Source organism: Agelaius phoeniceus, chromosome 2 (assembly GCF_051311805.1).
Source record: "Agelaius phoeniceus isolate bAgePho1 chromosome 2, bAgePho1.hap1, whole genome shotgun sequence".
NCBI classification, from domain to species: Eukaryota; Metazoa; Chordata; class Aves; order Passeriformes; family Icteridae; genus Agelaius; species Agelaius phoeniceus.
This window is the reverse complement of record NC_135266.1, coordinates 94,638,538-94,749,419: the sequence shown is the minus strand read 5'-3', so window position 1 is coordinate 94,749,419 and position 110,882 is coordinate 94,638,538. Positions and strand designations below refer to the sequence as shown.

Sequence of the window (110,882 nt, the reverse complement as noted above, 5' to 3'; positions counted from 1 at the left end):
CTGGGCTCTCCTGCAAGCTGAGGCAGAGGAAATTGTGTTTGCAGACTCAGCAGTATTAGGTAGCACACAGCAGCATCAGAGAGCCACACAGGAGATGTTGTTATTTTCATACCACTCCTCTTGGGCTTACAAGAACCCAAAGACTCCTGGTCTTCTGGTCCACCTCACTGATTGGATCTGGCTTTCTAGGTTTTGTGGATGGATATACATGATGGCAAGCCTTCCTGGCAAAATGAATGGTCTGGCTATCCAAAAGGAATTTGAAGAGTCTGTTAGGATTTTCTTCCTTCCTCTGATTCTCAGCCATGTTTCATTTCACCAGTAAAAAGCCCTGATGTGACACAGGAGGTTATTCAAGGCCATCCCATGGCAGTGCAGCTGAGTAAAAAGTATGGTTTACAACCCCACTAGCAGCTGAGCATGCTAAATACACAACACTCTTGCCAGCATGAAGAAAGCATGTGGCTCCAACAGCTATTTCACTGTAACGATGGAATAGATTTTCCAAGCTGTGCACAAAACTGTGCAGTACAACCTCCTTCCTCCCTCTGAATTGCTCTTCAATGGGTAAAGTAACACAAGCACATTTAGAGCCATGTTAAAGCCCTTCTGATTTTATGATAAAGGCTGTTGGTATAAAACCCCATTACATGTTTTTTCAGACACAAGTACTGCTTATTGCACAAGGGCCAATGCAAGCTTAGGTCTGCCAACACTGTGCCAGTCTTAAGAAGATGAGAGTCTTGGGTTGTGCCCTCCCATGTCCTCTCATGCTCCTTGCCCCACTACAGGCAGTTCCCTGCAGGGACAAAACATCAGGCAACGGAAATACCAGCAAAGACTGTGCACCCATCTAGCATTACACTTTTATTGGGCTTTGTTTTCTCTCCTAAAATGATCTCTGTTCCTCTCTGAGAGAAATGAGACCACTTCCCTTCTTCCTCCTGAACATCACAAAAAGGTGGAAAGCCTGCATGGTAGTAAAAAAGTTTTGTTAAAGCACACTAGAGGTTCTAGCTGTTCTGGAATATCTGGGAAAATGTGTGAATATAGAACCAAAAATGACATTCTACAGGTTTCAAATATCACACAGAATTGATGCACAGAGAGTGAATGAAAGAGGGTTGTGTATTTGATGGCTGAAATACTGCCAGTCTCTCCCCTGGTACGAAACATGTTCATGAGCTAGACATAAAGTTCAGTGTTTCATTCCATCTCAATAGGGTTTTATGACTAAAGTGTTGAGGATAAGAAAAGACCAATTTGTAGTTTTATTGATCAGGCTAAAGGTCAGGGGCAGACGTGTAGGTCATGGTGCTTCCTCTGAGCAGACACAGGACCAAGCGCCTCCCTTCTGAAAGCTTAAGAATGAGGCGGGGAGGGGGAATTTACACTGATGAAACATCTCAGCTGAGATGTCAATCATGACCAAATTGGACAGGCACAGAGATGGGAGCCTCACAACAACCACAGCTTTGCCCCCATGCCTGCATGCTCTGGCAGAGGGGCCTGTATATGTGTTTGCTGAGCTGCGATGTGGTATATGGGCAAACGCCAAGATGCCATTTAATATAATAAAGACATAATTCATGCTGACAAAGTTTATGAGATCAGGTTTCTCAGTCCTAGCTGAACCACATAAAGCATATACTGTCACTACAGGCATTTTGGCTGAAACAGTAGGGGCTTCTGCTTCATGGAGATAGCCTGGAATGTATTTGTCACCATGGCCCACTCTGGGCTGGCTGCAATAGTAGAATAACACAAAACTGCATTGATTCATTGTTGGGAATTTAGTTTAGACTTAAAATGCCATGAAATGAAATGGTTTCCACAGCAATGTCAGTTTTTCTCCCCTACTTACATTAATTTTGTCCTCATCTGCCCCTGTGAATCACTACTGAAAGTGAGACTTGGTCTCTGTAGTGTGTGCTGTTTCTGATCTCTCTGTGTTATGATTGCAGTGTAAAGCTGCTTATGGCTGAGACTGTGCTTGCTGTGCACAGCTTTTATTAAAGATGGTTTAAGCTGACTTTTGTTCCAGATGCTTCTGAACCATGCCAAGAAGTTATCTTCATGCCACTGGAAGGTCCCACGCCTGTCCTCCCTGCTTACCCCACCAAGAGTAGCAATAGAAGGAGGCTTTCATACTTTCCTACCATTTAGGATAGATATATGCAGGCAAACATTATTGTAAGTGGCTTCATTTTGGTGTTGCTTTTCCTGACCTTATTTCTTCACCTGTAGTCTGTACAAAGAAAAAAATAGGTTTTGTTTTTTGGCAAATCCAATCTTAACATAAAAAGAAGAAAGATTTCTAAGTAACAAGTGACAGGCTAATGCAGCTAAACTCTTTGAAGAGGAAACAGAGAGCTAAAACCTTCCCTTTTGCTTCTCTTCCCCACATTATGCTGAAGGTAAACTAAGACTGAAAATAGGCAATGCTACAAGTCCCTGAAGATGGTTTATCATTGCATGTTCAAAACATCTCTTAGGTGTTGGTCCCCTCATCCAGACTGTAGGATGGCTTGATTAGTATCTCACTACTTCACTAAATTTGCAATGAAGGAAATAATAGTGGTAATTTCTTGGTATCTGATCCAGTCTTGTGGCAGGGAAGGTAGATGACAGCTGTGTTTATGAACTACTATCCATTTGAGCCCTGTTTTCCCTGAATTTGGAATTAACAGAGCCAGATAAAGGCCCTGAGAAGTACAAACGTAGGAATTTAGGTGTGTCAGGAACTAAGATGGTCTAGCATACACACCTGCACATGCTGAATTGGAGAAAAGACCTATTTTCATTCACATTTTTTTAATTCCAGATCTCAAATTGTCTGATTTTTTCTCTGCCAGTATCATCTTCATCCTGTTGGGTTTTGTACTTCTGACAGAATCTGGCTTTATCATACATATAACTTTTAGAAATCCAATTCCTCACCCTTCTTTTCATGCTATTTTTCTCTCTTCTCCCTGTTGATCAGCTGAGTAATGAAGTTCCATCATGGGTTCTGGTGATTTTGAGACCTGAGTTCTCATGTCTTGAGGCAGACATTGGCATAGCTAGTTTGATACCTCCCTGCTACACAGCTTGGTGGCTTCTTGGTGCCTACTGCACTATTAGTCAGCTGGAGCTTCTTCTGGCCACAGTGATTTCATGACTATGGTTGACTGCAAGAGTCATAAAAGCATGGATGTCTTGTCTAAGAGCTCATTCTAAAGGAAAAGTTGCAGTCATGTGATAACACAGAACCAAATAATAGCTACCTATACCTCAGTTGCAATCTTTATGCTTTAAACCTTAGCACTCATCTCCCCCTGATCCATACCTTTTCTCTGGACTGTGGAGCTGGAGAACTCACCTACACTTCCATAACAAGGATTGAACAGCCTAGGCTCTGTGTGTACTCAAATTATAGCCTCAGTTCTCCATTAGTGTGCATTTCTATCACCTTCACTACTTACATATTGAATGTCTGCTAAATAGGTTGTTCTAGGAAAGAAGAAGAAAGGGTCATATTTACTTAGTGTAATAAGAAAATAGAAGAGGAGCAGAAAATTGAGAGCTGCCAGAAAATCTACCCAGCATTTTGCAGCTGAGGGGGTTTGCATTTAAGAGCCAAGCTATTAGACCACATCAGATCTTCTAATTAGCCAACATCAGTCAGGGAGAGACATTTCTTGGGTGAAGCCAAACAGCAGCTACAGTGTCTGTGCTGTTTCATATCAGTGAGTAACCCATCAGTGTGAGGGTCTGGGAGGACAGTTTCAAAGAAGGAGATCCTACACCGCAAGCTGTGCAGACTATGGAGGAGATGGGGTAAGAGACAGAGATCATTAGAGGAAAAACATGACGAAGGAAAGCTGGGGGGCAATGGGAATCAGTTTGATTTAGAAGTGCAGAGACAATAAAGTAGCCAGGCAAAATTTTAGTCTCAGAAGCATCTTATTGGTATGGAGAAAGGCTCCTTTTGATCTCTGATGTATAATTGCTGGTTAAGGACACACTGAACTATTACAGAGAAATTGGGCAGAAAGATTTCAGCAGCCATATAATGAGGAACATGAGATCAGGATGAGATTTGGGAAAGTTGAAGATGAAGGCAGAAGATAGTTTTGGAGCTAGAAGAAAAGAGCATTAGAAAAGAGAGTCAAATTTGAAATTGGGACCCTACTTTGATCTTATAGGCAGAATAGGTGTAATCTCTCAGAGCTGAAACTGGAGATAATGTTCTGCTTGTCAGGACAGTGCATTTGAGATAAGGTGAAAAAAAGAACAGGTTTCACTATGGACAGTTAGTGAACACAGATGAATTTCCTGTTTTCAACCTACTTTTAGGACATCCTTTGGCATATGTTTCCAGCACAAGGCCAACTCTCCAGGCTGGCACACATATGAAAGCAAAGCCTGACCTGTTCCCACAGGATCTGCTGTCACCTGTGCATTTTACGAGGGCTTCTGGAGCCTTTCCCTACTCATGCTGCACAGTGAAACTCTTTGCCAGGGAGCTGTGAACAAATTTGCCTGTGTGGGCACACACAGGAACACTGCAAAAGTATCTTCAGTGCAAAGAGGCTTGGGTAGGCTAGTGACAACTTTTGCCACAGAGAGGATGTGTTACAACCTCAAGTGAAAGCAACTTCCATATTTAGGTCTGGATCTCAGGGTAGGTAAATGTCACCTCATATAAAATAAAAGAAAACCCAAACAACAATATGTGTAAGACAGTTTCCTTTTTTTCAGTGAGCAGTGAATGAAGGACAATTTTGTCACCTGAGGACAAGCCTCGTTCATCTCTCCAGAGAAGGGAAGCCCTCACCAGAACATAAACCTCAGTAGGGGAGCCAGGGAGCCATAAGGGTTGGCAATTATTGCCAAGTGTTTGTTGCAGAGGCTATGGTAGCAATGTGTAACATTCCTGGGAAGATTTTAATCTGAAAATCTTCTTGGAGGCAAACAGAAAGAAGAACAAAGCCCTGAGGTCAGCTCCATATCCCACTTCAGGGCCAGCAGACGTCTCTACTACACCTCTATTTTAAAATCATAGAATTCTTGGTGTTTGAGAAGGCCTTCATGATCATGAAGTTTAACCATTAACCCAGCATCACCGTATTCCACACTAAACCATGTTCCCAAACATCCAAACATTTTTTGAACACTTCCAGGAGTGGTTGCTCAACCACTTCCCTCAGCAGTTCCACTGTTCACAGTTCACTCTTCCAATGTTTGTCCATACTTTCAAATTTTTTCTTATATCCAATCTATGCCTCCTCTAGTGTGACTTGAGGCCATTTCCTCTTCTATCACTGGTTGCCTGGGAGAACAGGCCAACCCCCACCTGGCTACAGCCTTCTTTCAGGGAGTTGTGGGGTGTGATGAGGTCACCCCTGAGCCTCCTTTTCTCCAGGCTAAACAACCCCATCCCCCTCAGCCATTCCTCACAGGACTTGAGGGTCAAGGAGCTCCTTCACAGCTCTGTTGCACTTCTCTGGACAGGCCCCAGCCCCTCACTGTCCTTCCTGTGGTGAGAGGCCCAAAAGTTGACACAGGACTCGAGGTGCGGCATCACCAGTATGGAGGGACAGCCACTGCCCCGATCCCGCTGGCAGCCGCGCTATTGCTGATCCAGGCTAGGATGCCGCGGCCTTCGTGGCCACCGGGGCATTTTCAGGTCATGTCCCAGCCACCGCTCCCTCCTGAAGCGGCGGGACCGAGGAAGTGAAAGGGCTCCCGGGGCCGGGCCGCGGCTGCCTCTGCCTTCGCCTTCCCCGGCGAGGCCGCGGCGGCCGGGGCGCAGCCGGCAGCTGCTCGGGGCCGGTTTCCATGGAGACGGCGGGGGAGCCCTGGCGGAGGGGACATGGCTGCGGGGACCTGCGGGGGAAGCCCTGGCGGAGGGACAATGGCTGCGGGGACGTGCGGGGGGAGCCCTGGCAGAGGGGATATGGCGGCGGGGACGTGCGGGAGGAGCCCTGGCGGAGGGGACATGGCTGCGGGGACGTGCGGGAGGAGCCCTGGCGGAGGGGACATGGCTGCGGGGACCTGCGGGGGGAGCCCTGGCGGCAAGGGGCTGCAGCCTTAACCCTTCGCCAGAGGCTTCCCCGCGGGCCCCGAGGGCGGTGCAGGGAGCCCGGGGCGCTGGGGCGGCTCCGGCTCTGGCTGGCCCAGCTCGGCGGACGCAGCCCGTAATGCAGGGCAGTGACAGGATGGGAGGAAGGGGAGGATGAAGAGCGAATGGGGGGTCTGCTGTGCCGGGCTGTCCCTTCCGTGGACGCCTGGCCAAGCGACTGCTCAACACAGCCATCCTCCGCGGAGATGCCCCGCAGCAGGCTTAGGGAAGGCACCAGCCATTCTCCCCGTTAAATATTTAGCAGTTTAACCCAGCCGCATCCTCTGGTCGGGGCGCCAATGGTGCCCGTGGTCACGCTCCAGTGTTGGAATAGAGGGTGCGGGAAGGTGGTGGCGGAGCTTGGAGTGGCGCGCAAAGCCCCAGCAGGGCTGCTCAGGCCAAGTGCCTGTGTGTGAGTACACGGGCCTGGGCTGCACACGGGAGAGAGTTGTGTAGTGCAGGGTGGTGGTTACCTACTGAAAAGTGCTTGTCACCATGGTGACCAAGCAATGCCGCATCTTCCTGGGAGTGGAAAGGAACAGTCCCAGAGCTTTGCTGTGTGAGACCAGTGGGTTCAATGCAGCTGGCTTCACCTTTTGAAGCCAGGTATCATAATCTGTGTTCAATCTGTATATATGCCTATGATGCAAATTGGTTGGAATCAGCCTGATGCCAGCCCAGTGACTATATGTATACAAGAAGGACACCAGAAATGTGTGCTCGTGTCCACTGCAGGCTGTGTCTTCCTAAAAGAACTGTACAAAAGTGTTCACAGCAGCCCAGAGTGCACCAGGGCACGAGGGTAGAGGTCGCAAAGGTATTTTCTGTCTGGTACATTGAATAGTAAACTCAGTTTTATCTGAAGATTAAGATGTGTTGGTGTCATTGGGACTGGGACTCACCAAGTTTTAACTAAGGGCCTTCAGGACCACAAAATATTGAAATTTATGTTTTAGGTAGTTATAAATGCATCCAGTGTGTATTTTCATATCAGTTCAACATAAATATGTTGAATTTTAAGCCAAAAGTATCTGATGGAACTTTATTGGTTGGAGGTTAGTGGTTTTTTCATTTGTTTGTGAGGCATTCAAATAGCACTTCTAGATGTCCATCTTCAGATGTACCAAGAGCTTTCCTGGTCTGGATTCATCCTTATCGGAGTGTCCTTAGGATCATGGAGAATGAAGTTTGGCTGATGGTAGGGGCCGATTCCTGAAGCATTCGGGGAGAATTTTTTTGCAGATGAGAGTGACTTTTGAGTCTGCAACTGCTTGCACTTCAGAAGAAAATGCCCATTAGGAGGTGAAAAACACCACTCATGTCTGAGCTCCTCACAGTGTGTCCAGCTGGGTAAGGCAGTGCTGTGCCATGGGCACTTGAGCATGCCCCAAATGAGCTGGGGGGTGTGTGTGTATCCAGGCAGAGGCATGATCCTCAGAAGAAAATTGGCCATATTAGCATAGGGTGACATTGAGGTTAATCTCCTCCATTTCTGAGCAGAATTTGCTGGGTCTCCAAGCATGTGTGGTTATATTGTTTCCAGCTCTGTAGTTATTTGGGACACTACTGCCCATGACCAGCTCCAGGAAAAGTAGAGCTGGTCCAGGAAAAGTAGCTGCATGAGGTGCTGAAGCACCACCAACCCTGCTGTTGGCTCTGCCAAAGGTGTCTTGGCAACACCCCTTATAAAAGGGCTGCGTTGGTTACAACAACATTTATGGCTGAGGCTAATGGTCTCTCAGAAACATCCTTTTTGCTTTTATTTCCTTACTTCTAGGGTCTTGAGAGATACAATTCCAGTTCCTTTCTGCCTTCTTTCCCAATCCCTTTTCTTTCTTTTTCCTCATCCATCACAGGAATAGTGCAGTGGAAATCTCCACATCAAAACTGAAGTTTGCCTTCACTCCTCAGAATCCACCAGCCACCTCTGACACTGCCTTGGGGGATCTCTGCTTGGTGTAACCACATCTTTTGAGATCACTCAGCTCAGGTATGTTTGCTGTAGCTAAACCTGGCAGAAAGCCCTGTTCCCTGTCACCCTTCCTCCCTTCCCCTACCCCTTCCCAGGACACTGAGGGAAAGGCAGCCACAGCAAAATTACCTGGCTGCTTTTCAGAGGAATGTATCCCATAGCAGTGAGGCAGTGGCCTCAACCACTCAGTATAATTAAACTCAAGCATCATTTTTGTGTAGCCTGTGCCGTGGCAACCGCAGCAGTTATTCCCATTCAGCTGGAAGGTTTAGAAGGCAGAGCCGTGGTATTTCACAAAACATCTTCCTTGCAGGCAGGGCCTTAAATCATTTCATTGAATGAAATATGCTTAAGAAGTGAAGAGTACCAGAAGGGGGAAAAAATGCACAGGGTAGGACCACACTATTTCTGGCTGTAGTTCCATAACAGTTCTTGAGGCAGCACCTGATATACTGTTAGGGTGGAAAAGGTTTTTTATACCTAATTCTCTGGCACCCTGATAGCATCTCTGTTTTTTTCTCTCATTCTCTCTTGGGTTCCCTGGAGAGGCAATATATTGTCTTCTCTCTAGTTAAAGAGAGTGGGGGCTAATTGCATAGACAGGTCACTCTGTTTCTGCTGAAGGTGAAAAGCAAAGGGCTTGCTAATTCATGCACACAGACAGAAGCATATAGCAGTGTACTGTCAGCCATTCCAGGGACCATCAGTAAGGCAGGGTGAAGCAGCTTGGCACAGTGCACACAGTACTTGCCAGAGCAAACCTCTGGGGCAGGGTAGCAGAAAGAGAAATGCTGATAAAGAAAAGCCAGTCAGAAGAGAAGGGCAAAGCATAATAAAAGACAGGGGATCAGATTGCTTGGTTGTGATACATGAACCTAAATTCTTTTAGCATGGGGAAGGAAATTGTGTGGCCACAGTACTTTTGCATCCTAGCTATTCTGGACTCAACACACTCAATATACAAGCCAGCTAGTGGAATTGCCAAGGATAGAACAGCAAGAACAACCTGGGTTGTGCCAAAGGGACTGTGAGATCCCTTGCTGCTCAGAATGGGCTCTATGTATTTTATGCTGGAGGTCCTGAGACAGACAGCCAGAACCTAGGTCATGATTTGCTGAAAGAAGCAGCAGAACTGGAGAGACTAGAGTTGGAGCTCCTGCAGTGCAGGCTTGGACTTCTTCAGGGCTTATGGTTTGAGTACTGCTGTCAATGAATGCAAAGGAAATTTGGCAATCATCTTCAGCTAGTGCAGGAGAATAATGTCACGTGAGTCTTACATGTTGCTTTCCAACAAGAGATCTCATATCTGTATCACTAATGATAGTTTTTTGTCTTAGGAAACAGATACCTGGAGAAGGCAAGTGAAGTTGTCCAAAATTGCCTGGTAAACTGGTAGTAAAACAAATAGGAAACCTGCTGCTTCACACTGCCAAACTGAGTTCACTTGTCACACACAGGGGAATGAAACATAAGGCTGCTGTCTTCCTCTCAGTCCTTCTGAGCTAAAGGAGAAAGCTCTCTCTGAGGCTGTGGATACTGAGGTGTCCTATGCCAGGATGGCAGATGCCTGCGCTGTGTGGGTCCCATGCCCTGTGAGGATCATTGTCCAGACAACATGTCTCACTTTGCAACTGGTCTGAAGTATTCCTTCCTCACATGGAATGGCAAATGGTGGGGAGGTAACTAGATTGATCTCCCTTGTAGGCCTTTTCTTGGGACGTGGTACACAGGTTCCAGATGGTACAAAGCCCCTGCTGGTTGGATCTGCACAAAAACCTGTGTCTTCTTCAACCTATTTCACAACAGATTTGGCTCGCTCTTGGTTGGTTGCTATTTGTACAAATTAAGCTGAGCTGCCAGGAACGTTTGCAAACAGTGAAAAGCAAAGTGGGATGTATAAAGCAAGTCAAAATAGGTCTCAAATCTGGCAAAATGCCTGCAGGTGCTTATAACATTTGACTTACTCTAGCCCATGTATTACCCACCCACACAGTCATTCATCCAGCTTTTTCCTGCCCTCACACCCACACACACTCACCCATCGCAAATTCATTCACCTTCTCTTCTCCCTCCCCATTTTCTCTTCCAAACACAGTCATTCCCACACACAAATATACCCTAGACACACTCTTTGTTCCCCACATACAAGCACACACACATTTTTGAGTGCTGAGTGCAGTGACTGTAGGTGGTGTGTAGCAGACGATGCTGTAATCTTATACCTATGCTGTGAAGAAGCCTTTGGGATTAGCGAGCTGAGAGCTCTGATTGTTCTCACTTTCACGTAAAATACCACTAATCCAGTTTATGGGGCTGACTGTTTCCATCCTTTCCTGAACTGTGCCATTGTTTTCCAGGGGATCTCTCTTTCTGCTCATCTTCCTCTTGCTCCACTTTGCCTCTTTCTCCCTATGCTTTTCCTTTTCCACGTTGCTGCCCTAGACCACAGTGTTTCAGAGACCTTGCCCATCCCCGTATCTCTCCATGACCTAACACTGGCCCTGATTACCTCACTGAGAGGATGAGCAGGGATGAGCAATGAGCCTGCCATGCAGCGTGGGGCACAGGGCAAGAAATCCTGCAAGGTATGGTGAGGTCAGAGGCAGAGACGGTAAGTGGTGGGGTGGATCTTGCTGCCATCCGAGCAGCGCTGAGTACGCCTGGCATTGAGCCTGCCTCTAATGGAATGTGACCCACCGCTGGGAATGAGCTCATCTGTAATCCACTTAATTGAGTTTTATGAGCAGGATTCTCACACTGGGGAGCCAGCCTGCCTTCTTCCTAGCACTCACCCTTCTTTGCTTGCTGCCTGGGGAGGAGAAGGGGAGTGGGGGGTGTGTCCACTACTCCACTGAGCTCGTGATAGTCTGGCTTCTGATTTTCTGCCTGCCCTGGAGAATGTGCAGGGAGCTGGACAGGCATGCTGTTCAAGACACCCACTGCCTCATGGTGTAATGTTTGCTTCTGCTGTAGGATGCTCAAATGTCCATGTGACTATTGGTAATGCTGTCAGGACTGCAGAGCCTTAAGTTTTCCCAGCATTTTTGGTTTCTGTGCAAGCGCTGGGTACTCAGAGGAGATGCATGAACCACCTTAACTGTGAGTCCAAGTGTGATGGGACAGAGTCACTCTGATCTCACTCCTCCTTTCAGTGTGCAGTAATCTAAGTAGTGGAACTGTCAGGATTCTGTAAGAGCCTTTGTTTACGCTGTAATGTCTTGCCATCTTTAGCATTTGCATCATCATTTGTTTGCACTATGTGAATTGGTCACATAAGAATCAGCTAACAGAAATTTGTCTGCTGTCTGCCAAGGGATTTGCAGGCTTGAGTCTGTCTGGTGAAAGATGCAGACTTTTCTCTTGGTAAAGCAGAACAAAGGGAGAAAGAAAAAGTAAGGGAGGGAGGCTTCTCCCCCAGGAGTGTTCCTTTCCTTGGAAAAGCCTAGTAGAGATCCTCTGGCATACAAAATTTGGGATATATTCCCTTCAGTGCTGGCATAAATGTCTGTATTTGAAATACATACTGTCTGTCACTTCTGGTCTACTTTGTAGAAGAAAACTTTTCATGGTTTCACATCAAGTGTTGCATACACATTGCAAAGCAGTAGCTCAGCAGCTCCACAAATCCGTAACTATAAAGAAAGGTCATGGCATATGGAAAGGGAAGTGTACTGTCATGTTAACACAAAGCTTGTAACAGACCTGTGCTGGGAACAGCAGGGTCACCTCTCTATATTCAGGTGTTTTTTAAAATCCCCAGACAGTGGATTCATGTAAATACATGATAATAAAAGATCTTATTTTTGTAAATGTGTGCTTTTCGTCTTCACAGTTGCAGACAATACTGAAGAATTGGACCAGAAGAAATCTGAGGATTCAAAATGCAAGGAGAAAATAAAAAGAATCTATACGGATTCTTCCATATGTGGGGTTTTTTGGTTGGTTGGTTTTATTAGGATTTTCTTTGTTTGTTTTTTGTTTATTTGTTTGTTTGTTTTGAATGTGCTTTAAACCAATCTGACATGACTTTCTATTGATATCCCGATGCTGAGCTGCTATAATGACTGTTCAGGATGGTTCATTGTAACTGTATTGCAGATGAAGTGCCTGTTTTCTTCCCTTCTGCTTTCTGAATTCAGGATTCCCTCATTTATAAAACCATAGAATTATAGAATAGTTTATGTTGGAAGAGACCTTTAAAGGTCATCTTGTGCAATGAGTAGGGACATCTTCAACTAGACCAGTCTATTCAGAACCCAGTTCACTCTGAACTTGGATATGAGTTCACCTTGAACTCACCCTGAACCTTGGATATTTCCAGGGATAAGGTATCTACCACCTTTCTGGGCAACCTGTTCCACTATTTCACCACCCTCACAGTTAAAAATTTCTTCCTTGTATCTAGTCTACCATCATGTATTTTAAACCCACTACCCCTTGTCCTGTCACAACAAGCCCTGCTTAAAATTCTGTCCCCATTTTCTTCTAAGTCCTCTTCTGGTATTGAGACACCTCATTAAGGTCCTCCTTCAGCCATCTCTTCTCTAGACTGAGTAGCCCCAACTCTCTCAGTCTTTCCTCATAGGAGAAGCGTTTCAGTCCGTGGATTGTTTTTGTTACCATCCTCTAGATCTGCTCCATCAGGTCCATTTTTTTCCTACGCTGTGGACCCCATAGCTGGATACAGTGCTTCAGGTGGGATGTCATGAGAGCAGACCAGGGGAGTAGAATACCCTCCCTTGATTTGCTGGTCATGCTGCTTTTGAAGCAGCCCAGGATGTTCTTGGCTCTCTGGGCTGAAAGCACACCGTGTTGGCTCAGGTCCAGCCTCTGATTCACCGGTACCTCCTTCTCGGCAGAGATGCTCTCAATCCCTTCATTCCCTAATCTGTATTGATAATGGGTTGCCCTGACCCAGGTGCTGGATGATGTATGTGCCTTTGTTGAACCTCATGAGGTTCAAATGGGCCTACTTCTCAAGCTAGTCCAGGTCCTCTGGATGGCATCTCATCTTTCAGGCATGTCAACCACACCACTGAGCTTGCTGTCATCTGCCAACTTGCCTAGGGTGTTCTTGATCCCCTGATTGTATTGATGAAGAGATTATACAGTACTGGTCCCAGTACAGACCCCTGAGAGACACCACTTGTCACTGGTCTCCATCTGGGCATTGTGCTTTTGTTAGTAGTTGACTACTTCCTTCTGGATGGGATTATCCAACCAGTTCCTCATCAGCTGTTGTTTTTCAAAGAAAGTGTTTTTGTATCACAGTCACCTACAATGCAAATCCAGCTGGGTCAGCAATTCTAGTGTCTTTCTTCTTTTTTTTAGACTTTTGCAAAATAAGCACTGCAGGAACGAAACATTTTTCCAGTACCCAGCATCTCACTCACACATTTCCCCTCTGTCCCAGCTCCATGTACACATATGTGTGAGGAAGGGCTTTACTCACACACAAGGACTCTACTACTCTACTGCTACCAACGCAACCGATAAATTTGTTGCAAATCTCTGAAAGACTGGTATTCGGTTGGACAAACTTAGACAGAGACTGCCCTGGAGTCAACAAAGATACATTTTTTTTTCTTTCATACTGTTTACTTTAAAATCTTCAAACAGTCATCCCAGAATTACGTGAAGTCCCCAAATGGCCATGCAATCTGGATAGAGGTAACATTGTTCCGATGAATCCAATGCTAGAAATATATTGTCCCACTTAAATATATTCTTCTGCCATGTCTTTTCCCTGTGAAACTCTTGACATGATGTTCAATGCTATTTTATCCCTTGAGTAATACTTAGCTTTAAAAATGGCAGGAGACCCTTGGTATTGCCTCCGACTCTCTCTGTTTGTAGGATCTGCACAAAACATATGGTACATGGAGAAAGGAAGAGCTGTTAAAAGGATGAAAGCTGTTCCAGTAAATGTGGTTGTTAGGAGCCAGTGCAATATCTGTCATCGATGAAAGCAAAATATTTTTGGGTATTTGTACTTTATGGCACAAATATTTTTTAGAGAATTTTGGTAAAAATAATTTTTTCAGAAGTACACTGTCCAGGAAATTTCTGCTGTCATGTCTTGTAGCACTAGAAATGTCAAAGTTTCTTCAAAGATCTGCACAGTGTTTCACTCCACTGTCATGTCAATCCCAAAGACATACTTGTGTATCATTTCCTACCTGTCCATAATAGCTGGCCTAAGAAAACATCCTCTCCACAGCATTTGCCTCATGTTTAGATGTTCATTCAATAGCAGGAGATATCTTGTTTATCTAGGACAGAGGCAATCTTGAAGTAGCTGAGACTGAAATAATAATAATGCTGCTCTTTCCTCTTTCTTCCCCCACTAAATATCTCCCTTCTAGGCTGTTTTCCAGATTTGCTGGTGTGTCTGAGCTCAAAGGAGGAGACAGAGTGCTGACAGGGGCTGTGCTGCGGTGGTCCATAACACATCAGCTGTGGAAGGTCGTGCATCTCGCCACTCTCAGTAATAAATACACAGCTTGGCTCTTCAGCCTCGCCCTCCCCCAGTGAGCTCTGCACGTACATCTGCAAAACACCCACTTGCATGCATGCCTATAAACAAGCAAACAAATCATGCCACCTAAAAAATGAATTGAACAATTCCTCCTACAGCCTGGGAAGGAAAAGAAGAAAAGACTATGCTGTTGTTTTTCTATTTCTGAAATATTGAAGAGCTAGTTAGCTACTATTGTGACAGAAAGGTAGATAACTAGGTTGATTACACAGTAAGAAAGAAAGAAAGAGGAAACTGTGGAAGACAGAGATAGAGAGAAGGAAGTTTTGTGTTGTGTTTCAGTCAGCTTGATTAGTGGCTTTCTCCTGAATCCTCAATGAAGCAGCCTCCATGGGTCAATCTCATTAGAGGTTGAAATGGAAGAGCTGCAGGAGTCCACACTGAGCTTTACCTAGAAAGTTTGACAGCAGGGCCACTGCTCAGGCTTGGAGGGACAGCAGCAAGGTGTGGAGGTGACTGAGGTGGAGATGCCTTGTGACAGAGCAACCACCACTGTCCAAGTGACCTGTGGAAACCTATTTGTTCAGGAAGGCACCAAAACTCAGGTCTGTTTCTAACAACAAGTCACAAATCAATGGCAAGACACCATGACAAGTAGATGCTGAGCAGACAGTTTTCCAAATGAGCTGACTAACCTACAGGTGACATTTTCCTACAGGTTCTCAAAGAGTGCATCAAAGGTGATTCTAAGAAGTGAATCTGTTTCACAACCAGCAAGTAATATTTTAAGGTCAGCAGCCCTCATGAGGTAGTGTGAGGCCTACAAAATTTTCTCAAGGTTAGACATCTAAACAGCATTCAAAATCATCAGGATCCTTAATGTCACAGTATTTGATATCAAAAAGAAATTTTCAGGAAGGAGGAAAAAGTCTGGAGTTCCTGAGGGCAGCTGAACTAGTAACCCAATCTGTTTTCCAGGGAATATTTTCCATGCAGAAGATTGCCAGGTGACTATCACAGATATCATGAAAGGAGTCAGGAAACTCATGAGCTATATGCAGTCTGCAGTTGCTACATGCAGCTGCCCTGGGTTTCTTGCTGTAGAAAGGGGCTGAGTGATGCTGTTCTTCCTCAGGGGTAGAGTGACATTGGGTCCTGCTTGTGAAATCCTCTTCCATCCTCTAGTGCAACACAGCATGCCAGTGCTGTGAATGGGGTTACAGATGGAGTTGTGGACATTTGGCATCTGTTCCAGGGGCAAGAGGGGAAAAGGCACATGGGGGTATGTGGTGTGTGGGAGAAGTTTGTAGTGGACCTGATCCTCCTCTATTAATTCTGTGGAGAGAAAGAATGGGACATTGACTCTCACTGCATGGATTTTGCAAGGTCTGTGGTGATATGAGCTTCCTACAGTAGATTAGGGTCAATTTCTGTATTGTCGGAAGTGGTCATGTGCTTTGGTTTAGGTATTTTTGTGGTAGCTGAAGGCTGTTTGGCAGAAAACCACTGCTTCACACTTCCAATGGGATTATAACTTAAAAAAGGGACAAAACACATGCAGGGCATGGGAGTTTCCCATGACTTCTTCAGTGCTGCTTAAAATACACCTGTTCTATCTATCGTTGTCATAGCCAGGGGTACCACACTTCCATCCTCAAACCCTCTGAGACACTCCTAAAATGGGATCCTGTCTCTATCCTGTTCTTTGCCTACATCCCTCCACTCCAGTTGCCTGTGACCCCAGTTGGTCTTGGCTCAGCAGTCTTTTTGTTTGGAGCTTTGTGACCTTGTGCTGACAGAGTCAGTCAGACAACGTTCTCAAACCAACGTATGGTTAATCAAACCAGTATTGTAGGCCATTAAAGGAAAACATTTCTTTTAGTTTCCTCTGGTAGTAGGACAGCTGCTTTTGCTTTTCCAGTCCTTCAGTGGATCAGGTTCTTTTGTGAGTTTGGGCTCCACAAAAGTATTTCCTTCCTTCTGTCTCTCAGGAAATTTTCTTAAAGCCATATTGATGTTCTGGTCCAAATTCTTAGGCAAAATTCCCTTCATGATGAAGGAATAACATTTTTCCAGGAATTGTAACAAGTTACTCTCTGTTAGGGACTCTAGTTGTGTTTAGTTAAGGTGCCTATTTAGAGCTAAGACAATACTCTGAGGCTGGTTTTCTGGTATTCTTTTTAATAACCCTTTCCTCTGCAGTTTTTCTTTAAAGCCTCCTCAATGGAGGTAATGAAAACCCTTTCAGTCCAACTAGATCCTGTGAAAAAATTCCTGTTTACCTGCTCTATAATATCACTGATCAACCCCAGATCCTTAATTTCATTTTCATTTTAATATTTCAATCTGTTATGAGGTAATCTGGAGAAATCAAATGAGGGTATGAAATTTCATTTTGCAGAGGTCCCCCCAAAATTGTCAGCCAGTTACTCTGGGTCTGAATCAATGGCATGCAAGAGAAGTGCTCTGTGTTACATCCTCTAATTGTCACTGTTGGCAATCTCCATTGTGTAGAGAAGCTCACAGAGGCAGACATTCATTTTAATATTCCCATTAGAACAATCCTGCTAATACAAGTGATTTAAGAACAGACTTTTGTTGTAGAAATAATAGCTTAAGTGGAGGTGGAACCTCCTCTATACAGCTTTCTTTTGAAATCTCAGGGCCTACAGCATATTATATGTCACAGGAAATATAGGTGTAACTGCATATTGTAATTTGCTTGCAGCACGTTTTGTGGAACGTATCAATGAAGTGTTTGACAATGATAGCAATACAGGAAAAATCTTTTTTGTGATCTAGCAGATTTTTTTATCAAGCTGTTTAAGTCTCTTACTATTTGTTGGTGGTGTAATATAACAAGAAGCACTGTGTAACTAATGCTGCATCCAAACTGAAAACATTGCTTATAATGTCTCCTGGCTTGTAAAATAAAATCTTGCCAGAAAAGGCCTCTTTACCTAAGAGACAGGCATTTGCGTGATCAAGGACTTCCTTCCACATCCTCCCATCTCTGCAATCAATTTTGTAGTTGTGAATGATGGAGTCTACAAATGGAAATGTCAGGCAGAAAGTGTTTATGCAATTTTGAAAATAGTGTAGATACTGTAGTTGAATCTCAGAGAGATAAGATTACACTGTATGTGTCTGTTCTTGTGTCTATGTGTATGAAAGAAAGAGCAAGAGGGAGATTACATTGTGTTAGAAAAAAGGAATGACAGTGTGTATAAGAGAGAGATAAAATTGTGTTTCAGGGCCTCTGTGTCAGAAAGATTTCACTGTGCAGGTGTGTGTGTGTAGCTGTCCTTATACTAAAGAGAAGGTCTCTGTGTGTTTAGAGGGAGAGATGATGCTGTATTTGCATTGCAGGCATGCAGTGTGTTAGAGAATGTATGTATGTGTATGTATGCATGCGAGTAAGAGAGCCTGTACTGTGCATTAAACATTTAGGAAAGTCATACCGCGTAACTCTGTTGTAATTGTGTTTACAAAGGAAACCGCTGTCAGAGTTTTAGAAACATTTTTCTGAAATTCTGAATTTCCTAGGGCATCTTTTTCACTCAAAGCAAATTTAGTAGTTCCTATTAAAATATTTGTTGAAGAGGCAAAACTGTATCTAGGGAAATATGAATTATAAAATTATGCCTGAAAAAAAGTCACTTGGAATAAATGTTCATTTCATTGATGAACAGCACTTGGAGTAAACAGAAAAAGCCAAAATTATCAGAACTTGCATTTTGCCCAAAGCAAATTTTAATGTCACTTCAAAACAGTAAGTTATCAAAAAAAAAAATCTTTCCTTCCACGAAACATGAACATGTAGTGGTGATTCAGAAGCTGGGAGTTGTGATATATACCTGCATTTTTAAACAGAATGCATTATATCCTTTTTCACAAGTAATTTGTGATTCTAAACTCCCTGATAAAAGCATTCTTTCTTTTTTTTTTCTTTTTTTTTTAATACAAAAAATAGCCATGTGAATTATGTATTTATCTTAGTTGAGAAGATGTAGCATTTTGGATATGCTAAAAAAAAAGTATGGCTGAGACATATGATGGAGAAATCAAGATGTGCTGAAAAGAGGAAATGGGCTTCTACTATCTTCTCCTTCACTTGGACTTACCCTGCATCTTGACAGCAATGCCTCTGGTTCCCTACATCTGAGTTATGGCAAGCTCTCAGCACCAGACACCCTCTGTCTGTACAGCTCTGCTGGGGGCATATGGCCCCTTTGGATATGGCCACACTGTGTTCTGCTTCCATGGGCTGAGTCTGTGAGGCACTGTGGCATTGGAATACACAAAGCTGAGCCCACTTTCTGTGTCCTGCAGTTTAGGCACTTTAGCTATTTTCATCTTACTCAAGAATAAAGTGCAAGTGGACCACTGATAAATGCTTAAAATGTTTTAATTGTTTGAATCTGACCTTGGTTTCATCATTTAGGTGATTCAGGCTCTTGTGTTGCTGTGGTTTTATACTGAGTGCATACATGTAAGAGGAGGTCTCCGCGTCCTCTCCTGCTTACAATCCCCCAGGGGACTGGATACTCCAAAGTACCTCACACAGTAAGTAGGGGAGAGCTGAGTGGTCAGGACTTGCTTCTGCTAATCTGAATGCAGCATCTGCATGTAGGCTGGTGTTCTCCACAGTTGTGATTCATGTGCCCATCACTTCCATGTCATGGCAACCTTAGAGAAAGCTGTTGGACTGCCAGGACTGTCACCACACAGGTTTTTAGAGAAGCACTTGGTATCCTCTGCATCTTCTTCTAACAAGGGGAAGAAAATCTGCCTTGAAGTGTGTAGAGACTTTTCAGTCCAGAAAAGACCTGTACAAGAGGCAGGAAGAAGGTGGAAGGGGGCACAAAGGGATATTTGTGTTCAGTTAGCAATGGTTCTGGTCTCCCTGGGATAGAGTCCAAACCTTACTGCTAGCAGCCTTTTACTATCAACAGCCATAAATCCATCAACTCCTTGTTATTAAATGAGATCCCTCCGTATCATTCTGTTGGAATTCAGCAATGGTTAACTTCTGTCTACAAGTTTTCCTTCTTGGTCTATAGCAATCTTACTTCTGGCTGCAAGTTTGATGACAAGCTCAAGGAATGAAGAAGGGTGCGACTGAATATTGAAGAGAAGTACGTGAAGACAGAGCTCTTTCATCTGTTTCAGCACTAACCCAAATTGAAGCCTTCCTGCAGCCATGCAGGGTAGCCATTAAACATCTGCACCACTTTGTGCTATCCCATGATGAAACTTTCCCTATCTCTCATGCTCAAGTAAGATAATATGCAGATGACATCTACTCAGTTAACCCTCTCTGTGCTCATTCCCTAAGAGAACTAGGCTGTCTGAGTCAAGACTGTGCAGGTTTCAGTGGTCAAGGAGGGTGGCTCTGCTATGCTTAGACAACACCTGCACGTCTTGTCTTGGTGGCTGTGTGTCTCTGCTCAGTAACACCCAACACATCCTCCCCTTCATACTGTCATACAGTTTGCTGGTTCTCTTGTGTGCTCTTGTGTTTATGTGCCCTGCCAGGTTTGCCACCTGTCAGCACCTTCTTGCAATTTTTCTTACATTTTCTCCTTTCTTGCAAAGCCACAGCTCCTAGAGTCAGGTGGTTGCAAAAGTTCTGGCTGTCATTTAAAAAGAGGTGGAGATTTGTAGCTTTTTGGTTGTGGAAAAAGCTTGAAAATATAGTGCTACAATGGATTAAAAGAAACAAAATGAAAAGATACACTCTTTCTTGTTTAGTTGGTTGATTTCTATGTCAGCTTGATTTTTGGGGGGTGCACAGCTCAAGTTTTTATTTATGCAATGTAGATTTTGGTACACCTTTGTATGCACATGTACCTTCTCAGCTGTATGTATAAAAATACACATGCATTTGGTGTAGATATACATGTGTACACCCACACCTGCCAACTGCACATATTCCCTTCTCACAGAAACCTTCTTTCCTATTCTGCCTTCCTTCCACACATTTCCCTTTCTGCATCTTCTCTCCACCACCTTCCTCTGAGTTACGGAATCTCCACTATTGCTTGTACTGAGTAACCTTCTCCCCTGCTCTCCCTCTCTCCTCTCCTTCACTCCAGGAAAGCTCTTTCTGATTCTCTTTTCAATGGTGTCTGGCATTCATACCTCTGTAGACAGAGAATGGCAAGAAGACAGTGACGTGAGCAGACAGAATAACCAGGGAATAAAAAGGAATTGGTTGAGAATCTGTAATTAGAAGCCCAATTTCCATTTCCTTCTCAGGCACTTTAGAGTCCCTTTCAGGGGTTTCTTGACTGTCTCAAAATTGAATGTCATTGAGATTTTTTTTTCTTCTTTTTTTTTTATTTTTTTATTTTGCATCTTCTTGTTTCCTTGGCAACAAGTTGGTGATGCAGGAGCTAGAAATGTGCTATGTCTCCGTGGAGATGTTGGCGTGGGTGTGCCATGGTGACATCCACGATGGACGCACAGCTCTGCCAATCCTACCCCACCCCTTGTAATAAGCACCATGGGCCCAGCCTCAGAGGTGACGCTTTTATTTTTAGCTTCATAGGTGTTAATCTGCTCTCTTTTCATGACGATGGGTCCAGACGTCTCATTAGTTACATCAGCACAAGTTGACTGACTTGAAAAGGGCTGTTAGGGCCAAGCCTTTAGGTTTCTATTCAGGAACTTAACTCAGAAGAAATTACACTCCTGTCATGGGTTGTACCCATTGCAATGATTTGAATCCTTCTCATTCTCTTGGGGAAGAAAGTTACCAGTCATTAATGAATAGGACTGTGAATCAGAGCTCCCACATTTTATTTGATTCTAAATGATGTTGTTTCACTCTTTCATACCTCAAGAGCTGCTCATTTGGAATGTAAGAAAACTGCTGTCACTCTTGGCCTGGGACACAGAAGATTAAATTTCACTGAGATACTTAGTAGGAAGGTTCCAAGGTAACTTGTATACTTCCATAAGACAAATTTCTCATCCAAAGAGTCTGTTGTTCAGATGGCTTAGCCCTCATCTGGGTCTGCCCAAATGGCTCACTATAATGTTCTTTCCCCCTCTGGTCCAGCACACTCAACACCTTTACAAATGTTTTTTACTGTGCTTATAGCCTGTTACTGTGCTTATATACCTTCTTATACTGCGTTTTGTCTTCATCAATGTTCTGGCTGAAAGCCAAGACCCAAACTCTCCTTTGACATAACTCTTGATAGGTACAATAGTGGAGTAAGGGCTGGCCTCAATCTCATCAAATATCCAGAGGTCCTACTTCTTTTTTCGTGTTTCATTTTCTAGGAGAAAATGACATCATACAGAGACTGTGATGTCAACAAGGAACCCTCTGGGTAGGCTTTTGAGAGGTTGCTATGGATCTTCTTACTGCCAAATGACTGTAACTTTATCCCGATGGGATTTGCAATAGGGCTCATCCATGCAGCAATAAAGCCAAGTATCGAATTCTTCTTGCCAGAAAGACCAATTAAAGGATTAAGTGTGAAAAGCTAAAACCCATAACAACCATAGTGACAGGGTTTTCTTTTCCTTTTTAGACTGTAATCATCTTTGCAGCACATTGTTCTGGGGTCAGCATCCTCAGGGATACATTGGTGCAGCAAATGATGGAAAGAAGCTGGAGAGGAAAACCAAAGTGAATCCAGCCAAGGCAAGATAAGCTTCTCTTCCAGCCATGCTGGCAGATTTCCTTGCCTTCTTTCCTACAATTGTTAAATGTTTCGAGCACAGACTTAGTTTATTCAGCTTCCAAGACATGTTCTTGTTCAAAAGGTGTTTTATTGTGTAGAGCCAGAGGAAACATGAGGAACAACCAGGCACCAACAGCACATTAAGAAGATGTGTCATTGACACAGCATGTCAATGAGAAGCGAATCCAGATTCTGTTTTTAAGGATGTTATGTTCCAAGAGAGGTACATAAATCTGACTGAAATACCTCGCTCATTGGATCTGAATCTAGCATTTAGTCCTGACTGCCACTGAAATCCAGGTCAGATTTGTCTTTTTATTGCAGTTGTGTTAACAGATGAGAGGAGCTGACACATCTGTCTCACACCAGCATTGTATCTAGTGTTGTGTAAAGGAGGTCTCCTGCCTCAAGGAACTAGCAGCCCTTAGGTGTGATCTGATAAGATGCAGAACACCGTAATAGAGACATTTCTACTAAGTTTGGTGGGGAAAAAGGCTGCATGTTTGGCTGTATGTTTGCTAGGAATGGAAATGATACAGCAGTCCCCACAGCCTAAAACCTATTATGTGATGAATTACCTGGAATAAACAGTAAAGGTAGTGGAAGCTGTTGTTGGAATACTCAGTAGAGGGACTGTGTCTAAATCATGTGACTCAAACTGAATAGAGAGAAAAATGACCTCAAAAACCTCAACAGAACTGTCCTATGGGGCTTTCTTTTTTATTTAGTCTCTTTTTTTCCTAAATGCACTAGCAGAAAATGTCTGCAGAAAAATGTAAATAAAACACTACAGTGTTTATGTTTCCAGCCCAATAACTGTTACTGATTTTGCAGAAAGAATCAGGTATTTCACCAAAGTAAAAACCCTGTTCTTCCTCCCCATCTCCCCTCTCTGGATCTGTGGAAATGAACTCTACACTTACCAGGAACACTGCAAGGAAGATCCTGCCAGCTCAGATTCTTCTCCATTTTGAGTAGTTACAGGGAAATCTCAGAGCAGTTTTACCCATACCAAACAGCAAGAGATTCCCCATGTCCTTTGAAAAAAGGGTATAACATGAAATAAAGTACAGTCCAGATTCTTCTATCACCTTTTTCTGCTGTGTTCTTCTTGCACTTGTTACCACCCCTTAGTGCTAGAGTCTGTGTGCATAGAATACATGAGAGACCTCATCCTGTCTCTTGTCCCCCAGAGATTAAACAAGTATGCACCAAGTAGGAGATTGCTTTTGATTTCTCTTCTCTTCCCCTTCTTCCCCTGACTTTAGATTCAGCAGCTTCTGCAATGTGACAAGTTCCTGTCAGCTGTCAGGGCACTAAAATAAAGCTTTATCTTGTCTCCACAGCCCTGAATGACAGGGCTGGCAATAGGTGCACTTCAGCCAGGCAGCCACTCCTGCCATATGCTCTTCTAACCTCACTGCATGCTCACACAGCAATCTGTAGCCTGGCAGATCTGCTGTTTTTCCTTGCAAGACCTACAAAAGGAAGCAACCCTGGTTCCTATCTCTTTCTATTGCAGTATCTTATGTTGGATTGCAATCCTATTTTTTCACCTTCTTCCTCCAGCATTGAGTGAGAGTCAGACTACCAGTCTAATGCTGGAGAATAAAAATCCTGCTAATTCTTTTAAACTAGAATTGACTGAAAAAATGGCCTTGGGGCACTCATCATAAATTGAGTTGAAGCCAAGCACCATGAAGTTGGAGGGCAAAAATACCCACAACCTATCTTTCTTTAGGGAGAGAGGACATTAGGTATTCACACTTCAAGCATGCCAGCTAATCCCCCTTATTGCACAAGGCTAATTTCAAAATAACATTTATATGGTGTGGTTTGCTGCTGGAGAGGGCACTGATGAATCAGTTAGCTGCCCTTTATAATAAGCACAACTGCTTCCCAGACTGCTCTTTTCTACTGCCTTGTCTGCCAGTCATCTCTGTGCCACATGCTCCTTATTCAAAGGGCACCTGTTGAATAACCATGAAGCAAAGTGACAGAGCAGGGGCAATAAAAAAGGTGAAGCACAAATGCACAGTGCAGTTGTAACCACTATATTTCTATGGTCTTGCTGTAGGGACATAGGGATTCTGCTGAGTGACTGTGCTGATGCTTGAATGAGGAATGATAAGCCTATAATTTACTTGCATGACTGTGTGACTGCTTCCTGCTGAGTAGGAAAGCCTAGATGGGTGTTTTGAGCCCTAACAGTGCTGCAGCTCAGAGCAGTTCTTTGCTACCACGGGCATCACACACATCCTTGTCTGAATGAGCCCTGCACCACAGGTTTGAGTTAAATATTGCTGCCCAGTAACAGCTGGGAAGTCCAGAAATTGCAGAAGGAATAAGTTTGCAGACAGCTGCCGTGGGAGTAGCTTCCGGTGGGTCTGAAATGCTATTCATTGATCTGGAAACCCATCCATGGAGTAACTTATATTAAAAGTGAACTACATTAGCAAAGAAACCGACCAACATACTGGTGATTCTGCTGATTCAGAATGTCAGTCTGTCCCTGTCATGAGGAAACTTCAACTCACTATCTCATCCCACCCATGTCTGACAACAAGACAGCAGTCACAAAGATAGCTCACCCTCCAAGAGTTTCATAAATATCATCTCTGGGTAGATGGCAGAGAAAGATTCAAATGAGTGAAGGAGAGGCAGGGAAAATCAAGTATTACTCACTCTCTTTAGCAGCTTGAGAATGACCATCTTTGAGTAGACCAAAGGTCTGTCTAGTTCACTTTATTCAGGAGCCAAAGTAGGGACTGAGAAAAGCAATAAAAGAAACAGCAAATATGCTTCTCCCAGACACTCTTCCAGCCTGTAAGAGTTTTCAGCTCTGATACTTTCTGAGGTAGAGAAAGTCTGAAAGAGCCATAGCAAGTTCTGTTTCTTCCCTTATGGATAGGCCAAAAGAAGTTATTCAGGGTCATAGGAGTCAAATGAGGAAACTATAGAGGTGATGGCTGTGTGAGGGAGAGTTTATGAAAAGTACAGTAGAGGGGAAATATTAAGAACATGGGGTAGAATTGGGGATACTGTGTACCATGGGGGTCACAGAATAAGAGTTTTTCCACATATGACTTCAAAAGAATCAGATTTCAGTTATTTCAAAAAATGTCTTCATCACATGCAGTAATGTTAATTACCTTAACCGTGGATATGTTTGGCAGACTAATAACAAAGATGAACTATGATGTATTTCAAAGGAACCTAAAGATCAGTGAGGATTTTGTTTCTTCCTTTAGGAATGTGGTAATTGAGTAACTGAAGTAAATTTATCAAGGTCCAAAGCATGTTAGGAGCAGTAAATACATTGCTGCTGTGAAAAACAGATATGGAACGATTTGAAATTGTAAAAGATAGGAGTGAGTGCTTTGTAAACACTGCAGTGAAAGTATATAGCTTTTAAATAATATGAACTCAGGGCTAAGCCTTAGAAAAATAGATAATGCTGTTGACAGGGCATAAATGTGCATACATTGAGAAAAATATGTTGTTCCTCAGCTTTATGCATGTTCCTGTTAAAGAATTCTTTCCTGAAGTCTATGAAAATATCTATTTGTTTCAGGAGATAATGTTGATTTACTTTAAGCTTTACTTAAGAGCAATTGAACACCAGGACCAGGGGAAAGCAGCAGAGTCTATTAGGTCCTTGACTGGGGTGACTGAGGAGAGAACAAAGTGTGACTGAAGACAGTGATAGTGTAACTGAGTTGGGTTCATTCAGATGTTGCAAAGAAATTTGAAAAGCTGAAAGCAAGTGGTTCTGCATCCAAATTTTAAATCCACTTATAAACTAATATTTATCAAGGCATATTTTGGACAGTCGGAGGACTTCTAACTTTGATACTTCTGTGGATTTACCTCCTAGGAAGAAGGATCTTAGAACGACAGAATTCACAGCAGATCCAAAAATTTCCAATAAATCAAAACAAACAAACAAAAGACCCAAACCAAAGCAAGCAAAAAAACCTACAATAAAACAAAGCAAACAAAACCCCCATGGGTTTATGATTGGGATGCTTGGATAGATTTTACAGAAGTGCATGATTGCATTGGATATAATAAAGAATTTTAAATCTTCAGTATCATTAATGAATTTTGCTTTTGAGGGTTGAAAAGCAGAGTGTGACTACCAAGTAGAATTTCTGTCCACTTAATAGCATTTCAAGAGAGGGTAAACAGATTTATTTTCTCTTATGCCTTTTAATAATGTCTTTGTAGAAATTGCAGTGAAATTCTCAGTATTAGGTGAAATTACATGTCCAGCAGAAACAACTTTGATATGTAGATTATCTCACTGCTACAAGAAAGACAGAAAGTATTGTACAATAGAATGTTGGAGGAAGTGACAGTAAAATAGGATTTAAGATCAGTTTTAAATCAATGAAGATAAAACAAATGCTTCCTAAATTTGTTGTGTGTAGAGGAATAGGGCTTTAATGCTGAGCATGACATAATTTTTTGAAGTACAAAATCATCCTTTAGTTTTCCTGCGGTATGACACCTGTGTACTTACACAGACAGGATCTGTTGATGTCCTGGGAAGTAACGAGACAAATTTTGGGCCAGTGAGGTTGTACTTTGTGTGAAGAAGATCTAATAAGAGCCTGCAGGAGTTTGACAAAATGATAAAAAGGGAGATCCAGCAAAGTCCCATTTTCAGTGGGCACAGTATGATCAGAATTAAGTCAGACAGAGTAGCTCAGCATCCTTTGGGAGGCCATTTTGACTTCTTGGATGACTAAACATACAAAGGAGGCAGGTTTTGCCAAAGATCTAAAAATTAATAACCTTCACTGGCTTTCAAGCAACAATACTAAATGAGCTCTGTGTTTCAGCAGTTTTCCTCTCCCTGTTGGCTGTTTTAGCCTATTAGTTCCCAAGGGTTACAGGAAATGCTGGAAGACCTTGAGGGCATCACCATGCCTCAAGACATGGCTTGGTAACTACTGAGCTTAATGCAAAAATGAATTGGCCGTGCTGCCATTTTAACATTCCTTGTTAGTGGCTGACGGCTAAGCAGGGAGCTGGCCTGTGTCATATGCAACATGGAGATTATCTGACACTGTCAGGTTGTTACATTTTTGTGTTTCATGTTGCCTGAGGACTGAGTGTTTTGTTTTCTCTGATTTATTTTGCTTTTAAGCTTTTAGCCTTAAGAAGGAAATTAATGACATATAAAGTTTTAGGCAGAACTCAGTGCTGTTCTTGAAAAGAATCATAGAATGGTTTTGATTGGAAGGGATCTTAAAGGTCATCTAGTTCCAAATCCCTGACATGGGCAGAGACACCTTCTACTACACCAGGTTGCTCCAAGCCCCATCCAACCTGGCGCTTCCAGGGATGGGGCATCCACCAGTTCTTTGGCCAATGTCTTCCAGTGCCTCATCACCCACACAATAAAGAATTTCTTCCTAGTAATACTCTCAGTAGTACTCTCAGTTTGAAGCCATTCCCACTTGTCCTGTCATTACATGCCCTTGTTAAAAGTCCCTCTCCATCTTTTTTGCAGGCTCCCTTCTGTTACTGGAAGGCCACAATTATGTCACCACGAAACCTTCTCTTCTCCTGGCTGAACAATCCCAATTCTCTCAGCCTGCCTTTTAGGAGAAGTGTTTCATCCCTCCAGCCATCTTGGTGACCCTCTCTGGGCTCATTCCAACAGGTCAATGTCCATCCTCTGCTGAGGACCTCAGAGCTGGGTGCAGTACTGCAGGCAGGATCTTACAGTAGAGAGAGTAGAGAGGCAGAATTCCCTTCCTTGCCCTCCTGGCCATGCTGCTTTTGATGTAGCCCAGGCAATCGTGGTGTTATTTTTGAACTGTGACTAATTTTAAGAAAGTTGGACATATATTATTTGCTTTTCTAACTTTATAAAGACCTAACACAGATCCCTGACTTGAAAAGAACTCTAAAATGAGAAAGCTCAGAATTACACTTCCCGAAGCAGATAAAACTGTATTCTCTTGTAGGTATTCTTAACAATAGAACCTTTCAATATATGATGATATGATACAGATAAGATTGTCAAACTCTCCATCATTTACTATGGAACATTGTTCATATTTGAGCTTAGCTTTCATAACAAACAGAGAATGAACTTCTTTTTCCTCCTCTCTAGCTGAATAAATTAGGGCAACACGGAAGTATTACCCTTCAAATTTTATAGCATATGTTATTAAAATAAGTTTAAACTTGACCCCACTGAGATGAACACACACGAGAAGACCATCTAGGTCAGTATGCTTGTCCTCTCTGATGTAGGTGGTAAACTAATGCCTTTTTCCTCCTTTCTCCCTCGAGCCGAAGCAGACCTTTCCCCCTCCACTGAGCCCTGCATCTGCTGTGTCATTACCAGAGCAGGCATAAAGGTCTCTCTGTGCTTGACTGTGGGTCCTCATCACCTCCCTTGCTGCTTCCTGCTGCCTTCTGCAGGCTCAGAAACCCTCTCTGGCCTCTACTTGTGTCACGCTGTGCCTCAGCTACTAGACAGAGGGGACGGACAGCTCTGGGTGGCAACTACAACAGAGACAACCTGAGTGAATTGTGCATGCAGGTTGTAGGGCAAAGAAAGAGGTGCAGCAGGTGGGAACCAAGGCTGGCAGCATGTCACAGTGCCAGGCATGCAGGGGATATGGCACTTTGTTGTATAGAATAGTTATGTCAGGTAGTGAGTAGGACTGCTTTGAGAAATTAGGCCCCTCTCCAGAAAGTTTAGTTTTCTCCTTGCCACCAGAATTGCTTGGGGAGGGATCTAATCCCTCAGACTTACACACAAAATTCACCACTGTGCTTGGAGCAACTCCTAAACCTCCAGAAAATCCCAGTCCAGAAACATAGCTTGGTATCCTGTAGAGCTGAGCTAAAATAGGGCCCTTTGCTGTAATGCAGTTTCCATGCACAGGGCAGCAGATTTGGATTCCCGCCTGCACAGACCTGGACTTAATAAAATTCCATCTGTGTTTCCTGTCCTCTGGGGTGAATTCCTTTGGCTAACAGTGAGGTCTTGGAAAAGAAATAATAATTGCTGTACCAGGGCACTCTTAAGAAGGTTGGGTATGGTGTGGATCTGATCATGTAGAACTCTTTTAATTGTAACAAAATTTTAGCTGTGGTGAGACTGAACTATGACCCATTCTCTGTCCAAGCTCTGTGTTTTGGACTGGGGAGCTCTTCCACTTCAATCAGATGCAGTGAGTTTTGTGCTGAAGATCCTACTGCAAGGGAACAATCCTCTGCATATACCATGTCTGCCTGGCAGACTGAGGGATCTGGACTTTCCTCTTCCCTCTCAGCAGCTATCTTGTGGCTAAATTAAATTAAGTCAAGGCGAGTCAGCCTTTTTAGGTCCTTAAAAGCAAGTGGATGTTTACAGTTTTCCCACTCTTTTAATTCTTGGTAGATCTTTGCTGTTCTAACTCCCCCATGTACAGCTGTGGGTAAGTGAAAGGGTCCTGTCAGCTCACTTCATTACTTCTCCAATACAAATACTTCCTACATCCATTAACAGTCTGTGTTTTGGGGTTTGCTGCTATCTTCTATCATTGATCCAAATCAATGCGTGGCCTGGTCACCATGTGCCTGTGCATGAAGCATGACCATGGTTAGAATTTTTTAATCTCTTGCCTGAAAGGCAGATTTGGCCTTTTGGGTGTCCTTCATCTCTGGAAACTTCACTCCACAACTGACACTGAAGTGCCAGTTAAGGCCATAGGGAGGTCTTCAGTTGTTTTCCCTCTCATTCATTTCCTGTCTTTGTCCGGGGTACCCCATGTACCTCCTCTCATGCAGGCTGCTTCAGCTCAAGTCAGCTCTTAGTCTAGGGAGAAGAAGGAGTCTGGTCAGCTGAGGGGACAGCACAGAAGGAGGATGAACCTGTCTCTGCTCATTCTTCCTCCCAGTGCAGAAGCATCCAGGTCATCATCCTCACCCTGGCATCAATGAGGGGCATTGTGAGCACGAGCAGAGCAGGACCAGGTGGTGCAAAGCAGGCTCAGGAAATTGTTCCTCACACCACAATACTGTCATGTCATCATACTGGTATCACTGGGCAGCTCCCGTATTCAGCACTGCAGTGCCAGGGGAATGGCACTAGAGGAAGAGGAGGAAGAGGAAGCCAGGAGAGGAGTAAAACAGACCTGAGGGTGGACTTTCCTTCTCCAGTCATGTGTGCAGTCAGTGTGTGGGTCTCACACCTCAGCCCCACTACTCCCCGCAGCACAGAACAGCACAGCCATCCCCACTGGCCCTGTGAGGTGTGAGCCTGGATACTGACAGCCACTCGTCATGGCACTGCAGGACAGAGTGAAGGGTGGGGCCAGCCTGAGAAGCAGGGGAAATTGGCCTATGCTGAGCTCCTGGTTGACACTGATTCTCGTTCAAAGCTTGCTTTTTCTGAGCCTGTGCTACAGCAGGAGGGACTGTGTACCACAGCACATATTGAAGGGTCCCAGGAGAATAAGAAAGGGACTTCCTGGGTCATCCTGTCTCACATTTGGTTTGGCTTGTAAAGTATCACATTCTCCCATGGCAAACTACAACTACACTGAGAATAATAGCTGATAGGTTGACTGCTTTCTGTGATGACATTTTTCTTTTTGACAGACAAGCAGATTAGACTTCATTTTATTGAAGAGTTACAGTTTCAGCACTAAGCTCTGCTGGGATTTAACTGTTATGTTTGAATTTTTGATGATTCTGAAGCTCAATAATAATTAACATTGATCCAGGAGTTGTTCAGATCATTCTTTGTGCATGTTAAAATTATTCTCCCCTTGGTTTTACCCAGGTATTTGAGTATGTATATACCACACAATTTATAGAAAACAGTTTTTTTTCTAAAATGCTGAAAACAGGGAAATTATTGAGCCCATTTCTTATTATGTGGGATATTGTAAAGTCAGGTGTCTTCAGTGCTGTGAGCCCAGCTGTGCAGCATGGGAAGAAAAATGGAAATCACAGGGAACAAAGGCAGAGCACCTGTGTACATCCCTGTGACTAGCTTGATGGCAACAGGTGCTAATGTCACGTGAGCTCAGTATCGTCCAGGATAAGTAACCCAGCAGTCATTAAAGACAGTGGATGAATTAGAGCATTCCTGGCATTTTCTGAAGCCTGCTCTGCAAGAGTAAGTGGCATTGTGGCTTTGAAAATCATGGCTTTAAAACCTCTTATTTCGGTCTTAGGTCAAAATAAACTAGGCTCTCCTTTTCTAATATTAATAATTCAGGATTAAGTGAAATCTAAGGTAAATTGACATAAGTGATCCTTATACTGAAAAATGGGTACTCCTCCGAGAAGATTCATGACTATGTCTAAATCGTTTAGAAAAGGAGTTTGGTTGTAGTGTTGCACTGCATTGGTTTTTGTCACTAAGACATAGATGACTGATAAGTGAGGACAAATGAGACCAGACCTGCAAAGCTACTGAGGAGACTGAAATTACAAGTGGTCCCACAGTGGGATTTTCAGGAATGCCTATTCAAATGAGGATACCAAAAAATCTTTATGAAATTGGCTTTTTTCCCACCAGCATGAAAGTTGGCTAACAAAAGGCAAGGCTACCACTATATGTGGAAGATATGAATAGAGAGAAAACCCAGTCTATCTCCCAATGAAAGCAAGTCACTCACTTCAGAGCTGTTTTTACTGAAGCTTTAAATATCCCTAGTAACGGGACTTTCACAGTACTTCCCTCAAAGAGACGCCTCTTCAGTTTAGTATGGTTACCACTGGGACAGCTCTTATATGCAAACTGTTTTCTTCTTGGTTTCATCTAGTTTTGTTTGGCTGGGGAATTAACCTGATTACAGTCCCAGGAGCAGGTTGGAACTATGCGCTTCTTCAAAATGAAACTGAATCTGATGTCTTGCTATTGAACCAAAATTAGCAGCTGGACTGAAGATAATTTTTCTTTCAATCTATATGGACCTCAAGCTACTGGGGTAACCTTGCAGCAGAACTGAACAGGCTTTAAAAGCACAGTTTTGTGTCTCTTACTCCACCCACCTTATTTTGTAATAACCACTAATATGTCTTGTTACTTTGAAAAGATCTTTACCCTTTTAAATTAAAGATATTACTTTGAATTAAAGGAGTCACCATAATAATTACTTTATATGAACCACATGGCCCTTCATGGTGAAGCAACACGCAGCATACACCAAACAGTGGACTATATATCACTCCAGATGATTCCCTTCTAGAGGTGTGTAGCTTTTGAAAATATCACACTTCTCCACCTCCTTAGCTGTCATTCAGTGAAGTCTCACAGATGAAGCTTTTAAAATCTACAGTGGTTGTTCACCCCCTTCTTCTAGCTGACTTACCTGGTCCCCCATTCATGTTATTCTTTGGAACTGCTCTTCCTTTTATTTGTGTAGATTCAAATGCCAAGGTCAAAGGGGCCTTTCAGGGCACATCCACACTGCGTGATGCAGTGTTATCCTGCGACTCCGAAGGAGTACTGAATGAGCCAGAGCTGGCAGTGCCCTGAAGAGACAAAGGTGTCATTTGGATGAAAGCATCCCATCTTCAATTGGGCACTTAAAGAGATAGAGATTTGCCTGTTCTTCTTCCCTTAATTTTTGCTTCTGATTTTCATTAACTCCCTGGGTGAAGTTTGTGCCTTTATTTCCCTCTCATTCTCTTTGGCTTTTTCATTGCTGTGGACTTGTCCTCTCTTCCTGCTGTGTTATGAGATAATTTACTTTACAGTTTGAAGTGAAAACAGCCAAAATGGCAGGGCAATGTATATCCATGGCTGGGATATGATTGTCAGAACTATATGATTTGCTGAAGAATTTCAGGTGCAACTTTTAAATCTACTTAAAGGGTCCTGATTTGAAAGACAGTGGTGTTAGGAACTTACATGCCCTGAAAATTTGGGTTTCAATGTATGGCTCTTCTCTGTAATGAGATTAATTCAGAGGAAACATGGATGTGAGCCCACAGAAGACCAGCTACTCACCACTAAGTCTGTAGGTTTCGGCAACACATTGAAGAGGTTTTGTCTTTTTGCCAAAAGTTACTTGTGATAAACTGGAGCATACAGTGCTTGTGGGGCTGGGCATGAAGAGAGCTGGCTCTGCCTTTGGCTGTGACTGATGGGGGTGAGCACAGGAAAACAGCCTGACCCTCCCTGACTGCACCAGCACAGTTCTGCTGCCAGCCTGCTCCCCCTCGAGGTGGGTGTCTGAGAAAGTTGGGGGCTGGGAAGGCTTTCCTCGTCAGGGCTTCCTAGCACAGGGAGGTTCCCTAAAAAGGCCTTGTCAGTGGGAAGAAAATGAAGCTTCTATAACACTTCTGAAGCGTGATTTGTCTGACCTAGTTTAGGCTCCTGCTTTAGGATGGTCTGAGTCACACCCTCAAAGTTCCCGTTTCTCTTCATTGTCACCAAAAGGAGACCCGGCTGAAGCTCTCAGACACGTTTGACCAGGGGATTCCCATCTCCCAGTGGCATGGGGAACAGCTATGTGGGTTGGCAAGTGCCTACAAGCTCATTACACCTTCTCTTTGTCATGGAGATGAGCCCCCAGCAACTCCAGGGGCCAAGGCAAAGGTTCCTAAGTCCCCCAGGTGTAATTCAAAATGCCATTGCACTGCTCCTCAGTGCCTTGGCATGGTGTCGTCAGCAGCGATGTACGTCACAGAGATCTCTTCCTCAAATGTGATGTCCACTGCTTTCTACTACTCCACTTCTTACCTCTCTTCTTTTATGATTGCACAGTTTGCCTTCTTTTTCTCTGCATGCATTTTCTGAAGCTGAATCTGATTTTCGTTACTTAATCCTTTGGTCTACTTCTGTGTCAGCTGGTACTTGCAACTCTTCCCAGTATAGTATCTTCTGTGAATGTCATTACCATATCATTATTTTCTTTTTCTAGTCTGTAACCCAGGACTAATGCTGATACCTTCTTGACCCCAAAATACACTTTCTTAAATTGCATACAGATGTAGATAGCTAGCTAGATTTTTTTTTTAAATGCTGTTTGCTTTTCTTAAAATAAATGGTGTACTGAGAACTGCAATGATATCATAGCAACAGGATATGATTATGTAGGAGTCTGTACTGAGGGGTATTCCAGAAACTGTATCTATATACGTATGCATTTATTTGTATAAGTGTGCACACATGCATGAATATTTGTGTTAATAATGTATTTAGATGTAATTAAAGAGCAAAGACCTTAGTAATAACCTAAGACAATTTTCTTCTCTTTTGCAGGCAGTTTTATATTAAAAATAAATTAGAAGTAACTCCATGCTGTGTGTGGCAGAGGAGCTGATGTAGTGACATTAGTACTAAATAGAGAACAGCATCTGACTGTGCCTCCCAGACTAAGTAAGTGAAATAAGCAAAATTTGAATTTTGGTCGATGAAATCCTAAAAATTCAGCAATTAAAAAAAATATTATTTGACATGCCCAACATTGTCAGACTTTGGTTTAACTGTCGTGTGGGATATTTTTTCCCAATAACAGATACAGCTATCCAGCTCATGTATATTCTGAGAAAACATGGTGCTATAACTTTCCAGACGTGCTTGGGAGCGAGTGCATGTGCACATTAATGTTTGCCGGGGCTCCTGCATCGCCATGATCTCCTGTGCATGCAGACCCATGCACTCCTGCTGCCACACGACGTGCATAGGGGCTGCCTCCATGTGTGAACACGCACAGCTGCCTTGCAATAGTTCACAGCAATTTTCAGGCAGAGATCAATAGGTGTAGAAATTACTTTGGCATGGAAATTAATTGAGATCTATATGGAAGGAAAAGGGATGATTTCTGTGGGTTTGGAAGCTATTCTGTTTGGGGGAAAAAAAATGTATTGTAGGAGTATCGCTTTCTGTGCCTGTGGAAGGTCTGTGGGATAGAGTGAGGGAACAAGGGAGCAAGTTGTCCCGTTTAGTGGTGCAGGACATCACTATTCAGGGTTTATGCCTGCACATAGGGAGAAGGCAGCACGTGCATATATGTTTGTGAGTGTGCTGGGGAGAGGGATTTTTAACAGCCATTTTAACATATTTACCAGCTCCCGTTTAGCTCGCAGCTCCCACCTACGGTACGGTACATCACCTGTGCACGGCATATACTGCCTGCTGTGGCAGTACCTCCATTCCCTCTTCTCCCCTCCGTGCCCATCCCACGCCACCCCACCCAAGCAAAGATTTATGCTTTCTTCACTCATAAATCCCCCTCCTGGCAGTGGCCAGGGGGCTTTGGCTGCTGCGGTGGGAGTAGGGCTGGGGGCTCCCCAGCCGCCCGGTGCCCTGCTCGCCCGGTGCCTCCCAGACACACCCCAGCCCACCCCACCCCTGCGCAGCCCGCAGTGTCCCCTCTCCCTTGTCGCCTCTGTACAGTGGGAAAGTCGTTGGGTAATTGGGTCCAGATTGAAGATTTTAATTATTCATGAGGCTGGCGAGGGACTTGGGGGGGTGGGGGTGGCTGCCGGGGTGGGGGTGGGGTGGGGAGGTGACGAGTCAGGGAGAGCTGGCGAACAATTCTGGGAAGGGTAGGGAGGGAGGCAGGGAGAGGCAGCGTGTGCATGTGTGATGAGCAGTAGCTGTGGACCTTCCAGTTGCTGCTAACTGCCCTGGTGTGCGTGTGCGCGCGTGTGCTCGTGTGTGTATGTGTGTGTGAGCGAGAGAGAGAGGGAGAGAGAGAGGGAGGGAGGGAGGGAGGGAGTGGAGAGGGTGGGGGGGAGAGATAAGAGAGAGAAGAGGAAAAGGAGAGAGGAGAAGGAAGGAAGAAGAAGGAAGGAAGGGGACAATACGATCATGCTGTGCTGTATGAGAAGAACAAAACAGGTAGAGCTTAAGATTTTTATATTTCTTTCTGTTAAGAAGCCTCCCAGGCTGCTGGATGTCCGTATGTCCGTGGGGTGCGTGTCTGCCTGAGTGTGTGAGGGGCTGGGGTAGAGGTTGGGGTAAGGGGGGAGGAAATTTCAGCTGCTTTCAGCAGACGTCTATTTTGCAATTCTTTAGCATCTTGCGACTGAAGGTTCTTTTCACACCCTGCAACGTGACTGTTTTGCCTTTCCGGGGCTGGTGATGTGGGGAAGGGGGGTGGCCTACATCCACATTTGGGGGAGCTACTAGAATCCCCCCTCTATTCTTTTTTTTTTTTTTCTTTAATAGGGGCAGTTATATTGCCTAGGGTTTTCTGTCTGTGGTTCTGAGGGTGTGGATGGGGCGGGGGGGGGGGGAAGTGGAGGGGAGTGTTGCGGCTGGCAGGAAACGTGATGAGCTCTGGCTCTACCTTAGAGATAAAGGAAGCAATTCTTCATCTTATGCCAAAAAGGAACGGATGCCCAGTGAGCCTTGATCCCTGGTCAGAATGCTCTCAATTGCTCCTGTTTCTGATGAATGGGAGATGCTTTATGTGCCCATGCTGTGAGGTGGCGCGGAGGACAGGTGTATTCATTTTTTTTGTGTTGCAACAATCTGAGCAAGAATTAACCTGAAGGAATTTTTTTAACCTACGCTACAGTGAAAAATCCAATTAAATAATAACAAAAGCATTAGCCTTAGGATAGGGAGAGTCACCCTCTTTGCAATACCCTTCATAGTACAACCAGTTAGACAACTGTGCACCAGCTGGGAAAGACACAGAGGACCACGCCTCTGTTAGCTCCGAACTGGGGTGGGATAAGAGAAGCTCACGGTGTGAACCTGTTGGAAACCCACTCATTTTCTGTCCTGGTACTGCCTGGCTTTTGCTGTAAGGGAATTGAGATGATGGAAGGTTTGGGTGAGGGCTCATTTCAGTGTCAAAATTGTAGTGTCCAAAATGATAATGAAATTAGGGAAAAAAAAGCTACTTAGATCATTTCCCCCTCACCCTTCCCCCTTTTATTTTGTGTGAAAGCCCAAACCCACTCCTGATTAGGAAAGCCTTTTTGGCTGAACCTCTTGGACTTCCTCGGGAAGATACTGGATTTATGCAGTTGGAACTTTGAGGCAGGAACTGACCCTAGATATCTTTGCAAGGCATTTTAGAAACTTCCAAGAATTATGGATTTGTAGGTAGCAACAAGGAGCTTTGGTCCTTGTTCTGAGCACAAAACTCAACTCAAGCACAGCACTATACTGATTACTTTCTTTATATATGCATAAATTTCAGTGTCTTTTACAGCACAGCACTGCAGTATTCTATTCACACGCTGATGTGAGTAACTACAGTTCCTGCGAACAACACAGTGTTGCAAGAAGATTCAGGTTAAAGTGTGTTTCTGAATGGAGATGTGTGTTAGCAAACGAAGGAGAAATTTGTAGAATAATGGGGAGGGGCAAGTGATTGGGATAGAAAGAGACCCTGCGTCATCCTATGTTTTTTCCTCATGCGGGTTTTTCAATACTCTGAAATTAATTATGTGCTCACCAAAATCTGGGAGGAGGGGGTGAAGGCTGAGGAGGGGGGAACACGTTGCAGTCAGCCAGCAGAGCACGTTCTGATGGCAAATACGGGATGAAAAGAGCAGAGGAGGAGAAGGAAGGCAGACAGGGAGGCAAAGTGACAGAGCAGTGGGCGGAGGTGCATGGCAAATTTTAAAATAAAGTAGGAGCTCTGGGTTTCTTTGGAGTCAGAAGAGAGCTACGGGGGAATAGAGATCAATCTGCCCATACCATCGCATGTTGGGCATTGAAGCTCCCGAATGATGTTCCGATGTATCTGTTCTTTACACCTCTCCGGGCTTACTCGTGTCTTTTTGTGTTCCGTGGCGCTCAGGAATGCGCGGCATGCAGGTGCCCCTCTGGCACACAGCCCTCGGTGCCCGCTCCCGCCCGGACGCACCGCGGGCACACACCCCTGTCTGTGCGCGTGCCCGCGGCGCTCGGCCCCGCTCGGCGAGCGCTCCCCGCCGCCCCGGGCACACGCGCGGGCTCGCCGTGCGCTCCCTCCGCACGCTCCATGCCCGAGCCTCCCGCAGCCACGCCGCCCCACCGCGCCTGCCCGAGCCCCTTCGTGCCTAGGGGTGGGCTCCCAGCCCAGCTGCTGCTCCTCTACCTGAACGCGCACCGCAATTGCCAAACTGGCAATACAGCCGCTCGCTCGGGAAGGCTGATCGTACACGAGAGAAAGCCCTGACTGGGAGGAGAAAAAGACCTCGGTTTTCGGCATGTGCGCTTCCTCTGTCCCCACCCAGACCTTTCACTGAGAGAAAAAGATGGAATGGGTTCTTCAGCACTGGCAGGAGTTTCCTTCCCAAAATAAAGGCAGCTCTCCTCAAATTATTTTTCAGGGGAAGTCCCTGATGTCCCGCCTTTTTGGCAGCTAAGGAGCAAAATGTTGAAATTACAGGCTTGGGCGTGGAAGAAATCTCTTCACATTTGTGTCTAGGTGTGCCTGTGTGTGTCTGTCCTCCCACCCCTCAGAGACAAATATATTCACACGCTCATACCTTGCAGATTATTCTTTCTTGTGGGTGTGATGCCAGTGTGAAGAGTGAAGTATTTGACTGACTGACTGACTGTGCCCGCCCATGAGAGATGTAGATATCTAAGTGTTGTCATTTCTGCCTACAGTTGACTGCACCTCTGAATCTGAGCCCACAAAATTATCAGCTGAGAGGTAGCATCACTGAAAAGCTGGGTTGAGCTGTGTCTGAAAACCTGAACTCAGCCTTTCCTGCCAGCAAGAGATGCAGTCAGTAACACACAGGGCTGGGCAGTGAGATAGGTGGCTAGAAATGCAAGTGTTGCATGCACTGCATACTAGAACAGATGGACATTATGGGGGTATGTGCTCACTATTGGATTGCATGAGTGATTAAACAATAACCCGCAAGCAGGTTTCCCACTTGTGGGTGAGATGAGTCCCATTCATCACCAGCCATAGACGATGGCTTCCCTCCTGTTCCATCCACTCCTCCTCACCCCAGCGCCGGAGAGCCAGCGGCTGCAAAGGTTTAAAACCTGCCACACCCATCAAATCAAAGGAGGGAGAGGGGAGAAGAGGCAGTCTGCATTTCTTCCCCCTTCCACACGAGCAGCATGAATAAACAGGGCTGTACCTCTAAAGATGCAGTTTAATGCAATTGGAGAAGAGAAAAGCATTAGGGAACAGTTCCAGCAATTACAGCCAGCCGGTGAGGTGGCTTGTCATTCCAGGATCTGCAGAGGTGTACAAGAAGGAGGAAATGGAGAAAGAGAGAGGAAGATGCCTGCAGAGTGAAGGTTTTCTTGCTTCAGCGTATTAAAATGTCTCAGGCTTCATTTAGGGTAACTTAATTATACTGCACGATCCAGATGCTTCAATACTTGCAAGGCGTGGTCTTACCTTAAAATACTACTGTGGACAGTGGAAAAGGGGTATTTTAAAGGAAAGGTGTCTATCCACACCCCTCCTCCCACCAATTGCCTCCCACCACTTGTGGTGTAAATCACCACAGACTGCTGATTTCAGGGCAGAGGCACTTCATCTGCACCTAGGGAGAATCTAGCCGCTGCCTCTGCCTTTCTGAGAGACACTGAGCAGCTTCTGTGCTTCTTCCAGTAAACAGTTGTTCCATGGAAGTTTAATTACTGTCCTCGCTATTTCTTTTCCTGAGGCAATACCCCTGGGATTTCTACTGAGAAGGGTGTCTCCAGAGAAACAGCCCTCCCATCACCCTCTCCTCCACTGCCTTTGCTGACTATTAGAGACATTGATTTCTCCTAGATCATATAATGTAACTGTTCTTAATGGCACAGACAAACCCCCTCCTAGGGAACTAATTGCAGGCAGAGATTCCAGTGGGAGAAGGACAGCAATAGTGCTCAGTGGGAAAGAAATCAGTCTGTGGATCCAAATTGTCTTTGGCCACTTGCTCCTGAATCGAAGGCCCAGCAAAAAGCAGTCAGGCAGTACCTGCTGGTATGCAGAGGCATCCTTGCCTAGAGAGCTGCACTGAATCTTCTGTGTGACCATGCCAGGCTGGGGACACGTGTGCAGCCCAAGGAACCAACTGAGGACTTGTCCTGGCCTAATGCTGAGGCTGCCTGAATATCTCAGAGCTGCTCCTGCCATCGGATAAGGAAATGAGCTGTAGCTCCAGGCTCTGTCCATGCTATGCTGAAAGGGTGGGCATTGCTTGGGGATGGAGATGAGAGGGACCTCTCCTTTGGTCATGTGGCTTTGACTGACTAGAATGAGAAAGTGCAAAGAGTTTTCACCTCAAATTGACTCTCCTTGCAGGCCAGCTGCACTGGACCCTGAGATTACCTCAGCTGGTTAGAGCACGGTGCTATTAACACCAAGGTTGGGATCAATACCTGAGTGGGACATTCACTTAAGTGCTGGACTTGATGATCTTGTGGATCCCTTTGAACTCAGAACATTATCTGATTTGGATTTTGTGATGCCACCCCAGGATCCTCCTGCACAGATGTTATATTTCCCTCTCCCCTTTTCCCAGAGAGCAGGAATTCCTCACTGCTAGGAGCTGCCAAATTGCAATGCCTTCTGTGCTGATGGGAAGGAAAATGAGGCCCTTGAAAGATGAAAGTAGGCTGATAGTCTTGCATGATGCAAATGAAGGATGTGTATTCCTGCTTGGATTTGCTGTGCTTGTGCTGTGAGGCATGTGCTCCTCATAGTGACTCGTGTGCTTCATGTGCTGTCCATGGCAGAGGACATGGGGCAGAATTGGGTTCTGCCTAATCTCTACCAAGCAGACAGTATCTGCTGAGGGATTGGTGCATTGCCAGGTAAAAGAGCAGCTATAGCCTGAAGGTTGCTTCTGCTTTTGGCTGAGATAATTTGAAAGAAAAGCTCCAGAATCACAGAATATTCTGAGTTGGAAGGCACCCACAAAGATCAGCGAGTCCAGCTTTTAAGTGAAGGGTCCATATGGGATGAAACCCACAGCCATGGTGTTATTAGCACCATGCTCTATAAACTGAGACCTCTGCATGGTTGTGGAAGGCTGGTGGTGCATTGCTGACTGCCATTTGCTCAGTGCATGCACTGCTGGCCCATGCATCTTTCCTCCTGTACAACCTCCTGTTGTCCTCTTCCTGAACATAAATGACTTGTGATTCCTTTCTTGCTTTGGGCTTCCTCCTTACCCTGGGAGGGCTCTTTTTGGATTTGAGAATGAACAAAAGCTCTGATGACAGTGCTCTAAAGATACCTGAGGATGAGAAACCTTTTGATGGAAGCTCTCTGTTTTGATGCCCTTTGGAAGTCACTGTGTGATTCCCCTGTTTGCTGTGAATCTGACAGGTCTCAGGGGTAGATTTGGCAGCAGTCCTTACCTGTCTTCATCTAAGTTTTGAAATCCCAGTGTTTAGTGTTATAAAGAAACAACCATAGCCCAGTAGCTCTACACAGAGGAATATTGGGCTGATAGGAGGTTGGTCATCCAGAAAGGCATGGTGGAGGGTGCAAATGTTTGCTGGTAGAATATCTTGCTGTGGGAGTACCAGAGCAGGTACCCTGATGAAACACCTTTCAACATCTGAGGTCCAAAATCAAAGTCAGGAATCCATCCACACTCATTTAATCTATAATTCCAAGATCCTCCTGAGCACACCAGGAGGTGACATGTAACCTCAGAGCTCTGATGGCCTCAAGTGGAGAAGGTGTTTATATTTCCTTTGGGCTCTTTCTATCACCTGCTGAGTGCATGTGTAAAACTCGATGGCTTTTCATGGTTGTGAGCACCACAGGGCAGTATAGAGGAATTGGTTTAGGGAGAGCTGGTTTCTCTTTCTGGCAGTGCTATTAACCTGCTTTCTGACTGATCTAAGCATACATTCTCTGACTGTTATGGCCATCTCTGCAAGATGCTTCTTTAATTTGGAAACTAAACAATTAGAGTGGAAAAAAAAAAAAAAAAAGGATTCAGAAGCCCTGAACTGAGAGATGCTTTAGACAGGCAAAGCTCTGCTTTATCCATCCTCAGTCACTCCTGCAGTGCTAGGATGTTTATTAGCCCCTTGAGCTCCTTCAACACAAACCATTGATTTTCTTCTCAGACCAAGGCTTTATTACAATGGACCAGAGCCTGAGAGCTGGGCTAAAAACTTAGTTTTCTCCCTGCTATTCACCAGAGTGATAGCTCCTCCCCGACCACCACAGTGATCCCGCCCACAATATGTGTATGGGGTGAAGGAATAGTGTAATGAAAATAGTGATTTGTTTTTAATACAGCAAAAGGAATTTGTGCTTTTGGAGTTACACTGCTCCTGCTGTCTCCGCCTGTTATTCATTCTGTCTCCTCTTCCCATCTGTTCTGCTCCTTGCCTTCCCCCTGCTCCCTTGACCACACAGTACTCCTGCTGGCAGCATCAGCCATTACCACCAGGGTCTGGCTCCCTTCACCTTTCCTAGCACTGGTATTTGAAGGAGAATTGGGTTCCTTCTTTGTGCTCCAGTTGCTTTTGTATCTGCTTCAGTTCTCCACTTGGGCAGAGTTGCAGCTGACACAAATGAGCATCCCTAGACAGAGACAGCAAGTGGTGCATCTTCACTTCTCACCTTCCTGTTGGCTCAGGTAAAAGGTTCCCCAGCCACAGCAGAAGCTGGGAAGGGTGTGGCTGGAACAGGAGCAATGCGTGCAGTACAAACTGGTGTCAGCATTCCTGCTTTCCGGATGGTTCATGCTCCTTCCAGGCTTGTCCCTTGGCTTCTAATGCTGCTGTTGGGTGGCAGGCTGTGCTACAGCTGTCTTGTTGGCCCAAGACAGGATGTCCTGAATCTGCCAACCAGGGATGGTTGGCATTTATGTCTCAAAAGGGGAGCCAGGATGTACTTACAGTCTCTTAAATTATGGCCAATAAATGTCAGTCCTGTTCATTACTCATCTTGCAGCTGAAGTTTCTTGAATTAATTCCAGCCATAATCACAGTATATCCCTATTTATAGAAGCTGGGACATCTCACAATATTTAGGAATTCTCTCTGGAGGATACACCTTTCTGTAAGAGCTGATAATTAGTAAAGCTAAAGGGCTCCAAAAGAATATAATTTACTTGGTTTGAATGCCCCTAAAATTCAGGAGTGCAAGGGAGTGTGTTTTGATCTGAACCCCACTCTGAAGCTAGTTTTATTTCACCCTTCCCATAATTGCCTAGAAGTGCTACTGTGCTTTCAGGAACTTGAGGTTATTTATGAATTGGGATGATTGCTAATAATTGGTAATGTACAGAATAATTTACATTTCCGATTATTCTTATAACTGTTAGGACTTATCAATTAGTATTCAGTTCATCAGACTATTGAGTGGAGTCTAATCCATTTATTTTATTAACAGCATCCAATGACCTTATAAATCTGCAATGTTAAGTACTCCAGGGTGTGCAGGTTGGGCACCATGGTACTATGGTATGCTCTTTTGCAGAAAAGGCCAGTCATTTATATTAATTCAGATTGAAACCAGCAGGATGTAAACCACAATGGTTTTGAGCTTACCATTGCTCGCCTTGTGTCATTTCACCTTCTGTCTGCCCACAGCTTTAGGAGTAAAGCATTCAGTGGTGAATTTATAAATAATTTAACAAAAAGTCATCTAGGTTTGGAAGGGTAGACATAAAGAAACAGGTGTCAGTTGCTGATTTGCTGACAGTAAAATTGCAGCCCTTTGGTTTCATGTAAGAGTGGAATCCACTGCTGGAAATCACCTGCTGAGCAAATGCAAGGAGGGCATCAACTGCTCGGCTGTGCCTGAGAGGAGTGGTGAAGCTGGGAGGCAGTACTGGAATGATGGGGAGCTGAGGCAGAGCGGCTTTTAGAAGCTGGACCAAAAGTTTACCCCCTGCAGGGACACTTCACTGTGTTCCTTAGAACTGTGAACTTTCACTTCACCTAGTCTCATCATTTTAATTCTTAGCTTGTTATGTTGGAGAAGTCAGGCTGGCAGCTTGCAACAGCCTGGATTGCACAGGCTATGATTCTGTCAGAATGGAGACTTTGCCTGATAAAAGATGAAATGATGTGGTTTTAACCCTTCCTATTTACATTTCCTCTGGAAAACCCAAGAGAATTTCAAGTCCTACATAGAATTCTGAAGACTGACAACTGTAGCAGAAAATTGATGCTTAATGTTGATTGTTAAAATTGATAGGTATGCAACCAGTCCTGCCTAAAGCACAGCACTGGCAAATGGCCTTTCCCTTGTATCCTAAATTCCACTCAGAATACCAGCTAGAAGAGATAAAACCCTAAGGAAAGGGCAAATGGAGCAAGGAAAGAAAATATCTCCTTCCAAAATAACAGAAGAACTGAAGCCAGCTGAAATCTCCATGAAGTAAACAGAAGTTGGATAAGTTCCAGAGAAAAGTTAGCAAAGTTAAGATGTGAAACAATACTTGAAGCTGACTGTTATATGGTAAAACTGGATATGCAGCAAAAAGAACCCTCCATTATGATGCCAGTGTACAAGATTTTGTAGCAGATGAAGAAAAAAAAAAAGACAAATTAATGAAAAATGACCCAAATGGCTCATAGGAACTCTTACAGTTAATTCTTACTTCTATTCATTGTCTTCTTGCTTTGAGTGGTATGATTCCACAAATCAGGAAGAGATACCATAAGACAATGCCTTATCTTGTAGAATTTAATTACTTTTTAATCAGGGTGTGACTGCCAAGTGGAGTCTAAAATGCCTCTCAGTATTTTACCATTGTTCTGAACTGAGAAATTAAGGGATTGTTCTAAACTGAAGTACGTTCTTAGAGATGTCTGTCACAGGCTGTAGAACTTTAGACCTTCCTTCCTTTCTAAGTGTGGAGGTGTCTAAAGCTCTCACACAATTATACTTAAAACTGTAATGTCCCCATAACATTCATAAGCTCTTTTCTGGCATGCCTAGATGATCCTTTTATAACCCATAATCAACTCAATACACAGACAAAATAATAATTGAGCCAGAGCAAGAGAGTGAAATAATATCATCCTGACTCTCTCTGTGGTGCTCATGGAGAGGAGAGGAGAGCTGTGATTGAAGGTTTACATCCGGCATTGTCAAGAGGGCCAAAGCATTTTATGCTAATTTTGCAGATCTTCAGTAATGTGATCAGCTGCAAGTTGATGGCTAGAAGAGGTAACAGGAGCCACAAAGGAGGAAGATCAGGATCTAGGAAAAGGGCAGAACAAATCAGGATGTACTGATGTAAGATGGCTCTTTCAAGTCATCCTAGCTTATTTACAAAGGTGAGGGAAGCAATCTCTGTACCATAAGCTTTGAATGCTTTGAAGACCCATGAGGCCTGGATGAGGTGTCAGAAGGCTGAAAACAAGCAGAAGATAAGAAATTGCAGCCTACCCAGTTTAACTTCATTCATGGAGGAAAAAAAAAATGGTGGAAATAATCAAATAAAGGAGATTATTAGGAGCCAGCACAGATCTGTCAAGAACAGATCATGTCAAACTAATTTAGCTTTCTTCTGTAACAAGCCTTGTGGATACAGAGGAAGTAGTTGTCATACCTTGTCATTTGTAAGGATTTTGACATTATCTCACAGTCTTTTATCATAAATGAAGCAAAGAAACATGTTCCAAAGGAAGGCATTACAGCAGGGATGCAGAACTGGTGTAGATAATTTTACTCAATGAGCAATTCTCACTGATTTCCTGTTGAAACGGAAGACTATTGAGCAGGTTGCCACAAGCTTGTGCTGTGGCCTGCTAGTGCTTCATATTTTCATTAACCAACATTGTACTTTATAGTATAATTTTAACCTGGGTAACTGTCTAGAGGAAGTGTTTTATAAAATCTGAAGATGGCATAAACCAGCTGTGGTTAGCTGGGGGAAACTGCTGTAATTCAACAAAAGCTTGTCAGACCAGGGACCTGGTTTGAGCATCAGAGTGCATATGAAGTGCCTTCCATGGGAATGATTAATAAATTGCAGCCAGTTCTACATGAGACACCACTGTCCTACAGGAAGACAGAGAGGGTCTCTAGAGGACCACAAGTTCAGTTTTAGGCTAGAACATCATCCTGTTGCCAGGAAGTGGAACACCATTTTACCAGGCTGTGCAAGTGGGAGCACAGGCTGTCAGACACATCTCATAAGCCTTCAGCTCTGATGTACACATGTAGGACTCAGCTAAAATGTCCTGCCTCAGTTTTGTACTGCACTCTGAGGAAGTGTGGTCCAATGAGAGGATATAGACTGGGATAGTAAGAATTGCTTGAGGTAAAAGGAGAAACAACTGAAATAATTAGGGTTGTTTAACCTAAAAGGAATAAGGCCAAGAGTGGTCCAGATGCTAGCCTGGCAAGTGAAAAAAAAACCAGAAGTAATCTGTTCCCACTGCCCATGATGTATAAAAATAGGAGTAATGGTCTTTAATGGTTAGTCCAAAAAGATTGTGATGCACTGTGATATATTGCGTAAACTGTAGCAGCTTCAATCACCGAAGGGCTGCAGGAAGTACCTCTGGACCAGAGGATGGACTAAATGACCTCTTGTGCTCCTTAAACACTATTTCATATGATTATTATCAAATATTCACTGAAGCACAACCTGGACCCAGTCTGTCCTCTTGCAGGACTGTGTTTAACCAGTAGGATATAAAGTGCTATTTACTTTTGTATGCTCTCTGTCTCTGGCCTGATGATTATTTAATTCTTCAGTGGAAAAAGCCAAGGAGCTTATGCAGGAAAAGCTAGGAGCAGCTTGCTCTAAGCAGTCTTTTGTAGGAGGGAGGTAAGACTTGAGGTCTTTTTAGGTACAGTAGAGATTGGATCAACATCTTCCATAATTAAGGGAAGCTGTATGTCCACTGAGATACTGAATAAATAGTTATTTACTACATGCTGTCAGAGAGGAACAGAGTTTTTTCTTTTCAGTACAGGGGTTCGGGGCTTGGATCCAAACCAGAAGATACCTCCCCAATAACCAGAGCAAGATGCCCAAACCCAGACTGTTTAGATGTCACTCTGTCTTCAGCATTTGTTATAGCGAGGTTCTAAAGGCATTCACTGAGGTGCCCAGTTCTACCCATATTTTCTAGTGGACTTAAGGCTGTGGTTTCAGCAAGACATCTCAACTTTTTCCTTGGCTTAGCTCCAACATCCGTCTCCTGAACACAAACATCTGCTGGAACTCCACACCAATGTGCCCTGTTCATCATCTTCACGGGAGAATTATTACAAGGGATTTATCAATTGGTGGCTTCTTCTACCTGGCTGACATGAATTGTCTCAAAGCATTTGTATGGCAGTCACTCAGAAATTCCCAACCAGAGTGCTGTACTCCTGCTAGAAGTCACCTTCAATGCTTAATCCCCTCTGCTGCCATTAGAGCTATTGTTGCATGGAAATATAGGGGAGCTAAAGCTGATCTGTGGTATCTTCCAGTATCTCATGCTAAATCTGTATAACCCTTAGGAAGATATCCTTTGTTTATTCCCGAGTCTTTTCACAACACAAGAGGGGGAACAAGACACCCTGCCTATAGTCAGGATTACCCAGCTTTGGGGAGATGAGATAAATTGCAATAGTCAAAGACAATCTTTTCATCTACATCAAACTTTGCTGGGCTTTTCCTGTTTGGACAAGAATTTTCTTGGTAGGGGTCTTCTTCAAATAGACACTGTGGATTTTTAATCTATTTGTCTGATGAGATTAGAGGAATAAAGCTTTGAAAGTGCAAAGAATTTTGCAACCATTTAATAGGTAACAGTTGCACCTTTATAATACAAAGGAGGAGAATGTTATGATTTCAAATGATGAAATTTCCTATTTTCTCCCTTTTTAGTTTACATTTAAAAGAAAAGATTAAACACCTTTATTAAGCATATATTTAGGTTTCAAAGTCAAACACTTAGTATACAGAAAATTAATTAAAAGGGTTGCCTATCCATCTTTAATTTGTCTTCTCTCATGAATAGACATAAAAATGTAGTTCTTAATTATAAGATCAAACACTGGTACCTTTTTTTCAATAGGACCCATGTCTCATTCAGTGCGCAGAATGGAATGCACTTAGGTACTGAATGAGTTTTGCCATAAACAAAGCTGATTTCTATAGGTCTCCTGTTTCATTTACTGACAGTGATGAAGGTTATATATTGAATTGGGCAGGGGGCTGTTCAAAAACAGAAGAATGGTCTCGTATTTTGGCAATTGAATACTGCCCTGAAGAATTAGGCTTTTTCCTGCCTCTTGTCACAATTTCCTATGTGATATGAAAAGGCCACGAAAATGAGGTTTTCCATGGGTGGCGACTAATTGGTGTGTTCTCATTTTCTGGATTCTCAGTTTGAGACACCTGGGGTCTGACTTGCAGAAGTGCAGAGCTGGTATTGTATGGAGGTTTGCTGTCAACACACACTGAGCTGGGGAAATACTAATCTGAGGCATCACCAATTGGGGACCCAAAATTTGTCATTGTTCTGGCCGTTTTGACCTTAGCCTCTTTTTGTTTGATTTTAGTGTCTGTAAAATAGAGATAACAACCCCACCTATGTCCCTGGCAGAATATCCATTAAGGCCTGTGAAGCAATGAGATATTATGGCAAAATAGCAACACAGAAAAAGACCGTGAGGAAATCAGTATTCTGAATTCAGTGATGGGTTTGAATGGCATGTGGCAAATAAGGCACTTTGCTGTGCTTGAAATTAGGATAACAGGAAAATACTGAATTGCTCACTCTGTGAGCTCTTTCCTTTGTAGTAGCTGAGGTGAGGGACAGTTTCAAGGAAAAAAAGATACAATAAGGACTATTAAAAGGCATCTGCAGGAGGAGGTCAAAGTGAGGTTTCAGAGGCAGTCTCCATTTTACATTTTCTGCTTCTGCCTTTAACATGTGCCCAGAAAGATGCTTGTAAGACAGGCTTTTTATCTAATAGCTAAGTCCCATTGCTTTTGACTTGTGCCTGTGAATGGTGGGTTGCAAAATAATTGGGAAAAAATGGGCCAAAGCTGTTATCACTGAAACTAGTACTACACTTTTCATTGATATTTGAGGTAAAATCCTTAAAAGATCAGTCCTGGAACACACTTGTTATTACTCCATTTGCATGTGAGGAAACCGAGACACAGAAGAAAGTGGAATAATCTACTGCAGTAATTCTGCCTGTTTTCTCTTTATATAACCAATAGCTTTTAAACTAGTATTCACACCCCTTCTGAATGAATTAATCTAGAAAGGACAGAAAAAGGATAGGTTTGTTCCTCTCTTCTTCCGCTCCCTTCTTTTCACCAGGAATAAATTGATTAATAGAGATAATTTGTTTGCTTTATTTGCTAGTCTTTTTGTTTGTTTGTTTGTTTGTGTTGTTGTTGTTGTTGTTGTTGTTGTTGTTGTTGTTGTGTCTGTGGGGTGGAACACGTATCTGCCTATGGGACTCTCTGGGAGGATCTCATAAGGAAGAACTGGCCCTGAAGTAGTGGAAGCAAGCAGGCCCATGCTATCATAGGTCCTGTATCCTGAGCTTGTGCTGTGCTTATGAATTTGCGGGTTGTTGCCCTGGCGGATCTCCAGGTGGGGAGATTGTGCTCACAACAGGGTCTTGATCATAAGCTCCACACCAGGATGCACCTAAGAAAGAGATCAGAGCCTTCAAATTGCACTTAACAGGGAGCCTGAGAAGAGGTAAGAACCGTGGTGGTACACTGTCATACACTTTTATTGATGAGAGCCTTCTCCAAATCTGAATATGGTGTTGCTGTTGTGGAGACCATGAATACTTGTATTGCCTTTCTCAGATCTCTGGTTTGTAAGATGAGACACAATTTTCTGGTCAGGCATAGGCGGGGATTTTTTCCTACCATGCCTACATATGATAGCTGCTGCTGAGCTGTTGTGTTGCCTCCTAAGCCTCTGTGTCCATGAATTATCTCCAGAAGAAAGTTACTTCTCCAAGGGGTGCACAAAGTACTGGTGCAGAGCTGACAGTCAAGACAGAGTGATCAGAAGAGATATTTCATGGAGGCAGTGTAGGTGGCCAAAAGAGAAGGTCTTGTTCGTGGGTCCTGCTGCCACTCAAGAATGGAAGTGGAGAGGCTGTCAGTGTAGGGAAGAAGTAGACCATCTTGCCAAGTGTAAATGTGGTTGTCTCTCTGCACCAAACCTGATGCATATTTGCCAGGAAGGCAGTGGAAATGTAGACCTTGTGTTAGCTTTTGTGAGATGGTGGGGATTTTATAGTCCCTACTATTCCCAAAGCAGATGGGATTTTAGGCTAACCTTGCTGTAACACTTTTGGAAATGTGCACTGCTACAGCACACAAATGGAGGGGGTGGCAGAAAAGGCATTGGACTACATCAGGAGATAGATTTGTTGGAAGTATCTGTGATTGTGGGACTTCTCTGGCTTCTTATCCCTCTAGAAGGAGAAGCACTGAGGACAGCAGATAATACTGTAACTTGTAAGCACCTGCCCTGGAACTGAAGGGGCCTTACCAAGCTAAGGTCAGCCTTCCCATCTCACAAAGTGCAGTAAGTGGCCCCACTGGCAAGGATTGCTTGTTTCTCTTCCATGGTTCTGAACTATCCCTGCAGAGGGCAAAATGTGCTTCTTGTTGCTCTGCCTCATTATATCCAACCAGTTCCGTCTTTCACATATGATTCATTTTCTCTTAGCTTCATGCAGTATGGTATCATTGATGCTGATATCCTCAACCTGTAATTTTTCAACTTCTCTTAGATACGTGCCTCCAAACTCTTGCTGTCAGGTGCAGCAGACAGCAGAGGATGCTGAGTACCTCTGAGGGGTACCATACCAAGCAGTTCTGCTATTTGGAAATCCATTTGTGAAAGCTGAGCAGTACAGAAATGCCTGGAGAAGTTAATCAGAATTGGAGATAGGTCCAGTTTTTTTAAAAACCACAAGCTTCAAGTACTGGTGTAAACAGAAGGTCATTTTACTGCCAGTGGCAGTGAAATAGTGCTCAGTTATACAGAGCATGGAAAGTGCTAAACAGGATTTCTGCCTTTCCTTTGCTCCACTTCTATCAACGCCCTGTGCTTCTGCCCTGCAGCAGCCCTGCTATTTCAGCTCTGATGTTTCAGGGTAGCTACAGAGCAGACAAAAACTAGGCAAGGGTATAGCTGATCCTTTGAACAAAGTAATTCTCTGTTCAGTAGCTTTTTTGTACATATTAAATGATTAAATCTTTAGGGGGCTTTTCCCTGATGCAGTAATTGTGCATTCATTAAATTGCCAGATATGATGTACTTTCTATTAATTCATTTTTTGCTAAGAAAAAACCTTCATTTTTCACTGATAATCCTGCTTCACCTAATTCAAGAATGGACAACTTGTGGCTTTGGACTCAGAGGCAGATACTGAGTGATTGACATGACTCCCACAATGGAATCCCAGAATCATTTAGGTTGGAAAGGACCTTTGAGATTCTGGAGTCCAGCCTTTGTCTGATCAGGACCTTGTCAACTAAACCATGGCACTGAGTGCCACATCCAGTCACTTCTTGATCACCTCCAGGGTTGGTGACTCCACCACCTCTCTGGACAGCCCATTCCAATGCATGGCATCCCTTTCTGTGAAGAAATTCCTCCTCCTGTCAAACCTGAACCTCCCTTGGTGCAGCTTGAGGTTATGAAGATATGTTGTAATCCTGCCAGCACACTGCTGATGTTACAAGTTCTTCTTTATCCATATCTCCATGTGGGAGGAAGCCCCCAGTGGCTTCTGAGGCCACCAGCTTCCTACCAGCTCTGGGACTCAGCTGGGCACCCGGCCTCATCCCATCCCACACTGGATGCTGGCACCCTGGGGGGCCATTGCTTGTTTCTGCCTGGCTGCTGCTTGTTGAGAAATCCCACACCTTGCCTAAGGGTTCTGGTGAGGCGCTTGACACCTCTTGGACATTTAAAATTGTTCTGGGTTTTTTTGTGTTTGTTGTAAGATGTTGATGAAACCAAGAGGTTTGAACTCCCATGATGTGGTTAATTACATTTTAGAAAGTCAAATCTGGGTAAAAGTTGAATCATACCACATTAATGGGAGTGGAAATAGATTTTGACTTCAGCTGTAGTATGAGCTAATATATGTGTGAGAAAGACCATGGAGAAACTATGTTAGAAGAAAGTTAATAAAGATGCTAAGGCAAATATAAAAAAAGCCAAGCCAACACTGGAAATGTAATTGACTGTGCAACCTCAGTATGGTCGTCTCTTGTGAATGCATTTCAGTACACTTCTAATGAGAGGATCACATTTTTCTTTTCAGGGATTCTGACTATATTCAGGTCACAGAATGGACAGTGCTCACTTAATGAGCAGTTATTCAATATTTTGAATTCTCAAATAAGTCAGTGTGTGACTCCCACAACTTTGCTTAATAGTGTTCAAACCTGGCTCTGAAATCAGAAATACTAATTCTCTCCTGAGCTGTCTTGTGATTCTGAGCATATACCTGATATCACTTAGTAAATCTTTGCAACACCCATGTGAGATAACTCTGTTTTTGCAGGTGGACAGCTGAGGCATGAAGAGTTTGGTCAGCAGGGTACCCTAGTTTTATGTCCAGAATTTCAGAAACAGAGGGCCTGACCTTTATTCATAGTTTTTGTTTTCAGTTGCACATATCTGAAAACATCTCCCATTACTGTCAGCTGCAGCTCTGAGTGCTCGGCACTGCTCCAAATCAGACTCAAGGTGTCTGAAGTCAGCTACTCAGAGATGCAGAACTTGTCACTTGGAATGACCCCATGAAAAGCATGGGCCAGGATAACAGAGGAATCAGGAGCAATGGTGGGGCAGAGTGTAGGACAGCCATCTGTTAGCTGCCCTTACCCTGGGATCCTCTGTTTTGCTTTGCCAAACTTCTCCCTCCTGCGTTTTAACTTTCAACTTCCAACTGCAAAAACTAGGACCAAGATTTTAGTATAATCCCTTTATACCCTCGAGTTTCCTAAACTCCAAATATCCAGATTTCCTACTAAGGCTTTAAGTCTTCTTTAAGCTACTTTGTTTTACTTTTCAATCTCACAGCAGATATTTACAAGCCTTTTTCCAAACAGTGGCAGAGTGGTATTAGGTAATTTACAGAACTGCCCTAACAAATAAGATTTATATAGGCAGGAGCCTAGCAGGATTTTCAGAGAGCCTTGGTGCCTAATTTGCACTGGTTTCAAAAGGATTAAGGCAATGAGGCATTTGTTAAGATCCCACCATTCGTTCCTTAAAACCTGGCCCTTTAATTCTTCTTTGAATCAAATTTATAAGGAACTGCTAGAGCTAAAGCATAGGAATGTATACTAAAATGTTAATAATTTGTGGTAAAGTTCTGTGAGAGTACAATCTGTAAAGCAGGCATCTTGGGGGAATGTGTTATATTTTCTTCAGGCTTGAAAATAATTGCTTCTTCCACCAAAGGAAATTACGTATAGAAACTTTTTTCTCTGCTTTACACTGAAATCAAAGTGTTAGTCACCTGAAAGCCCCAGCAGGTGCAATCCTACATGAGTATCCTCAGATATTCTAAGGATCAGGCAGATTCAGAAAACTTAATGGCTAGTTTGAGAGAATACAGCAAGTGTTTGTACATTCATAACTCATTCTTTCTGGAAAGGATCAAATGAGTCTTGTTGAATTTAATCTGTTTGAAAATATTCTCTATTTAGGATTAATTTCTGATTTAATTTCAGTAGGATTTAATGAATTCAATTATGCAGACTGACTTCAGGCAGTGTCTTTGTTGCAATTTGCTCATTTACTCCACTATGTTTATACATATGTGTATGTTTAGACATGCAGTTGCTGATAGTTGTACCATATAATTTCCTCCCCCTGACTGGGAAGGAGGGAAAAGAAAGAGTTACCAAAAAAGAAAAGTAAGAAATGAAAAAAAAAAGAAAAGAAAAGAAAAGAAACCACTACACTCCTGGGCTAAAATTTTAGATAGATAATCATTCACCGTGATGGAATTGGCATGATTTTTGCATTGTTTCTATTTTCCTAACAGAGGGACTGGTTAATATGAAAAGTATAGTACAAGAAGTGACATGACCTGGCCATGTAATATAGACATTTGCATGCCATAATCTGGGTTTTTTAGCAGATCTATGAGTTGCTTGACTCCAAAGATGTGCCTTATGAACAATTTGGTATTTTTATTGTGAAAGGGTCGATAAATTGATCTGGCAAGAACCAACCTTATTCTGTGACTTCCTGAAGAAGCAGAATAATGACTTTCTACCAAAAAATAACACTATATTTAGGTGGTGCTAGGGGAAAATAAGCTGGCTGCTGTAGTATCTGAATTGGTTTTCCTCTGTAAATCAGTGTGCTCCCTATGCCCTTTCAACACACTCCCATTGTCATGTCTCCCATTGCTTGTTTCATTGCTTCCTTTCCAACACCACAAGGGATATCCATCCCAAGGATGTGGAAATAATAATGGTTGTCAGTGTTATAAATCCTTATACATTTGGTTTTTCTTAGTGTGAGCACCTCTTCCTTTATCTGCAAGGAAGAATGATAGGAGCTCTGATGGAAACTCTTGGACAACCACTGATGAGGGTTTGGCATTCTTCTATTTCCTCTTACTTTTCTTGGCTGCTCCAGCTGCTTCACATCCTTAGAAAACTCCTAAAAGTGCTGAATGGTATTTGAAGGGAACTGACAGGAAATGGAGCAGTCAGACTCAGGACAGTGTTAGCAATCCAACCTGTGTGGTTTGCTAATTATCTATAGGACATGGCCATTCATAAGTTCCTTTAAGCTTTTTCTCCATTTCTTTTTCCCCAAGTGCTTAGCTATTTTCAGCTCCACCTATTTTAATGGCTGCAGCTTTTCCTTCTGCCTTTGGGAATGTGATCCACACATTGATTTATTTTGAGCTATATTGCTAATTACTATTTTTGTAAGTATAGTGTTTCATTATTCATTAAAGCTGGGGAGACATTTTAGTAATTTCTAAGTAGAACAAATGTAAATTCAGTAATCAAGTAAGATCTCTGGTTAGGGTTTAAGAGGGCTAGGAAGAGTGATCTGACAAAGGAGCTGGTATGACAACTGAGAGCTACTGATATATGAAGGAGTGTTACTAAGGAAGCAGAAACAAACTAATGTTGGCATGGACAAGATGCAGGGGCTGGCTGAAATGCTGGGAGGAATTCTTTAGTTCACTGAAGGAATAAACTGCCACAGGAACCCAGAGTGTCATTTTCTGGGGCAAATATCCAAAGACTGGTGAAAACCACTCCTGCAGGGTGGATGAACAAAATCAGCCATGCTGAACTGTACAGGGAGGGTCTACAGGACCCTGGAGATTTTCAGTTGTTTCCTCTTTAGTGTGTGACAAAGCCACTCCATGTGAACTGGCCCTTACTGAGAGAAGAGGAAACACTGTCCATTTTCTGGTGTTAGATCAACTGTTCAAGCTTCCCAGTGCTTTCTATCTGGCTTTGCATGGATTCCTGAGGGAAGAAGGTTCCTATTCCAGAAACCCATAAGTCCTTCCTAGGATGAAAAATCTCTTTCCATATCCCACCTACATCAGAGCAGAAAAACGTGGAAGTAGCTCTGTGCACTCTGCCTGCCCAGCCATCCTTGGAGTCCTTACCAGGGTCCCCTTTCCCTCAGCTTCTCTGCCAGGGGGCCTCTGAGTAAAGCCCCCCACAGGCTGAGCTCCAGGAGTTTCTGGATGTAGAGTGCAGTTCTGCTACAGATGCACCAGTTGCAGAGTCATCTGAACTGTGTGCCTGGGGAAAAGACATCATGATATGCAGTTCTTTGAGGCTACTGTCGTGCTTCCTGACTGAAGGATGGAAAAAAAAACAAACTAGGAGACCTTACAACCAGATACTAAATACTCATTGAAGCCCTTTTTTAATAACAACTTTAAAATGGGAAGCCCAGGCAGTGAAAAAATTGAAATAAATAACAGTTGTCTTGCAGCAGGAAGACTAGAAGATCTGGATGACTATTTAAATGTGCCTGTGATATACTAGCCCTTATAAGTGGTGGATCCAAAGACTTTTTCCAAGGGCTTTTTCCCTAGCACATCTATTCAACATGTCCCTTTGGCCGGGGGGCTTTATAGCACTAAAATAGCAGGGTCCACAAAGGGGTTTTTGGAGCAGGCACTGCAGGCTTGCCTCCCCCTCCCTCCTTTTCAATAGGGTTGAATACAGTAAAGGAGCAAAGGAGGAAACAAAATGGCTCAAAGCCACATGAGCATTTCCCATAGCTCAGTGCCAGGGTCTAGAAGAAGCGACTAAGCCCTGGAGTTGCTGAGTCTTGTGTTCAGGATCTCCCCAGTCAAAACCATGCCTGTACTCTGGTGACAACCCACCTGAAGAGGGGAGAGAGGAGAGGGGTATGGCACAACATTATGCCCTTGGGACAGTGCCACTCAAGAGTGACAGCTGCAATCAGAGGCCTGCTTGATCAGTTTTACAGACCTTGGGAAGCACTGGAGTTACACAAACTGGCCATGGTCTCTGGCAGTCAAGCCCAGATGCTTGTGTGAAAGAAGCTGTGTCATATACATCCCTCTGGAGACCTTTTCAGGTTCTGGCAGACCTGAAAAGCCCCCCTTAAGAATGTTCTCATCCTGCACTGACAGGAGGAAGTAGATAAGAGCATGCCTTAAATATTGTACAATGCTTTACTGAGCTACATCCATTTGAGGTTCTTGCAGCACTAAAAATACTAATTTAATTATGTTCAGAGTCCTTCTGGAACTTAACAATGTCTCCATTTGTAAGTTGTTTGGTGCAGCAGACCACAGAGATCTTGTAAAAATTATCCCTAGCAAAATGTCTCTGGAATCAATGAAATGAAACTCCACTTTCATCATCTGACTTTGCTTTTGGTACTGTACTTCAAATAAGATTACTGTACAACCGTTAATCAGTTAATAAGTTGGAATAGAAGAATAGAAAAAGTAGATCTGGGTCTTCTCACACTTTTCTGTGAGTCAGCAGTATATAAGAACTAATAGTGGGACCAGTGACCTGTCTCCTGTATTTGGCATCTTAAAAGTAGGTCTAACTCTTCCTTTTCTCACCTGTAGTAGTGCCTAAGCAGGGAGGAGATATGGATATCTCTTCTTCTCTGCTTCTACTTTAAACATGTATGAGAAATGAACAGTAAATGTAGGCCAAGAATAATTTCACATCAGGTTTTCTGTAAGGTCCCTGGCATCAAGAGCTAGAGTGGCTGTGAAGAATTCAGATTCATAAGACAGGTCCATGTCTTACCCATTGCTTGTGGTGAACTCATACACAGGTTGTCACAACAGTCTTATCAGAAACCTTGTGGAAGATCTGTGGGGCAAATATCAACACCAGTGCCACTGAAGGAAAAGTCAATGGAGAAAAAGGCCAGGACAAGCCAGAGTCTGCATAAGGGCAATCTCTGGGTCAGTCAAGTTCCAATGGGCATGAAGATCCACAACACAAATCAATAAACTGAGCTTCCATGAAGATCAGATCCAGACTCAACACCCTCATTCTCTGCCTTCCAGCAGTTAGGCTGATATCCTGTCCTAGTGAAACTGAGGCTGGTGTTAACAGGGTCAGGAAATCCCATGGAGGAAGAAGCAGAGCCAGTAGGGCTACTCCTGGCTGGTTAGGGAGAGGCCATGCCAGTGAGATCTGTTGAATCCATCAGAACCAGAAGCTGACAAAAGGCCAGATGCCCCACTGAGGAGATAGAGTCTATACCGATAGGTAGAAGCCTTCACAATGGATTGCTGCACCTTGGGGATATAATATCATGATACATGTGGAGCTCAGCTCTGCAGCAGGGTTGGGGGATTGCTCTATTTGGAACTAAAGCTGAAGAGGCTATGGGAGAGGATATCTTAGGCAGAGCTGTTTTAAAGCCAGTTTATCAAATTGTGTAGATCTACAACTCTGGTCTTTTGGGTTTTGCTAAGAGCAACTCTGATTTTTCAAAAGGTTGTATGGTGCTCCTCAGGGAACGGGGAAGCTGTTGGCTAAAAGTGATGCTTGGGGCTAGGCTCTCTTTCAAGACTGGAAAAACAAGAGGCAAAGGTCTGACCAATAGGTTAATGGAACAGTAAGAAAAGCAGTACTTACTTTACTGGCCTTGCTAGATCCCAATCAAAAATTCTGTTTTTGCTTTCTTCATCTCAATCACCCTGTAATTTCAGCTGGGATACACACCTTTGTCCCTGCTGAAGTTTAATTGCTGTGTGTGACTGAAGGCACAGGTGGCAGCCACAGTGTTTCACTCCAGCTATAGCTGCAGTTCAGGAGAAGAAACACCTTTTCTTCTTCATGCAGGTGCTCAGTATAAAGCAGTGGTGGTGTCACAAAGGGCAAGTCCTGCCTGACTAACCTAGTAGTTTTCTGTGATGGAGTGACTACTCCAGTGAGCAGGGGAAGGGCTACAGATGTCACCATTTGGACTTCTGCAAGGTCTTTAACATGGTCCCCAATGACATCCTTCTCTCTAAACTGGAGAGATTGATTTGATGGGAGATCTCTTTGGTGGGTGAGGAATTGGTTGGACAGTTACCTCCAGACGGTAGTGGTCAACAGCTTGAAGCCCCTGTAGACACTGATGACAAGTGGTGACCTTTAAGGGTCTATATGGGGACCAGTGCTATTTAATGTCTTCCTCAGTGACAGAGACAGTGGGATCAAGTGCACCATCAGCATATTTGCAGACCACACCAAGCTGAGTGCTGTCGACAGGCCTGAAGGATGGGATGCCCTGTGTTGCCATGGAGGGAGTGGGGTAGGAGCAGGACATAAGCTTCTGCTTCCTGTGGAGGTCATTCTGGAGACCTTGTATAAGCCTGGACTCTGGGGAATCTCAGCAGCTGTCTGCCCAAGATCTCAGGGGAGCAAGTCTGAGCAGGAAATTAGCCTCTGTGCCCTGTGTGCAGCTAGATCAGAAGTAAATGTGTCCAGCTCTCACAGGGGCAGGCACTCTGAGCCACCAGAGGCTATATAACAATTCCCTAAAAAATTTTGTGGAGTCCAAATCTAAAAAAAAGGGGGAAAAAAGAGACTGGGAGACAAAAGGTAGGGAGGGAGAGACATTGATAATTCTGGGTTTCATTACCCGGTCATGGTCAGCAGATATGGATTCAGAGTCTGAAGGTGCTACTTCAAAATAGTCCACATAGCAGCAACTATCCTTGCCCAAACTGCCCCAAACCCAACCAAACAAACCACATAGTCTGAGCTTAATAAGGTAAAATTTCTCTTTAGTCCAGTGACATGCAAGCTTGAATTTCTATCTAAGCACATCTGCATCAAAAATAATCTGTTCTTTGAATAGACTTTTCTAATCAAATCATAGTTCAAGGGACATTTACCACCTGGTCCTTCTGCTGAATTTCTTCAATCTACTATTTTGGTAGTAGATTTACACTGTCAGCTTGGATACCCTCCTGCTTCCTTTCTAGGCTTTGATCCCTTGATTTGAATGCCTGCTGACTGGTTCCTTCTGGAGTGACACAAGTATTTCCCTCCAGAAAGGAGACTAGACATAACTGACAGTACAGTATGCACAGGATCCAACCTCAAACAAGAGCACAGATGTTGATTGTGCCGAACACTCAAGACCTTTTGACACAGTCCCCACAGACCTTGTGCCCTGGAGTGGCACACCCCAGGGTATACACACACCCTTGGCATGAACTATAAAAGCATCACCTTCTCAAGTTCCAGCCCAGTCCTGTCTCTGACATTCTGGGTCCTTTAAATTGAAAGATGAGTGAGTGCAGTCTGTGCCCCACAACCACCAAAGTGCTCCATAGAGCCTAGACCAGACCCAAGGCAAGTGTTTTCCCCTGTGAGCTTCTCTGCTCCAGAACCATGGAGCTTCTCTGCTCCATGAACATCATCCTGAACATCATCCACTTTGCGTCCCCTTCAGGGGCAAGGCTCTGCTTTTTTTCACCCAGCCTGCAAAGGCAACATAAGCAGTGGTGAGTGCCTTTTTCCATTTAACTGCTGGAGCTGTTGGAGCTTCAGGGTGGTAGAGGACACTGTGGTTGACCACCAGCTTAAGAGAAATAGGGTGACAAACAGAAGGGAGAGTCATGAAACTGGTGAGGAGAGTATGGATTTATTGAGAAGGCTCACTAGAAATACCTAAATAGGTCTAGCTTTGGTTGTCTTCTACCTCTCTTTGCAGCCACTGTACATGAGTGAATAACATGCATCCATCTGGCCAGCCTGTCATCTTATTTTAATCTAGGCACCATAAAATAGAGGGGAATTTTCCTACATATGGGAGGATCTTGTAGAGGAAAGGGTGGAAACCCCATTGTTAGAGGATTTGAAACTGGAGAGCTGAAACCCTGCTAGTTATACCCTGGGAAACAATCCTGCATAGGCCTTCAGAGGGATGAATTAACCTTTTCTTTCTCAAGGGTGTTTTACCCACCATCACCATAGTCATCCTAGGAGAATAAAGGAACTCTATTTGTTTCCTCGCCTTGAAGACAGGTTGTGCTGACAGGTGCCATCCTCTAGCCAGGTGTCTTCACACCATTTAACTGGGTTTAAAAAGCTGTTCTGTGTGCTAAATTGCTTCCTCACTTCCCAAAGCGTGAAAGCCTTTTCTCTCTTTCACGTGTCCACGCTTTGCTCCTTCTGGGGAGACAGCTGGTCGTTTTTTTGAATACATTCTGCTCCTTAAATGCTGTCTCTGAGACAAATCAGGTCATGGGGAGCCAGGCCCGTGAAAAACACTGAGGTCACTCAATCCTGGGAAATCACTGGGAGTTGGATGCCTAAATTTCTTTGTGAGTCTAGGCCCAAGTGGCCTTTAGTAACATCAGTAAGAACATACATTGTGTTCTAGTCAAGAACAGAACATGAGCTGAGATGCATCTTAACCCCACAAATAGCTCAGGTGCTTGGGTGATTCAGCACTAGTTCACCTAAATAACTGAAAGAAAGGTTTCCACATGTACTTTAGCACAGGTGTCATGAGAAAAGACTGACTTTGGGCCCTTACTCCTTTGCGTGGAGAACACAGTTCTTTGTTTTGTTTTTTTTTTCCCCAATAATAATCAGATATCATATTTCCCTTGGGTAAAATGGGTGAAGTGTGTTATTGATAAGTGTCAATGGTCCTATGGATGTCCAGGCTCTGGCCAGTATTGATGCCTTCTCTGGTGAAAGGTGTGTAAGTCCTAAATCTGGGCTCTCAGCACATTGTTTTCAAAATACTGGGAGATGGCCACATGTATCAAAGGGCTCTGGGATTTGGTGTCATGTTGAAGAGGAGCTCCTAAGTAAGGAAAGAAAGAAGCAGGATACCAGGCTGAACATATAGCATAGCTATAGCATAAAGCAACCTAATGGTAGGATGCACATTAAGGAGGTTGATACATGCTTTATATTGGAGGGCAGAGAAAACACCAAGAAAAGGAAAGTTAGAGAGACAAGCAGAGGAAGCTGTGTAATATTCAAACACCTTTCAGTGAAACAGTAAGTTCTTTCTTGGTCTCTTCACCCCAGCATTCAGAACACAAAACAATGTGATTATTTTTTCCAAGGAATGGCAATGAGGTACACCATGAGACACAAGTGGACTAATAGCAAGCAAGGAACAAAGCACTCAGTCCTCTCATTTCTTTGCCTATATGTGGCTGCAAACATGTGGAACATCTAGAAAACACCTAGGTTCTCCATTTCTCCTTTCCTGAAACACCAGCACAGGAGACATTTAAAAGGGTCTGGAGGTTATGGTAATACTTCCTTAATTCTTTGCCATAATTTGACACCGTCCCCCCCCTCCCCCCCAATAAGTTCTGAATTTGGAGATGGAAGGTGTAAAAGCGGACAGAGATTAGAAATCTGCTTGTCATGGCCCCAAGAAATTTCTACATTCCTCGTACCTGAGAACTAACCTCTGCCCTATCTGTGATTTAACATTAATTTCTTATCTCCTACTCTCTCACGTACGTGATAGCAAGGAAATTCTCACTTACAGGAACAGTCTGCATGGGAAGGGATGTCCTAGAAACCTGGAGGTGTGGCAGAGAAGCAGATGGGGATGGTGAGAGGATCATCCCTCTAGAACTGGGAAGATGCTGTGGGCTGTGTAGAAGGAGACATAAATGTATGCTTCATAAAGGCAGAGTTTTGCACAGTGGCTTCATTGGGTATGTGAGGATGGTCTAAATGAAAAAAATGGACATGTTTGACTATGTCCTTTTATAGATCCATTTAGCTCTTCATCCACCTGCCTCAGTGATACCATTTTGCCTTTACAGGATCTATGATTTATTTAAAACTAAATGAAACAGAGGACAGTTGCTCTGTGTAAAATGGCAATACATTGCATGTACCCTAACAGTATCATGAATATATCAGTATTAAGCATTAGTATGAGTTTACTCTACAAATAGACGTGTAAATGAAGGGGAGGGAGGTGATGGAATACTAATATCTGAAACCTATCCTTACCAGACCTGGTTCCTGGCTGAGAACTCTAGATTCCATGCAAACACTAGCAATAAGAGTCACTTTATTCTAGTCACAATACTACAGACAAGATGTCATGAATGCTTGGGAGATAGATAAGACAGACAGATTTCTTGTTTTCCACTGAGATGGTTTTGAATGCATCCTGGCAGGGCTGACTCACCCTTTTAGCTTTCCAAGGAAGACAAATTGCTTTCCAGGAGCTTCTGCTGTATACAGGTTATTTTTGAGAGCTTCCTTAATTAAGGTTTATCTGCTGTGCACATAATCCACAGATGAAACACCCCTGGGGCTTTTTTTTTGTGTGAACAGAAGTTACCCCCTGAACAACCTGTTTCTTACCCAACTCATTGTTACACAACATGACACACATACTTTATGGATACCATGTCCTACCCTAGAAGTAGCTGCAGGGAAGTAGCTTGAAAAAAAAGTAATTTCAAATGCCTGGGATGCTTTACTGGGGAAGGACTGAATAGAAACAGGATTCCTGAGGGCCACAGTTGGCAAAGACAAACCATTAGTACATTTCTTTCATCCAGGATCTTGAACTCCACCTCTTCCCCGGTCTCATGTTTCTTATCTTTTGTAGCTGAAATTATGCTGAAAGCACCCTACTGGAAATACATTTTGCAGTTGCACAACTTGGGATCTGGCAAGGACTCAGTTGGATGTCATCCCAACTGGGAGAAGAGGACAATAGTGTCACTGGAATAGCAAAGGAGCTTTTTAGCTCTGCTATGCTGTAGGTGCAGGTGGGAGGTTTTGGTCTGATGTCCCCGGAGAGAAGTGCTCTCCCATCCTCTGCCAGGTCAGGGGCTGACAGGGATACAGCCCCTGTGCCTCACTGTGCCCTGGGCCCTGGCTAGCAGGGGAAGGAGATAAACCTTTACAGGGCTGCATAGCCTGGGTAACAGAGCAGCTCCTCTGGAGTCAGAAAGTCAGGCATGCAGCAGTCCATGACCTGCAACAGCTGTCTTGGTTGCTGTAGGAGGTATGTGGGATGTGAGAGCAGCAAGGCCAGTGGCAAGAAAGATCTCCCTTCAGTCCAGGGATTAACAATCCTGCCACATTCACTAACGGTTTCACAGGAATCAGGTGTGGGGACTGGACCCTAAAGGCTTTGTAGGCTATGTCTAAATTGTCTTTCCAGTCTCCCAGTCTTGCTGCTGTTTTAGACTAGCCTCAATCCTTGGGGAGAAGAAGTCAAAGCTACAGCATTTAAGTGTCCCACAGTTCTCTGAAGGAGTACCAGTCTATTTTCATGTTGCTGTGGCTACGGTGTAATGCTGGCATATCCAAGATCATCTTAAACCAGCTAGTTCAAGTATTAGCAGTTAGGTTGCCACAGCAACACAGGATTTACTTCAAGATGCAAAACTTGTCTAAGGAACAGGATGGATCATGTGTGGAGCTCTGCACTATCTGGCTGGTTTAAACATACTTCCAATTTGGTTCCACCTCCTTGTGCTGAAGTAGGCTGAAAAGCTTACCCAGATGCTGAATAACAGTGTTGAGATAGCTATGCAAGACACATGAATGGCTGCAGCCTGCTGCTGCCTGTATTGTCTTTGCATGTAACCATCACCTGCTCTCTGACAAGCTGAGAGAAACATGAAAAGCCCACTTTCCATACTGTGACATTTAATGCTCTTGAGGAAGTGAAGACAATGCTCACCCTTGTGATTGGTGCAACAACCATTTTGTCCCTGGATGTGATCAGGAGCAGGAAAACTCCTTGAGCAGAATTCTGTGTATTAATGCCATTTACATATTCATTCACCTTTGCCTTTTTCACCCCCTACATAAGCATCCTGTGCCCCTCCCATATCACTTCCTGCTGTGTACAGGCCCATCCACATCCCTGCACAGCTGTGTAGGGTGGCTCTTTTCCTTGATGATTTGGGGCTGCACACTCCTTGGCCACCATACCCACTTAAGGCATGATGGGCACCAATGCTCGGGTGAGGGATTTGTGCTCACTGGGGACCCAGAGGAACATAGTGGGTACCACCTCTGGCATGGCAGTGGACACCAGATTTGTTCCCTGGCTGAGCATCACTCCCATATGTACTGGGCCCTGCTTTGTGCTGTGGAAATGATCACTTCCAGTCTGTTTCCCAGGAACTGCTGCTGCTGTGGCCACTCTTCTTTCCCCCTTTCCACAGTCATGATGTTTCCAGTGGCACACTTGCACACTGCAGTGGCTTCTTCTCCCTTCTTCCTGCCACTCTTTTACTGAACGTGTTTGTAGGTTGTCCCCTCTCTCTTCTGGTCTGGAGCCTTTCCCCAGATGGCACATCCCAGTTGCAATGGCCAAAGGAGTAATTCCCACTTCCCACGCAGGAGTAAATGCTTCTGTCTTTCCCAGTCAGCTTGTTTTCTTTGTGACCTGAGCCAGTGATGGAAACCAGGTGCAGACAGCAAAGAGGCCAGCGGCTCTGCTTCCAAGTAGGTCTTTTGAATGCTTCCCAATGGGACTATTAATAGAACAGTGTCCTTTCATCAATATGCTGCTGAGCTGTTACTTGCCCAAGGCCTGCTAAATTATTGGGGGTCTGTCCTGTAGATTCATGTAGATTATGGTCTGTCCTGTAGATTCAGTGAAGGTTTATAAGCTGAGCATTATCTCTCTGCAGCAGACCAGTGTGAGGCACAGGCTCTGTTTTGGTCCCATTTAAGACTTTAATGCACGATTTAAGTCTAAAAAACACAGGGAATGCCTGTTCTTTGTTGTAAGGCTAAATTCTCCCCAATAGTTACAGAAATAATAATAGCTGAAATTGGAAAGAGTGATAATAATCTGCCTATTAATCCTTCAGTGAAACCACGAGTGGAGAGCAAAGGCAGAGCGCTTGGAGCGCTTGCAGGCAGGGCGTTGGTGAGGAGTACATCCTGTGAATATCCCTGTGTGTCTGACAGCATGGAGCTGCAGCGGGGTGAGCAGCAATCCCATTCTCTGCTGGCAATCCCAGCCAAAAAGCTATAAAAGACAAAGCACTTGGTGTCATTAGAGTCACACACCTGCGAAACAAGGTGTCATTAAAAAGAAACACCGACTTGAAAGCAGAGGTGGATTTGGAAGGACTGTGAAAATCTCCCTCAGGAGAGTTTTTTGAAAATGAGTAGGGGAAAAAAATTGGTATATTTCAAAATGAATGGGAAAATAAATCATGGGAATAGAGACAAGCCAGCTGGTGAAAACCTTTCCACACAGCCAAGATGGTCTCAGCATTGCTGACAGAGATGATGAGGTGCTTTAAATTTCTTTTACAAACCTCTGTCTGGAGGTTTGGCTGGAGACCTATGTTGGTCCAGCCTGAGGATGAAATTAGGGCCACCTGGCTCCTAACCCATACCAAATGGAAAGGCTGTTTTGAAACTTTTCACTGGTTAGCAGGAGAGGAAAGTGTGATATTCTCAATAAAATTAGAGCATCTGGTACACCTGTAGAAATCTTAATTTATCTCCCTCTTTTCTCCTCTTCCCTCCTCCCTTGTTCTTCAAAGGTTGAAAAAAATGAGGATGGAGACCAAAAGATTGAGCAAGATGGCATCAAACCAGAAGATAAAGCTCATAAGGCAGCCACCAAAATCCAGGCCAGCTTCCGTGGACACATAACGAGGAAAAAGCTCAAGGGGGAGAAGAAGGGAGATGCCCCAGCATCTGAGACTGATGCCGCCGACAAGAAGGAGGAAGGCCCTGCTGGTGGAGCGGCCGAGAACAAAGAAAGCGAGGCTCCTGCTGCCACAGAAGCAGGCGCTGCTGACAGTGCCCAGCAGGAGGAGGGCAGCAAAGACAGCAGCGCGCCAGTGGAGGAGAAAAAAGGAGACGGAGCCGCCGACACGGGCTCAGAGCAGCCAGCCCCACAGGCTGCCACTCCCGCTGCCTCCTCAGAGGAAAAGACCGCTGCTGCCGCTGCCCCTGAAAGGGAAAGTGCCACTAAAGCTTCCACTGATAACTCGCCGTCCTTGAAGGCTGATGAAGCCCAAGACAAAGAGGAGCCTAAACAAGCCGACGTGCCTGCTGCTGACACCACTGCCACCACCACCCCTGCCGCAGAGGATGCTACTGCCAAGGCAACAGCGCAACCCCAAATGGAGACAGTGGAGAGCAGCCAAACCGAAGAGAAGACAGGTGAGTGGTGCCTCACTAGGGAACGGGCCTCTCCAGAAATGGATACCTCCCTTGGTCTCCTGGGAGCAAGAGCTGGTGTGGGGACTAGATTAAGAATTAACGAGGGAGTCCCCTGGCTAGTGTTTTGGGGTGCGGGAGATGAATTTCTTGCTTAACACCCTCTTTCTTGCTTCCAGTCAGCTTTTGGAAATACTGCAGCTCCTGCTGAGGTTCCTGTTCCTCTAGATGGAGGTGCCATCAGCCCTTTTTCCCATGGCAGCAGGAGAGTGTCTGCCAGCTGGGAGGCATGGAGGGAGAGCTCCCCAAGCTCTGCATATGCTAAAGATAGTGATGAACCTTTTCAGTCACACTAGCACAGACAGCTCCAGTGGGGCAAATTGGCCAGGTCATTGGAGGCTTCCAATTTTAGCTGAAAATCTCACAAGACAAAAGCTCTCTCATACTTTAGGAGCCCTTGCTGGTGGGATGGTCATGAAGTCAAAAGGGTCTTTCTTCCATCTGCTTCCATCTGTATGGATGAGATTCTCTGTACAACCACATCCTAATCAGGAACATCTTATCAGCAGTGCTTATAGTTTCGTTCCCACCCATACTTGTAGGGTTTCTACTGCATTCTACTTGGAGTGCCCCATGCCATGCAAGCTTGCATCAAGCTTTTAGACGTGTCAGCTAATTCAGGCAGGGGTAGCAAGAGAATCAGATAGGGAAAGGAAAGATTAAGGGCCCTGGCAGCTCAGTAAGTGAGGGGAGAAGAGAGGAAGAAGTCCCCTAGGAGGTGAAGAAGTCCTCTAGAGAGAAGTCACTCTAGGAGACGTTTGCAATTCCTTGCTGTTGACCAAGTGCAAGTCTGCTTAACCGATTCCCCTGGGAAGGGGTGAAGAGTTTTGAGAGGCAAAAGTGGACATTTTTTGACAAACGTATGACACTTAAAAGCCATAAAGAAGGATTTATTATAAATTGTGATACTGAGCTGAGTAGAAAATGAATCAAAGATCTGAGGATATTTTCCTCTCTTGTTCTTGACCTTTCTTATTTTATAAAAGAAATAGAACATAAACAAAAAAAGAAAAGATAACATTGGAGGTAGGCTCTGCATGAAACTCAGTTAAGAGGCAGTACCAAGCAAAACTGGCCTTCACATTTATGAACTACTCTGTTGTACAGGGCAGCCTGCATTCATTAGCTTGTTGGAGAAAAATGTTGCATACCACCTTGATGGTCATAAACAGCCTGATGTAAATTCTAGAGAGCCTCAGCAACCAGTCTTGTACTTACAGATGTTCCTCCATAATTTCATTTGGACCACTACTCTTCCACAGATTGCACCTCCCACTCTCCAATTAGGCTTCCAAGCTTCGTAACTAACCTGGGGCTTCAGGCAAGTCTATTCCTACTCAACAAAAGTGGACAGATAGGGAAGAACAGATATACAAAAATACAAATACTGGGAAAGGAAATAATGCAGGACATTTGTGATTTAAGGGATAGGCAAGGGGAGCAGCCTTCAAGAGCATGAGTCTGAACTGATTGTACATAACTACAAAGGGTTGCTGGTTTTACTTCTCCTTATTTAGAAGTTTCTAGAAATAAGCCTTGAAATTGAATTGTCTAGGTTTGCTTTTTCTTGTCCAAGTCTCCAGTCCTTTGTTCTTACTTTATATGATGAGTTAGGTGGCAACATAAATGTGTTTAGTGATTAGTGAAATGTAAGTTGCTATGTTGCATGCTGTACTTGTGTTGGTTTTATACTTGGGCAAAGGTATAAACATCAACGGCAAGAATAGGGCAGTGTGAATCAGTGTTTCGTGGCCCTCTGTACACAGGATAATAAATGCTAATTCCTTGTTATTTAATACCTAGGATGCCTTTTTCCTAAGCAATAATGATTCTGCTTTGAATTGATATTCCATTTTTATTTAGATTAATCTGCTCTAATGGAGGGAGGTAGGAAATTTATAGTAGCAAGCTATTTGATTTTAATTTTCATTTATTTTGACTGTTTTGAAAAAATAGTGGAACTCATGGAAAAATAGTTTATTTCCACACAATATTCTGAATAATTTTCAGATATCCTCCCCATGCTCTTGTTGGTCTTAACATCATTTAAAGTGGCCAACCATTCATGGACACATCATTTGAAGTGGCCATTTAAAATGCACAATTTAATATGCATTTGCACGTGATACTATCACTTATGTAAACATCTAGCCAACAGAGGAAGCTAGAAAATCTACAATCAAATATATATTTAAAAATGAGTTTTCAGTGATTGAGTGTTCAAAGCCAGTATATGCATCCATTTATACTTATTCAGTATGCATGCAGTAACACTGAAGCTTAGCAATGTTTGCAGAAAGCAAACATGGAAGGTGCGTGGCCAGAGTCAAGCTGATAGCCTCTTTTAAATGTTAATGAATATAGATTTTTCTTGAATTCCTATTCCAGTATGATATCAGTCTTCCAGTCACAAACCTGAACAGCTGGCTAAGTGACCCCAGAGTCATCCAAGAAAGAAATGCAAAAAAGATTAAATAGGTCTCCTTGTACATCTCTCTGAGGATTCCAGGCTGTGCTCTGCAATACAGAATATTCCTCTGAAGAGCATCATCACAGGACAAAAGTCTCCACAGACAGGAAATATTTCCTGACAGAAAGCCTGTATTTTCTTTTTACCATCTTCCTCCTGTTAGTCTCTCATATCTTTAAAGCTCTCTGTCTCTCTTGTTACTTACTCTTTCCATAGACTTAAACACATTTGCCAGGTCTCAACCTTTCTCCCAGTCTTTCCCCAGCCAACACAGCACTGGTGGTTGCTGGTGTGACTGTGATGGTCATTCATGAAAGAGGGGACATCTGCCACTTCAGTGCTCCTCCAGCCCAGGGACAGATCCTCTTTCAGCTTCATCTGTCCCCTTGGCCTTCAAAGGTCACCTCTTATCGTTTCTGTGATCGAAGACTGGCACAGAAGTGTGCAGTATCAGGCTGCCAAAAATAAATCTAATTGGCTCCTGGCCAGTGTCACCAGTTGGCTGGTTGCCATGGCATGCCTGGCTGCTACTACCCTGAGGCGTGCCGACCGTGCTGCCTTGGGGTGGTGATGCTCATCTGCCTTGAATTTTACTACAATGGCTGTACCATGCTCTCTGTTGATACCTTCCCTGGTGCAAGCAAAGCAAAAGACGAGGGCATTTAATTCATACCCAGGAGGAATTTTTGCCTTTATCTAAGGGCAGGGCAGAAAAAGACAGGGTGTGGGGAAAGTAATACCTAACCTGATAAAGAGCACTGCACAGTTTTTAATGCTTAATATTTCTGGAGTGGGGAGTGGTTTTTTGTATCAGTCAGTAATTCCCCTGACAGTCCTCACCTCTCTCCTTGTTACTCAGTTCTACATGCTCTATCTGTCTTTTGGTAATGGCCTAGAAAATGGCTTCAAACAATTGTCCTGTATCCAATGGTGGTTGCTCTGGGACCCCAGGCATTCCCAGTAATACAGTAGGGCAGTTCCTAAGCTATCCTCAGTGTATGTAAAAGTGAAAATGAGATGTATTCCAACGTGGGTAAGGCATAAAATGAGTCAGTGGGCTTTGTTCAGTGGCATTGAAGAATTGATGTAAGAAGGATGATCTCTCAAACCTCTTCATGTCTTTTGGTGGATGGTGGGAATGCCAACAAGTTATCTTGACATCTGAGCATCCTTGTCAAGACTTAGATTTATAGGTTTTCTTCTTAGGATCCAGCTTTTAGCTCTTTGGTGTTGATATTATGCTTAGATAGGCTCCCTTAGATGCCAACGTACTCAACAGGACAAAATCCAAAAGTGATGGGGGAATTTATACATTACATATGGATGAGGAAGTGAGACTCATTCTAGTCGTGGTTGCATGGGCTTAAATCCAGAGAGTCTCCATGAAGGTTACTGAAAGAGTCTGGTAGTGCAGCTGTGAAATGAGATCAGCATCCAGCACAGCAGACTATGGAAGAAGAGGAGCTATGATGTCCTCCTGGAGAGGAGAGGAGGTGAATGTCACACAGTGTTAGATTCGATTTGTACTTTTCACAAGTTTTCAAGTCTCACCTCCAAATTGGGTTGGCTGTCACATCAAAGCACTCCCAGATTGTCAGGTAAGAATACAAAGCCCAGAAATGTGAAAGAGTAAATTGTGCCTAAGGAAACAAACGGATCCTCTTTTGTTGGGAAATGAAGAATGCTTTTCCTGCTTCATGAAATAGCTTTACAATGGAGCAGCTTCACAGCTGAAATGAAAAATCAGGCAGGTGACAAGCGCTTTGCATGTAAGCGGGCTAGCAGTTCCCCCAGGGCCCTGTATCCTGCAAGCAAGGAGCACTGGGAGGCACCATCTTCCCTTCACTTCCTCAGAGGGAGCAAGTCTCTGTGGATCCTTTTTCATGGTTCACAGTTGAATCAGTTCTTTGTTTTCAATTCAATCCCCATATTGATGGAAGGACAATACTTGCTGCACTTTGGGAGCACTGGCTGTATAAAGATTTGGAAAGGGAGTCTGTCTATTGTCTTGTAGCAGCCAGAACGTGCAACCTGCACTATGTGAGAGATTGCAGCTGTGTGGCTTGGAATCTCAGCCTTGACTCATGAGTAGCTGGCATGAGGCAGAACAACCTCACAGCCATTCCTGTTCAAGGGAGCTTATCTCTGCTGCTACACCTGGTAGCCAAAGAAGCAATGCAAATACAATAGTCTTTCCATGACTGCCCCAGAGGGAGCAACTCTAAGCAACCATGGAAGCATTTTTTTTGGTGTGTAGTGCTACTCCAGCAACACAGTAAAGACTATATAAATGCAGTTTAGATTGCCTGACACATGCTGAAGTATGAAGTCTGTGTCTAGTTCCAAGTTGCTCTGAAATTTTATTCTTTGCATTGTGTCTACATGGGTATAAACATTGCCTCTTTCATAGCTGGGTTTGCATTGGTGCAAACATCCATATGAGGGGCAGGTTGGAATGTCACAATTTGCTTACACATAACCTGATACAGGTGCAGAATTTCCTCCTCTATTGCAGTGCAATATTGTCTCTTGTCCCTTGTAAGCCTCGGGTCTGCTGTTCCTAATGAGGTGCAGTTTGCCTCGTAAAGGTGGGAACTGCACTAGTGGGCCAGTGGTAAAGCAGTACTTGACCTTTTTTAATGAAATCATAGGTGACATTAAGCATATTTACTGTACCTCCCAGTTGGTGTGAGCCAGCTCTGGAAAAGGCCCCTTGAGGAGAGCAAGGTAATCACTCCTTCATACCTAAGAGGTACCAGTACTTCTGGAACCTCAGTAAGGACTGCATGGACACTCAAGTCTGGTTACTGGAGTCACTGCTTATTTTGTGAAGGCTGCAAATTACAGGAAAGGTGACAGCAATCTTTCACCCCTTCTGGTTGGCAGCTACAGCTGTTGCTCTTCCAAACCACATGTACAGGTGACATTGTTTAGGGCAATGCCTGCCAGTGTCACAGTGTGTGCCATGTTGTAGAGTAGTCACTCATGCTAACACATGGCTCTCTACAGCCAAGAGCCCGTGGTCAAACTCCACCTAGATTTTGCTCTAAATCACTCTCATTATGATGTTTTCCACAGTGGCCCACTGCATTCAGATCTGCATGATCTGCATTCAGATCATCTTCAGAATATGCTCCATGGGAAGAAGGCTTTCTGTCATAAATGATAAACAAAATTTCTGCTGAGAAAGGCTCAAATAGCAGACCTGTGGACAGTCTGGACAGATAGACAGTGACATTTAACTGATGGCTGTTTGCTGTAGATGCCAGAAGTGCTCTGCACCACTGCCAGTGTCATCTCTTTACACTAGGATCAAGTAGGCTGGACTTTTCAGATACATATGAGCTTGCAGAATATCAGCTGGGATTTACAGCTCCAGGGAGTTGAAACTCAAAAGTAGAAATACTGACTCTGTGGTACAGATGACTGCCACATGCAAGAAAAAGGATTTGTAAAGTTCACCAGATTAGCACAGTCAGATTAGTTAGACATTCCTCAAGAGCTATTTAATAGGTGCATTAATACTGGATTATCAATGTCAGCGCAGTGATCACTTCCAATCTCTGTGGAAATTTCATAGACTCTGGCAAGGTGAAGTTGCACTCACAAGGATCCATGCAAATAACTGGTAGAGGAACACAGAAATTGCCAATCTAGGTCAGAGCTAACATCCATTTATTGCACTGCTCTTTGTGGCCAGCACAAAGCACTGCTATGGGCAGATCCAGGGTAAACTCCTTCTCGGCTGTTGGGACTCATCCCTGTCTTCTACTGTCTAAGACCTGGTTTAACAGGTAAAGCATGATGTATTCTCTCTTTTGATACTAAATATAACTGTGGTGTTGTATGGCGTATATGTGTGTGTGTGTATGCACACAAAATATCTGATTAAGTATCAACAGCTTTCCCAACTCCAACCAACTGTACAATGGCCATAAAGTTCAGTCACAAATTGGCCACCATTGCCTTAAATATCTTTCTGTACTCGTGCTATGTCACAGAAACAGCAAAAGCTTGTGATAGTCCTACTTCATGCCTTTGATTATGGTAAATAGCATCATACAGTATGCATTTATGCACAGAGGGCATAGGCTCATAGCCCTTGCTGTTCATCTCCTTCCTGAAGAAAACACAAGCAGTGCTTTCAACTGCTTTTTATATTACATTATTTCCATGCTTTTTAAGAGCTCTGTTGCTTTTCTCTGCACTCCCTTCAAATCTGCAAATCTATTTTATGAGATGGAATGACAGATAGTCTTCACATTAGTCCAAAAAAAGCTGTAACTTTTTACACATTTCCAAAGGGCATTATTTCTTCTGTTTTGTTCCTCATCCTAGTCCTTGCACACACCAGTCTCTTTCCTTTTTGCAGACAGTTACTGTATGAGCACAGATGACTGCAATGACTCTTTTTGTAAAGACACTACTGAAATATTTTATGTAGCCATATGATGTTCTGTGAGACTGGGCAGTGGCCAAGAGAACCAAGGAAAATGTAAGCAGTGACAGAAGGCTTACAAGTCAAGCCACTGGCATCAGCTCTGTGGGATAGTTTCCACCTCCAGTTCTGGACCTCCAATAGACCTGTGAAAGACCATATTACACAAGCTCAATTTGAACAGGTTTCTAGACACAGTATTTCTCAAGACTACATTCATGCTGCAAGCTTGATTTAAAGAAGGGCTTCCTCATTTCCTAGCTTTCCTCTCTGCATATCTTTCAGGCAGAAAATAGACGAGATATTAAAAATAATGCATGTGGGAAACCCAAATGCTGGAGAGTACCGCTATTGTGTGCTTTGCTGTTCTTTGAAGAAGAGTCCAGTTTGGTTTTGCAGGTTACTAGAACTGTGACTTCTTTCCTACTTCTGTATTCCCTGCCAAAGGCTCCCTTTACATATCCTTTAGCTCTAATGGCCTGTACCATTTAAGAGCCTTGGTTATATAATCACCAAATGTGAATTGGTGAAATGTTTCTTTTTTCTTGCTGTGTCCTTAACTACATCAGTGTCAGCATGGGACATTGGAACAGAGCAGAAAATCTCAGCTGAAGTCCTGGCAGTCAGGAATCCACCTTGGACACCTGCCCTTCGCCAGGCTGTAGTGTAGTCAGGAAAAGAGCTGTGGAAAGCTGGACAGGGTCCAGGGATGTAAAAGAAAATGCTGTTCCCCTAATGACCAGAAAAGTGAGACTCAGTGCTTCATGCAAATAAGTCTTAGATAAAGGTCATAAGGTCCCAATTAGCCAGTGTTCAAAGAATGACAGACTTCCCCTCTGTACCTTGAGGCAATAGCAAATGAGTCCTCCTTTCATTATGAAAGAAAGCAGAAGGTGGAAGACACTATTCAGCCTCTCCATCTTCCTTCAGCAAAACACAGTAATTGGTAATGCTAGTAATGATAACTGGACATTACCTGTAACCTCCAGGGCTTAATGAAGAAGAAAATCTCTCTGACATTTGGAAGAGCATCCAAATCCCAATGCTGAAGTGGGTGCAGTGGTACAGAACCATATCTGATAATGCATTGCAGGTACAGGGAAGGGGATAGGAGAGCAGGAACAAGAGCTGTCACCATTATACAGGAGCATTCCTCAGTGCTACTGACTTTGACAAAACTGTCTTTGCTGCTGTGAAAAATGTTTCAAAGACTTTGCTTAATAACCACTTGAAGAGACAAAAGATAGAATAAAGTAGAAGTAATTTAAAGTTGGGGTGGTGGCAAGTACTTGTAAAAACCTCTTTGATGTTCTTAAAAGCTTGGGGCACACATTGATTTGTAAATGACACAAGCCTCTAACAGGGAGGTGTGAATGTAAGCTTGTGTGGATTAAGTCCATAGCAGTCTAGTTTTCACATTCATATGGGACTCCATTCCCTCACTGAGTGTAGGTTTAGAAAAAAAAAAAGAGTATGTATTCCAGTTTAGACCTTCTGTGTTATCTATTCTGCTTATGCAAGGCTAGAATTTCACCTGTGATTTCAGCCTCAGTGTCACAGACAGTTCAGAATAACCTCTGGTCATCAGTGCTGAAACAAGGAATATGTCAGAGGAGACCGAAGCCCGGGATTAGGTTTGCCCCCCTTCAGAAATATTTGTGAGTTGAAGGAATCTGTCTTAATCTTAGATCTGCTTACAAATGGTCTCTATGTTTGTCCCCCTGGAAGGCACTCAGTGCAATCTTGCAACATTGGTCCACTGCTTTCCCTTGCTTCCAGAAGAGGTGGAAATCCCTCACATTCATGGGATCTGATCAGAGGGCTGCTGTGAGTTTACCTTCAGTAGGGCTGCTACAGTTCATAGGAGCAGCAATTCTGTCTGGCCGTTTGTCTGCATTCACAGTCCATTACTCAACAGGTACACCAGGGATCCAGGTGGTGAAAGGAGGTAACTTCTTTATTGCCAAACAGCGAGGAGGCATGAGTGTCACCTTGATCTTGCAACTCTGTTCAAACACTGCAAACAGGTTTGGCACCTGCCTTTAAGCCTATCTTTGGGGTTGCAGATGTGTTTCCACAAAGCCATCCCAGCACTGTTGCCAAGCCTTTGTTGGGAGACGTAGCAGTGTGGCCAGGCATGGTGCCTGTTCGGACTAAGCTTGACCTCTTGTCCATGAGACATCCTCTCCCAAACACAGCTGAGGCCCACCAGGAAGGCACAGGGAGGAAATGCTCAGCACTGCTGCTGAGCAGCAGACTTTGGTCTCCAGAGACACTAACCCAGCACTGTTCACTGCTCTCAATAAAGAGACAGAAAATGAGAAAGAAAATGGTTTTTTGTGCCTCAAGATAGAAACCTTTTACATTGCTGAAGCCAAATGACTACAAGAAAGATGGATGGAGTCACTGATTTTTACATCAGGGAAGAAGAAGAAAATTCCAGATGCTCCTAACTGATGTAGCATGCAACTACTTCTTGGCCTCATTTCTAGCAAAACACATATACATGGTTCTGCCAAACAGAAGAGATAAGCCTGATCACATTTCAAACCACAGTTGTGCAGGGCTTCTGAGTTCTGATAGATTGGAATTTTTCTGTGATAATCTTTTTTTCATTAAAGGACCCTTTAATTATTCAAATCCAAACATATTATATATCATTACCATGAATTATGGGATTTTTAGAATGAAGTAGTAGGAAAATCTTTGCCTGCTCTTAGAGTAGCTAGCATGTGAGGGTCAGGTCCTCCCTGAATGGGACAGAAGCCTTATGCTAGGAAGCTGAAATCCACTGAGCTTTGCAAGCGAGCCATTGGGCTGCTGGACACATTTTCCCCTGATCCCTCCTGCTGGAGCTTTTCCACTTTGTATAAATTATTTATTGTTTGCTGGAGCCAGGATGTGGCATTTGGTCTCCCCTATTCCAGATGAGTGCCCTCACCACTGGTCTACAGAGTCAATGTTTTCCTCTGGTCCAATAAATATTTAATGGTTTATGGAAGTGGAACAGCTCCAGCAGGAGAGGAAGAGAGTAAGAGAGACGTGTTCATTCACATGGATACCTCACAATATTGCTCTGTGACCAGCAGGCGAGACCCAAGCCAAGGACCTTTATAGCAAATAAAATCAGCAGGAGGAGACAATAAGACCACAAAATGGTGGGGTGCCACTTCCTATGCCTCTGTGCAATTTCAGAGCAATGTCAGAGCAGCTCAGGCCTGATGAGTTCATGCCTCATATCAGGCCCTCTCCTTGTGACCACTGTTGTCAAAATTATGGTCCTTAGCCAAAATTATGGGCTGCTCCACCCTGGCCAAATACATGTAAACTCTGCACGTGGAAGCTGTGGTAACTAGCAGCTTCCATGGACCTGTGCAGATCCAGGCTTCATGGCAGACTTTGGCTGCACGTGAGATTGTGGAGGAGCAGCTACTGCATGGTCCCACAGCTGAGTCAGGGCCAAGGAAAATATCCTTTGATGAGGAAAAGAAGCCTTGTCACTGCAGACTAGTTCAGCAAAGGGCTGTCTTAGCCCCCTGTAAGGGTACTTTTTTCCACCATAATGGACAGTACTGAGGAGCTGTTGACAACCCAGACATTCCTGCTGCTCCAGAGAGGTGGTGCATCCTGGCTATGGCACAGCTGGCTGTGCACAGGGCATGGGGCTGCCTGGCTGTGCCCCTATGTGGTCTCCCCAGCACTTGCAGCTGTCCCACCAAGTGCCCTCATGTCATGGCTGAATTCATTATCTGCCTGATGGAATTGTTATTGTGAAAAGCCAATTAAACCGAGATGGCTACTGCAGGACAGCTGCATCGGTTCGCTTGGCTCAGCACTCAGAGAGTTCAGAGACTCAATAGTCCCTCTCCAACTGGGAGAAACAGCTCTCAAAACTGGTCAAAAAATAAAATAAAACAGAGCTTGCCAAATTTGAATTAAAATCAGAATTACTGATGCAAACTGCCGCCACCTTCACAGAGAAGACTGGTGCTGGCAATAAGAGCACTCATGAGACGTTTTCCAGACAACTCCTTCCTTCCTTCCTAGCTATATAGCTAGGCTCTTTGAAAATGGCCAGTGCCAGGCTCAGGACTGCCCTACAACTCCTTTCCTGTGGAGCTGACCACTTACTGGGCAAGCATCACACACCTGTGTTCACAGATTTCTTGGGGCAGAAGGAATGACTACACAGCCCAACCCCTCGCCTGAAGTCAAACCAGGAGGATCTGGCCTTTATATAATCTGGGGAAAGTGCCTGCTGCCTACCCAGTTTTGCAGGACAGGCACTGTGACTTCTGATCTTTCCATCCTCAGGAAAGCAGCTGTTCAGCAGTCCCAGACAAGGGATTTCAAGAAGAGGGGAGAATTGCTCTGCACCACAAACGCCGCTCTGATGTCTCAAAATGGGGTTTTTCCCACAAGTGTTTGCAGTTCAAAATGCCTCTTCCTATGTCTGGGCTCTCAAGCCTCCTCCTGATGAAATGAAAAGCAAAGGCTCCCAGGAGTTTCCCTGGGTACAGCATGAAGCCTAAACTGCCTTCTGGAGAGCAGAGCCTGTGTATTATCCTGCACAAAACACATTGGGATTCTATGGGTGTGCACCAGCCATGCGTTTGAGAAATACTAGTAATTTCTTTGATGCAAAGAACTGGTGGTGTTGATGTTGCAGCTGCTGGGTACAGTTATCAAGAAGATGGCTGTGGAAAGCCTGACAACAGGCATTTAATAATTTTAGCATCCAATTTGCAGAGCCTTGGTGTATGATGAGGGACAGAAACAAACTAATGATCTCTAAATGAAATTTCTCCTTCATTTAAACTCGAAATGGGAGGATGGCAAAGGGAAGAAAAAGAGACATTTTATATCCTCCCCTTGATTGTAATTCCCTGCCTTCAGCTAGATCAATATCATTTCTGCTGGAGATGGAGGCTGCCTCTGGTTTCCATGGCAATGTGGTTGTTGGAGGCTTGCAGGCTCCATGAATCCCCAATTTATCAGTCTTCTAGGCTTTAATAATGGAGACCAGCAGTCAGGCAGCTTATGAATGGCACATGTCTTTTGGGCTGGGGGAAGGGAGGCGGGAGCATGGTTTGTAGTAAGGGCTGCAGCAATTTGTTTTCCTGCCACCGACAGCTGAAGGGGGAGGAGTACGAGGGGAGGAGCGGCACATTAATTCTGGATGCACTGAAGGAATTTCTAGACCATTTTCCCGCAATTACAGAAGATTTCCTCCTTTAGTTTCTTTTCCCTAGCCAGTTTTGCTGGGGAAGGGGAGGAGAAGAGCTTCACAGTCAGTCCTGTGTGAGGAAGTGGGAGCTGTAGATGGAGAACCCAAAGGCTCTAATGCTCTGCACGTTTCCTTCCTCTTCTTAACCCTCTTTATTTCAGGATCAGCAGTGCATGAATGCCAGCAGTCTGCCACAGTTTCAGGTTCATTTTTATCCCCTTACTCATCCTACCACCATTGCCAGGCTTCTCAGCAGAGCTGTGAGATGGGCAGACCTCTGAGGACCTGATCTGTCTGTCAGACTTCTGTCACTTGCTGTCCTATTCTCTGTGCATCTGCTTGGCCTCTCCAAATTCAAACCTCCATCCCCAAAGGGCTGTAAGCTTCATTCCCTGAATTAATTACTTTGCTAGGAATGTCCTGGCTGTAGAACAATCTATCTGTCACTTCAATAAAGTTCAATTGGCCTATATCTATTCAGGGTATTTCCATTTCTTCTTATCTTTCTTCTGATTTCTCCCCTATAATCTCATAGGGCAGTTGTTCTAAAGATGCTAAAGAATAAATGCATGTGTCTTAGAAAGACCTTGTTCCTCTGTCCCCTCACATGCATTCTCTTTCTCAACTATCCTCCAGAACTTAAACCAGCAAGGGAGAAAAGATGGGTGACACAAAAAAATGCTGTTGCATGAGACAGGGACATCCTGTTTTCCAATACACGTGCCAAGAGCAGCTGTCAACTATTACATTCCACAGCTGGAAGGAAGTTAAAACCTCTATATTCAAGCTTTTTGAATCATAAGGTATTTAAAGATTTAAAGAGTACCCTTTCTGGTCTGCAGGATCTATGTGAGATCAACAGGGGCAGGGGAGAAGAGGAGTAAAGAACAACTTATGGGTATTTTTTTCTAAGGTTTTCCTCAGGTGAAGTAATGAATGCAGGAGATAGAGGGGATGGTAGCTTGGAACCACTCGTGGAGGGAGCCCTTCGGGTTCATCAGGACAGCTGAGTGCCTAAATTGTTCATCAGATCAACTCTGATCCCAGCTGATGGCTGGGGACACCCTGCACAAGTCACTTCCCATTTCTCCCCTTCAAGCTCCCTGGCTGTGAAGACCATGGAACCTTGGTAGAGGTCTGTTGAGGTCACAACACCTCTGAGGTCACAGCACCTTTGATGCTGTTTCGTAGGAGGCCACTCAATGCCAGTATAAAATATCTGCCTCTAAGGCATCTCATCCTGAAAGAGTTCCTTTACCTTGCCTTTGGCCACCGTACTACGCAGCCTCCCACCTGCCCACCTTTCTGGTGCCACAGAGCATCCCCAGAGAAGCACTGTGACAGATGACACTGCTGCCAGGTGGAGCACTCTGTCCTCTCTGCAGCTGCTTTTGCTTGTAGTGTGACAGTGGCCAAGGGACTGGCCTTGCTAAAGGAGATCTTGCTGTCTGAAAACCTAACCACTTCTTCCAGTTGTAGCTGGATTTAAATTGCCCAGTTTTGGGTACAGCAGGAAGGGAGTCTGGGACAAAAGTGCTGGTGATAGGCAGTGATAAATGAACAGTCAGCAGTAGGCATGTAGTTTTTCTCAGCTTCCATGTCTGGCTGCATCCATGGATGTGGGAAAGAAACAGCAGTGGAAGAAAGTGAGCTGCTTCTTTCCCGTTCTCCAAGATGGAAGAATATTTGCAAATGTAGCTCTAACAGGGTTAACACCTCACATTCACAAGGAACATCCTCCCTTTTCTCTCCCCACCCTCTTCCTCCATCACTCCCATTTCTCTGGAGACCTCAATGCTCCCTTCCCTCAGCTAAGTTGGGGAGTTTCCTCGGCAACCCAGCAGCTGGTGTCTAGACACTGTGAAAGATGCTTTGCAATGGAGCTGTGAGCCTGACTCCCCTCTACACCCCCTCCCCACTGCTGCACACCCTAAGCAGCTCTCCCACCATTCCCTCCCTTTCCCTCTACCGCACACATGGATGCCAGTGCAGGCTTGGATTTCCATGGTGGTGCTGGAGGGAGAAGGGCATGGGGTGGGATGAGAAGAAAATCCCTAAGCCACTGGCTCTTCACCCTGACAAAGTGAAGGGCAGCTGAGGTGACAGAACTGTGTATGGCTGTCCTCTGAGGGTTTAGCAGGATCAGAAAAAGAGGCAGATATCCAAGCTGGGACCAAAGTTACCAGCTATGGGACTTGCAGAAGTTGTAGTTTTTTGGGTTTTATTCCTCAGGGCTAGGGCAACTGAACAATTCTTATATGGTTCTGGAAAAAGATGAGGTGGTACAGGAATAGGAGGCCCAAGCTACCATGTATTGGGGCCATATCAGCATTATTGTTTCAACCTTAACAGGCTGACTTGCTTGCTCCTTTCCAATAATTATTAGGTGACTTCCCTGCACCTACTGCCTGCTACTTGCACTGGGGACATTCATCCCCACCAACTTGTTGCAGGGTGTGCCAAGGATTTGCAGATCTCCCTCGTGCCATGTGCTCACCAGGATCCCCAGGGCTCGCAGGAATCAGTACCATGGGTCTGTCTCTGCTGAGTGAGGGATTCACCAGGGATTTGGGAGAAATCATACAAGTCAGTACCCTGGACCAGACACAGCTACTTCTGTGAAAAACCCAATTCCTTCATTTCTTGGTGTTTAGCTGGGACAGCATAAGTCAACCAGTTTTCAGAAGCAGTAAGTCTGGAGGGTGAAGGATTTTAGCTCTGCATATGATGCATAATAGGGCTGACTGCAATGGGCTAACATGGATCAGAAAGAGAACTGTGTAAGCAACAGCTCGGAACCTGAAGTGTGTCTTGTTTCAGCAGTCTCAGACCTACCATCGTCTGCCTGGAATAGACTTCTGGCTGGCTAGAAGGACAGATGGATTGGGACAGATGAATCAAGCTGTGAAGCCTGGATCCAAATCTGGATCCAAATGTCATTAAAACTAGGAGATGCTCAGGGCAGGGATTTTAAATGAGGCTTTCCAGTGCTCCTTATCCTCAAAAAAAAAAAAAAAAAAAAAAAAAAAAAGTAGAGTCATCTCTGGGTCATGTGAGATCTGCTTATAACAGGACAGGAAAGCCCAGACTAATATTCGGAAGTAGAGTGACGACTGGATGAGGAACAGGTTTTCAGTTCCATCCCTGCCCAAGCTGTAGCTGGCAAAGGACAGAGAAAGGAGGAAGCACGACAAATGCTAGAGAGAGCAGCGTCTGAGTAGATTTGGGCAGTTCTTCAGTGTGAATGCACAGGAGAGTTCTAGCTACACAATCAAGATCAGCAATAATTATGCAAACACTGAGAAAGCAGCAAAAGCAAAATCTCTGCATCTGTATTAGAATCCCAGAGTGTTGTGCAATTTCTCATCTCTTGGCATTGGCTGTGGTAATTTAAAGATCTGCAGTGGAATAGAGACAAAAAGAAAAACAAAACCCAAGCCACCAGTCACAAAAGAAATGATCATCAGAGAGGTTGCTGCCGCTGTGGTCATAAGCTGATGTCTGCTCTGATTTAATTAATCTTGGCAAGTCAGACGGGAGCTGGGCAGGTCCCAAGAGACAGTGTTTTACCCGGAAATCCACTCAACCTAATTTCACTAATGTAGGGCAGTGGAGAGACTTGGAGGGGAGCCTGCACGCTCAGCCATTAGAGCACAGTGTCGGCAGAGGCAGCTGGAGGCACCACCATCCAGCAGGACTGCTGCCTGCGTGCCTGCCTCAGCTCCACAGCAACCAGAGCTGCACATGTTCCAGGCATTTGCTCCCCCAGCAGGGCTCGCAGACACGACTCTCACCCTTTCCAGGAGATAAGTGGAGGGCTGAGGAGCAGGAGCTCTTTAAGACCCTATTGCAGCAAGGCTCTGTATCTCACTTTCATGATGTTACTCTTCCATGATGTTTCCCAGCAGGTGCCATATGGAGCTCTAGGTATAAAGCCTCTCCTTGACACAGGCCCTTCAGCTTGGAAACACACATCAGCCTCTCCCACCGTGCAGCTCTACCCTTAAACAATTCTGCAGTGATGGCTTAAGGTTTGTCCAAGGCTGCCCAAAAGGTTTCTCAACTTGACTGCACCGTCCAGAGAGCTGAATGGAAATGAGAACAGTGGCAGCTCTGGTCACAGATGCCTGTCTCTTTGGCAAAATTATTTTATGCTGTAAGATGATCTGGACTGCAGAAAAGATTGAAATAAAAAGGCAAACTAAAATCTTAGAGCTAGAAGGGTGGGACCACAGGACAGGAGTGACCACAAAGAGTGCAAGTGATGACTGGTGTGCATTAAAAGAACTGTAAGGGTGGTCATTGCAAGCACAAACTAGGTTGGTTTTGTTGTTAGTTTGAGGTGATTTTTTTTTTAGCTTTCTGACCTAGCCATTCTTGCTTTTCCCTTCAGGACTGAATTTGGTTTTGCCCCCCTCTCCTCAAGCTGGGGTTTTTTTTTGCTTTATATTACAGCTCCCTCTCCCCTCCTCATTCACTCTCTTATTTTCTGAGTTTGGATCTTTCTTTTTGCTTTGTAGCTGGAGTGCTCTAGAACAAATGTGAATGTCTCCACCTTGGCTTGGTGCAGGTGTAGATATTCCCAGGCTGCAATTTGTCCTAAAGTAGGCATCCAAATAAGACAGGTTAAGAGACTCTTAGAAATGTCCTATTTATTTCCACTAATTAGGAAGGGAGGAGAGGATGAGAAGATCAGCTGAAGACATCTCTTTGTAGGTATCTGGAGTTAGGTGAGATGTCCATCCACTCTGACTTCAGCTTTCTCATTTCATGATGTCACCACGTGCACATTGATGCTGCCCCAGTCCAGGGCCACCTGAAGAAAGAGCTCATTGCTTCCTGCTTGTTCTGTCCCTTGCAAGTAGACACAGGGGGCTCTGCTTGTGTAGGCAGGAGGAGATCTCACAGTGCTGACATGTTCAGAAGAGAGGCAGCTTTAGACAGGTAGAAGTTTGGCTACCCAGGAGGAAATGCTTTTGTTCCTCAAGCAGGGGATGGCCTGAATTCTCAACCACTTTTTTGTCACCTTTGCAACAAAGTAAAAAGTGAATGAAAAAATGCCCAAACTGTACAGTTCTGGCTGTATAATGGTATTTGTCCTCTGCAAACCCAAAGGTATGATATCCCAGAGTTCAAAAAAATGGAAAATCAAGACTAATACTGGGTAAAAAGCAGTGTAAGAGATGGCCTCTCTGATGTATGGAATGCCCAGGACAGTTATCTGCAATCTCCCTGGGGATACCCTGCCCTCCTTTGCTGGGACACTGAAAACAAGGCTGGAGAAAGCCCAGAAAACATGCTGCAGAAATAGCCTGCATCAAACAAACTGGTGAGTCAGATAAAATGTCTCACCTTTCCTCAGAAAGGTGAATCAGAAGCTGCTGTTAACTGGCCCTGATGTCACTGGGGTTGTGGTGCATTGCCCCCACTGCGCAGGGTGAATCCTCTTCTTTTTACTGCTGTGGTTCAGCAGTGCCACTGCTTGACTTTTTTTCTTTCTTTTTTTTTCTTTTTTTTTTTTTTATGCTGAATTATTTTTTCCTTCATGATATTGCTTCTTGGTACAGTTAATTACTACATCATAACACCAGGTAGCTTCTTTTCCCTCATGCCAAAGATCAATGAAGCACTGGTAAAGCTTTTAGGAAATAAGACATAGCTTAACAGGGTGTAGCCATACACAGAGTCTTTCCCCTTAAAGCTTTTCAAGAGAAAAGAGGGAGAGTGATTCACTGAATTTTGTGTGAGAATTCTTATTCTTATTCAAAAAGCTAGAGTTCTTGTTTATACTTGGAATATGCACAGTCCAGCATTTGAGTTGTATGATCCCTCTCTGTTGACTTAAATGTGTGATGAAGTGACCTTAAATTGTTCCTGCTGCTCCATGGTCCTTGTTAGTCCAGTCTATTTCATCCATGGCAGAAATCAGTGCAGTCTCTGGCCTTCTTCAGCAGAGAGTCATCAGCCTGCCACTATCTGCTCCCCAGAGAACATTAATGGGGACAGAGAGGCACCTCTGTGCAGTTCCTCTGCCAGCCAGGGATCTCTAGGCGCCATGGGTACTCCCTGGAAATTAGATTTGCCACTGTGGTGAGTTAACAGGGAATAGAACATGGCAGAAAATTGTGTTTCAACTTGCCTGCTTATTCTAAGAGCAAGGGCAGCATGGGAACACTGGGAGCTAACCAACATCACTGCCAGCTCCTCCACCTTGAGTGTGAGCAGATTTGCTGTCCATCCTTCCTGGAGTGCTGTCAAGAGCTCATCACTGTAGGAGCTGGACCCCACTTTCAGCTGCTGATTAACCAGGGCATCTGTGTGACTTGGTAGCACAGCAGATGAGCAGGACTCCCAGTGACTCTCTGTCCATCCCTGTGCTTGCTGTGTTATGTGCCTGTCTGTTGTCCTGTCCTGAGGGGGCTGTGAGACTGCTGGCTAAAACCTGTGCATATTTTTTGATAGCAAGACACAAAAAGTTTTAAACACAATGAAAAGCAGTGTCAGACTTGGGCTCCTGAAGCCACGTTATGTCTCTTTGTTGCTCTTTCATTCATCTTCCATTTATGTGAGAAAACCCCAGAAATTCTGCCTTACTAGAATCTGTCTGAGCCATGCAAGAAATCAGACTTTGCTGCTGGCTAACAATAATCTTTTCACTCATATTTAGGGGTAGATGGTTGCACACTGGGATTCTACTCTCAGCTTCGTAATTCAATGTGTCTCCTGCTATGAATGCCTTGAAGAGCAGCATTAAAGGGACTCTCTTCCCTCCCAGTGATCAAGTCATTCAGGAAAATTAAAAAAGTAGGCCAAGCTTTACCTCCCAATGATACTTGTTATGATCCTATTTTAATCAGTAGCCTATTTTGTCTCTGGTCTGTGGTGGTAGCTGTACCAGATATAGATGGAGTCGTTGAACAGCATCGTGCTTAGCTGTTCTGTGTCAAGGGAAGGAAAGTCCACAGATGTTTTTGCTGACAGGAGGTTTGCAGATGCAGAGGCTGAGGCTGTGGGGATGTTCCCACAGAAATTTTTCCTTCCAGAAAATCAGCAGTCAGAATTTACTAAGATTAAAAGTATTTGAAGGTCCAGAAGCAGAGCCTTTAATGAAGATGATTCAGAATGGAAAGTTGCACACAACTTAAAGGTGATTCATAAGGAAGTGGTGCTTAGTAACATGTTTAAAACCTAGGCTAAAAGAGCTGAGGGGACGAGGGAAATAAGAATGTAGCACCTACTGCCAGAAGCAAATACAAGTCTGCCATCTGATGGCATCAAATGAACCAGGCCAAAATGCATGAATGGTGTCAGTAAGGAAATTTTCACATCCCAGTTAGCATTCTCCTGAAACATGGGTATGAGGATGCTACTTCTCACAAACTAAACACTGGCTACTGAACATCCTCATTGTTAGGCTGAGAGCACAGGCCCTGGGGTGATTTTTGTGTACGCCAAGCAGCTTTGCATCAGACAGGCCCCAGACACAGCTACCCTGTTCTGGAGAAGAAGAGAGTTTAGCCATATGGACATAAGCTGGTGGTGCCAGTCGGCCTTGGAGCCAGGGAGCAGCCCCTGGCTCATTTTATTTACTGGTACAATGTAGTTTGATAGCCCATCAGAGATGCCAGGAACTGTGCAAGGAACCCACAGTGCTCTCTGAACGAGATGGGTACAGTATGTGTCATACCAATGACATGTGGTCTGTCCCACATCACTCCCTCCTCCTTCAGTGCTTGTTTCTTTTCCCTGTTCCCTGTATCCCAAGTGTTTCTTTCCCCTGTTCTTTATCCCAAGTCTGGATTGCTGCTTGCTTGACCTCTCCATGGGCTCTGTATGTCTGGGACTGGGACCCAGTGAGGTAAAGGGAGAGATGGCAATGGAGCAGACCAGTCACTACAGTGCACTAAGTCCCTTGTGCATTATTCTGTCTTACAGCTCTGCAGCCCTGGGTCCACCACCTTGTCCTGTAAAAAGCAATCCACACAGTACATGCACTGTTTCTGAAAGAGTCTGGGGACATGTTAGTGTACCCTGGTCAGAGCTGGGCAGGAGAAACTCCAAGACAATTAAATCTGTCCTGCTGCAATGAAGGAGGCATGGGCCAGATGAACCCAGGAGTGAGATCACTCCAGCTTGAGGGGCATGCCTTTCATTTGCCTTGTTCCTACTGGCTGCCTCTGCCTTCTCCTGGGTTCTGATCCTCTGTCTAGCTCATTGGGGGACAGCTCCTAGCAGTAGTTTTAACTTCTCATGTGAATGGTTTGCCAGAACAAGGTGTCTGACTGACAGGCAGAGCTAGCTCCCAGTTATACTCAGTGCTTCCCCCCAGGGCAGCTTTGCTTTTGAAAGGAGAGACTAGAAAACTGGAGAAATGTGGCAGCCTCTGGATGAAGGCTCCCATTCTTGAAGGCTACAGACATTTCTCTAGATCTCTGTTGAGTGTGAGAGAAGTCTGAGTTACAAGGTATAAATTTTTTCCCTCTGGGTCTTGCAGGCTTCAAATGTGTACAATTTGTTCTTTGTGACTCTCTTTAAGTCTTGTCTGGGAGTATCCATATTGTAATTGGGGCACAGTGATTGGTACAGTCAGTGGGTTCTGTAAAAGGGTGTGTGATCTAGCTGATAAGCCAGGAGTCTAATCAGTGCCCCTAATGAAATGAACAGTAGTTGTCTGGGGCATCAGAAGTGAGCAAGGCAGCTCCTTCCAGTGGCACATGCTTTCTGGCTGAAGGTGTTTTGTGAGAGCTACATATTTGCCTGCTGGACTGAACCTTGGCATGTTCTTTTCATGTGGCAGAAATTCCAGGGACTCTGAGACCTGGGTGACTTTGGAGAGAGGGAAGCCTGAAGCCATGCAGTCCATCAAGCTGTGTGCACATGCAGGATGCTCTAGATCATGGCTGACTAACGCTGGACCATCTCTTTCCCCACTAGATGCTGTAGAAGAAACCAAACCTACTGAAAGTGCCCAGCAGGAAGAGGTGAAAGAAGAAGAGAGCAAGGCGGACCAAGAAAATGCCTGAACATTAAGAAATGACTCCCCACTGCCCCTCCCTCCCTCCCCCTATCCTCTATCCTTCCTTCCCACCCCAATCTCGATTTCCCCCTTCCTGCTCACATCTGTGAGCCTGTGTCTGTCCCTCTCCCATTACCACTTAAACCCTTTTTCTCTCTGTGTGGCAAACATTTAAAGAAAAAAAAAAAGCAGGAAAAATCCCAGTCAAACAGTGTGGCTTAAACATTTCTTTGTTTCTTGGTGTTGTTATGGCAAGTTTTTGGTAATGATGATCCAATCATTTTGGGAAAATTCTTGCACTGTATCAGAGTTCTTTGACCTGGCGCGTGCGTGTGTCTGTCTGCCCACTGCGAGCGCTCGCTCTCTCTCTCTCTCTCTCTCCTCTCTCTCTTCTCCAAGTGTGTGTGTGTGCAATGTTACGTTCATCTGAGGAGTCCAGACTTACCGAGTGAGTTAAAACAAAAGAAGGGGGAAAAAAAGATTCTTTTCTTCCTTTTTCAATGTGATGGAATGAACGAAAGAAAAAACAAACAAAAGACCAAACACAACAAACAAATGAACAAAAAAGAATACTAAACCCCAGTTTGTTTTCAGAACTAAAATAACAACTAGAAAATGTGCCAATTAGCGTAATACTTGGCTCCAGGCTCCTTTTTCAAACTGAACAATAATTATAATAAATGAGAATAATTATCATTAATACCACCGTGTCGCATTTCTATGCTGCCGTACATCCTGCTGAACTGTGGTCTTTGGTGGGCCACTTCTTGTGTGGCCCAGCTGTGCTCCTTGGCCACAAGTCAGTGACTGACTGCTCTCCTTGGCACTGCTGAGGGGATTTTAAGGGGTGCAGGCTTGGATTTTGAGCGAGATGTTAGCACTCACTAACAGAAATGATGAAAGTAGCAAGACCAGGTTTAGGAAAGATCATTGAAAGCATGCCTCTAGGAGACCTCCAGGCCCTGATTTGGGGAACTATGCTGACCTTGGAGGTATGAGCCTGTAGAGGGACCAGCTTTGATCAATGCCCAAGGTCTAACCCCTGCCAAGGGGTGTGCCAAGGGCTGTGAGGAGACTGGACCCTAGGGCCTCATCTTCTCACCACAGTAGGATAATGCTCATCCCATTGGGCTGGAGTTGAAGTCCTTGAGAAGCATAGTGTGACCCCCCAAAACTGTTCTGTTTGGCATAATGAATTGGGCCATTTATTATTCAATATTTATTGAATAAATAGGCACATGGGCAGGACAAGGCCTGGTGGCCTAGGAGCCAGTTGGTGGCACTTTGAGAAATACCTCATTCCTGCTCCTGCTGAACCCAGGGTGTTTCACCCAGCTCTAATGAGGGCAAGGCTTTCAGCTGTCATTTATGGCTGTGGGCAGAGCCCCACCTCCTAAATCTCGGCCACTGCTTCCCACAGGTTGTGGGGCTGTTCCCTGGTGCCACCCAGCCTGTCCCAGTGGAACACTGACAGACACCAAATCCCGGGCTTGTGCAGCCATCTGGGTCTGCTGCTGTCTTTATGAGCTGTGAGAGAAAGCAGTTAAAATACATTTAGTAATATCTGGGCTTTCATAAAAGCTAATTACTGCTCTTTCACTGCCCTGATTTTTTTAATGTGGTTTCCCAGCAGCTCCTGTATGGTTTCCTGGCCTCATTGGCAATGACAGCCAGAGTACCCTGCAGCATAGCTGTGTGATGCTGCAGGACCAGGATTAAATTGTCCTCACAGCAGGAAGACCAAAAGATGGGAATGCTGACAGCTCCAACGTCCTTTGGTGGCTGATGTTTCTTGGAGTGGCAGCCCCATGGCCTTCAGAGGGCTGGCTGGCACTCCTTGTCCTACTCCTTTGTTCTCCATCTCTTTGTTGGAAATAGGGAGAAAAGATGAACAGTGTCTCCTCAGAAATGATCACTTTGAACGTAGACTGCTCACTGGAAGTGCCATCAAAACACGTCAGGATTCATTTCCATGTGCTTCCTGGCATTCTGTAGAAATAAGAGAGAGAGAGATAGGGAGGGTTTTTTTCTAAAGAGAGGGAAAGAGAGAGTGGGAGATAGATTGGACAAAGATTTTTAAAAACAGGGATTAGAGAGATGAGGGGGGAAAAGATTTTTGAGTGGATAGATGGATGATAGGGAGAGAGAGGGGAGTATAGCTAGAGAAAGAAAGATTAGAGTGCAAAAGATGAGAGAGAGACAGGAAGAAATTAGATAATATGGAGCAATAGACGATTGATAGAGATAGTGAAACGTAGATAGCTAAAGTAGATTAGACAGACTAAATAGGTAGAAAGATGGGCTGACTGACAGATAGGTATTGTGTCATACTTCATAAATGATATATATGCTAATATTCCCATGTCATGATGGGTGGTAAACCCTGAGACACCTTCCAGCCTGACCTCAATTCAGCAAATGTAGCGCAGACATCAGGCATTGCTTGGACCGTATGTCAGGTCTCACCACCCAGCCCGTGCCTGCCACGGCAGCAGCGGGGTGTGGATGGTGTTGGGAGGGAGAGCTCTGAGGGACACAGGGCTGAGGCCTAGGGAGGAGAGGTGTACAATATGTTTGCTGTTTGTAGCACACAAGGGGTCCAGCCCAGTGCAGACACTGCAGACACCCCGTGTCTCTAGCACCAAGTTGAGAGAACTGAGGTTCAGCTCTCAGGATTTGTGGGAGAGGTGTTTGGGAGGAGGCAGGAAGGAGGGGCCATGTTTTTTGTTTGGCCTTATCTCCTGTCATGACCATTTTAAAAGGTTTTCTTTCTTGCCTGTTTCTGCAAAGACCATGCGGCTTCCCGCTCTTCTGATTTCAGACCCCAAAGTTTTCATCTTGCCTCCACTTTGCTATTACTACTTTTAACTTTATAAGGAAAAGAAAACCACTTCTCATGTCTTCCTGGACACAGGCCTTCCTCCCTCCTCAAAAAATGAAACAACTTTCTCCCCCCAGGGACGTTTTACCTTTGTATTTCGCATGTTGCCTCCCCTTTGGCTGATGGTTGGGGCATCGCGCGTGTTTTTTCACCGTTTGTAAGAACACACTTTGCCATGTTGCTTAGAGAACAAAGGGTTGGGTTTTGTGTTTTGGTTTTTTCCCCCCACAAAGAGAACAGGATATGTGGTTACCAACTGCAAACCAAAATAATTTAAATACTAATTCCTCTCCCTTGGTTCCAGTTTAAAATTACTGGCTGTAACCAAGCACTCCCTATCTTTATTATTGTACCGTGTCCTGATCCTGCCAGAGAGTCAGGGCAAAGAGAGCGTGAGAGAGAGAGCACAGAGACAAACCCTGCCTTGAGCAGGCAGTGGTTTAATGTGTAATACACAAGATTTGTATAGGAAGCTGGGCTGTCTTCAGGGTACAGGAAGAGAGCAGAGAAAAGCATTCGGATTTCCTTGAGTTGCCTCTTCAGCTAGGTTTTCAAAGGCTAAAAGGAAACACTATAAAGGATGCAGCATGGGACGGAAACTGGAAAGAGAACAAGGGTATTTGAGGAATGATTTTTCTAGCAGGACATCAAGTCAGCTGAAAGCAGAAGAAGCAGGAGGTCCCAGAAGAGAAGAGTGGGGCAAAGAGTCATCAGCAGAGTAGTTGAAGCTTTTCTACTACTCCTGCCATAACAACCTACAGGAATTCCCCAGGGAGTATGTATCTAATTCTCTCTCCCTGAAGAGGATATAGGTTTGCCTGGAGGTCCCTGTGGTTGTTATTTTGTGTAAGAAAAGGGCAGGGCATGTCAGAGTGACTCACACTGGGAATATGGTGCCTGACCTCACCATGCAGTGCAGTGGAAATTCAGAGTCCTAGAGGGGCTTTTTCCATGTGCCTGTCGTAAGATACACTAGTGACCCACAGCTATCCTGAATGCTCCTACCAGCTGTAGCTCTTGATATTTCACTACTACATTTCACTAGACTAAGCATTGAAGAAGTGAAAAAAATTCCAACATAAACTCCCCACCAATGCAGTAGATTGTAAGCATGAATTTGGTCTGCTTTGCAATGCTTGTACCATTCTGACTGTCTGTACTGATAGCAGATGAAACCCCACAACCCTTGCAATAGTTGCATCAGCCAAGGAGCTTTTCTGTGAATCACATTCCAAAGGGAGGGGAAGGGCATCCTGCTGAGATCCCTTCAGACCCAGTGTTTTCCAATCCTAAGCCCTAATGCAGCCCCATGAGAAGCTTTAGCCAGAAGGAGCTCACTTGTGGTGACCACATAAACAGCATTGCTTGGGAAACATGTTACTCTAGATGAAAGAAATAGCCATGAGTGATGGAGAGGAATTTAGAAAAAAAGGAAAGAAGAAAAAAAGGAAGAGGGAATTCATACCAAACTCCCCACAGGAGTTATTTCTTTTTTCCTGTGGTCTCCAAACAGCAAACTAGCACTTGTGAGTTTTCATACTGAAGGTCTGCTGTTTGTCATAGGTGTCTTAGGAAGGAAATGGAGTGGCTGTGGTTTGCAGAGATGGAAGGAAGGGTTTGAATGAATGTTTTTGTGGTTCCTCTTGGCTAAGGAGTCTGCTTGGTGGTCACCTGCAGGTCAGCGGCATCACAGGTGACGCTGGGGGTCCTCTTCCAGGCCTGTGCTCAGATTCCCTGCTTTTCTGCATTGCCACATTAGCACTTTCACTGGATATTTAGAGCACCTCAGGACTGGTTCTCCTCTCGCTCACACTGGGGTAACTCAGGAGTCGCTCCACTGGAAGCAGTGGTGTTAATCTGGTGTGAAAATAATGCGAGAGGAGGATTCAACTCCTCGGGGGGGGATTTTCCAGGTCCCCGAGGGGGAAAAAAAATCAATGGGAGTTACATGTTTAACTGCCACTTGTGCCTGTGAAAGTCTGCCCCTTATCTACCTATATGTATATAGGGTACAGTTTTCAGAATAACCTAAGTGACATGGGCACTTGAGAGCACACATTTCACTGGCTTTCAAAGAGATGCAAGTTCCTAAGGCCCAGATGCTGAAGGATGTCCAAACTCCTCTCTGCGGCGCATTTGGGGGTCTCAGGCCCAAAATTCTCCAGTAATTTCCCAAAATGGAACTGAAGATCATGAGTCATTTAGGTGGTCCTGAAAGCGCTACCCTCTATCCATTTTTCAGGGTGTTGATCTCAGGTCATGTGCGAGCCTGCATTCTTACCTACAATGCTTTATTACTACATTCTTCTGTTGAGCAATACTTGGAAGAAGAGGTGAAGGTCGAGATTTGCAGAACAGGCTAGTGACCCCAGTGGCTCACATCTGGAGTGCCCAACTTGAGAGACACCTCACTGGGGTCCAAGCCACAGGTCCCCTGTATGCTCTGAACATCAAGATTCATGTATTACACACCCAGAACCACTGGTCACTTCTAAAAAACCAGAAATCCCAGCCTGAGACCTAGACTACTCTCACAAAAGAAAATCCCAGGTGAACTGTTCACCCGATAGCTTGGTTTTTCTGCTCATGCCTGTTCCCAATAAATAAAACAAATCCCTGTGCATCACCTAAGCCCTATTTTGAGGAGTTCCACTGGCATACAGCTGAAGTAACACAGTAATAAATCGGGGCCTGAAGAAGGTGGCTACAGCCTAGAGAGTATCAAGAACTGTGACGTGTCTGGAAGCTAAAAAGAGCAGAACTTGACAATTAGAGCGGCCCATTTCCGATGCTCTTGTGTGAGGATCTGGAAAGAGTCTCTCACTCATTGTACTTGTGCATTATGAATGTGTCCATCTGCAGAGATCTAATGTACACATATGTCCTGAATATTGTCCTAAGGTTGCAAGCTTCAAAAATGAGCAGAAAACATTCCCGAGAAGTGAGAATAATACAGATGTCTGTATTTGAAAAATTGGTTCAAATAAAGTCTCTCACTTATAGATTCGTGCAGTTGTGTGCAATTATTTGCTCCTGGAACAGAAATTTCTCCCTTGTGTAGGGCTTAGATATTTTACAAAAAAATCTAATTTCATTCTCCCTTGACCTTCTCAGTCAAGTCTGACTACTGTGGAAAAAATGCTTTCTACTTATTCTGTCTGGGTAAAAAGCTATGTTACATTGAAATGGTGAAGTAAAAGGCCATACAGGCCAGTATGCTTTTATTGTGCTTAATATCCCTTGAGGCAGAATATCTAACTAGCCTGATGGATGATGTGGTCACCAAAGTCCTGGGTTTTTATATAACATGACACAGACATCCCCACAGATGCTCTGACCCAAGAAAGGCCTGTGGCTGTCTGGGCATTGCCTGGAAACTGCCTGGGAAAGGCTGAACTGAGAAACGCTGTGCTTGGGCACCACAAAGCTGTAAAATGTCCATGGCAATATCTGGGCCTGGGATGTTCTGAGTCAGGGAATCTGCTTGGATGTAGAAATGGGAATGGGGGTTACCAACCAGTAATGGTTGGACCTCTGGGGATCATCCAGGCCAACCCCTCTACCAAGCCAGGGTCACCTAGAGCAGGTGGCACAGAAGCCAGAATATCATCAGAGATGGAGAGCCATGACCTCCCTGGGCAGCTGTTCCAGTGCTCTGCCACCCTCAGTGGAAAGAAGTTAGGCAACTTTGTGCAAGCTTATCTAAAGATATCAAATTCCTCATTGGATTTAAATCTTCAGTAGCTCACTGGGAAACACCAGAAGTTTTTTGAGACAGAAATATATATTTCAGCAGCCAAGAAGCCCCACCAATTATTTCTCTCAGTATCAAGTTTGTGCCAAATGCAATGATATAAGAACAGAGTAGGAATTGTTGCCTGGGCTGTGCTAGGCTTCGGACTTAATCCTGAGCTGTATCTGACAGCAGCTCAAGAGCAGAGCTGAAATCAAGCATTTTTGTCACATCTATTCATCCCAGGAAGCTTTACAACCACTGTTTAGAAATCACTTGCAACTCATCTATGAAATACAGCAGCTGGCTTAGCAAGGGCCCAGAAAATTCCTGATGAGGCTCCAAGGAGCTGCCTGGGAAACAGAGCAGACCTCAGCACCTCACATGGGTTCTGGACAAAGTGCCAATTTACAAATGACACAATTAGATGTCTGTATTCTTGTATATAATCATCAGTTGCTTCATGGCTTCTCCAAAAAAGGCGTGGACTATATCTTGTGTGCAAACAAATATTAAGCATTCAAAATCAAGTGGTTTCAATTAGCCACATCACTAGATTGCAGGGATCAGCCCTGGCAGATTGGCTTTGCTTCTGTGGGGCAGAACACCTCTGAAAGGACACTCAAGGACCTCTCTCCATGTAAATGGTTGTCTTGAGGTAGCAAGGCTGCCTTGCACTCTTTTATCTGCTGCACAGCAGAGGGGGAGGGCAGGAGCTGAACAGTTGGTCCAGGGCATGTATGTCAGCTGAATGTAAAATTCTGCCTAATGTAAATCTCCACCTGAGACTTTCTAACAAGGCACACAAAGTTTGTCCTGCACAATTCCAGAGTCATATTCATGCCACTGCGAGAAGAAATAAACTTTCTGCCTGAATTGTAGAAAAGGGACCCATGACTCAACCTTGGGTGTTCAACCTCCTCCACTTGCCCAGGTGAACTCCCTTTGTATATCTTGCCACATCCATGGACTACAAGAGCAAACTTCCCCCAGTTTCTGAATGAGCAAAGTGTTTCCCATCCCTTTGGTGTTCCCCTGGCTTAGCCCACTCCGGGCTGGGGAAGACCTCCTTTCCTTGGGGAAACAGCAACAGGAACTTTAGGTTTTCCTGTTTTTTGACAATGCCAACACCTTCACAGCACACTTGCCACCTTTATTGCTCTAGTGAGGTTGCAGGCAAAAGACCATTGTTTCTCATAGAATCACTCAGGTTTCTAAGTCTGCTTTCCTTTACCCAGCAGGGGATATGAAGCCCTCTGTAATGGACATTTACAGTCTCCCAATCTGCAACACTTTGTCCCTTTTAACTGGTATACAGAGCTGGCATCAAGTCTGAACAGGGCTACTCCCTTGTTGAAGATGAGCAGAAAAAGTGAAAGGAAATGATGCACTTTTGTACCTAAGATCACTTTTGTTTATTAAAAATGAAATTACTTTTCTCCATGAAAGGCCACTTTTATATATTAAAGAGGAAATACTTTTCCTCCAGCTTGGCATTAAACTGTGAACATCAATAATAAGAGAAGCAAGGAAGTGAAAGCCCATTTGTCTCAGAGGAACAGCACTCTGGCTGAGAGGCAGGGTTTGCAGAGAGGTGGTAGCTTGTACCAGACAGACTGGAGCACTTAGGTCTCTGCAAATGCATCAGCTCACAGCCCAAACTACAAGCTGTATATAGCTAGAAAGGCACTGCTTAATTTAATTATGGTAGTTGATTAAGCAAGTTATGAGTAAAATGTAATTAGCATTTCAGGAGCAATGGGTGGATGCTAAACCAAGAGAGAGAGAAGCTTCATTATCTGTGGTGAGAGAGAGGAAGGGTGGTACAGGTCATCTGTGGCTGCATAATGAGGAAGAGTTAATTGGGGTGAACTGATAACTGCTGGTGAGGCCTCTCTCTGCTGAGCCCATAATTATGCTTTTCTTACCTTGAGACAGTCATCTTCTGAAGGGTTTTGTGGCCATCCTTAGGACCCTGAGCCAGAGAGGGAAAACAGTTTCTCTCACTGGAGGTGAGGTCTAATGGAGAGGGTTCCATTTCCCCCTCTACACTGGATGTCCCCATCCTTGGCCATTTATCCGTGTACAGTCTGTAGCTTAAATTTCAATGAAGCCTCATTCAACACCTGTCTGTGCAGCAGCTCATTGTTTAAGTGAGGAGATGATTTCACTGTGGGTGCTGTGGTACAGCGGCTCCTTCCTTCTGTTTGCCCAGGTCCTGAATCTCTCCTTCTTGGGTCTCTTTCCTTCTGAGGCAGACCTGAGTGATTTAGAAAAAACAGAGTGAAAGCTAAGAAACTGCCACACCTCCTGGTGGCCTAAGGGGGTGCTGGTGTCTAACAGCAGAGACACCTTGAGCTTTTGGATGGGGAAGACCAATGTTCCTGGAGAAGATATCTCTGAGGGGCAGCTCTGTGAGTGATGACAGGTCACTTTCTTAAGAAGTTGCTTAAAGACCAGAAGATAATTTCTGTTTGAATGGCAGCACCTAGCAAAAGGATGAGCAGTTCCTGCATGCTGTCACTTTGGCTTCCTTGACTCCACTGCTTCACAGAAGCAAGGAGAGAGAAGACCTACAGCTGTGCATTGTCTCCTCCAGGCTCTTCTCCCTGCATGACAGCCAAGCCTGGTGCCAGACCCTCCACAGGGCACGTTTGGCAGTCAGGGCTGGGAGAACAGGGTGCAATGCAGGCTGCATGGTCTGGGAAGACCTCACATGCTGACTGGTCTCTAGAAAAAAGCCAAAGGGCAATCACCAGCCCAGAGAAGGGTTCTGCTTGCCCCAGGGCACGGGCTGTGGCAGGGTGCTGCTGGCTGGGGAGGGCTGGCTCTGCCTGGCTGTGCCCTCTGGGCTGCTGGCAGGCGCTGCTTGCGGCCCTTGCTGGCGCACAGGCCATTAATAAGACTTTCCAGGCTGTCACTTCCACGCTGAATCCTTTGAAAGCCGTGCTCCTCTGGGCCCATTAGAGGGAGGAACTGTCTCTGTTGAAACATATGGGGCTGTCAGGCTCTGTCTGTTGCTCTGAAAGCTGCCGCTGCTCTCGCTGTTTGCTGCTGGGGGGACAGCAGCTGTCTGGAGGAGGCTGTGATGAGAATGGGGACTTGGGAAGGGGCTGGGGGAAGATAGAAGGTGAGCTGGGAAGGATGCTGGAAATGCTGGGAAGGTAAACAGTGTGCTTATAGCTGGTGGGCTGCTGTAGGACATTGGGATGCTGGGCAGCTCAGGGGGGTGCCTCATGCTAAGAGTGTGATGGGGGAAGAGGTACAGCTGAGGACAACTGGGTGGTAAATATTGGGGGGTATGTAGGGGCAGGCTGAGGCAGCAGGCAACACAGCTGACAGCAGAGATGTTTGACTTGTCTGGAAAGGAGAGGATGGCAGCAGTGTTGGTGACTCTATGGGGATGCTGCAAAAGGGAGGCTTTGGGAAGCATCATGCGGTCACATGGCGCTGGAGTTTCTCATTAAGCAGCACAACCACCCCCCAGCTCCATTTGCAGAAACTGAACAGGATTTAATGGAGTCCCTTGACTTTTTCCTCTGAAATATTCATAGGTTTTAGCAGTCCATTTCATGCTCACCTCCTTCTCCATTAACGAGCATTGAAGGGGGACTGGGTGGAAAGTAGGCTGCTCTGGAGTCAGGGAGACAGAAAAAGGGACCTGTGCCTCTGCCCAGGGACTGCTGAGAAGCAATCCACTCCTAGGCTGCTCCATGGCCTCTCACTAGGCCTGCAAAATGACTGGAAATGAGCCCTGGGCAGCATGCACAGGGAGGTGATTAATACAGTGGGAAAGGAAGGAAACCAATTAAGCAGAGCACTGTCTGGAGCTGCTGCCCCCACCCTGACACACAGAAACACCCACGTCTGCCTCCCTGCCTGTCTTCATAATGTGCAAGGCCAAGAGCTCTGTAAGAATGGCACAGGCTGACAAAAATGCCTGGAGGCAATTAGTTCCCTCCTCACCTCAGCACCAATGCTGTGCTAGGATACAGGGAAAGTCCAGAGCTGCCATGAGACAGCACAGAAGCACAGAGGCTGGATTATGGATGCCCCATGCAGTCTGCACTACTTGGCACAGCAAGGATCCTGCTGGGAAGTTTGGAGAAAGGTTGTAATAAATAGTGCAATTGCACTCTTTATGGGGTATGAAATGTCCCAAAAGATCAGGGCAGGTGGGATCTCAGAGCATTTTCCAGATCTGTTAGGTACTAAACCAGGGCTCTAATAGTCTAACTGATACACCCCCACCTACAGCCAAGTATCTCTAGGATTCTAGAGAAAGGTGTCCCTGCTCATGGCAGGGGGGTTGGAACTAGATGATCTTTAAGGTGCCTTCCATCCCAAAACATTCTACAGTTCTATGATTTTGGGGATGGGGACAGGTGCAAGTCTCACAACTTTTCTCCAGAGTCAAACTTTTTTTGCAGCAGTCACAGTCCTAAACCATGCAGTTTAAAGTCCTAAGAAAATTTATATCAAGGACTCCATGGACAACAGTAGAACCTGGATAGTGCTCTAGGAAAACAGAGTGGTCCTCCATCAGTGCTATTCCTGCAAAAAGTACAAGAGATGATCAACAATGGTCTTCCAAGTTCACTTGGCTTCTCTCTGCATTATTGCTTTGATGAACAAAAAGAGCAAAATCTGCATCCTAATGAGTTGTTCACTCTGGCTGACAGAGACAGAAGGCAAGATTATAAATGTACCATTTCCTGTGGTTCCTCCCTGCTGGATTAAAAACCAAAACAATGTCACAGATGCAACAGCACCTATTTATTCTTGCTCTCAAAACATTCACTAGTCAGGCTGCTTCCCCTTCCCTCCCGTACACCCATACAGACGCCTGCTTGAGTGTGTCCTGGGAATCAGATGTTTATGCAAGTATTTGCAGGATCTTCCACATCTCCCTGAAATTATAATCAGCATGCCCAGAATCAGCTTAATTACAAAGCATTCAGCAAACGCCCACAGGCTCTTCCAGGGCAGCTCCACGCAGCATCTCCATGAATGAGCTCCACGTTTTTCCTCCACTGCCACACACGGCTCCTGATCAAGAGCTCACGCCCTCACATCTGAGCTGCTGGGTTGTCTGGTTACTTATTTCTTTCCAAGAGAGAAGAGAGACATTTGTAAAGCAGCAGCAGGGCATGAGCAGACACTGAGAGTGTCTCAGGGTGAGACTTGGCTACCTCTGATTTTTTGCAGCAGTCCCTCCATGCAGGATAGAGATGTGAATGATCCCAGTTGTAACCAGGCCAGATCAGAGATTTAAACATGCCAGGTCCATAGTCTATCAACTTTCTCTGTAGAAAAGACAAAAATCAAGGATCAAGTACCAAAAACTGTGGAACTATGAGGTTTTGCCGTCCATGGGTTGCAGCCTGGCGCATCTTGGGTACTCAGCAGATAGGCACTTCCTAAAGAAATGAAGGGCTGCTTGGCTTAGCTGAGGCAGTCAGAAAACACACTGCTGAGGTAAGAAAAGAAAGAACTTTCTGAGGCAAAGTGCACTTCCTGTAAGAAAGAGCACAATTCATGGCTCTTCTAAACTTTTCTGAAGAATCTCCTGGACTGAGGCTGTGGGCATCTACAAAGATCACGGTCACGTCTTTGCTCTTAGTCAGTGCACTTTCTATCAGCCCCACAGCAAACAATCTCTCATGCAACCTCTCAGGTGATTTCACAGAGGTGCTAAGCACAGACAGAAGAAAGATTCAGGCTTCCCCTCATCACTCTGTAGTTACCATCTGTGAGTCTGACAAGGTTTGCACTCTTCAGACAACTGTAGCTGACTTCATTTCCTTCCCTGTGGCACTGCACCAGCAAAACCCACATGATGATCCTATCACATTGTTATACACACTGGAAGCATTTAGGGCTATTAAGGTCACACTTCAATGTGACTGACTGTAATAATTTACTGCCTATTTGTGGAGCTTGGGAATCACAGAGCCCAGAACCAGGGAACCCTTTTCTGTCTCTGCTGTGCTTGTCATCACATGACAAGAAATTTCCATTTAAAATACAAATCCTGGTGTCACAGAGGCATCATCAAACCAGCATTTTGATCTGAAGCAAGGGGGGAGTTCACAAGCACAGGTTCAATTCTCCACCGAGGCATGTTTACACAAGGAGATGTGGGTTTTCTTCTCTGTTCATAAAGGGAAATTTTAACAGTTTTGCCCAATCTTCCACATCCCAATTCATTAACTATTCAAGACCCTGTATATGTTAGGCCTTTGCTCACACAGGCACTTGGCTGTTGGTGGCCATCACAAGTAAATAAGATGCTCCAGCATCATTTGGATGCCCAGTGGCCAGCTCTAGCTGTTCAGGTTTGGTGTTAGTATTGCCAGGACCTAAGGACTGTCTCAGGTCCCTGGTGATGTCCCCAGATCTCAGAAGTCTGCCAGCCTCGGCATCACAGCATTCCTATCACCCTGCACCCGGGAGCTGTCAGTGCTCTTATCAGTGTTATCTGCACGACCCCTGGAGCACCGTAGGAAGGATAATTATGACAACAGAGGGCTGTGAAGGCTTAGACCCTCCAGACATTTCGTGGCACCTTCCTCCTGGTTGGGCAGCAGGACTCTGTGAAGAGGCTGTGACAGAACACACAACTGAGCTAATCTCTCAGGATTTCGGGGAGATCAGATCAGTAACTGCTCTGCCCCGAAGTATTTATTCTGCAGGGAAGGGGATGGGAATAACACATACCTTTAAGCCTTGTTAAAAATACATGCCATGAAGACAGCTCTCCTCTCAGGCTAAAACTGTCTCCAGGGACGATCTCTGGGGAATGCCTGTGTAAGCAAACACCCACCAGGGAAGAGGTTTCTCAGGGGGCGTGTCTGTAGGTGAGCGCTCCGCTGAGTGGAATGCCTGGGGATAGCACGTTCCCGCATGATGCGCTGCCTGCCTCTGCCTTTCCCTAAATAGCGCATCCTGTCCCTGCGGCTCCGAATACACTTGTCACAGAAAACTCTGCACATGTAGGGTAGGACTTTCTTTATGTTCATCCCCAGACAGCTTGTAAGATCAAATTTTAAAGTAGAAACACCTTTTTAGCTCACCCAGCTGCTCATCAGTAGCTGCTCTGTGCAGCTGAGCTGTGCCCAGAGCCTTGGCACTGCCCACAGGCACAACCAGTCACCCCTTAGGCTTCTGTTAATATCCAGGTTTGAATGCCACTGCCATTCCACTGGCACTACAGTGACACAGACACCTGCATTGGGCAGCCTTTGCCACCTGGTGACACACTAGCTGGTCTAATAGGAAAGGAAAATGAGGATTTTAGGTGGCCTTGACAGAGGGAAGGCAAAGCACTGCTGAATCAGTGGCTGGGAATGCACGCCTTGCTCCCTGCTGGGGAACAGGGGAGTCAGGGGCAGCAGCAGGTTTTGGGGATGGGGCAGCCAGAGAGCCCTGCAGGCTCCATGGCAGCCACAGCAAAGCATCGGTGCACTGCTCAGATCAGCTCAGCCCTGCTTTCTGCTGCCGCTGAGACTGCTGGAGGGGAAAATTCGATTTGCCTTTTGTTCAGGCAGCCTCAGAAAGCCTCGCTCAGCGGCTGGGGGAGAAGCAGAACCCGCTCCTGGTGCCTGCACTCGGGTATTGGCTCAGCTGAGAGGGACCCCAAGAGCTGAGCCTCCTCCTCTCACAGCTGGGTCTGGGAGCTCACTGTGTCCCTGCCACAGAGACATCAGCCTCCCTCCACAGCTATGCCTCCTGCCCTGCTTGTGGTGGAGAGAGCCATGAAGGATGGCAGGGATCCTTGGGACCTGTGCTTTGCTGAATGAGGCTCAGGACCCATGGTGCCTGTGTGCACTCACTTGGCTGACTGCGGATGCCTCCCAGATATGCCCTGCCCTTGTCCCATTTTTATCCCACCAGAGAATATCCTGGAACATCCTGACAACAGGCAGCTGAAGAAGGGGGCAGGGTGTCCTCCTCCTTTCCTCACATTACCCATACTCTGTTCTGGCTGGTCACCTCAAAGGCAGCTCCTGTAACATGCTCTCTCTGAAAGGCACTGATACTGGAGCAGCATTTATGTTCCCATGAAATATTTTTTCCGTACAACTTTTTTTCTCTTAAGCCATGGGACAGATTGGAATCTGACATGTTCAGCTGTTGCTGGATGAAGGGAAGAGCAGAAGTGACAGGAAATTTTTAGGAGAACTATATTAAACTCTGTGCAGGATTTTGATTTAGTAGCAACAGTAAAATGAAATTTCAGCTGATATTCCATTATCCTGTTTGCAGTGCACTCTAATAACAGCTCCATTCATAAAACAGTTCAGCTCCTGTCCTTTGGTGTTGATCTATTTGTTTTGCTCTAGAGCAGTTTCCAACACACAATGAATTTGCCTTCCTGCATACTTATGCATACAGGAAAGGGACAACACCTTTCCAGGCTGCCAGCCTTGTATTTGTATGTTGGATCCTGAGAATGGATCTTCCCAACAGTGCATTTCATATGGGTGACCCTCTGCAAATGTCTTTGTGAACATTTGGCCAGATGTATTTCTTCCCCATCTTCCAGACTAATGGAGTGCACTGTGAGCAGATAGGCAACGAGAAGAGAGAAAACACAAAAATCTGGGCTAGGAAAGGGGGGGAACTGAGGAGGCAAACACATTTTCTGTTTCCACCTGACCACGTCCCAGTGACCCATTACGAGTGCGTGACTTGCCTGGTTTTGCAGAAATCACTGTATGCAGTCTCACCAGAGGGTTGCAACACCTCTCCCACTAAGCCTGGCTTGAACTGGAAATCTTTTGTTCTTTTTGGCTTTGCCCTCACTCACAGAAGTCAGACTGTACAGCTAGCACCCAGGCAACAGTGAGGTATCTGCAGGTACAAAAGCAGAGGTGCCATGTTCTCTTCACTCTCATTCCTGAACATTTCATCCCTTCCTTTTGGAATTTATAATAATGGGCCTCATTTTTTACTGATATTTTCTTAGGAACTCTGCAAGGTGAATGCAAAGCACTATCAAATCCCAAAGGTGTCATTTTAACCCTACTTTCTGGCGGCATTATAGATAAATCACCCTTCAGAGTGGGTTCAGCCCTATTTGTCTCCCTTATCCACACCCTTCCTCTCAGATGCTGAAACGCCTCAGCCTCCTTCCCTGTCTCCCAGCTCCTGCAAGACGTGCAGCTGCTTGCAGGCAGCCTCTCTCTACACCAGAGTTAAGTTACTAAGCAGCCGAGATAAAAGGTTCCCACCTTCATAAATAATCAATGTGGGCCAAATGGCTTGTGCTTGCTCGACAAACTCATGCATGAAAAACAGAAAGGGGAGAGACAAACACTAACCCAGCAAGGAAAGTAGCCACACATCATGCCAATAAAGGTGGAAAGGAGATTCGGAAAACAGAGAAGCAAGAGGACAAGAGCAGAGAAGAAGGGAGCTGAGCACCTGTCAAACACTTCTTTAGTCTTTATTCACGAAGTATCTGGAGGCTGGTTTCGATTTAGGTAATTTACTCATTAAAAGGGAGTTACTAGAGCAGCCTGGTACCTGCCAGTCACTGGGTGAGACTCAGCCACTGCCCACGCCTCTGATGGGTTTGCCCATGGTGATTTGCTGGCATTGGAGGGATGTGGATGCGCAACCAGCATCAGAGGGACCAGTGAGCCCAGCACCAGGGTCCCACTGCAAACACAGGGTGTGCACAGATCAGTGACAGCCCAGACAGCCTTTCTCAAGGGCTGCCCTACAAAGGGTAGCTCAGCTGTTTAGGGCTGCCCTGCAAATTAAGTTTCTGAGGTAAGATTGCCATTTTAGAACAGAGGGACTTCAAGTTTCCAGCATAGATGTCACTCCAGTCCTTTGCATCTGTGGCACGTATCAAACACAGAGGCCCATCATTATGTGACACGGGTGAATCCCTTCTGTTTGGTGGGTTCTGTGGCTAATAACTCTGCCATGGGAGAGGAGCTCACCTGTCTCCAGCCCAGGAGACTCACTGGTGTTGGTACATCAGTGCTGATTTTCACCATATGGGTGCATGGTCCTAAAGAAGGTGTCTGTGCTGAGAATCAAAATTGCACAGTAATGACAGAGACCTTTTCACATGACAGAGATGATGGTGAGCACAAACAGTGTCCCTGTGCTCTTCCTCTTAGAGTGATCCACAGACATTGGTAATGTGCATATAAGGCAAAAAACCCCCAAACATTTGTGCCTGATTCCCCATTGAGTAACCTCTCTCTCCAAGCTGGTGCCAAACTTTGAAAGTGAGGCTTAATCCAGGGCAATGAGTCAAATCTGGCACAGTTAGCTCAGAAGGTGTCAATAAGGACTTTAGGCAGATATGAGTCTACCCCTGGCATGAATCCCTACTGTTTGTAAGCACTGGACAGAAACTGCTGCCACAGTGAGAGTCCCAGGCTGTAGACTTCCCACTCCCTAAATTGCTGCGTTGCTTTGACTGAAGACAACACCCTGGCCTGGCTGTCAAGCCTTGTTCCTTGTTCACAGGTGACCCTGGAGTTGGTACCAGATGCAGAAGGAGGCACGGGGCAGTGGATGGGCTCCCTCCTCATGACATGCACCTCTTCCCATCCTTGACAAGCTTTTGTCTCTTAAGGAAAGAGGATAAAAGACCACCAAATAACCACATGTCACAGACATCAAGCAAAAGAATGCAATGGCATTGCCAATGCTTTGGAGATGAACAGAGTTCAGCAATTCATTTATTTAAATTGTTCAACTGGCTGAGGAAGAGGCCTGTTCCCTCTGGTATACAAGCAAAAACCACCTCACACAGCCATTCTCCTTGTGTCCCAAGCCAAACCTCCCTGACCTTAGCTGTGATCAGACCATCCCAGTTTCTCAGGCTGCTGTGCAAAGCTGAACACAACAGATTTTGGCTACCAGGGTAGTGATGAGCTCCTGCTCCTGTTCACCTTCAATGCAGTAAAAAACTGCTGCAGACACAAATTTAAAAAGGTGGGAAGGAAGATGGCATCAAAGCAAATTCACACTCCTGTTCTGAATAACTGTTTTTGCAGCTCTAGTATTTATATGAGAGCAAGGGGGACCACTAAAAGGGTATGAAGAGAGAGCTCCCAGAGAACAGACAGTGAGCAAGGGAGTGGGTGAGAACACGGGACTCCTTGGGAGATAAAGTTTCATTGCTATGAAATCAATCTTCTGAGCTTCTCTTTGCGATTTTGTCTCATTTGGTGCCTCTTGAAATGAGTTTCCATTTGTCTGTCTGTGCTAATTTTCCCTCATTTGCCACATCAAAGCCATCATTAGAGGCACAAAGTGCCTCCAGTGCCTTTTTTCCCCCTTTTCTTCAGTCATTCTCCTTAATAGCTCTCAGTTTGTTAACTCGGCTATCACTCAGTGGCAATCAGATGCTGTTAGTCTGGTCTAGCTGCCTCTGGATGCCCCATCCCTCCTGTTCCCAAGGACATATTGCTGCCTGGGGTAGTTGCCTGGGGCAGGGGCTAGGGAGGTGCTTTAGAGCACTTGCAAACTTTTATCTGCAAGTGTTACAGCCCCTTGCAAGAGATGTTTGATATCTTCCTATATTTCCATTTCAATTAGTAATTGGAGTAACAAGTACAAGAGGAAGAGTTTGGACAGCATTGAAAATGTCCTCTGAGCTTCTTGAGGTCTTTGCCCTCAAGCTGATTGAGGTTTGCTTGGAGTCAGGAGCCGGCTCCCAGCTGTGGGCTCACAGAGAGTGCTCACCTCAGCCCGCTCTGGGGATCCGTCTCTGCAGCCAGCAGCACAAATCCTCACATCTTTTGCGCAGCCCTCTGGTCTTTGAGCACTCCAAGATGTGCATCTCCCCAGGGGGATGCCCCACTCTATCATCCTCAGGCAGAGAGCAGCCCCAGACCATGCTTGCAGAGCCCGCTCAGTGCCAGATCACTTGTCAGTGACAGGCCTGGCTGGGCTCTGGTGCCCGATCTGCCCCCTCAGAGAGCTCACACCGCGCCTTGTGCTGGGCACCAGGGCTGTGGCAGCTGCAGCCCCATCCTGCAGTGTGGGAGGCTCGCCCTGATGCCTGTCAGCAGCTCTGCTGTGCCAACAGCTGCCCCAGAAAATCCTTGCAGAAGAGCCCAGCACCACCAGCAGCAAGAGCAGACTGTTCAAGAGCTCTGTGCTCATTCCCACTGCGTGCTGTGGGTGGGAACGGCAGCAGCGCTCCTGCTCTGCCACATAGTGAGAGGTACAGCAGGGGCTGTCACCAACAGCTGCCTCCAGCAATGAACCTCTGCACATCTTCATGCTGTGCCATGGGGAAGAGCTTTGATCAGAGGCAGGAGGCTGTGCAGAAGGTGTGCGAGGCTCTGTGGTGGGAGGAATTTCAGGCTGAGTAAAGTATCATGCATGGAAAGATGTGGAGAGCCCATCCCTCCCTTCACTAGACAGATGACCAACACACAAGCACAGGTGCTGGGAAGGGGCTTGTCTTGGCTCTTTATGCAAACTGGTCAAGTCAGCAGCCAGTGAGACTGGGAGAGGTTTTACATGGCTGGAACTTCTCAGGCCACTCTGCAACGGGTGATGGACCCACAGGCAGGCAAGGCAGCCTTCATTTGAGCAGGCTTCCCAAACCACATTGCAAAGAGGATGCGCAGTCTTAGCTCAAGCTTGCCAGAGGCTCACGTGTGCTCTAGATGACTGCTCAGTGCCTGTTTCCCACAACTTGTGCCATCTGAAGCCACAGCCAGAGAACAATATATTCCCTACAGGAATACAGGGCCAGGACTGGGAGCCAAGTGCACTGTGAGGGACTGAAGCTTTGCTGGATTCCTACGCTTATGTCAAGTGCCTTGTGCATACTCACTGACCCTCTGTCTGTGTGGCATCCTCAAGAGACTCGGATCCACGAGTGATTTCTCCATCTGGGAGGACTGTGTTGCAAAATGGGTTGCAAGCTAAGGAAACAGCCTGGGAGGCTGGGCTCCAAGAGCTGGAAAATTCAGATTCACGCGCTGAGCTGGCAGAAGAAGGTGAGATTATCCACTTCTACCAGTGACTTCCACAAACTCTCCCACTGCAAGTACTGCATCCTGTCAACTCAGATATCAGGTGACTGCAACCCTAGAATCCTGGGCACAGACCTAAAAACATCTGGATACAAAATGGGGCAGCAGCAGATCAATGCTGAGGTGTGATTTCCAAACCAAGTCTTGCTGCCCTCCAGCCCTGTATAAAATTTTGGATTAGCTTTCTACTGGCAGAGTAACATTATTCCTGGTCAGCATTTTGTAATAATTTGTAATCTTTTAAAAGACCTAAAATCAGATTTATCATCAAGGTTATTGGAATGTGTGACAACTCTATTAAGCATTTCAATTAGCCTTCCTCTTTGTGATAATGGCTCAAACATTCATTCCTCTAGTTTCCTGGTCAATGCACCATTTTTAAGCTGAACTGGGAAGGTGACACTTTTGAAGAGGAAGCAGTAAATGTCCTACAAACCATATACTCTGAAAGTATTAAACATCAAAAAGCATTGTGTAAACCTCATAGTCTCCAACGTGTTCTCAAGTTTCTACAGATACCACACCTGTCATGTGTGGACAGAGTTCATAACACAGACAACAGACCAATAAAAAGGTGTTAGGTACAGATATTCCTCTGGAAATCAATGCAATTTCCAGCTCTTGGATGAAAGCTCAGCTTGCTCTCGGTCAGTTTGCAGATGACACTAAGTGGGGCAGTGCTGGTCTGCTGGAGAGGAGGAAGCTCTGCAGAGGGATTCTGGTCAGGCTGGATTGATGGGCTGAGACCAACAGCATGAGATTCAGTGAGGCAAAGTTCTGAGTCCTGCCCTTGAGTCACAACAACCCCATGCAGCAAAACTGGCCTGGGGGAAGAGTGGCTGGAAAGCTGTCCAGCAGAGAAGGACCTGGGTGTGCTGGTTTACAGTGGCTGAACATGAGCCAGCTTGTTCCCCCATAAGGCCAATGACATCCTGGCCTGTGTCAGCAAAAGTGTGGCCAGCAGGACCAGGGCAGTGACTGTCCCCCTGTACTCAGCACTGGTGAGGGTGCACCTTAAGTTCTGGTGGTTTATCCATAGCAGTTTATAAATCCGGCTCTTTGCCCATTCTGACAATGCCAGTCTTGGCTGAATTGCAAGATATTTTTATGGACACACATTTTCCCATAGCCTTTGAGTACCAAAACCCTTAACTAATTTCCAAGTGCAATTTAGCAGTGCTTGAGCATAGTTCAAGTTCCTCCATGAGGAAAGATGAAGAGCACAGTCCCCAGAACATCTCATCATTTTTCCTACTCTTCTGGAAATTTTGAGTTATGGTAAGTGCTAAGAATTCAGATCCTCATTTACTGGTAGGTGTGCATCATTGCTTATAATTTCCTGTGTACATTTTGCAGGAATAACAGGGTACATCTAATAATTGTTCTTACAGATACAAAAAGCTCTTCATGGTGGTAAAAGCAGGAATTAATGTTAATGAGTCTGCTGTTAGCAAGGAGTACTATTGGTGTTATGCTCACGCCTCACCAAATGCAAAGCTTGTTTGTTAAGCAGATGCCAGTGTTAACAGCCAAATTCTCTTCCCATGGATAACTTAGTGTTAGTTAAATGTACCATTAAAAATAACCATTTAAAATGTTAATGAAAAGAGGAGTTGTTCTTGCCAGGGTTTATCTTGTCTTTTTAGCCTCAGCTTTAGGGTGCTGGAGGTGAAAAGGCAAAGACAGCTTTTCCAGGTGTGTTCAGGGCACACACACGGAGGTGAAGACCTGGTAGTGCTGTTGTCATTCATGTACAGCACCACAAACCTGGCCTGTTTCCACCTCAGTGACCAGCCAGTAAAGCTCAGTACTGACCTTAATATCCACAGAGCACAGAGGTACCCCCTGCCCTGGCACTCTCCCCTCCAGCTCTACTGGGATCCTCCACGCTGCATTTCCTGGCTCTCCCAGCACCATGGAAGGGAACGATGGTGATGGTGGAGGGTTCATAACCCATTGCTCTCTTCAGTCTCAAATAGCAAAGGTGATGTAAATGCTACTCACGTTCATGTTCACCCATCCTGCTTGCACCTCGTGCTCAGGGATGTACCTCTGCTTAGCCCACTGTTTGTGCTGAGCTTCTGACAGCTCTGGTTTTATTTAATTTCACACCATTTAAGAAAAGTCTGTACTCTACTGGAAACAAGGCTTACACTGTTCTAAGTGTTATTTTCCAGAAACAAAATTAGCTATAACTTTTCACAGAATATACCCCTGCTTTGTATGCAGGTCTCAAGTCTCTGCCCCAGTGGACTGTAAATAGGCAGCAGGAGAGACAGTGGAAGATGACACAGAGGCAGTGAAGGCAGCACATAGGTGTGGGCAGAGCAGACCCAGAAATAGGAAGCCCTGGTTTTTCACGATCCAGCAGTGAGCGAGGATGAGACCACCTCTCCTTCAGAGCTGCAGCCAGGCTCTCTCCTGCAGCCCAGGCTGAGCCTGGCCATGTGCAGCCTCGTGCTGCTGCCCTGGTGTTGGGTGCAGGCACATGCTGCCCTGTGCAGTGGCACAGTTAGGTGTGTCCTTGGGGGCTACCAGGAAATAGAGATTCTCCCACTGGGAAAAGGACAGTGATGCCAGGCTGTGACAGTTGGGTGGCATTTACATGACACATTCCCCATTACAGTAATTTGGCTGTAGATGTCCTGGGTTGTCCAACCCTCACATTTAAGTTGCCCAGGTGCTGCTTTCTCCTTTGACCAGGTTTTTTCTGCTTCTTGGTTTTTTCACCCCTTTGGCTGTGTTTGCTTGTAAACTTGCCCAGGCTACTCTGCTGCCCTCTTCCTCCAGCTCCTTCTTACCTATTCCTTTCATGTCCGCTTGTGACCATGGCACGAGACTCCTGCCCCTCCTCCCCTTATCCTGGCAGCTTATTCCAAGCCCCATGCCCTCTCCATTCCCCTGCTTCTCCACTCCCTCCTTGTCATAAAACCCAGCCTCTCCAGTGCTGCATCCTGCTGTTTTCTGGCCAGCATTTCCTGCCTCCTTCCCCACCATCCCCCTTCTCTCTCTCTCTACCATTTCCACCATCATGCTTTGTCTTTTGGTGCTCCTGTCCTGTGCTTGCCTAAGCAGCTCAGCCTCAGCTCATTCCTTCCAACAGCTTCCTTGTTCTTCCCCTCCTGGGACTGCAGCCTTGATCCCAACCTCTATCTGTGCACACACATAAAATCATGCAATTTAACTAATTAAAAAACCCAAACCAAACAAGAAGCTGAAGGCAAGTGCTGACTTCAGGGTGTGCACTGCAGTTTTGTCTATGGCATCTCCTCCTGGCAGCCCCATGTCACATCTATTTCCA

The 110,882-nt window shown here is 44.9% G+C and overlaps 1 protein-coding gene and 1 long non-coding RNA gene across 4 annotated transcripts; both read left to right on the top strand.

Annotated features, from left to right (window-relative positions):
- Window positions 1-5,980: 5,980 nt before the first annotated feature.
- On the top strand, window positions 5,981-22,616 carry LOC129117587 (uncharacterized). Of its 3 annotated transcripts, XR_013181020.1 has the most exons (3): window positions 5,981-8,096; window positions 19,001-19,122; window positions 22,104-22,616. It is a non-coding gene; the product is annotated as an uncharacterized LOC129117587 (long non-coding RNA). The 3 variants fall into 3 exon arrangements; XR_013181018.1 differs by lacking the exons at window positions 19,001-19,122; window positions 22,104-22,616 and adding an exon at window positions 11,911-17,515; XR_013181019.1 differs by lacking the exons at window positions 19,001-19,122; window positions 22,104-22,616 and adding an exon at window positions 11,911-17,515 and having other exon boundaries at window positions 5,981-11,177.
- Window positions 22,617-35,767: 13,151 nt separating this feature from the next.
- Window positions 35,768-88,642, top strand: GAP43 (growth associated protein 43). The gene is made up of 3 exons (XM_054627716.2): window positions 35,768-36,075; window positions 66,107-66,734; window positions 87,861-88,642. Exons 1-3 carry the CDS (start codon window positions 36,046-36,048, stop codon window positions 87,947-87,949), a joined length of 747 nt encoding a protein of 248 aa, XP_054483691.1. The 5' UTR covers window positions 35,768-36,045; the 3' UTR covers window positions 87,950-88,642.
- The last annotated feature ends 22,240 nt before the right edge of the window (window positions 88,643-110,882 follow it).

Bases quoted from the DNA above. Each gene is read 5' to 3' on its own strand.
- GAP43 (XM_054627716.2), top strand. From the start codon at position 36,046: ATGCTGTGCTGTATGAGAAGAACAAAACAG. The intron at 36,076-66,106 runs GTAGAGCTTAAG...TGTTCTTCAAAG, and splicing joins GTATGAGAAGAACAAAACAG to GTTGAAAAAAATGAGGATGG. The intron at 66,735-87,860 runs GTGAGTGGTGCC...TTTCCCCACTAG, and splicing joins CCAAACCGAAGAGAAGACAG to ATGCTGTAGAAGAAACCAAA.